Source organism: Gracilinanus agilis, chromosome 1, assembly GCF_016433145.1.
Source record: "Gracilinanus agilis isolate LMUSP501 chromosome 1, AgileGrace, whole genome shotgun sequence".
In the NCBI taxonomy this organism is placed as follows: domain Eukaryota; kingdom Metazoa; phylum Chordata; class Mammalia; order Didelphimorphia; family Didelphidae; genus Gracilinanus; species Gracilinanus agilis.
This window is the reverse complement of record NC_058130.1, coordinates 711,202,282-711,344,519: the sequence shown is the minus strand read 5'-3', so window position 1 is coordinate 711,344,519 and position 142,238 is coordinate 711,202,282. Positions and strand designations below refer to the sequence as shown.

The following is a 142,238-nucleotide window of genomic DNA, read 5'->3' as shown; positions in this document are numbered from 1 at the left end:
TCTCTCTCTCTCTCTCTCTCTCTCTCTCTCTCTCTCTCTCTCTCTCTCTCTCTCTCTCAAACACACACACAGAGAATCCCCCCCATACCCCGCATCAGGGAGCGGAAGAAAGCTCCTGGGCTAGCGTGCCTCAGTAAGGGTTAACAGAGGGCGCCCAAGATGGTATGTCAATTTTAAGCCAGTGGCTGAAACATCAAATGGCTTTTTTTTTTCTTTCATAAATGGACTATGTGGAAGACAGATTTCCCCTTCCCCCAAGGCCCAGCATGTGCAACAACTTCAGGGGAATGGAAGCCACATTTATTCCTGACTCCTCTGATCTCACTGTCTCGGCATTCTGTGATCCTGACCCCAAACAGATGTGTTTTTCTCTATCTACTCGGAAAGAGTGACACCCTCCAAAGGACCTAGATTCACACATTTAAGACATAAAAAGGATCTCCCCTATCTTTGCCACTTCCCCTCATCCCCCAAACCCCGGCCTCCCCCTGAGGACTTCCAGTGTCGCCCTCCCAGCATTGTTTACTCAGTTTTACTCACACTGAGACCTCAGGAAACCAGCCAGGTCAGTTTCACTTCCTGGTTCTGAGGCACCAAGGCAGAATCTCCCTGCATGCCCTCCTGTTTCGGCCCTTTCATTTCAAGATTTCAAAGGGGTTTTTTTTTTTGTTGTTGTTTTTGTTTGTTTTGTTTTTAAACACAGGTTCATTAGCAAAGTCTTGCTGCTCTGCCAGGAAAACTGGGCATTCCAGATGGGGGAAAAGATGGAGGAGAGAAAGGAAATGGCCTGGTCAGGAATCTTTTTCTCAGGGCCAGTTTTAAACACCAGAGAAAACTCTTCCCTAAGGAAGAATGGGCTGCATCTGAGTCCTACCATCCTATGTCTCTGTCTCAGGGTCAGAGCAAAAAACTCTAAGCTACCTAGCAGGGCAGGGGAGAGACAGGGATGTTTGACTTGTTTTCTCACTCAATTCCTGCTCTCCTTTAGAAGAGTCGTCCTTGCCATCCCCCCTCACCCCCCCTCACTCCTACCCCCCCACTTGACAATTTTTGTCAATCCTACCTCCACAACATCTCCCCAGACCCTGTTTTTTCTACTTACAACGTCACTACTCTCATCAGCTCACCTGGTAAAATGAGACACAATGCTAGAGTGGATATGACAATGAACTTGGAATCAGAAAGATCTAGGTTCAAATATCAGTTCAGTGATCCAGGCAGGGCAAGTTACTTAACCTTTCTGTGCCTCTATTTTCCCATCTGTAAAAAAAGGGCAGCGCGGGGCAGCTGGGTAGCTCAGTGGAGTGAGAGTCAGGCCTAGAGACAGGAGGTCCTAGGTTCAAACCCGGCCTCAGCCACTTCCCAGCTGTGTGACCCTGGGCAAGTCACTTGACCCTCATTGCCCACCCTTACCAATCTTCCACCTATGAGACAACACACCGAAATACAAGGGTTAAAAAAAAAAAAAAAAAAAAAAAAAAAAAAAAAAAAAGGCAGCGCTGTCCTCGATGGCCTCCAAAGTCCCTTTCAGCTTTAAATCTATGACCCTCCATATAGAATAGCCTCCTTAATTGGTCTCCATGCCTGCAAAGATGTTTCTTCCCTCTACAATCCAATCTCCCCACAAGCTGCCAAATCAATAGTCAATCCTAAGGCACAATCTGCTCAGAAATCTCCGGTGGCTCTTTAACTGCCTCCAGGATCCAATACAAACTCCTCAGCCTGCCCTTTAAAGCCCTTCACAGCTGGGCTTCCACTTACCTTTCCAGACTTTTCACATTACTCTCCTTCACAAACTTGACATTCCAGGCAAACTGGACTGCCAGCTATTCCCTGAACTTCACATTCCATCTCCTATCTCTAGGTCTTTGTAGCTCCTTTCTCATGCCAAAAAGGTACTTGCCTGGTCACTTAGTTTCCCTTCAAGGGGCTGAGGCTCAGGGATCACCTCTTTTCAAAAGTCACATCTGATTACATCAAGTTAGCGTTCTTTCTTTCTTCAAATTATTTTATATCTGCTAATCTATGCAATTGTTGTATCCCCCAACAGAAACAAAGGACCTTGAATTTAGAGTTATTTTTGTCCTTGTTTCCTCAGGGTCTAGGATATAGTAGGTCCTTAATAAAAAGTTGGTGGAATTGAATTGAATAAGGGTGTTGTATACTCAGATAGGAAAATTTGCCCAGTGAGATGAATGGAATGGCCCTGGCACTCCTTTCTGGGAAACCCCCTGGGAAGCACTCCTGATGACATTCTAGGCCCAACCCTAGTTGTCAGTCTAAGCATCTGGAAGCCCTGGAGTTGCTCAAGAACTAAAAGCAAGTTCTTTAATCACAATGGGTCTGGGCCACCAAAGGTGACTGTTAAGCAGAGACAGGCTGGCCCTTCCTTCTGAAGATTGGGAGGAGGTAGGATCAGATTTCAAGAAGAGGCCAGATGACCACTTATCAGGTATGCTCTAGTTGGGTTCATTTCCAGGCACAGGTTGGACTAGGGAGATCCTAAGGTTCCTTTAGAACTCTTAAAAAACTGCTTCCTTCCAGTTCTAATCCTTTGATTCCCTTGACTCATGCTCCAGCAGCCTGTTTCTCAAAGATGGGATTCGCCCCCTGCTGGCCACTAACAACCTGGTCATTACCTCTGGAGGAGACTGCTCTAAGGGACTCTTCAGAACTGAAAACCACTCAGTTCCTAGAGCCTCAAAACTGGGATACACTTAGAGATCAGTTGGTCCTACCCCACAATTTATACAAGAGGAACTAAGACCCAATGAGATGGGCTTTGCCCAAGATTATACAACAAGATGGTGACAGTAGCACATTCATTATACTATAGCTTGACAAACTTGCCCAGGGCCCAGATAAAAATTGGAGGGGGGGGGGGCTTTCTAGGGAAATAACCTCAGCACATCTGGTCAGAGAGGCGGAAATTCTGACAGCTGATGGGCTCTCCTCCTTTCAAGTGATGGCCACAGCAGGTGCAAGGGCAGCTGGGAAGCTGAATATCCCCATACCTCCCCCCTTTCCTGCAGATGGGTTTCACCACCCCCAGCTGTTTGTACTGATACTCTCCCCAGTGTTTTGTGTTCAAGGAGTCAAGTCAGCATAGGATAGTGGAATAAGCACTGGGATTTGGAGTCTAGAGAGCTGGGTTTAGGTCTCTGCTCTGTCACTTACCATATGACTCTGGAAGAGTCCAAGTTTCCTCATCAATTCAAGTCGACTTCAATATTCATTAAACACTTTGGTTTAAGGCACCAGGCTGGATGCTGGGGCTACAAAGACCAAAGCAGAAACAATTGCTGCCTTAAAGAGAGGATCTGACATAATATATTTTTTCAGTACAAAGTAATTTGAGGAGGGAGAGTAATAACAAGAGAGGAGGGTGAAGGGAAGAGAGATTAGGGAAAACTCCTGGGAGGATGTGGCTAAGCTGAACATTAAGACTCTGAAAAGCATGGAGGACAACAGAGAGCATTCCTAGGAGAGGGGGGCAGCTGGTAGGAATGGAATGATAGTCCAGGAACAGCCAGTAATCCAGTTTGACTGAAACTTAAATGTGTGAAGGGGAATAATATGAAAAGAGTCTGGAAAGGCAGCTGAGGAATAAGATTGTCAAAGGGCTTAAATGCCAGGCTGCATTTTTATTCTATTCTGGAGACAACCAGGAGTCTCTGAAGGTTTTGAGGAGAGGGGGGAACTCGGTCAGGCGTGTGCCTTAGGAAGGTTATTCTGGCAGCTGTTCAAAGGACAGAATGGAGAAGGGAGAGAGTGGAAGAACAGAGACCAATTAGTAGGCTAATAAAATAGTCCAGGGAAGAGGTTATTAGCACCTGCACTATTTACAGCAGTAGCTCTTTGACTACAGAGGAATGAAGATGGATCTGAGAGATGCAAGAGAAGAGAGTTAGCAACTGACTGGAGGGGAAAGGCAGAAAGAAGAGGCAAGAATGACAGCAAGATTAAGCACTGAAGTGTCTTCAATGAAGGGGGGAAGTTTAGAGGTGGAGGTTTGTGAAGAAGAGAGGAAGATAAGTTTTGTCTTTGCCATTTTAAATCTGAGATGCTGATGGGGCATTCAGTTTCTTAATTTGTAAAAAAGGGGTTACTTTACTTACTTCATAGGGTTCAGTGCATAGAGATAGTTTTTAGTTTAATATAAGCAAAAACCTAAAATGACAGAGGTAACCTCATCCATAGATGGGCTAAACTGTCTATCATGGGAGGTCTTCAAGTCCAAGGTCAAACTTGGATATTGCAGAAGGGATTCTTGGTCAGATTTGAGTTAGACTGATACCTCTCAGGGAGGTGAATGAGGTCTTTCCCAACCTCAAGGTTCTGTGATATCTTTTAGAGCTGAGAACTTAGTCTAAACTCCAGGGATATTGTAGATGAAGAGTTGAGGATTCTCCAGCTCCATGTCTAGTCTTCTCATAATCTTTCAGTCAATCTTTATAGGGTCAAATTTCTAGTTCCCTCCCTATACTGGTAATTTCTTTGATGTGTCATTATCCTTACTAGAAGGTGCCACTCCAAACTGAGTACAATGCATTAGAATAAAGTAGCATTGTAAACTAAGACATATTCACATGTGGAAATCCAGTGACCAGAAGGGAAAGCATGGTGGAGGAGAGTCTGAATGAAGATCAATGGAGGTGGGGCAGCTAGGTAGCACAGTGGATAGAGCCAAGCCTAGAATATTATTGTGGTCAGAGAATATCCTACAGGTTACCTGTATGAAAAGGAGAGGAAGAGTTTAGTAAACATCACCAACCTGGCACAGAGGGATGATACATATGATAAGGAGGGAGGACTTATTCAGACTCTGCTGGGGCTCTCTTTCTACCTCAGAAAGAGTAGCTACTAATTGATTTTTTAAAAAGTGAAGGAAACTTCTATTCTCACCCAGATTTTCAAGACCAAAAGAGAAATGGATGTTGGGGTGTATGTGATGAGAAGTCACTATTCTACCTTAGAATTTTCTGGGCAGACAGGAAGGCCACAAGATATTTAGCCTTTTTGGAAAAGAGACTCCTAAGTATTCAGAGAAAAGATAGGCAGGAATGCTTACTCTGAGGTTCTACATGGGAAGTTAGGCCATAGAGGATGGGAAACTCTGAAGATGCAAGGAGAACCAATTCTAATGAGAAATAAAAGGGGGGGGGAGGTAGCCCAAAAAGATTGATGTGGATATACAAAGGAATTTATTAATCCAAATTAAATTTTAAAAGATTCTTTCAGAGGATGGAAGTAAGGGCAGGAAATAGAAGATAAATTTTTATAAAAGTGTGGCAGAATCTTCATGGGGTTCTAAACCTCTAAATGAGTTGAGACAAAACTAAAGACAGTCAAAGGAAATTGGGGGGCTACTATGTAGAAAAATGGAGAATCAAAGAAGGGTCAGGACCATTACTTGGCATGGATGGGAGGATAACAGAAAATGGAGAGAAGGAAGAACTGTTCTAGTCTTATTTTACTTGTTTTCTCTGCCAAGAAAAAAAAAATACTTAACCTGAAAAAGAGAAAAGAAGTGACCAATAGGGAGCTGATATCTAGGATCTTGACTGCATCTGCTGTTTTTGACACTCCCCCCCCCCCCAAGCCTATTGTCCTGGATGTTCTCTCTCTCATTTGGTTTCCAGAACCTTACACTCTCCTGGTTCTCATTGCTATCTCCTTTATTGGTTCATATCATTCACATCAAATCGTTGCTGTTCCCAAGGTTCTGTCCTGGACCCTAATCTCTACTTTCTCTGTGACATTTCCCTTGGTGACCTCATCACCTCCCAGGGGTTTAATTATCATTTCTATTCAGATGACTCAAAGATTTATAAATCCAACCCCAGTCTCTCCCCTGAGTTTCAGTCCCACATCAAATTTACCTACCGGATGGGCTGGAGACAAGTCAAACTTAACATATCCAAAACAACTCCTTTACCCACCCCCATCCCCAATCCCCAATTCCCCCATCTTCCATATCTGCATTTCTATCAAAGGCACCACCATTCTTCCAGTCTTCCAGGTTTTATAGCTTTGGTGTTATCCTTGATCCCTCACTCCACTTATGTAATTAGTTGCCAAATTCTGCTGTTTTCTCCCTTGACAAAATCTCTTTTATCTCACCCCACTCCCATCATACTTCAGGCTCCCATCACTTCTTACCTACATTTATTGCAGGCTTCCTCATTAGTCTCTCTATCTCAAGTCTCTCCCCACTTGGGTTCATCCTACACACTGCTGCCAAAGTGATTTCCTTAAGCACAGATATTCCAATGCAGTTCTTCTACTTAATAAACTTCAGTTGTTCCTTATATTGCCTCTAAAAGAAAATATAACCTCTGTTTACCTTTAAAAAGTCCATTGTGGTGTCCCATCCCCTCCGTCTTCTGTACTCGCTGCGCTCACCCTCTGCCCGCCACAGCCACCTGTAAGCTGGGGCTGATCCGCCTGGAACCTGGAGAACCGCTTCAGCGGCTGCTAGGACTCGGACCCGAGCCCCGAGGGGCACTGAGAGGCCCAGCGTGGTGGCCGAGCACTGTGAGATGCTGGCTATGAATTTGATATCCGCTTCACCTCTGCCCAGAAGAGAGCAATTCGTACTCTTTGGATAGCACTAGATGCCACTGACCAGATGTGGTTGCCTGTAGTGAGGACCTGCGCCTCAGTGAGAGGCATTATGGAGGTCTGAGGGGCCTCCACAAAGCAGAGACGGCTGCTAAGCACGGTGAGGCCCAGGTCAAGATCTGGCGACGATCCTACGGTATGCCACCACCTCCGATGGAGGCCAACCACCCCTTCTACAGCAACATCAACAAGGACCGGCGCTATGCAGATCTTACCGAGGATCAGTTGCCCTCCTGTGAGAGCCTAAAAGACACCATTGCCCGGACTCTACCCTTCTGGAATGAGGAAATCATCCCCCAAGATCCAAGAAGGAAAACGTGTTCTGATTGCAGCCCATGGCAATAGCCTTCGAGGGATTGTCAAACATCTTGAGGGTCTGTCCGAAGAAGCAATAATGGAGCTGAACCTGCCCACTGGCATTCCTATCGTGTATGAGTTGGACAAGAATCTGGAACCCATCAAGCCCATGCAGTTCCTTGGGGATGAAGAGACCGTGCGCAAAGCCACGGAGGCTGTGGCAGCCCAAGGCAAGGCCAAGAAGTGAACAGCAGGCCACTAGCACATGCCAGCAGTAGCCAGTCCTTCCCTTTTCACTGTCCCCACCGCATCTCTCCCCTGCCTGCCCCATACACTGACCATCGCCTTAGGGATCAACATCTAGCTGCAGGTGGGGGACTGATGGTTCCTTCTCTCATTTCCTTACTATTTCAGACCAATTCCTTTCTCTCCTGTGGACCCGCCCCTCAACCACATTAGTCAAAATACCTGCTGGGTGGTTTGGCACAATAAGGACCTGGTTGGGAGTTAGGGATGGGGACATGGTAAGAAGTGACCGATGTGGGGAGTTGAAAGAAGCAGCTGTTACTCCTATGAGCCAGTCCTGCCAGAAGGGCAGTCCTCTCAGAGGCTGTTGCAGTAAGCCGTCATTTAACAAATAATGAAAATCTAAATATTGATCATTTTTCCTCCCTAACCCAAGAAAAATGGATCCGGGAGGTTGAGATGATGTGCTAATGTTTACTTGTTGTATTTACTTTCACAAGAGACCTTTCTAGACTGGTTGTTTTTAGTGATTTTTTAAAAATTAAACTGTCCCACATGGTAATCATCAGAGAACTCAAGCTGTACCAGAGTGCAGAGGAGTTCTTGATTTCTAAAGGGTGGATGAGTACATCCCACTGTGCATTTTATAGTCCCATCTCTATTCTGTGGCAGTGAAACGTCCCCAAGTCATGTCAGAATGTGTCTCCTGTATCCCACTGCCTTCCAGCCACACAGACCTGCCACCAGGGTCCTCATCAGTTTTAGCATAAGTACTAACCCTGCCCACCCCCATTCCCCTCCTTTTTTGTTGTTGTTGTTCATTATAATAAAGGAGTGATGTGCAATTGAAAAAAAAAGTCCATTGTGGGGGCAGCTGGGTGATTCAGTGGATTGAGAGCCAAGTCCAGAGATGAGAGGTCCTAGGTTTAAATCTGGCCTCAGACACGTCCTAGCTGTGTGACCCTGGGCATGTCACTTAACCCCCACTACCTAGCCCTTACCACTCTTCTACACAGTATTGATTCTAAAATGGAAGGTAAGGGTTTAGGAAAAAAAAAAAAAGTCCATTGCAGCCTGACTTCAAGCTATCTCTCTGACCTCTGTGGACATTACTCTCCCTCCCACACTTTACAATTGAGCCAAATTGGCTTTCTTCCTGATCCCTGCATACATTCCATTTCTCATCTTTGTGCCTTTCCATTGGCCAGTGGTTTTTAACCTTTCTGTGTCATGGACCACCTCTGGCACTTTGGTGAAGCCTACAGACTCCTACAAATATTTTAAAATGCATACAATACACCAGTTATATTGAAATAGTTATCAAAATCCCCCAAAATCAAATTCAAAGATCCCTAGGTTAAAAACCTCTATCCCATGCCTAGAACAGGTCTTACCTTTGCCTCATAGAATCCTTCTCTCCATTCCAAACATAGTCTGGGAGGTAGTTAGGTGGATTGAAAGGCAGATTTAAGGTTGGGAGATCCTAGGTTCAAATCTAGCCTCAGATACTTCTTAGTTGTGTGACTTAGGCAAGTCACCTAGTCCCGATTGCCTAGCCCTTGCTGTTTTTCTGCCTTGGAACTAATACATGGTATTGATTCTAAGACAGAAGATAAGGATTTAAAAAAAAAAGCCAGTTTACATACTGTCTTCACATGAAACCTTTCCTGATTCTCCAAATGTTAGTCCTTACCAAATATCTGGTACTTATTCTCTTTTATGTGTATTCTACATGTACTTGTTCACATTCTGTGTGGCCTGTGTAAACTCCTTGATATTAGTTGGGATTATTTCATTCTTTGCATCTGTATTCATGGGGCCTGACACACAGTAAACCTTTAATAAGTGTTTGTTGATTGAGGTAAGAAAGTACCTTGGTCCCTCAGGCTTGGACAGACTGTCACACACTGTTAGAACTGGAAGAGGTGAGAAGTGAGTCACAGGCAGTGATCTCTGAAAGATCACGGAGAATGGAAGAGTTCCTACAGGTTTGGAGAAGGGCAAATGCCTTGATTTTCCAAAATGTTAAGGGAATAGGGTCTGTAAACCATATATCAATGAGTTGGACTTCGATTCCTGGTAAAAACATTTTTTTTTCGGCACATTTTCTTAAAGAGATGGTTCTTGAACATCTTGAAAAGAAATGGGTGATCCTAAAACAGCTCATCTCTTTTGATAGGTCTATCAAACCAGGGAAATGCAGGAAATAAATAGTTTATCCCCATTTTAGCAAAGTACTGGGCCAAGTCTCATATGCTATCCTGGTGGGAGAAAGAGTTGGGCTAAGCAGTACATACAGTACAGTCAGATGGATTCAAAACTGGCTTAATGACCAGATCTATAAAAGAGTCATTAATAGGCTGATGTCTACCTGGAAAGAAGCCACTAGTACAAGTGCTCCAGGGATCTGGGCTTGGCCCTTTGCTGTTTAACCTTTTAAAATTTTCAGTGATTTAGATAAAGCCATGGGTGGCATGCTTATTAAATTGGTAGCTGGCAGAAAGGAGGAGGGGACAGTTAATAGACTGGATGACAGTCAGAATTCAAGAAGCTCTGGATAGGCTAGAACAATGGGCCAAATCTGGCAGGGGGAAATTTAAGAAGGGTGAACATCTAGTCTTACACTTGTGTTCAAAAAAATCAACTTCACAATGATGGGGGTGATATGGTTAGGTAGCAGTTCATCTGGGAAAAAAAAAAAAAAGCTAGGAGTCCTAAGGAGCCACAGATTCTATATGCTAGTAAATTGATATGACAGGCAAGAAAAGTTAGGATAAACTTTTGAGGTTCCCCCAACTCTTTGGATTATTAACAACTACTTGGGTTGTACCAAGAAGCAAAATTTCCAGGACTAGGGAGAACATGACAGTCCTGTGGAAGCTTACCTTGGCTGCAGCATTAATCTAAGAGTATTGTTCTACAGTTCTAGGCACTGTGTTTTAAGAACAAGCTAGAGAACATGGAGAGGAGGAGAGCAATCAGGATGGAGAAGGATCCTGGGACCTTCAGGAATCCTCCTATGGCATGGTTATATCTAGCCTGGAGACAAGATTCAAGGAGAATGTGAGAGCTGTCTTCCGCTCCCTACAGGACTGCTGTTTCCAAGGAATTATGATTTGTTCTGGTTGCCTCTACAGTGCACACCCTAGGAACAACATGAAGAGGCTGTGAAGGGGAAGATATAGGGTAGAAATCAAGAAATTTTAACAATCTGAGCTATCTGAAAGTGGAGCATGCCACCTTCAAAAGTAGATTTCCATCCCTGGAGGTCTTTAGCAAAGACCGGATGGCCACTTTTCACATAGGGGAGAGAAAGGTTTCTGGTGCAGGCATGTGTAGGTCTAGGTGGCTTTAAGGTTGGTCAGTCAATCAAAAAACATTTTATTAAGTACTTGTTATTTGCAAGGCACTGGGAAGAAAAAAAGGCAAGACAGTCCTTCTCTCAAGGAACTACTTGTATTGGAAGAGACAACCTGCAAACGACTATGTACAAATAATATATAAGAAAAATTGAAACTAATTAACCAAGGGAAAACAATAGAATTAAGGGGAATAAGGAAAAGCTTCTTATAGAGCAGGGGTCTGCAACCTTTTTGGCCATGAGAGCCATAAACGCCACATTTTTTAAAATGTAATTTCGTGAGAGCCGTACAATATGTTTAACACTGAATACAAGTAAATATGTGCATTTTATGTAAGAACAACACTTTTAAAGTACAATAAGTCTCTGAACTATTTTTAATAATGTTATTATGTGCTAACCAATGATGAATAAAGTACATTAATGTGATTTCTGGTGCTGCATGGTTTTGCTGATTATTAATAAAAAAACAAGACTTAATGGGGCACTATAGTACTGCTATAACTGCACACATACATATAAAACTCCTTTACACTAAGAAAATTGCTGAAATAAAGAGAGAAAAATTCAGGGAAGAATACTTTGTCCTCTCCCTCTCTGAAGTCAGGCAACAGGAGAAGAAAAAGCTGCCACCCTGCTGGTTAAGCCATTTGGCCACATAAATTAAGTAGGAGATCAGGAGATTACAGAAAATAACATGACTTGTGTGCAGGCATTAGTAAGTAGTGGGGGAGGAGGGTACCTTTTCATGGAAAACTGGCCAGGACACATCACACACATTTCCTGGTACAGGTGTTTATCAGTGCTGCCTACACAATCATTCTGTATCAAATGAAACAACTACTGGGGAGAAATGCTTCTTACTAATAAAGCATATGTAAAGATGTAATCTGACTATAGTTCCCCTTTAAGAGCAGGTAGAAAAGTTAAAAACAATAACAATCCCACAAATAGGGAGCGCAGACCCCATGATTCACTGAGATAAAGTCATGTAAAGACATGTAAAGAGGCAGAGGGGTAGAGAATGTAGACAAAAGTGGTCAATTTTAGCTGGGATCAGTAGGCAGAGATGAGGAAGGAAAGAAAACAGTCAGTGAAAATGCCTGGAATTGGGACATAGTGTCTCTTCCAAACCTGAAATTCTGTGATCTGTCCTCTCACTAGTCAGAGGACAAGAGGACTTTCACCTCCCAAATACCTGACATTAAATCTGGCACCTGGTAAATACTTAATACACACTTACTGTGGGTCAGATAGGTGGCTCAGTGGATTGAGAGCTAGGCCTGAAGACAGGAGGTCCTAGATTAGAATCTGAACTCATATACTTCCTTGGGCAAGTCACTTTACCCCCATTGTCTAGCCCTTACTGCTCTTCTATACTAAGAATTTATTCTAAGATAGAAGTTAAGGGTTTAAAAAAAAAAAAAAACGGAGTGACAGTTAATGCCACCTAAATTTTTGCTGTTCATTTGTGTTTGACTTTCATGACCTAATGGATCAGTTATCCATGAGGTTTTCTTGGCAAGGATGCTGGAATGGTTTGCCATTTCCTTCTCTAGTGGATACTTTTTGTCAGGTAATCAGAGGTTAAGTGACTTATCCAAGGTCACACAGCTAGGAAGTGTTTGAGATTGGATTTGAACTCGGGTCTGTCTCCAGGTCCAATATTCTTATTACCACTGAGCAACAGTTGACTCTAAAAAAAGCCCCCTAAATTGGACACAGGTTTTTTTTGGCTGCTTTTGCATTTTCAATGATGCATGTTGAACTTCTGGTCCACTAACACCTCCAGGTCTCTTTCAAATGAACTTTATCTGGTCCCATTTCCCTTATCCTGTACCTATGCAGTTCATTTATTGAACTTGTGTGTAAGGCTGTTTGTTCATATTGACCTGGCCAGTCAGGATCTGTTAAGAGTCTGACTCATCTAACAGGTAGGTTAGCCCTTCCCAGCTTTGTGTCATCTCTAAGTATAACAAGCATGCAACCTATGTCGTCTTCTTAGTCATTAATAGAAATGTTCAATAGAACCCTCGGGAACTCCCTCAATAATAAATCACTGACATTTATATGGAGCTTTTCTTAGCATACCTTATGAGTATTATCATCTCTATTTTATAACTGAAGAAACTGAGACCCAGAGAAGTTTAAATGACTTCCCCAAGGTTAAACAAGTAGTGTCAGAGTTGGGATTTGAACCCGGGTTTCTTCTGACTTCAAGTCCAGGGCCCTAACCCAACATACTTCATTGACTGATTTATCATTATTTTGCGGGGTTAGCTGACCAGTTTGGGAACCCATGGAACAATATAATCTCTGAAGCCCCGGAAAATATGCCCCAAGTCCTTTTCTCATACAGGAAATACCAAAGCCATTTCAAAAGCTCCTTCTACGTAGTGGGAGGATCGCCAATATGGATTCAGACGGGAAAGGAAGCCAGGGACCCAAGTCTTGGATGATGCCCACCCCTTTTCCTCCCCATCTAGTTTTCCTATACCTTATGCCCTTCCCTAGACTATGTGATCCTGTAATATATACTTTAGGCTATTCCTTAAACAAGACAATTCCATGTCTTAGCTCCAGGCATTTTCCCTTGCTGTCCTTCATTCCTGGAACATTCTCCCCTCACTATCTCTACCTCCCAGCTTCCTTCTAAGTCTCAGCTAAAATCTCATCTTCTACAGGAAAGTCTTTCCCAACTCCTTCTAATTCTAGTGCCTTCCCTCTGTGATCTCCATTTTTCCTGTCTATAACTTGTTTGCACATAGTCGTCTACATGTTGTCTTCCCAAGTGGCCTGTGAGCTCCTTGACGGCAGGGGCCAGCTTCTTCTTTGGGAATAAGCACTCAGCACAGTGCCTGGCACATAGCAGGCACTTAATGTTTGATAACTATGGTTGTGCAACTAATAAATCTATTTCTTCTCTTTCTTTTCCTCCACATATTGCTGAAACATGAATCTGACTCCTGGCCTTACTCAAGAATCTTAAGTGATTCCCTAATGCCTTGCTTGCTATTTAAGACATATCACTTTAGGTAGCCTAAAGCTACCTTCCCAGACTTGACTTTATATTACTCCCTTATGCTTCAAATTGGCCTACATGCTTTCTTCACCACCTCTGTTTTTGCATAGGCTGTCTTTCTGTCCCCCATGCCTCGAATATATTCCTTCCTCATCTCAGGCTCTTAGAATCCCCGCGTTTCTTCAAGCTCCATCTCAGGGGCCATTTATGAGAAACCTTATCCTAGCTGTTGATATGCTGTCAAAGAATCTTGGGTTTACCAGCCTTTTTATGTGTTATATTCCTCAGAGGCTGTTTTTCATATCTGTCGGTGTATCCTTGGATTTGGCAGGCTCTTATTGCTCCTGGTAGCAAAGTCAGAGCTCATATGTAAACCCAGCCAGATCTTCTGACTCTTAAATGCACACACAATTTCCACGATACCACAAATTTCTCTTCAATACTAGTATGCAGAGGAGCATGTCTTCTTCCCTTTCAAATCTCTTAATTCCAGCATTCCTGGAATTGCTGACATTTGCCCAATACTCTTTCCACAAAGGCTTAAGTTTATTAAATGGAGGAGACTGGACCAGATGACCACAATGTCTCCAATTTCCACGTGGAATGATGCTTATAAAACACTGTAATCTTGACAAAGGGTACTTACTAGGAGGGTCAAGGGATAGTAGAGTTGTGATTCTCAGGAGAGCTAGGCCATAAGATTATAGATCATTGGATGGAGAGGGTCTTAAAGATCAGATAGCAGTTTCTGGAGTCTGTGACCTTGTTTTTAGAATATTTTGATCATTGTATTTCAATACCATTGGTTTTCTTTGTAATCTTGCATATCTATGCATTAAAAAACTTATTCTCTAATTTTAAAAAGAATACTCATTGGGAAACCTCATTCTCTTGCAAGAATGAATCTTCACAGAACTCACATATCCTCGGTATTCCCTGCCCTTCTGGTTAGACCTAGACTAGAGGGCAAGGCCATGGACTCCAGTGCCTCTATTTAAGGAGGGGGCTCAGCACAGTTTTTTTACCTGCTCCCACACCAAACACCTTCTTCCCACCTCTACCCTTCCCTTTTCAGCTTCCTTCTGTGTGGTTTTACTCCATTAGATGGGAAGTTTCTTGAGAGCAGGGACCATCTTTTTTTTTTTTTTATTGGTATTTGTATCCCTGGTGTTTAGTTCTTGGTACACAATAAGCATTTAAAAGTTCATTGATTTGGGGGTAGCTGGGTAGTTCAGAGGATGGAGAGCCAGGCCTAGAGATTGTTACAATTAAAAATGATAAAGACTGATATAAATATAGAAATTAGTATTTTAATTAAAGCCATGGCCATGCTGGTAAAATCATTAGACCACGCGCCGGTAAGAAATTCAAACTGCCTCCGCCATTTTACCTTTTGGAGGTCCTAGGTTAAAATCTGGCCTCAGACACTTTCCAGCTGTGTGACCTTGGGCAAGTCACTTGACCCCCATTGCCTACCCTTACCACTCTTCTGCCTTGAAGCCAATACACAGTATTGACTCCAAGTCAGAAGGTAAGTGTTTAAAAAAAATTTTTTTTTTTTGATTAAACATCTTTTGACTAAACTTTATGTGGCAAGGACTCCAGACCTTTTCTTCTCTTTGTTGCCCTCCTCTGGACAGTCTCCTACCTCAAATGTGAGATCTAAGTCTGAACCTAGTGACTAGTGTGGGGTATAAACTTGTACGTGAAAAGCTATGACTATCTTCTAACCAATGTTTTACTAATCATGACTATGTCCAATGCAAGGCACTAGGTACACAAAAAATTCTATTCCCAACCCTTCCCTGTTCATTCCAGATCCAGACTGAGGCCTTTTTTTTTTTTTTTTTTTTTTTTTTTTTGTCCTGCAGAGATGGAAGAGAGTTAAAATATTGGGGATAATAAAGTTTGGGCACAGAACAACTATCCTGTGCCTTAAGGTAGCATAACCTCCTTTCTATCTGGTGATTTCTGTGCCTGCCAGGTCAGGGAGTCTGGCTCCAGAGGCAGGATCCCAAACTTTTTCCAAAGATGTCCTCTGACATAAAGAATGTATAAAACGAGACTCTTGAAAAAATCCCAACAAGTCAAAGGAATGGCAGAATCCCATTTCTAAGCCTAGAGCCAGGCAGCATAATATATAAGGCTCCTGAAAAAATGGCAGCTTATATATAATGTGCATATATTCACAAAATTCTTTCCTCTTCAAGCTTCCCCTCTCCCCAGAGGTAGTTAAGTACCCGACTCCAGTAACTCTTAGACTGGGAACAGCAGCACTTTCATTAAGGCTTATAAAGTGGCGTGCTCCCTTCCCTGCCCCCACTGCAATCTGAAACTGAGGCACCAAAAGGTTCTCTGACTTGCTTGCCATCATAAAGCCAGTGGGGAAGTGCTAGAGCCAGCACTGAAATCTAGGCCTCCTGGCTCAGAGTCCAGTGTTCTTCCAACTGCCTCATCCTGCCTTTCCCCACATGTAGTCATGAGAAGGAAGGCAAGCTCTTCCTCATGCACAAAAGCCTAGAGAAATACACAGTATAGAGCAACTGTTTCCTTTTTATTGCTTCAAGGTAGGTAGTGGGGATGTGGGACTCAGAGAGGGCATAAGGAAGGAGAGATGAAAAAATAAAGTAGGCTGAACTGATTCGGAGAGCTGCTGCAGACACTACCAGGCTCCTGACAGGCTGGGAGATGTTCAATCCTCCCTGAGAAGGCCTCTACTGTTTCCCATTGTACTCTTCAGGGGATTTGAGAAGCTGCAGGCTTCAGTAGAGGCTGTTTTGGTCAAACTGAGGCCTGAGAGGTTGTGGCGAAAAAGAACAGATGACAGGGCAATCCCTGCCTGAAGAGAAACCTATTTCTTTTCCTCTAATAAAGCTCTCACCACACGTATATCCACAAACATACTGGGGCATCAGATATCAGGGCCACAGGGCCAGACAGTCAAGCAGGGTCTGAGACAAAGAGTCTCTCATTTCTTCTCCTGTCCCTTATCAGGGCTGATTCTTGCTACCAGTTTGCTTTTTCTTGGCTCCCTTCTCTGGGGTCTTCAGTAGGGCCAGTTTCTTGGGCAAGCTTGTGCTGGCTTTCATCATAACCTCATGTTCAATCTTTTTTCGGATGCCAACCTCAAGGTCCTAAAGAGGAATAAGCAGGATACTTAGGACAGCATTTAAATTAGGAGGAATAAGGGAAGTTGGTTAGCTCCTAACTTGAAAATCCAACCTGCTTGCTTCTTTCCCAACAAAGATAAAAATATTGGATAAATCAAAGTAAACATATATGTTAAGGATTAGAAAAAAAGGGGTGGGAGCAGGCAGTCTGTACAGGAGGGTAAGTTTTCCTACATTTCCAAAGCCCAATAACAGTTTAAACTGAGAGCATAGGTCTGTGCATCAAAATTCTGTAGGTAATATAATACCTGGGCTAAAATCCTAAGCTGAAGATCTGACTCTATCTGTGGGCAGATACAGTTAGTGGTCTCACCACACCCAGCCTTGGCAAAGACCTGGTTTAGGTGTTCAACAGTTTGTTTTTTATAGGTTTTTGGCAATTAATTAACATAAGTGATCAACAAGGTCACATGTTCAGAATATGTTAGAAACATGTTCTAACATTTTGGTAACATTTGCTAAGAGCTAATAAATTCTAGTATAAGGCTAAGATAAAATACATTGTCTAGCATTTTAAATGGACCTGTAACTAACAGCCTAGCACCCTCAGACTCAACCCTTCACACTGACTCTGGGAGGAGACTTAAAGATAAGCTTAAAATTCTAAGTATAAATCCTCACAAAAGCAAACATCACCCAGGACTCTCAAGGTTGTTTTCCTGTTATCTCATTAGGACAAACAACTTAACCTGTGCACTCAATATCTCAAATGACCACGGTTCATCTCCTGCTGCATGAGTTACAGTTCCTCTAGATTACTACAAAGCCCTTTAGTTTTTATTCCTCCAATAGAAGCTCTTAATACTGTTAGTTGCTATTAAATTTGAACACACTAATATTATTAATTTTCTCCTTGGGTATTATAATAATTAGTATATTTAAAAAGTTAATTTAATAACTAGGTCTATTTCTAAAATCATAGTTGCAGTTGCCTTAAGAAAGGATTATATATGGAATTCCTTGTTTTCATAATCATTGATACATAAAGCAATAAAAGCAATTTCATTTATAGTTCCTTCTGTTTATGTGGGGGGTAGGGGTGTGTGTGTGTGTGTGTGTGTGTGTGAGAGAGAGAGAGAGGGAGAGGGAGAGAGAGAGAGAGAGAGAGAGAGTGATTTATTCCATGTCTAAAAAACTAGATACTTTTGCATTTCAAAGAAGCTATGTTATAAGATAGGGTCACCTTGAATTTTTGCAAAGCATCATTATGTGTTAATCCATCCATTGATTCTCCATTTAGTTCCAGAATTTCATCCCCTAGTTGAACAAAGAGAAATTGTAGAAAATTACTACCTAATCAAATGACATTAGAATTCAAGAGACGCATAGTAAATAGGAGGGGAGAATTGTATCTGAAAATCTATTCTTACTTAGTCACTAGAGTATTGTAGACAAGCTAATACTAAACAAATTCAGCCCAATTTAAAAACTGGATAAGGGACTAGCTGGGTGACTCAGTGGATTATGAGCCTGGCCTAGAGATAGAAGTTCCTGGGTTCAAATCTGGCCTCANGGGAGAGGGAGAGGGAGAGAGAGAGGGAGAGAGAGAGAGAGAGAGAGAGAGAGAGAGAGAGAGAGAAAGATATTGGGAATTCTTGGATTTATGAGAGAATTACGAATGCAAAGTGTGTATGTTGAGGGTGGGGTAGAATAGAGAATAGGGCAAAAAATGAAGAAGGAAACCTTGATTGTGGGAACAGGGTCAGCACTGAGATCTAACTGAGGCTGATCTCCACAGACGGGCTAAGGTTGGAGGCACAGATTGCATAGAATGTGTGAGGTGGGAGGACAGGCAGCCCTGGGCCTAGGAGAAAAATGTGACAATGTAGCTAAGTCAATAATACTTGATACTGACTCCTAGAGAGGGAGTGGGAAAAACAGACTGATCCTGTATAGAGGTGGCCAGCTCTAGAAGTGACATTTTTGCAGAATGGCAAAGGAACTTGCCACCAGCCATCTTTGCCCCTTAAGAAGGGTCACTGGGAGAAGCTGATATAAGCCCTGTAGAGTACAGGGCTGTCATGACATTCACAGGACAAGAGAGGTAAAGACCCTTGGTCTGTATCCCTCTGGGCTGGATCCTTCCCAAGCAAGGCACTCACCTTTTTTAGTTTCCGCTGCTGGATGACCCGGGCCTTTTTGGGGGCAATGATTCTCCCTGTGGGAGAGGAGAAAACACAGGAGTGAGAGATGGCATGAGATGGGGAATTGGGGGAGGGAGACAAGCATGGCAGCACGGGGAAAAGGGGCATGGGAGTGAGGAAGTGTGGGAAGAAGAACCATGGGAAAGAAGGACAAAAGTATGAGGGCTTCAGGCTTTAGGGTCTTGGATTAAGGGCCAAGAGGTTCAAAGGGAGACACAGGGGCCGTGATCAGGATGACCATAGAAGCATGGAGGCATGCTCTCAGGGGGCCCATAGGAAAGGGGAGCTACAGGAGTTAGGGAGGGAACGTTGTTAGGGGGGACCATAGGGTTGTGGGTGTGTGTGGAAAGACTGGGAACCTAGAGCGGCGCATTCAGAGATAGCTGGGCCCGGCCGCCCTCCTCTCCCTTCATCCCACTCCTTACCGCCTTTCTTCGGGCCCCGGCAGGCCGAAGAAGAGGTCGCCGCCGCGGCCTTCTTGGCGGGCTTCCGGGACTGAAACTTCTGCTTTCCTTGGGCCATGTCCGCGCCTCACGACCGTAAAAAGGGAACCCGGAATGGATAGGAGATGGCGGGATACAACGTACAGCGGTTTGGAATGCGCAGGGGCCGACGGGATACCGCAAGCAGTGGGTCGGGACGCGCGAAGGCTGATGGGATACAGCGTACAGAAAGTTGAAACGTGCAAAGGCTGGTGGGATACAGCGGGGCTGGTCCCTGATTTAAAGAGATAGTACCCAAAAGTTAAACGGGATTGTAGAATCGTAGGTTTAGAGCAGGAGGGAAGTTTACAGGTCATCAAATCCAATCCCTTCGTTTCACAAAGGAGAAAACAGGAGAAAGAACAACAGGAGCATGTCTAAGGACACACCCAGGATTCGAACTCACTCCTTCGTTCTCGTAATCCAGTTGAAAAACTAATTGACATCATCTGCTGCCCCTTTCTTTTACAGACTGGGAAAACTAAGGTGTGAGCGATTTAGGGAAGGTTATGCTGGTAGAAAGCAGTTTGGTGAGAATTTGAACCAATATCCCAAAGCTCAAGGCACTCTCCATCATGGCTGCTCCTTCCCTCCTTGTCCTCTTCCAAATTTAAAGTTGTCTTAGCCTGAAACTCCAGGAATCCTCCACCCTTCTCTCTGAGGCAAGCCTGAGCTTTCTGGATTTGGGAGGTAGCTCAGAGGATTCTAGTCCCAGAAGAATCACTGACTGCAAATGAATAAGCCTCATTTGACTTCACCACAGTCTCCGTTTTCTCAGCTGTAAAATGCTCCGCGTATTTTACACATTTAGTGTGGAGTTCAAATGATAGATTCAACAAACCTTTATGAGACACCTATTAGTTGCAAAATCCTGTTTTTGTTTTTCCTCTCTGGAATTCCTCCTTCTCCAGACTTTCTCCATTAACCAAAGCTCTTGGCCCCTGAAGGTCCTTTTCTTGACTGGAACTTTCATTTTTAAGTCACCTGTATTTTTCATTCCCCTTAAGGCACCCCTCCAGACCCTCTGGACTTTCCTCATCTCCTCCCCAGGCATAAGTGGGCACTTTCTCCTCCACACACCTCCCCTGACCCACTTCAGTTTGAAGTTTCTTTTTCTGTGTTTGTTGTTTTACACCATTAGAATCCAAGCTCTTCAAAAGCAAGGCCTTTCTGCTTGCATTGTATTTCTAGTACTTGGGCTATGAGCTTTAGAAAAAAATGGTAAACCACTCCAGTCTCTTTGCCAAGAAAACCCCCAAATGGATCAGACACGACTAAGCGGGTAGTTGTGAGAATGGGAAATACAGAGGCGATAGGACTTGACTGGTTGTTAAGAGATAAGACAGGAAGATACAGGAATCAAAGTTGACTTTTTTGACAGGACATTTAATCCAACAGATATTTATTAAGCAAGGCACTGTGCTTGGGACAGGGACATTTAAATAGACAGGAAAGCACTCTCAAAACTCTTATAATCAAATTGGGAGGTAGAGGAAGAGAGCCTTGGGAGTCTGAGTCCAATCAGGAGGTCAGGGCTATCTGGAGTTCCTTGGGAGAGAAGACTCCACGCTCAGTGATGATGCCGCCAGTGATGAGCTCATGAGGGGTGACGTCGAAGGATGGGTTCCACACTCCAATACCTAAGGAAACGGGAGCTTGGGTGAGCAGGAGCCCCAGTTTGGATTCCTGGCATCAAAGGGAAGTTATGACCTACATTCCATCTCCTTTGACCAATAATAACAGATAGTGATACAGTGTTTCAGAAGTTTGTTGATACCTCATTGGCTATCCAAAACAGAATGAAGTAGGGCAGCTAGGTAGCTCAGTAGATAGAGAGTTGGGCCTGGAGATGGGAGGACCTGGGTTCAAATATGGCCACAGTTTCTTCCAAGCTTATCATCCGGTGCAAGCCACTTAATCCCATTTGCCTAGCCTTTACTGCTCTTCTGCCTTGAAAGCAATACTTAGTCTTGATTCTAAGACAGAAGGCAGGGGTTAAAAAAACCAAACCAACCCAGAATGAAATCTCACTGCTTCATGAAGATGGGATTCTATATAAAGGTGTATTCCCATCCTCCTTTCCTTTCCCTCCCCACTTCTTGAGCTCTAGTATGATCATAATTACAACTTCTATTTCTAAAGCTTTTTAAAGTTTATCAAATACTTTCCTTAATGGAGACAGAGTTTTAGATCTGGAATCAAGAAGACTCTTTTCCTGGTTCAAATCTGTTTTCAGATACTTATTAGCAGCATGACCCTGGACACTCGAGTCACTTAACTCTGTTTACTTCAGTTTCCTCATCTGCAAAATGAGCTGAAGAAGGAAATGGCAAACCATTCCAGCATCTTTGTCAAGAATACCCCAAATGGAGTCAAGAAGAGTTGGGTACAACTGGAAAATGACCGAATGATAAAATGCTTTCCTTAGAATCTTATGCTCTAGCTAATGTTAGGATTATTAACTGATTATGCCTACCCAACTCTGATCAGCACAGCAATTAGCTAGACACCTCGGAGGCATTTCATGAATGTTTACTGACAATACAGCACTAGTACTTGAAAGGGGTGGAGTGGAAACAATCCTGGTTTTGGAGATGGAGGCCCTTGAGACGAGCTCGGGGCTCACTACTATGATGAGTCCCATCAGTTTCTCTGGGCCTCAGTTTCATCTGTGAAATGAAGCTGAACTAAGTGATCTCTAAGATTTTCTCTAGGAAACTTTTTTGTTTTGTCTAGGTAGCTGGAAGCACAATGGAGAGAGTACTGGGCTGGGAGTCAGAAAGACCTGAGTTCAAATTAAGCCTTGGAAACTTATTAGCTGGGGCAGATACGTAGTTCAGAGAACCAGGCCTGGAGTGGGGAGGTCCTGTGTCCAAAAGTGGCCTCAGACACCTCCTAGCAGTGTGACCCTGAACAGGTTACTTGATTCCAACTGAGCCCCTAGCTCTTACTACTCTTCTGCCTTGGAACCAATATTTAGTAATGGTTAAAAAAAAAGAAAAGAAAAGAAACTTATTAGTTGTGTAACCCTGGGCAAGTCGCTTAATCTCTTTTATCTCAGTTTCCACAACTATAAAATGGGGATAACAACACCACCTATGTACTTTGCAGAATTGTTGAGGGTACCAAATATTTATAAAACATTTATATCAAGTAATTTTTATTCTATTTCCCCCCATACATTTGCCTTCTGACATTTTGTGATCCAAATTCTCTCCCTTTCTCCACTTTCCCCTCTCTGAGACAGCAAGCAATCTCATATGGGTTATACATGTGGTATCATGGAATATACATTTCCATAGTCCTGTTTACAAAGCATTTATAAAGTGCTTAGAACTGTGCCTGGCAAGTGGTTAGTGCTACATAAAGGTTTACTCCCTGTCTCCTTCCCTTCCTTCTCTAATTCTTTAATGATTATAATTACAATGTCCCTCCCTCTCTCCCTCCCTCCCTCTCTTCCTTCCTTCCCCTTCCCTCCCTTCCTTTCTGTCTTAGAATCACTACTGTGTATTGGTTCCAAGGCAGAAGATTGGTAAGGTCTAGGTAATGGGAGTTAAGTGACTTGCCCAGGATCACACAACTAGGAAAGGTCTAAGACCAGATTTGAACTTAGGAACTCCCATCTCCAGGCCTGGCTCTCTATCCACTGAACCACCTATTGTTCTAAACCTTTGTTCCCTAGATCAAAGATGTGGATTAATTTCAGGGGGCTCTTGAACTTGGAAAGGGGGGAAAATTTACATTTTTATTTTCACTCATCTTTAACTGAAATTTAGAATTTCCTTCGATAATGAATTAAAAAATTCTTCTAAGTTCTGAGGCACAGATCAGGAAACGGAGGCAAACAGGGTTAAATGATTTACCTGTAGCTAGGAAGCGTCTGAGGCCAGATTTGAACCCAAGATCTCTCATCTCCAGACCTGGCTCTGGATCCACTGAGCCACCTAGCTGCCTTGATGATACAGGTATTTAAGCACTTACTCTGAGCCAGGCATGGTGTGAGGCACCCATGCTACAAAACTGAAAATGAAATAACCCCTGGCCTCGAGGACTTTACCCTCACTTCCCCTTTGAGGAGGGGGTGGATGGGGCCGCTGTTCTTTCCTTGCTGTCCATCCCCAAGATGGGGTTGAGGACACAGACAGGGCTGAGCTCTCTGGTCCTATCCTGTACTGTGGTACTGTGACAGACCCACCTGGGGCAGCAATACGGGTTCCCCCGAGGCTGGTCAGCTCCTGGCTTGGCCGCTCTTCGATGACAATTTCCTGACCTGTCTTCAAGCTCAGATCACAAGAGGAAACAGGGGCAGCCACGTAGAAAGGGATCCCATGGTACTTGGCTGTGATGGCCAGCTGGTATGTTCCCACTTTGTTGGCAGTGTCCCCATTGGCGACCACCCGGTCTGCTCCCACGATGACAGCTGAGAGGAGAAAGGGAAGACCCGGAGAGTTGTTGGATTGTAGGCAAGTCACAACGCCTCTGAGTTCCAGGTTCTTTGTCTGTTACGTGGGGGTAATGATGAGGAACCAAGCAGTGTATAAACTTGGAAGAGCCACAGAAATAGGTGCTATCGGGGTGGCTTGGTGCATGGAGAGTTGAGCCTAAAGATGAGAGAGGTCCTGGGTTCAAATCTGACCCCAAGACACTTCCCAGTCGGGTGATCTTGGGCAAGTCACTTACTGCCCATTGCCAGGTTCTTTGGAACCAATTCAAAATTAATTAATTTATTAAATAATTAATAAACATTTTAATTCTGAGACAGAAGGTAAGGATTAAGAAAAAAAGAAAAGAAATAGGAGCTATTATATAAAAGCCCCGAAGAGGGGGCTGAACAGGGGCCAAGAGTCCTCAGGTAAGGGTTGGGGAAAAAAAGAATCAAGTCAAAGTTAGGGGTCGGAAGGGCCTCAATTGCTGGTGGCAACCAAGTGAAATTTATTGAATGAATACACAATCTTATCAAGGGAAAAACCAAGGAAATTTTCTCCTGGAAATTCAAGCAACTTTCCCATAAGGAGAAGGGTTAGCCTTGAACAAAGGACTAAAGCCCCCTCCCCCCCTCCCTCGGGGGTAAGTGGGAAGATAACAGGAACTGAGAAAGGAGAGATACCAAGAGAGTCAGGTAAACATACTTTTCTGCCTGGGAAAAGATTACTGCCTCTAACAACAACTTGTAGAGAAAAGTGGAAACGGAGGGAATCAGCTATTTTGTTGGTGGGAAATGTGGAAACGGAGAGAATTCAGACCTTGTCTTACACCAGTGATGGACACACCAGCTTGGTGTGTCAAAATTCGCATAACTTGGATGATGTGTCACTTTGAGAAAAAACCCATAATTTCATGATATTTATAGTTTAAATAACAAAAATGTATAATTGTAAACCACAACTGTATTTAAAAAACCAAAATAGGTAAATTAATTGTCATCTATAGTGCACAAAGTGTCTACACTACACTACAGCAAATGTTTCATCCTCAGCATGAGGCCCCAGACTTCTCTGTATGCAGCCTCGTGTCATTGAAAATGGCTAGTCATAGGTTTGCCATCACCGTCTTACACAGACCCTGAACCTCACCTGACTTCAGGAGTCAACAGATCTTTGTCTTTTTAGACCCTGAGACCTCAGTCCTTGACACTATTAGTACTATAATTTATTATTATTATTATTATTATTACAAAAAGGCAAGGAATGGAGGATTGAAAGGGAAGCATCTAGAGGGTCCAGGGGGTGCAATGGAAAGGAATGGTAAAAAGGACAAACAAGACAAACACGCAGACAGAGGAGGCATGGATGGGTTAGAAGTTGCCAAGCAGAGGGAGATTAAAGGTCTAACTGAAGTGCTGAGGGTTGGGTGACAAGGAAAGAGAGAGAAGAGGTTAGAAACTGCAGGAACATGGTAAGGGGATCTGTGGCCTCCACGGGGGTGACAGGGAAGAAGACTTGGTTATTAAGGCAATAGTGCAAAGAGCAGTGAATTTGGAGTCAGAAACCCTGGGTTCAAATTAATTCTGCCAATTAAATGCCTGGGAGACTTAGGTAGATCATTCTCTTTTTTCTGTATCTCAGTATATACATCTGTAAAATGAGAGGATTTTACTGTATCTTTAAGATTCCTTCCATCTCTTATGACCCAGGACTTCCAAAGAGCTTCAGGAGCTTCCAGATTCTAGAGTTTTCCAATCCCATGCACAGTCCCCAGGCCTGACCTTTCACATCCTTGTGGGCCATGGCGGCAGCTCCCATGCTGTCGGTGATGAGGGTGGCAGGGATATCCTCATACACCAGCTCATAGGCTGTCAGGCGGGCACCCTGGTTGTTGGGCCGTGTCTCTGTGCAGAACACGTGCTTCAGGCGGCCCAGGGCATGGAGAGATCTGATCACACCTGTGGAAGGCAGAAGAGATAATAATGAGTCCTATGCTGGGGAGGGAAGAACAGAGGCCCCAAGGAGTGACAGGAAGGAAAGATTTCTCAGAAGAGATGGTAGCTTGAGCTGATCTCTGAAGGAAGAAGATTAGGATTCTGAAGGATAGAGATGGGAGGGAAGGCATGGGGCAGCCAAGATTATGAGGGAAACAACAAACTGGGAAAAATGTTTTACAGCAAATGTCTCTGACAGAGGCCTCATTTCTCAAATACATAAAGAACGGAGTCAAACTTATAAGAATACCAAGCATTCCCCAACTGACAAATGGGCAAAGAATATGAACAGGCAATTTTGAGATGAAGAAATTTAAATGATTTCTAGACATATGGAAAAAGTGCTCCAACTCACTATTAATTAGAGGAAGGTTAATGAAAACCAACTGAGGTATAAGCTCACAACTATCAGACTGGCTAATATGACATAAAGGAAAATGATAAATGTTGGAGGGGATGTGGAAAAATTGGGACACTAATACATGATTGGTGGAGCTATGAAAGGATACAAGAATTCTGGAGTCCAATCTAGAACCATGCTCGAAGGGTCATTGATATAGCAATACCATAACTAGGTCTGTATCCCAAAGAAATCAAAGATAGGGGAAAGAACCTACTTGTATAAAAATATTTACAGCAACTCTTTTTGTGGTGGCAAAAAATTAGAAATTAAAGGGATGTCCATCAGTTGGGGAATGGCTGAACAAATTGTGGTATATGATTACAAACAGAATACTATTGTGCCATAAGAAATGACAAAGAAGAGGATCACCAAAAATCTTGGAAAGATTTATATATGAAGTGATGTAAAGTGAAGTGAGAAGAACCAGTTGTGCACAGTAATAGCAATAAAGTAAGATGATCAACTGTGAATGGCTTAATTATTACCAACAAGGCAAGGATCCCGGACAATTCCATGACAAAAAAGGCAATCTAGTCGCCATAGAAGGAACAGACAATCTGAATGCAGATTGAAGCATACATTCTTCACTTTGTTTCCTCCATGAATTTTTCTCTAGTGTAAGCAATATGTATCTTGTTTGAACATGACAAACAGGAAAATATGCATTATATGATAATATATGTATGACCTCTATCTTATTGCCAGCCTTCTTGGGGAGGGAAGGAAGGAAAAAACAAGGATTAGGATTGTTTTCTTGATTGCAACAAGGACTGCAAAAAGTCAGAAAAAGAATATTGAAAATTGTATAGATTTGTAATCTGGAAAAAATGTATGTATGTATGTATGTGTGTGTATGTATATATATATATATGCATATATATATAAATATAATGTAGTGGGAAAAAATATCCCATTTTTTAAAAAAATCCTTACTTAGAATGGATACTGTGTATATTGATTCCACAGCAGAATGGTGGTAAGGGCTAGGCAATGGGGGTTAAGTGACTTTCCCAGGGTTGCCCAACTAGGCATGTCCTAAATTAAAGCAACTCGGATCTCTCAGGTCCCTTCCAGCTTTCAGGCCTCTAATCCTACAGCCTTTCCCCACTCACCTAGGGCTGTTCCATAGCCTGCAGTGGCCAATGAGCCAGTGTTGCAATGAGTCAGCACAGTCACCTGGCCACCCCCAGGTGCCACCCGCTCCAGAAGGTGCTGGGCCCCAAGGTCCCCAATGTTCTGGTTGTCTTTGATGTCTTTCTCCAGCATGTGCTCTGCCCAGCAGATCAACCTGTGAGGGAGCAGGGATGAGGCAGATGGTGAGCTGAACGCCACTGTCCTAGTATCCCCAGACCTGTTTCCTGCCACCCCCACACTGCATGCCTAAAAGGTTTCCCCACAGTGGATGGAGCACAGTGGATGGAGCACCAGGCCTGGAGAGGGGAGGTCCTCGGTTCAAATCTGATCTCAGACACTTCCTGGGCAAGTCACTTAACCCCCACTGCCTGGTCTTCTGCCTTAAAACCAATACACAGTATTGATTCTAAGACTGAAAGTAAGGGTTTAAACTTTTTTTTTTTTAAAGGGGGAGAAATGATAGCATCTACCTCCCGAGTTGTGGGGATAAAACAAAATAATATTTGCAAAGCATTTAGCACCAGTTGCTAGTTATTAGTTAACAGTTAATTTCCTTTATCCATCTTTACCTTGTACTAACTAGTTAGTACCCAGGATTGGAGATCAGTATTTCTTCCGTTGCCTAAAGAGCAGAAAGCTCAAGGTTTAGAGGAAAGGGGCCTGGGCTGGAATCTGTCCCCATCCCTTTCTAAGCTTCCAGTTCTTTAGAGGAGGCAGGCCAGGGTGATTCCTTCGTCTCTTTCTTTTCTTCTATGATCTACCCAACAGACTGACCCTTTTTCTTGGCCCTCTAAATTAATGAAACTGAAGAGAGGGAGAAAAAAAAAGAGCCACCAACTGAACACTAAGCACTTGCCTGGTCTCTGTTGTGGGGCCCAGAACCGTGAGGTCTCCAGTCTTTCCCTTACCTTTCTCGGACTGCACCCTCTGTGGCTCCTTCTCGTCCAGCCTCCCGGGTGGCCACCTCGGACATCTCCCGAGCAGCCTGAGCCATGTTGACGGCCGTTGGCCTGGCGGTCACCAGGTCATTCAGTGAGTCCTGCACAAAGGTCACCAGGGCCTCAAGCCCGGGTCCCCCTGCTCCGGCCTGCAGCTCCACGGCCAGGCTCAGGCAGCCCACTATGGCAATTGCTGGGGCGCCCCGCACCTGGGACCAGGAAGAAAGTGTAAATCAAGGGGCCCCACCTGCTAGGCCTCAGGCTACAGTACATGTAGGTCTCTGCGCTAGAACCTAGCTAGAACCCAAACCGGGCCTCAGTTTTCCCATCAGAGGTCAGGAACTGTCTTCTGTTTCTTTTTTTCCATCCTTAGCACTTAGTGCTGTGCCTGGCTCATAGGGGGTGCTTAATACATGTTTATTGTTTGAGTATATAGTTAAGTGCAGCCCGGTCCCTGAAGGGCTCATAGACTCAGTCATGGATTATCAGGTCGGGAAAGACTGGCTAGTTCAAATGTCTCATTTTAGAGGACTCTCAGAACAGTTCCAGCTTTCCCTCGACTAAGCAGCCCAGCCTGGCTCCCCCTCTGCCCCCAAATGCCTCATTTTAAAGACAAGGAAACTGTGGATGGGAAAAAAGGCTGCGTTTTCCCCAAGGCCAAGCTACTAGTCACAGGCAGAGGAAGATTTCAATTCAGGGACAATGGCACCGAATCCAAAACTCTTTCCACTCTATCTGGTGGCTGGACCTCGGGCTAGGGATAAGCTCAGCTTTATCCCAGCGATGCTGATGCTGAGCGTCTACACGAGGCCTCTGGTCCAGAGCTGTGGATATTCGGCTCTGACAGACAGGAGAGAATGTTAGAGATAGGGCAGCCCTTGGACAGAGATCATCAGGGAGAGGGCTGAAATCATAGAAGACAGAGCTGGAGGGACCGTAGAATGGAGTGGCAGATCTGGGGGGCTCTCAGGGCATGGGTGTCACAGCTAGGGGAGCCCTTAGAACGTGGGGTGTCAGAGAGCTAGGGGCCCTCAGGGGCACTGGGGTGTCAGAGCTGGGGGGCTCTCAGGACATGGGGTGTCGGAGCACACACAACGTTAGGGCTGGGATGGCCGCAGGACTCAGAAGGCGTGAGACTTTATGGATGCTCCAGGCACACTCCCTCCCCCCTCCTCCCGCCCCCCCAGCTGCCCGGCGCTCACTTCATCCCGGCAGTCTGCCTCGGCTCGCTCCTGCTCGGGTTCTCCAGCCCCTTCACCCAGTCCGGGCCCCACGCCCCTTCCCTCCGCCCACCTTCATGGCCCTGATGGCCTCCCAGGCCTGGCGCACGGACGTCACGGCCTCATAGCGGCACTCTTGGGGCAACAGCAGCTGGTCCAGGACGAGCAGAGAGCCGCGGGAATAGCGGACCGATTCCAGGGTCATGGCAGGCGAAGGAAGGGGCCCCCGGGACGAGACCCGGGAGCCAAGCAGTGCGGTGGCAGCCGAAAGTCGGAAGCCCACACGTGAGCCGGCTCCCCCGGGGCCCTAGAGAGAGAGGTAATTTGGGGCGGGGCCAGAGCGGCGATCGCGCCTGCCCTAAACTCCAGAAATGTTTCTGGATTAAGGCCTTGCTTCCCCGCGCAGCTTTCCGGGTGTCTAACCTCCGCTTCTCTAAGTAGCAGCAGTCTCCCCCCTCCCCACCCCGAGGCATGTACTTAAGCCCGGCGGTCTCGTAGCCACCGAGGATTTGATTAATTCATGGGAGGGTCTAAATAACCGCGCTGGGAGGTGACTGCCTAGTCTGAGCCCGGGTGGTTAAGGCACTGCTTCTAAACCCAACTGGCCTCCGGACAGAGGGGCTGGGTTGGCTATCAGAATCGAATTACCTAAGTAGTTCCTTGGACAAGTCATTTCCCTGGGTTTAGGGATATAGCGAGACGCCTGGATATGGTGTCCATTCCAGCTTGAAATCCACGATCTTATAATTAGATGAACATTGAGATAATTTCGGTTCTAAATCTACGATTCTATCCCATTTAACTGGCTAGCTACGCGGTGGTTAAAAGCCCTGGCTATGGAGCCAGAGCCTGGGTCTGAAATCTAGTTCTGTCGTGGGTCTTCCCTTGGAGCAGTTTCCTCAAACTCAAAATGAGAGGGTTGTACCTATAATCAAATAAATGAATAGAACACTGAAATAAATGTTGAGTAGTGCCTAACGATCAGTCTTCGTGCTAGAGAAGGGCGCATCTCTGTCCTTTGGAGAGAGCAGGGACTGGTGTGAAATGTTGCCAACACTCCGATTTAGTCATTTTCGGTTTCATTTTGTCTGACCATTTTTGTTACGGGCAAGGGTGAGCATACTAAGAATTGACAGATGAGGGGAAAAAAAAGCAACATTAGAAAAAAAAATTTTAACTCTTACTTTCCATCTTCGAATCAATACTGGTTCCAAGGCAGAAGAGTGGTAAGGTCTAGTCTATGGGGCTAAGTGACTTGCCCAGAGTCACACAACTAGGAAGTGTCTGATGCCAGATTTGAAGTTAGGATCTCCTGTCTCCAGGTCTGCTGTCTATCCACTGAGTCAGCTAACTGCTCCATTAAAACTTATTTCTTAAAAAAAAGGGGGTGGGGAGGTAAGTGGCCCAGTGAATAGAGCAAGGTCTGGGGACAGGAGTTCCTGGGTCCAAATTTGCCCTCATACTTCTTAGCTGTGTGAACCTGGGCAAGTCACAAACCCCATTGTCTAGCCCTTACCACTCTTTTGCCTTAGAACCAATAGTATTGATTCTAAGACAGAAGGTAAGGGCTTACATTTTCTTAATTTTTAAGGGCTTTCCCAATTCTAATTCATCTAGGACCCTCCTTGCTAACTTAAAGCTTGCATGTCCTGGTGTGCTTTACAACTGATATAACCCTCAGACACTTCCTTTCAAGTCTCTAACCCAGGGGTTGGCAACCTTTTTGGCCGTGAGAGCCATAAACGCTACATTTTTTTAAAATGTAATTTTGTGAGAGCCATACAGTACTCACAGTGTGCGCTCCTGTAACAGCGCCTGAAAAAAAATTGACTTTATGGCTCCTGCAGAAAGAGCCATACGTTGCTGACCCCTGCTCTAACCCAAGGAGTTCAGGACTTAAGAGGGTCTGAGATGCCCTTAAAGCAATTGATATCCCTCCTCTTGTGGTTCAGACATGATCCTATTTGGAGTTTTCTTGGCAAAGATGTTGGTTTGCCATTTCCTTCTGCTCATTTTACAAATGAGGAAACTAAGGCAGATAAGTGACTTGCCTAGGGCCACCTGGCTGGTACATGCCTGAAACTGGATTTGAATTTATCTTCCTTAATCCAGGGCCAGGGCTCTAGCCTCTGTGCTGGGGGGGGGGGGGAGCTCCCCAATTAAATTCAGGAATGCAGATTCTTCAACCCTTGGTCAATAGCAGGTAAGCTGACTTGCCTTTCTGTTTTCCCAGGAGCTGGGCTGGGGGCCATCAGGGTTCAGGTAGAGCTCACAGGCCTTGCTGTTGTTTTCCCAAGGGCTTAAATGTGTGCATGGAGGGTGGAGAGGGGATAATTGTTCCTTAGCATCCAGACTTGGGACAGCTCTGGGCTGATTTCACTGCTTGACCAGTTTTCATGAAACCAACCATAACTGCATTTGTTTCATTTGTGTCCAGAGCAAAGAGGTTGGCCTCAAATATTGAGTTGCTCTGTGTAGGCAGTACAGTGTAATGTTAAGAACTGCTGGACCTGGAGTTAGAAAACCTGGATTACTTAAATTGTCTGAGTCTCCTTCCTAATTTGCTAAATGAGATTACTTTTTAAACTACTTATTTTACAGTTGTGAGAGACATGCTTTGTGAGCCTGAAAGCACCATTTTATTTCACATGTATATATGGGTGTATGATTGAGTCGGTGTATTTTTATGTGTGTATGTGTATGTGTGAGACCTGTGAATCCTTGGTCAATTCCCTTGCCTTCTCTGAGGTCCCTTCCAGGTCTAACTCCCCTGATTTCTTTAGTCACACTTAGAGGAGACATGGATGGGGTCGCTGGGCTCCATCTTTTATCACAACCCTCTCCACTCCAATATACACAGCAAAGAGGGCTGACTACATCTAGTAATCTGATGCATTGACTGGATTTAATAGGTGGGGGTTTAATAATTCAAGCCAGATACCACGCGCCTCCCTCCTCAGTTAAATAAATAAAAACCCAATTATGTACAGGGAAATCAGGTCTTGGGGAAGGAAAAAAAAAAAGTTTCTTGGAAGGCCTGGTGGGAAGAAGCCCATATATAATCTCTTTGTTGAGTGGAAGTCTTCCTGGGAGTGAGCACATACTTTAGCTGGCAGAAGTAATCCTGAATTTCTTGGAGAGGGAGGTGCAGGTAGGAGACCAGCCTAGGATGGAGGAAATTACATTAGTCACTCTCAGAGTCTGAATAGTCTGCAACTAGTGAAGAATTGAGGATGGAGGTGCTAGGCCCGCTCTGTGTTTCCACATCTGGGGAATAGTCTCTAACTGCTGAAGATCCTCCCGGCTGATTTTCTTCTTCCTCCTTCATTCCACTTGGCTCTGGAGCTTCTCCAGACCCTTGAGGACTCTCTAGGCCATCCCTGGACTTCCTACGAACAATTCCTAGGTCGCTGCTAGAGATGGAAGACCCACTGGGCATGAGTTTCCGACTAACTGCAAGCTTCTTGAGGACGCTGTTCACCTTGCTGTTGCTGGTTCCAGGTCCCGAGGCAGAAGGGAACCAGGAACGGCCAAAGATTTCTGTTCGTTTCAATTTCTGTTTGTCTTCATATGCTGGCAATGGAGATGAGGGAGAGTAAAAGGCAGGGAAGGATCCAGTATTTCTTTAGCCTGCTCCAGACAGGTTCTAATATACTCAGAATTAAGGGTTCCCCCACCTCCCACTCCCACACTCTCCATCCTCACCCTTAATTAGACATCTCCCTGTACCCATCCCCCACTCCCCGTCCACAACAAGTGACAGGAAGAGAACGCACAGTCCAGACTGTGGTACTTGAGCAGGGCAGCGAGTTTCCGGTCCTCCTCTGTTTCAGGCACCAGGGGGATACTGAGGTTCGCTTTGGTCTGTAGGGCCAGTGTCTTTTCCTCTTCTTCCTTTATGGCCTTTTTCTTTTCCTAAAGTAAAAGATTCATAAAGGGAGGAGAGAAAGAAAGTTGGGGAGTGGGAAACTTCCTTCTGATCACTGCCCTCTCAAAACTGAAGGCTGTTCTATTCAGGAACAAGAGCCCCAGTCAGCTCCCTTGCTCTAAGGCTGACTTGGCAACTCAGAGAAAGGCCTTTTTTTCTCTCTTCAGTATTGCTCATGGGATGGAAACAGTTTTGGATTTGGGCAATGCTTACAACTTTAAAAAATAACTTTAGAAAGTCTCTTATTTTCTTTGGGCCTCATTTTTAAAATCTGTAAACCGAGAGAGTTAGACTAGATGGGTCAAAGGCTCCTTCCAGCTCCAGACCCTATAAACTTATTCATTGTCTATGACCTTTGGCAAATCATTTAGCCCTTCTAGAATTCTGGTTCCTCCTCTAGAAAATAAACTGGTTGGATTAGATGCGTGAGGTCTATTCTGGCTCTAAATTCCATGATCCTAATATGGGAGGCTCAAAGAGCTCTATTCAGAGTGGCTGATGGCCCCTCCCTGAGCAGCTCAGACTGAAAAGTACCGATCTACAGTCATTGCCCAGCATACAGGTAAGTCTCCCCTGAGCCCCAGCCCTCCTCACCCTAAACTTCCTCCTTAGCATGCTGTTAAGGGCAAAGTCATCCTTCCAGGCGCTCTGGGCTTCCTGGATGTTGGACAGGGTGGGAATGGCCTTCTGCAACTTGCTCTGGTCTGTTGTGCCATGCTCCAGGCGGAACATGGCGTCCGTCTCCAGCTTCTGTTTCTTCTCCTGCTCTGGAAGGAAAATGGGGCTGGGTATTTGAAGGTCCTGCTCTTGGGCAGGGGAGGCCCTGGAGGGGTGGAAGGCAAAGCTCACCTGTGGTCAGGATCTGTTCATTCTCTTCCATGTCCCAGCGCTCCTCCTTCCTCTGGGCACCACTTACAATCACATAGTCACAATTGGCAGGATCTGTCTGCATCTCGATGTAGTTGACACAGAGATGACATTTCATTCTGAATCTGGACAGAAATTTATAGACAGAAACCATGAGGATAATAAGCAGTCACCCTCTAGGGATTTACTGGTGGGACCCAAAGAGCCAAAGCTGCAAAGTGGGCTCCATAGGAGCTATTGTAATAGAAAGGGACTTCTAGGTTAGGCCCTCTTTTGTGTAGAGATGTAGGCAGAGAGAGTAGGGTCATGAAGATGACATCCATAGACTGAGAACTGGAAGGGACCTTCAAACTTATCTAGTTTATTTATTTACTTATTTAAAAAAATTAAATATTTTTCCATGTTTGCATGATTCCTTTTCTCTCCCTCTCCCCTCCCGGACCAGATAAGCAAACTTATCTGGTTTAACCCCCTCATTTAAGAGATGAGGAAACTGAGGCTCAGAGTTCAAGTGATTTGCCAGAAGGCCTAGAATTCTAACCCAGACCCCTTCCACAATATCATACTCCTCCAGGAATAACTCTTATTTTTAGAGAGTTTTAGGGTTACAAAGAGCTTTCTCCACCAACCCTGGAAGGTAGACATTGCAAATATACCTATTTCACAGATGAATAGATCAAGGCTCAGTTTGTGACTTGCTTGTGGGCACATGACTATCGAAAGTCAGGGCTGGATCAAGTAACTTGGGTCATTGACCATGAGGGGAAATATAAAGCAGTCAAAGAGCAGGATAAAATTGGAAAATGACCTAGTGAGACCAAAAGTAGATGCCAATATGGCAGAAGTGGCAGGGAACTTCTGAGGCTCTAATAAATCCTTCAGTCAGAGGATGGCCAGACATGGGCACTAATAAGGCCTAGGTAGCGTCTGTGCACCCCAGCAGCATACCACTGAGGCCTGTTTATTTAGTAGCATGCTAGTGCATGCCAGAGTAGCTGAGGATATCGGATTTGAGAGGAGATGGTTCAACATTTTACCCCACCATAACACAGTTGGGCTACTAGATTCTCTCACCCATCCTTGACCTCTTTCACTTATTTTTCTCCAAAGGCACCTGAGTTTTCTGAAGCCTGCCCCCTCACCCTCCATGGTACTTGTGACATCAATATAAAGCTGCACCCACCTGTAGATTGGGGTTGTGTAATAATTACCAACTTTCTTCTTTTCGGCATTGTAACGAACACCTGAAAAGGAAGGGCAAGAGCAAAAATGAAAGACTCAAGAGAGTTTTGTGGGCATACTCTCAAATCCTTCACACCAGTGCTCTGCCACATTATTCCCTTCATTTAACATTTATTAATTGCCAACTGAATATGAGGAAATGTGGTAGGCACTAAGGCTACAAAGATGAAAATTGGATAGCCCTGCCCCAAAGAGTTTACAATCTAAGTCTAACTATGACACAAGGCAAAATATACCCAAACAACTATTCTGAAAAACGAGAAGAGGTAGAGATCACTTTCAGTTGAGGGGTTAGAAAATAAGAGGAGGTCTCTTGGAGTAAAGTGGGTCCTGAAGGAAGAAAATTATTTTAATGGGAAGAGAGTCAGAGAGAGTATTTACCTAGTATAGCAGATAGCCTATTAAACTGCACAAAAAGGGGAGGGGAGAAGGGCAAATGGGTTTGGGGTACAGGGGGAGGCAGTGTGTATGACGGAAAGAAGGTAACTGAAATATGGCTGGATCACAGGGGCATAGATCTAGAGGCCATCTAGCTCATTTACCAAATGAACTGGAGGATGAAATAGCATCCTGTAGGCAACAGAGAAACAATAAATATTTTTTAATGGGGATGGGGTGGGGAGTGATATGATCAGACTTTTGTATTTGGGAGATTATTAATCTTCTGAATTACCAATGCTGTGAAAAAGAATTACAGAAGGGAGAGATTAGAGATTGGAATACAGTTATAATAGTCTAGAAAAGAGGTGATAGAGAAGGGTGCCCAAATAGGCTGGTATCAGGGGGCATTCAAAAGAGGGGATAGATGCAAGAGATATTTCACAGATGGAATCAACAGGTTCAGCTGGCCTCAAAAGATGATGACTCACCCATGCCAATGTGGTTCTTACAGCCATCACACCATATGTTATAAGGCATCTCAAATCTACTCCAAAAAAATAAAGAAGTTAGAGCACTATTTCTAAATGTCCACTTGAGATCAATACCCAGAAGGTAGCCACATATCCAAGCATGTTTCTACTCTAATCTGCAAAGAATTAATAATGGTCAATTCTGGAGGAAGGCAGAGATCACGGGTATGCCCAGCAGCTTTGGAGTACCACAGTCATAAGGCTGCCCCAAAAGAATTTCACTTGGGGGAGGGAGTATTTACCATCTCGCCCTAACAAAACTCTCCCTAGGAAGAATAGGAAGACTGATAACCACAAACAGGTCTGGGTTGGTTATTTTTTAAATCAAATTTCACAGATATTAATTTACACTCAACAAATATTTATGAAACACCTCTATTTGGTGATCCATAAGGTACTAGGATACAAATTTAGACAGTATTGCATAATAAACATTAATACTATTACAAGTCAACCCATAACCCACATCTATCATTTATATTTTATACTGATTAAGGAAGCATTTCCATTAGTTGCTCCCCTGATCACCCCTAACTGGTGTTAGCACATCTGGGGGGCGGGGGGGAGGAAGAGCTCACAGGGAAACTTTAGTCTTGCTTCTAGCCTAGGTAAGGGTGCCAGAAAGGCTGAGGAGTGCCTGACTAGTGGAGTGGGAATGTCCACTGAGGCCTCTCCTTTGCTCTAATAATACTCTAGGGACTAGGGCCTAGGCTTATGTGGGGCATCTGCTTTAGTCCTGGGTCTACTTTTCTCAGATAAGCTTGGGAGTCCAGAGAGGTAATATCAACATTCAGGTCTTTTCTAAACATCATTCTTCTCGTTATGACACCAATGGAAATTCCTATTATCTAGATTCCTAATTCTGCTTATTTTGTTAATGAGGCACTCAAGCTCAATTCAAAGGCTCTAACACCAGGAGACCTTACCTGATGACAAGAATACCCTGTGAGAGTTTCCGTGCCCTCTCCCGGAGGGGGTGGCTGTGGTGGTATCGATTGAGAGAGCCATGCTGTGAGACAGAAGAGAATAAAACTGATCATCACTACTGGTTAGTGCCTAGCCCAGTGCTCTACAATGACCATAGCATTTGTATGAAAACCCTTCAAGGGGCTTGAAAAATACCATGTCAATCTTATTATGTAGAGCAGTGATTCCCAAAGTGGGCAGCACCCCCCCCCCCCCGGTGGGTGCTGCAGCCATCCAGGGAGGCGGTGATGGCCACAGGTACATTTGGGGGTGGTGAATAACTGTAAGGGGGCAGTGATAGTATGTGACAGGGGGCGCTAAGTAATATTTTTTCTGGAAAGGGGGTGGTAGGCCAAAAAAGTTTGGGAACCACTAATGTAGAGTATCACTACACTGGGAGGCTGAAGAAGAGCAGCCCATTCAAAGACAAACACAACCCAAGGTCAAATCTAGAAAAGCCCAGGACTTGGACCATCTTTTACACACAATGATTATCATTATTCTAAGATTTTTATGCCTGGGTTATGGTATCATAGATTTAGAACTGAAAGAGACCTCATAGGTCACTTGGTCCAACTACTTCATTTTATAGATAAAGAACTTAAGGTGAAGAGATATACCCAAGGTTCCACAGGCAGTAAACAATCAATGATTGTCTGCTATATGTGAGGGACAGTGCAAAAATGAAATAATTCCTATCTCTGTAGCAATCTACTTGAGGAGATAATATGTAAGTCTATACATTTGTGCAAAGTAACATTTTTAGGGCAAAGGCACAAACAAAATGGGGTGGGGGGAGGGAAGGCTTCATGTTGAAAAAGGTTTGTAATAAGTTTTGCATGAGTTTACATGTATAACTGATATGTTGCTTGCTTCCTCAATAGGTGGGGAAGGGAAGGAGAAAATTTGGAACTCAAAAAAAATTTTTATTTCAAAATAAATTAAAATTTAAAAAAGAAAATGGTTAATGAATTGAATTGGGAAAGAAACAAAGAATTCTAGGAGGTAGCAGTTAGGAGGAAGTGATTCCAATAATGGGAGGCAGGCAGGACAAAGGCCCTGAGACCAGAGCTGTAAAAGCCAAACAGAGGAGTTTATATCTGATCTCAGAAGCAAATGAGGAGCCATGGAAATTTATTGAGCAAGGGAGTGACATAACCATACCTGAACTTTAGAAAAATCTGTAAGGAGGATGGATTAGTAAGTACCAGAGTTGGAAATCAAATCCAGGACCTGCAAATCTAAAACCTGTGGCCTTTCCATTACATGATGCTTACTCTCTGGCACTCTCATATGCCATCCATGTGAATGTTAGGTTTCTGTCAGACTTAAGGCCATGTTACCATATAGATTTCTTGGTCACAGTTTGATGGAGAAATGAAAGTATCCCTTACCTTTGCTGGATCAAAGTCTGGAGGGTAGTACTTGTTTACACCTTTTCTTTCACCCTGAAAACCCAAAATAAGATGTTATTGTATGTTAAATAAGAAAGATAGCCCAATACAGACTGTATGATGAAATTCCTAAGAGGATAAAAGTAAATGGCATGGCAGAGAGGGGAAATAATGTCTTTTTAGAGAAAACTCATGATCAGGGTAAAAAAATTCTGGTAATTAAGTAGATCTATAAGCATGTAATAAAAGGGTGGACCAATGGGGAAGAGGAGAGGAGCTGATATCTTTGGGGTGATGACCTATGCAATTTGGGAGCTTTTTAAAGTGGCTGAATTTGTTTCTGCAGAAGTCACTCAACTTACCATCTTGGAAAATGTTGATTTCTCTTTCTAAGTAAACGGAATATGTCCAACCTATAAAAGACAATCAGATACCCTGACTGTACATGGTTCACAAACATACATATACACCCACACTTTTTCTATAATTTGCAACAAAGTTTAGATGGTTCCATTTAATTTCCTACTGGAAATTAGGGGGACAAAGGATTATTTTCAGCTTACTAGAGGGCATGGACCCATTAGGTACTCTCCTTAAAGTCCATAAATGATAGACTGAAACATGAGTAACTATTACAGAAAGACAAAATATAGTAAAAGCTCATTAACATCAGCAAAGAGGAATTTGTTCACCAATCTCTGAATGCTAAACTCAGGAGTATACTTTGAAGTTCTAGGATGAATAAAAGGAAGTTTTATATAGCATACCCATAGAGCACTAGACTAAGAGTGAAGCATTTTGGAATTCTGTCCCTGCCATGAAGTACCTATTATAATATTAGTCAAGTCACTAACTTCTCTCTGATTTGGTTTTCTCCTATGTACAACTCACAAAGTGCTTCAAAGTGCTTCCTTCACAACACTGTGAGTCAGCTAGTGGGAGTATTACTACCATCCTTACTTTACAGACAAGGAAACTGAGGCTCATAACTTAGCTACTGCCACAAGGCTAGTGTCAAAGCCAGGATTTGAACCCAGGTTTCCTGGATCTTATGACCAGTGCTCTTTCCAAACACCATGTGGTGTCTTGGGGCTAGACTAGATGATCTTTGAGGTATCTTCCAGCTCTGATATTCAGTAACTTCCATGTTCCACACATCTACCTTAGGAAGTAGTCCAGGTAAGAAATATGAAGTGGCTGAGGATGAATTTAGACAAATTAAAGGATGACAGATCCCCTAATACTGTTTCAGGTGGACTTTATGGCTTTTCAGGGGTATGATCCTAGCCTGGAGAGAAGGTTCTGCCACAAATGACCTTTTGAACTTAGACCAGATAGAATCAAGGGTTCAATTAACAATGGAGTTAAACTAGAGGGAATCATGCTTTTAAGTATACTGATGAAATCTTTGTGTCTAGCCCTGGGTCCTCAGGGGACTTCTACTTGCACCTTTTGTAAATTATTATTCTGTATTCTCACAGCACTAGAATCATAAGATACAGAACTGAAAAGGGCTTGGAGATTATCTACTCCAATCCTCTCAATTTACAAAATAGTGAAGAAGAAAGGAGAATGACTTCTCCAGGATCCATCATGTAGTGAGTTGCAGAGATGGGATTTGAACTAATTTTCCAACTTCAAAGTGAGCTCTTATTATTACATCACATTGAAATACAAGATTTCTGCCATTCTCAAATATCACTAGAAGAATCTTCTAGTTGTTGTTTTAAGGCAATGGCATAGTAGAAAGAGCACTGGATCTGTAATCAGAAGCCCTGGGTTCGAATTTGGCCTTTGCTGCAAGTGGGCTGTGTGACCTTGGATTGGTGCTTTCTCTCTGGGTCTGTGTCCCCATGTGCAAAATGTGAGGGTTGGGCTACTTGATCTCCAAGGTCGCTTCCAGATCTGATATTGTGATTCTTTGAACAGACCTGGTTAGGAGGGCCTCAGAGAAGAAGGCACTGCAGGTTCGGAGAGGGGGCACTAGGGATGTAGGTGATAAGGTTGACAGTTCGCAGCTACACCTTCTTCCCCCTTCCCAACCCTTCCGGGGCTAGTCCCGCCCTTCTCCCCTCCTCCCCCGCCCCTGCCCCTGCCCCCCAGCATTCTCCTTCCTTTCCGCCACTAGGGGCCGGGGCGGTTTCTTGCCCCGATGACGCCGCGGTGGCAGGAGTAGGCTCCAGTTCAGAAGAGATCGGTCCCCGGAATCCCTGGGACTGCTCGGGGGGACGAAACTCGAAGGCCCAGCGAAGCCCGCGCCCTGCCGCCACCTCCGACCGCCTCACACCGCCAGCGCTTACCTGCCCTCTTCCCTACGTCATCACCAGGCGCCGCCCCAGAGACGGGTGTCCGGGCCGGCCGAGCCCACGTGACTAGGGAGCCGGCTGTCAGGCCTACTAGACCGGGAATGCTCAGCGTAGGCCGACCCTGAGGCTTGGGCGTGGCTGCGAGACCAATTCTAGCTCACGTGACCGGGATTGCTCCGTGTAGGCCCGCCCCGAGTCTCCTTCTGGCCCACGTGACTGGGATTAATATGCAGTCTTTTCCGGGTGAGACTAGGTTGAGAAGTCGGGGGTGGGGAAAAACTCCGCACCTGCGGCTCTTGGGGCCCCTCCCGAAAGCTCTCTCTATTGCGTCGCTTTTGAAACTGTTCGGCTTCTCACCTCAGCAAATTCCAGGATTTCCGGGCACTAGAGAGAAGAACTTGAACCGCAGCGAGTTGGAGTGTGGGGAGATGGAGGATGAGGAGAGGGATTGAGTTCATTATCAGGCCTCTGTCTTTGGTGCCCTGTTGCAGCCTGGACGATGAAAGAGCCGCTTGTGTACAGAGAAACCGAGGAGGGGACTAGGGTGAAGTTTGTTCTCTTCCAGTGAAATAGGGGGGTTCCTGTGACTGTCTTCCTCACGCCACTATCTTCCTCCCAATTCGACTTCCTTTTCCTTTTTTCTCTTTTCCCTCATTTCTTTCCCTCCTTTTCTTGTCTCCCCTCCTCTTCTTTCTCCTCTCCTTACCCTTTTTTCCTCTTTCATTCTTCTCTCTCCCACTAGCCCGTACTTTCCCTCATCTGTTTTTTTTCTATTTCCCCTTTCTCTCTTCTCTCTCTTCTTTCTCTTTTGTCTTCCTCTTTTCCTCACTTCCTTCTCTCTCACCTTTGCTTCCCTTCTCTAATTTTGTCTTCTTAATCTTCTATCTATCCTTCTGTCCCTATTTCCTCCCTTCTCTCTCATGTTCTGGCTAATAGTACCCAAGCCTAATCTCACAATGGAAGTTTCCTAAGCAAAAATGGGGAAGATCCTCCCTTCACCAAACCTCTTGATCTGCTTATAGAAGCACTAGGAATAGGAGTGTATGCTTGTGAAACCATTCCTGGAAATCAAATGAAAGAATGGCTTCTCTTAAAAGGTCACCTGGATGACTTGGGAGAACATTCCGGAAGACTGGTCATGGGGGAAGTCGAAATGTGAGATGTTTATTAGGTTACTGTTGCTGGGAGTTTTAATACTTTATTTCTAATTTAATTTAGTATGTGTATTTTGTAATGTAAGTATGACATGGGCTAGGTCCTGAGATTCAGAAGGTAGGAGAGGAGAATCACTTTATATCCCTGGATTTCATAATCTCCAGAAACTCATTCTGCCAGATGAAATCAACTCTTGAAACTCACACCTCCCTGGCAATCCTTGCAACTGGGTTCCCTCTGGTTGGAGAGGATAGGGTTGGACATCTGGGAGCTCCCCCAAGACCCTTTTTTCCCACTTTTCTGATCTCCCAGGTGTTTTCCAGAAACTCATTTGGCAAGATTAAACAACTGCAATTTATGCTTCAAATCATTTCTCCCCTTGGGTCCCTATAACGTTCCACTTTTCAGCTTCTTTTTATATAGTCTCAACTAAACTGTGAGTTCTTTAAGAGATCCTCTGTGCTTAGTACTGTACCTGGCACATAGTAAATTCTTTATAAAAATGTCTTTATAAAAATTTAACTCTTAATAGAATGCGGACAATGATGAAAACAAAATGCTCCAAATTAAAAAACAAAAACCCATCTCTTACCTTCTGTCTTGGAATCAACACTAAACTTTAGTTCCAAGGTAGAGGAATGGTAAGGCCTGGGCAATTGGAGTTAAGTTGTTGTGGGAGAAACACACCCAAGTTCATAGCAGGATCTTTTCCCAAGAATGAGAGACTCAAACTCAAGTTCAATCCAGAAGAAAAGAATTTTATTTGAAGAAGAGGTTTAAGGTGCTATAATAACCTATTAGTGGAGGGGATAAATAGCTTGGGGGCTACCTGGATAGCCTTGGGGCTAATGGGTTAGCCTGGAGGCTAATAGAGTAGCCTAAGGGTGATGGTTGGCAGCCCCAGGTGTGGATCAGGGTTGGAATTATTGAGGGTCTGGGAGCTTCCAGGGATGATTTCCCCTTTCTCCAAAACCCTGGAAAATGGGCATGGCTAAATTTAGGTGGAGGTGTGATTCTGAGTTTGACACTTATGTCATAAGGAATAAGGAGTGCATGCAGGTTTGGGGGATTCTTTTAATACCAGCCCTTAGTGTGCAGGTTCCCCCCTCCCCCAATTATTCACCACTCATCTTGAGCCCCTTCTGGTATTATCTTCAATGATGGTGGTGGTAGTGGTAGATGCAATCCATTGGAGGACCACTAAAGGTAATTCATTATACTCAACAGTAAAATAAAGAATATGAGTAGTTAATAAACCCATTAGGCACAAAACTGATGCCCAGCATAGAATATCATAGGTCCCATATACAGAATGAATGGGTAACTGATCAACAATACAGATTCTGCAATTCATGCTTGAATAATGCTGTTTGCAGTTTATGTTTAACTAGTGCTAACTGGTGAGAAATGCAAGATTTCATAATATGAAGGCCATGTTTCTATTATTTCCCCTCACTGCCCATTTCCAGCTGCCATCAAAGTAACTTGCCTGGGGTCACACAGTGAGGAAATATCTAAAGTCAGATTTGAACCCAAGTCCTCCTGACTCTAAAGCTGGCTCTAAATCTACTGAATCACTTAGCTGCCCCTCCAAATTACTAATTAATTAGAGAAATTCAAATTAAAATTACCACCTAACACCTATTGGACTGGTTAATTTAAGAAAAAAGGAATATGATAAATGTTGGAGAGGATGTGGAAAAATTGGGATATTAATACATTGTTGGTGGAGCTGTGAATTGATAGTCATCTTGGGGAAAGAGGAAAGGCTGGAGGGATTGAGAAAGATATGGATTGCAAATTGTCAGAAAATGATCATCAAAAATTGTGTCAGCATGTAGACTAGGAAAAAAGCAGAAAAAAAAATGGGGATAATGGGAACTGATTTTGATTACCTTGGCAGGTACCAGGAGACTGGGAATGTTTCAAATCCAGGAAGACAGTCCATGGATGCACATGTGCAGAACGTTTGGGCTCCTTGCCATTTTGTAATTTGTACTGAGATTGCTCTGAGGAAGTGAGAGAAATCTACCTTTAAGATAAATGTATTAGGAGGATCCATTAGAAGTCAGAGCACTGACTTAGATATCAGTGGTACATTATAGTCCATTAGCATATGTATAATATATATGTTAAAATTGCATCATGTTCTAGTCCCCTTGATTTCCCTTCCTCAATTCTAGTCAATATAGGAATCGAGATTGCAAAGGGAAACCTGGAAGTCATTCTAAAGTAAATAATTCATTTATGTATTTATGTATTTATTTTTTTAAGACCCTTAACTTCTGTGTATTGGCTCCTTGGTGGAAGAGTGGTAAGAGTGGGCAATGGGGGTCAAGTGACTTGCCCAGGGTCACACATCTGGGAAGTGTCTGAGGTCAGATTTGAGCCTAGGACCTCTGTCTCTAGGCCTGACTCTCAATCCACTGAGCTACCCAGCTGCCCCCTATGTATTTATTTTTAAAGAGCTCCTCATTGAATGAAGAGCTTTTATTTAAAAATTTTCCAATTACATGTAAAAGACGTTTTTAACATTTGAAAAAATTTTGACCTCCAAATTCTTTCCCTTCATCACCTTAAGAAGGTAAGCAATTTGATATTGGTTATAGGTGTGTAGCCATACAAAATATTTCCATATTAGCCATGTTACAAAAATCATATCCTGGCAATATATCATGTAGGGATTACTATCAGGGATTTTGAGTCTTATAATATATAAATCTCAGATAAGTTCCAGGCTTCCTCAGTAAGATCAGCAGAACACCAGATAGTGCTCATAAGTTCAAGATAATGTAGATATGTTAACTTTAAAGTTTTACTGACAACTGAGAAGGTTTGGACTTGTTAATGTCACAGATAAGTGTTTCCCTCCCCCAAACCCTATAGCAGTGAGACATCAAACTCCTGCCTCCAGCACTCTTCCATCTCCATGCTGTTCAGTGCTCCCAACTCTAATCCACGGTTATGTGACGGGGGAATCATCTCTCTTTCTTTCTCTCCTCATTCTCAACTCATACTGCTTGTCTGCCTTTATCATTCTGTTCCCTGTCCCCATGTTGCTTGTTTCTGTACTTTCTGTGCCAGCTCCCCCCTGCAGTCATTAAAGTGTGATTGCGGTCCCAAGTCCGGTTGCCATCATGTTCTTGCCTGGTGATACCCAAAGAACTGGACCTTATTTTATAATTTCTTAAATTATCAATTTGATGACTTTTCATAGCTTTGAGAGTTAAAATATTGGAATTATAAATCAAATAACTGAGTACTCTGGGATGATTGTACTGTTGGGGCTATAAGTTTCACAGTATAAATTAGAAAGCCATATTCAATTAGCATTTGTTAAGGACCAGGCTCTGTATTAAATGGTGGAGAAACAAAGGCAAAAAAACCAAGCACCTCATAATTTAATGGTAGAGAAAACAACAACAACAGAAATAATGGGGAAGTTTAATTATATGTGGATATAATTTAAAATAATAATTTCCTGACATTTTGTGATCCATATTCTTTCCATTTCTCCCACCTGTCCCTTTCCCTAAGATGGTAGGTAATACAATATAGGTTGTAAATGTGTTATCATATAAATACATAGTTCCATGTTCATCTTTTTGTGAAAGAAAAAGCAGATCACTTATACTAGAGAAAAATTCATGGAGGAAATAAAGTGAAGAAAGGTATTCTTCAGACTCTCATCAGTTCTTTTTTTTTTTTTTTTTAAGCCTTTACCTTCCATCTTGAAATCTGTTTATTGGTTTCAAGGCAGAAGAGTGGTAAAGGCTAGGCAATGGGAGTTAAGTCACTTGCCCAGGGTCCCATAGCTGTGAAGTGTCTAAGACCAGATTTTTATTCAGGACTTCTAGCCTCTAGGCCTGCCTCTCAATCCACTGTGCCACCTAACTGCCCCATTAGTTCCTTCTAAAGCAATGAACAGCCTTTTTCCCCCCCTTCTTCACAAGTCCCTTATCCTTGAGTTGCTGATAATAGTGGAGTACCTGTGTTATTTAGAGGATAAATTGGGTCTCATGGAAGGCACTAAGATTAAATAGGACTTGGAAAGGCTTCTTGAAGAAGGTGGAACTTTAGCTGAGATCTGAAGGAAGGGAGAGAAGCTAGGACATTGAGAGGAGTTGGGAGAGGGTTTTAGGCATGGGGGATAGTCAGAGAAAATGCTTAGAGTTGGGAAGACAAGAGTGTTGTGTTCCAAGAACAATAAGAAAAAAGGTTTCAGTAGATCAACTAATAAGTGGAGTAAGATATAAGAACATAAGATATAAGAAAACTGGAAATCTGTGCCTGCAGGGTCAAGTTCTGAAGGGCTTTGAATACCCAACAGGTTTTGTATTTGATCCTGGAGGTGACAGGGGACCACCAGAGTTTCTTTAGTATAGGATTGACTTTAAGGAGATCACTTTGGCAGCTATATGGAGGGTGGACAGGAGTAGGGAAAGACTCACTGCAGGAAAACCAAATTTTGAACTGTTGCAATAATCTGGATGAGAGGGATTGGCATCTTGCACTTGGTATGTGGTAGTATCAGAGTGGAGAAGGGACTGATACAAGAGATGTTCCAAAGGTAGAAATGAAGTGAAAAGTTTTTTAAAATTTTATTTTTATTATCCTGCAAAACACTTCCATAGTGGTCATTGTTGTAGGATCACACACCTACATAACTCAACCCCCCAAATAAAACCATAAGTACACTGATGTGAAAGAGAGCCTGCTTTGATCCACATCCATCCAAGTCTTAACCACTGAAAGTCTAGGAGGGGAATGAAGTGTCAGGGATGACACATAGATTTTAAGCCTTAATGACTGGGAAGTAGGTTGGGAAGGGTTTTGAGGGGAAATAATGATTTCAGTTTGTACATGTGGAGTTTAATATGTCTATGAGGCATTATTCATTTACTAAAAAAACTCAATTCACCTTCTGTCTTAGAATTGATACTAAATATTGATTCCAAGACAGAAGAGTGGCCAGGGCTAGGCATTCAGAGTTAAGTGACTTGCCCCAGGACTATTTAGCCTGTAAGTGCCTGAGGCCAGATTTCAACCCAGGTTCTTCTGACTCCCAGCTCTGGCTCTCTATCCATAGAGCCACCTAGAAGCCCTGACATTGCATTTAAGATGTTCAATAAGTAGTTGGAGATGTAAGCCTGGAGGTTGAGAAAAGTTGGGCTAGACAAGTGCAGCTGAAAGTCATTTGTATAGAGATAATTGAAACCAGAGGAGTTGATGAGATCACTAAGTGAAATAGTTTAGGAAGAAGAAAAGAGGGCCCAGTACCAATCCTTTGGGGACACACACTGTTAGCAAGTTTGATGAATGAAGATCCACCAAAGGAGACAGAGAAGTTTAGACTGGTAGAAAAAGAACCAGGAAAACAGTGTCAGGAAAACCTAGAGTCGCTGCATATGGTGGGGGGGGGGGCGGGGGGGGTCCTGATTTGATGCATCAGAGAGAGGGGAGGGGATGACTAGACAAAGAATGAAGAAGGAGCTCAGGACTAATGAAGACATGAGGTAATGAGAAAAGCTGTTCATAAAAGATAGTATCAAGAACTAAGCCGAATGGCAGGCTTTGCAGCTAGCTGCTTTACTGGGAGGTATGTTGCTTGGAAGAGCAAATGTTTTATCTTTTTTTTTTTTTTTAAACCCTTGCCTTCTGCCTTAGAATCAATATGATGTATTGATTCTGAGGTAGAAGAGTGGTACAGGCTAGGCAATGGGGGTTATGTGAAGATTTGAACCTAGGACTTCCTGTCTCTTGACCTGGCTCTCAATCCACTGAGCTATCCATCTGCCCCCAAATGTTTTATGTTTAAGTCATTGTAGCACAGTGGATAGAACGGTAGGCCTGGTGTTGGGAGGTCCTGGGTTCCAGTCTTCCTCAGATACTTCCTAGCTGTGTGACTGTGGGGCAAACCACTTAACCGCAATTGCCTAGCTCTTACAGCTCTTCTGTCTTGGAATCAGTACTTAGTAAGGGTTTTTAAAAAAGCCATTGTTGACTTGTGACTGTTTTTAAATACATGGAAAGCACACTGATATGTGTATGTCAGGGGGAGGGATCAAGAGCTAGAGTGCTGAGTGGTAGGAGTATATTCCCTTCAAAACTAGGGTTACTCCTAGAACCTTGAGAAAGTTGAGTAAGTAAAAATTTATCTGATTATCTCCACCCCATTTTGTTTTTAAATTAATTAATTAAAAATTTTTTTTCCATGGTTACATGATTCATGTTCTCTCCCTCCATCCCTCCCCTTTCCTGGAACTGACAAGCACTTCCGTTGCCATCCCCCCATTTGGACAAAGAACTCAGTCCTGAAGGTATGAGTGTGTGCTGGGAGTGAGTGGGCCAACCCATACAGAAGTGGGTTTCATGTATGGTGCCATAGAGAACTCAAAAGTTTGGAAATGGAAGAGGGAAAGAATATGAAACCTAAGAAGGCTTAGGATTTGTGTAGCAGTCTTCTTGCCCTAAATATCTTTACCTACATCAACTGAAATTCCACAAATTAGAAATTAATTTGAAAATGCCTTCTTATTAACAAGTAAATACCTAGGAAGCCTTACGGGACTACTATTTCGAATTACTGGAATAATATGAATTCTCAGATGTTGCTTAGTGTACTACTCCCTCTACTGACCAAGATAGATTTATGCCTTGATAGATTTATGGCCAAAAAAGAAAAAAGAAAATCAGCATCTTGTGGTATATCTTCTTGTGACAAACCTCTCTGAATTTAGCATAACATGGATGATCAGGGAAAATCCTTGTCAATCTGATAAATTCCTCCCTCTCTACAATTCCAGTCAATTTGATAAAATTACAAGGAACAGACTTGTCTCAAGGGCATCTCCTCAAGTGATAGTTATATGCCCCATCTCCTTGCCAAGAGTACATAGGGACTTTTTTGACTGGGCTCCAGTGACTGGGGCTGCCTCCAAGAAAATTGTTCCTCAAAGGCAGCTAGGTAGCATAGAATGCCAGGCTTGGAGTTGGGAGGACCTGGGTTCAAATCTGACCTCAGACACTTCCTAATTGTCACTTAATCCCAACTGCCTAGTCCTTACCACTCTTCTGCCTTGGAACAGATACTTTAAATTGATTCTAAAACAGAAGGTAAATCTTAAAAATAAAAGCCCCAAATAGTGAGGGGCCACTTTTGTTGGAGGACCTACCCTTTGCTTGTAGTCTATAAAAATAAGCTGTGCTTTGATTTGCCTCATTTTCTTTTAGTATTCTTTTTGTCCTTGGGTTTCCAGACCTGAGGTTGGGGGTGGAGGGCTGGTGGGAGCTGCACAGATTTCTCTCTTTCTCCGCAAATGGTAGTGGCTTGGAATCGATGCATGTGTTGAGCAGCTTGTGCTTGTCAAACCAAGCCCAAGAGAAGAGTTCCTGGATCTCCCATTCCTGACTACTAGCTCCTGGAGGGATTACTTCCCACCTGTCACTCCAACCTGTTGGCATCTCTATCAGCCAGCTCAGCAAAGGAGCAAGAGCAGTTTCATCTGCAGTCCAAAGCTGAACCCAGACATAGACTTGGCCCATTACTCTCTATAATAATAACTAATATTTATATGGTACTTACTCTTACTAACCAAGCATCGTGCTAAATGCTTTACAGTTAGTATTTTATTTTCATAACAACCCTGAGAGAGAGGTGCTATTATTATGCCCATTTTGTAGTTTAGGAAACTGAGGCAAACAGAGGTTAAGTGACTTTCCCAGGACCACACAGCTAGTGTCTAAGAGTGAATTTGGACTCAGATTTCCTGACTTGAAGACCTGGCACTCTGTGCCTTTGCCACCTACCTGCCTCTTGTAAGCCTCATTATTCATTTGTTACCCACTCACTAGCCCAATAGCTTCTCTTTTTTCTTTATTCCTGTGTTGCTTAGCTCTTACCTCCACTCAGTATCAATTCTAAGACAGAAGGTAAGAGTTTATATAAAAAAAATTTTTTTAAGAGTTTATGAGGAACCAGAACATTTAGGTGGTGTAGTAGATAGAGTGCCAAGTCTGGAGTTAGGAAGATGAGTCTCTCTGAGTTCAAATGTGGCCTCAGACTCTTACTGGCTATGTGACCGTGGGCAAGTCACTTAATTCTGGTTGCCTCAGTTTCCTCATCTATTGAAGGAAATGGTAAACCACTCCAGCATCTTTGTCAAGAAAACTCCCAGAAGGGATCATGGCGAATCAGACACAAAACTGAATAATGAAAACAAAAATGAGGAACCAGCCAAGGAGAAGAAGAAACTGGGGGAAGGGGATGGATACATTTCTAGTGTGAAAAGTCCAAGGGAGAAGTGAACTTTCAGGGTGAGGAAGTTTCTATGGTATGGTTGAGAAAGGCCAGAGAGTCAGGGGTGGAGCCTGGAGAAGAATAAAGACATAGCTGGCCAGGGAACTTTCTTTAACATGGGAATCGATACTAAAAACAGCTAGGTATTGCAGTAGATAGAGTACTAGGCTTGGAGACCTGACTTCAAGTCATTGCCTTAGACACTCATCGTGTGACCCTGAGCAAGGCAGTTGAGCTCTGCCTCAGTTTTATCATCTGTAAAGCAGGGATAATACTAACTTACATTTATAAAATGCCTATGATGTACCAAGCAATAGATTGAGCTATTTATACATTATATATATGTAACATATAAAACATTCATGTATTTTATATTTCTTTATTACATAGTTATAACATATTAAACAATATATGTATATACTTTATATATGTCATGATCCTCATGACATTTGATCCTCTATCTACGTGGGAGGTAGATATTATTAACCTCATTTTACAGTTGAGGAAACTGAGGTTACATGCCTTGCTCAAGGTCATATAGCTAGAAAGTTTCTGAGGCTAAACTTGAACTCAAGTCTTCCTGATTCCAGGTCCAGTGACTACACTTAGATTCCTATCTAGGATAATAATGCTTTTTTCCCCTTGAGTGGTTGTGAAGATACTATGGGACAATATTTGTAATCCTGAGTCCCTAGATGAAGACACTAAACCACTTGGAAGAAAGGTACATTTCAGGGATTTACTGGAGTCAGCTTATGTTAGCTCGTGAGAATTAATTGTTACATTTTCATTGTGAACATTTACACTTTAGCAATTGGCAAATAGCTACAAATTAGGGCTTGACTTATTGTTTTGTTGATCAATTGATATTAATTTCTTTTTTCTAATAGGATTAAGTATCCTATTTCCTCTTTTGTTAATCTAGGGAATTTATATTTTTGTGAATATTCATCCATTTCACTTAGATTGTCAGATTTATTGGCATATAATTGAGCAAAATAGCTCCTAGTAATTACTTTAATTTTCTTTTAATTAGTGAGGAATTCACCCTTTTCATTTTTGATACTGGGAATTTGATTTTCTTCTTTTCTTTTTCAAATTAAATTGACCAATGCTCTATCCAGTTAATTTACTTTTTTGTAAAACTAACTCCTGGGGCAGCTGGGTAGCTCAGTGGATTGAGAGTCAGGCCTAGAGACAGGAGGTCCTCGTTCAAATCTGGCCTCAGATACTTCCCAGCTGTGTGACCCTGGGCAAGTCACTTGACCCCTATTGCCCACCCTTACCACCCTTCCACCTAGGAGCCAATACACAGAAGTTAAGGGTTTAAAAACCCTTAAAAAAAAAACCAAAAACCAATTCCTAATCTTATCTATTAGTTCAATGTTCTCTTACTTTCAATTTTATTAATTTCTCCTTTGATTTTTAGGATTTCCAACTTAGTCTTTAATTGGTGATTTAAAATGTGTTCTTTTTCTAGTCTTTTAAGTTGCATGCCCAATTCATTGATCTGCTTTTTCTTTATTTTTTAAGTAAGCATTTAGAAATATAAATTTTCCTCAAAGGACTGCATCCCATAAATTTTGATATGACATCTCTTCATTGTCATCCTCTTTAACGAAATGATTGTTTCTATCATTTGTTCCTTGACCCGCCCCTTTTTAGATTTAATTATTTAATTTCCAATTATTTTTTATTTTTTAATTTTCCAATTAATTCTTGATTGTTTTTTCCACGGATCCTTATTGATAATAATTTTTTATTGCATTATGATCTGAAAAGGATGCATTTATTATTTCTGCTTTTCTACATTTGGTCATGAAGTTTTTATGCTTTAATATATGGTCAGCTTTTTATGTAAGTGCCATGTATTGCTGAAAAGTTATATTCCTTTCTATTCCCATTCAGTTTTCTCCAGAGACCTATTAGATCTAACTTTTGTAAAATTTATTCATTTTTTTCACATTTATTGTTTGATTTAATTCATCTGGATCTGAGAGGGGAAAGATGAGGTTCCCCTATTAGTATAGTTTAACTATTTCTTGCTCATTTAATTTCTCCTTTAAAACATGGAGGCTATACCATTTGGGGCATATGTTTAGTATTGATATTACCTCATTGTCTATGCTACCTTTTATCAAGATGTATTTTTCTTATCTCTTTGAATTAGATCTACTTTTGCTTTAGCTTTGTCTGAGATTATGATTGCTACTCCTGCTTTTTTTACTTCAGCTGAAGTAAAATAAATTCTACTCCAGCCCCTTACCTTTACTCTGTGTGTGCCTCCTGGCTTCAAATGTGTTTCTTGTAAACAACATATCATAGGATTCTGCTTTTTTAATCCACTCTGCTATCTGCTTTTATTTTATGGGTAAATTTATCCCATTCACATTCATAGTTATGATTACCAACTGTGTATTTCCCTCCATCTTATTTTCCCCCTTTGATCCTACTCTTTCTCTCTTCTTTCACTCTGTCCCTCCTCACAAGTATTTTGCTTTTAATCACCCTCCCACTTTCCCCTTCCTTCTATTAACCCCAACCTGTCTTATTCCCTTCCTACTTTTGTGTAGGGTAAGATAGGATTCTATACCCAAATGATTATGGTTGTTATTCCCTCTCAGAGCTATTTCCAATGAGAGTAAGGTTTAAACATTGTTGATCACCACGCTCATCTTCCTCTCCACTATAATAGTTTTTTTGCACCATTTTAGGTGAGATAATATACCTTGTTCAATGTTTCCCTTCCCTTTTCTCTAACTGCAATCTTCTTTTTTCACACCTTCATTTTTATTTGCATATCATCTCATCCTAATCAACTTATTCCTGCACCCTCTGTCTAAGCATATTCCTTCTAACTGCTCTAATACTGATAAAAATCTTAAAAGTTACAAACATCATCTTTCCATGTAGGAATATAAACAGTTTGGCTTTATTGAATCCCTTAAATTTTCTCTTCCTTTTTTATCTTTTTATGCTTTTCTTGAGTTTTATATTTGAACATCAAATTTTCTGTTTAAGTCTGGTCTTTTCATCAGGAATGCTTGAAAATATTCAGTTTTATTAAATGACCATCTTTCCCCCTGAAAGAATACACTCAGTTTTGCTGGGTACGTGACTTTAGGTTGTAAACCTAGTTCCTTTTCCTTTTGATCCTTTAATGTGGAAGCTGTGAAGTCCTGTGTAATTTTGACTATGGCTCTATATTTGAATTTTTTTTCCTGGTTGCTTACAATATTTTCTCCCTGGTGAAATAAGGGAGGGAACTTTGTAAAGTCTCCAGTAAATGGGTTGTGGGTTGGACCAGCGCTGTACACTTGATGTGATCTGTCCACAGTATGAAGCCAAGTGGTAGGCCTCAATCCTATGGATTACAGGCAACACTATCTGACTGTTCAGAAGGATGTAAAAAACAGATCTTGGTTTATTTGAGAAAGTCAGGATGGGGTGTGGACCAGGGAAATAGGAGTTAGGACTCTTATCACTTCTAACTCCAACCTCCTCCTGACCCTCACGGGTCTCTTTGTTCCCAATAAAATTGGGCTACTCTAATTTACTCTCTCTGTCTCTGCCCAAGATTATTCTAGCTAAATAACCAGACACTAACTGGCCTACTGAGCACAGGGTCAGCAATGTCTAGTCGGATGAGTTTGCTAGAAGGCCAAAAGGCCAGAGCCTTGGTGGTCTGGCTCTGTTAGGCAGAATAGAGATCTGATTCCTTGGCAGCTCACACAAAATGGGTGGAAATGTTGATAACGCTGAGAAGCAGGTTCACAGGATCTGGGTAGATTCAGGGAAGACTTCTTGAGATTGGGAAAACCTCCAAGGGAATCATGGCCACAGGAAGGAAGCTCCTCTTGGATTGGTCTCCAGAGTTCAACCGATCCCCTTGGAATCTTAGTGTCTCCTCAGTCCGTACTATTCCAGAACCTCGAGGGTTCAGTTCCACTCATGTGCCAGCTCTCTTCTGCAAATCATTTGCAAATGCTGAAACCCTCTGCAACTTTTCCATACTTTCCATTTCCTTTCTATACTGCCTACCTTTCAAGTTGTTTTCTACAGGAAAATTGTTTCACTCCATTCTCTTGTTGGTTCTGTTACTCCAATATTTTTTTTTTTAAACCCTTGTACTTCGGTGTATTGTCTCATAGGTGGAAGAGTGGTAAGGGTGGGCAATGGGGGTCAAGTGACTTGCCCAGGGTCACACAGCTGGGAAGTGGCTGAGGCCGGGTTTGAACCTAGGACCTCCTGTCTCTAGGCCTGACTCTCACTCCACTGAGCTACCCAGCTGCCCCTCCAATATTTGTTTTGAAGCATTGTTTTAAGGTTGGTTGGAGAGGATTCTCATAGAGATTTGAACTTTCCATACCTCTACTCTGCCATCTTGGCTCCTTTTTTCCACACTCAAATTTAAATTTAAATATATCTAGATATATATTTTCCCCTGGAAGTCCCATTGTTAAACATTAATCAGCATGCCCCTGGTGCAGTTAGTTCCTTAGCAGAGGTCTCTAAGGGTCAAAGATTTGGTGTCATCTTCCTCATTGCCTCCCTGGGAAGGTGAGGTTCTGGCTGATGATGCAGAGAACATTGAGTAGAGCAAGTTTCAGTGTTGACCTAGGCCTCAGGAGCTAATAACATTCAACAAGGTAAGGTCCTCTTACAGATGACCCTGACCCTAAAATGAGGCTAAGTCCATAGTCAGTCAACTAGCATTTTTTTCTTTTTAAAAAATTACTTTAAAAAATTAAATATTTTGTTTTTTTTTCCTAATTGTATATAAAATTATGTTAACATCCTTTTAAAAACAAACAAACCCTTACCTTCTCTCTTAGAACTGATACTAGGTATTGTTTCCAAGGCAGAAGAGAGGTAAGGGCTAGGCAACTGGGGTCAAGCCACTTGCCCATGGGCACATAAGCTGGAAGTATCTGAGGTCACATTTGAATCTAGGACCTTTGATTTTCAGGCCTGGCTCTTTATCTACTGAACCAATTAGCTTCCCCTTAACATTTGTTTTAGAAATTTTGGGGGGTTCCAAATTCTTTCTTTCCCTCTCCTCTCCCATTATTGAGAAAGCAGAAATTTTGGTAGAGGTTATACATGTGTAGTCATATAAAAATATTTCATATTTCAATAATAAGCATTTATTAAGCACTTCCTATATAACAGGCATTGTTCTGATGTCCTTGACATCAGGTCCTTGACACCTCTCCCATTCATCGTTAAGCCTTATGTTGGGAGATTCACTGTGAACCATCTCTAATCTCATATTCTCCCACTCCTTACTTCACTGAGGGTGAAGACCAGGGGTTTAGTCCTTTCTGAAGAGATGATTATCACTCCTCACTGTCAAAACAAAAAGCTACTTTCAGTTCATTCACATGCTTTTTATAGTCTTCTTCTACAGACAATAGAAAAACAGCAATAAATATTTAACGATTGTTTTGACACCTTTAATTCTCAAACCTGCTAAATAAGTTCTAGCTGTGTAATTAGAAATATGTAATAGGCAGATCTCAATGAGATATGGTTAAAAGCAATAATTCTTTTTTTTTTTTAAACCCTTACCTTCCGTCTTGAAGTCATTACTGTGTATTTGCTCCAAGGCAGAAGAGTGGTAAGGGTGGGCAATGGGGGTCAAGTGACTTGCCCAGGGTCACACAGCTGGGAAGTGTCTGAGGCCAGATTTGAACCTAGAACCTCCTGTCTCCAGGCCTGGCTCTCAATCCACTGAGCAACCCAGCTGCCCCCCAAAGCAATAATTCTTTAAACTTTCCTCAGTGAGATAGGATTAAAAGCAGTATTTCTAGCTAGGCTAATAGATGAACACTTACTTTTCTTTATGTCTTTAAACTCAAGCCCTCACACTTTTGCAAAGCTAAAATTATATTGCATTACTTAATGGGTAGGTCTTATCACAATGACTACTTAATCATTTTCCTTTCAAATATTCATACAAGAATCTTGTATTTCATAAAAAATCTAGATTTCAATAGTTTAGAAGGAAAAAAGGCATCATGTAAATGTAGCTGGCTAGGATAATCTAGATTATTTTCTGTTAATCCTTGTCACTAATTCTAATTTTATATGGAAAAAGAAATATATATAATTTATATTTTAAAAACCTACATGGGAAATATCTAATAATAATAACTCTGGCCAACATTTATGTACCACACACTGTGCTAAGCATTTTATAATTATTATCTCATTTGATCTTCACAACAACCCTGGGAGGTAGATTCTGTGTAATGAGTTGGCAAAACCACTATGAATTTGTCCTAAGGCTATCTTACTGTGTCTATAAAAAACTGTCCCCTACAGACAAGTGGTTGACTCCAATTGGTTGACTCCACTCTGTAAGTAGGATTTTTGCCCATGTCCCATGTCCCATTCATTTTCTCTTTCAAATTTAGCAAACTCTTTTCTGGGATGAATTATCAATAACATCTTCCCAAGGGCAACCCAATGTCTCCACCACATGGAAAACAGCCTTATTGTTCCCCTGGAATGATAAATGAAATAGGACTAGCTGTCACCCACATCTTTCTCTTTATAGTGGTTTAGAGATACATGGGAGCCAGGCTGGGGCAAGTGATATCAATTTTTTACCAGAATAATATCAAAATTTGTACATTTCTGGACACATATGTAGGTCTTCCTCCCCTCCCCCCACTCTCATCTAATACTGCACTGAATATATTTTTTGTGCTCAACACAGACAGATCCCAGAGCAGATCTGACAAATCTCACAAGTGGGCCCTTGGTACTGGGATCTGTGCATTTACAAGATCCTCATTCTCAGTTTCCTCACCCATTACAGATTTACCCATTCCATGTCACTCAGAAAGAGGCATCTAAAGAATTATTGTAAGCATTCTCAGTGAACCCCAGGTTACTTTCACATACTCCATAATATAAAAAAAATTTGCTTGTTCGTTGCATTAAAATGCCCAGGTAACTCCCTCCTCTTTAATGTATTCAAAATTATCCATTTTATATCTTACAATGCTTTCTATTTCTTATTCATAAATTTTTCTCCTATCTATAAATTTGGTAGATAATATGTTCCCTATTCTTCTAAATTATTTATAACTCTTATCTTGGTAAATGGTGTAAGATACAGGTCTACATGTAGTTTCTGCCAGACTGCTTCCACTATCTGAACATAATTATAAAATACTTTTTATACAAATAAAGTCAAATTTAAATATTGGAGAGATATTCATTATTCATGGGTGGGCAGAGCCAATATAATTAAAATGACAATCCTACCTAAACTAATCTACTTATTCAATGCCGTCTTAATTAAATTACCAAAAAATTATTTTGTTGAGCTAGAAAAAATAATAAAATTCACTTAGAACAAAAGATCAAGAATGTCAGTGGAATTAATGAAAAAAAAATATAAAGGAAGGAGGTCTAGCAGTACCAGATTTTAAACTGTATTATGAAGCAGTCATTATCAAAACTAAGTGGAACTGGCTAAGAAATGGAAAAGTAGATCAGTGGAACACAAAGACATACAATAAACAATTGTAAAAGATTATAGTAACTTTGTGTTTGACAAAAGTAAAAATGCAAGCTTTTGGGATAAGAATTCACTATTTGGTAAAAATTGTAAGGAAAAATGGAAAGCACACTCTATACTTGCATACCATTTCCTCCATAAAACTGGATGGATCACAGTTAAAACTGTCACTTCATTTTCATCCTCACTCTGCTTACAGCTCATAATATCCATAGATATAATATCCATTGTTGGTGCAGATTTAGAAATTATTTCCTTTCCTCCAAGAAGGCTTTCTTCATCTGTGCTACATTTACAATTCCTACTAGTATATCCTTCAGTGTACTGGCAGGCTTCACACTCAAATGCCCCAACATCACCACATGCCTGACTACAAACAGTTCTTCATGTAAATTTGAATTATACAAATTTGTCTTAATGTAAAGAATTCTGAGAGAAATCCACATTCCCTCAAAATTTCCATCTATATTAACTTTATTGTACAGTACTGTGTTTTCTCTTTCCTGTTCTTAGCTGGGTGCTTTATGGTCTCCCATCCCCTGCCCAACAATAAGAACAAAAATAACCTTTAAAAACCCTCTAGGGTGAAAGAAGAACTGAAGCACAGACAAGCCACCCCTACCATGGATTGTGGGCTTACCTCCAATGCTCAGAGAAAAGACCTTTAACTCAGTCTGCCCACCAGCACAGGTTTCTGGCCCCTTTGTGTCTGCCTTTGTTCGCCCTTGGGTACCACGTGTCTGTCTCTGTCCTTTCCTGTCTGTGTCTGTGTCTGTCTCCAGCATATCTACCCTCCTTCCTGTTCTTCCTCTTGGTTTTGGCCAGTTCCCCAAGTGTCAAAACTCCTGCTCTTGATTCTTTGTCCCCAGCCCCAAACATCCTTGAAGTGTATGCCAAGACCTCTCCTTTTTTAAGAGGCTTGGCTCCCTTTCTGCTTCCTTCCCTCTTTCCATTCCTACTTCTGCAGGAAAATTCACATTAAGTAAAAATCACTTTACATAGAGGTCTGTGGAATGATCCACTTACTTAAGACAAAGACTATATTCAGAAAAGATTCAATTTGGCACCAACATTCACAGATAAACTGAGGAGTAATCAATACTTCTTCAGTGAACTCCAGAGGGTTAGTCTTGATGGCTTCTTTGTCCTTACTGGGACATTTGTTAGTAGTCATGCTAATCTCAAATTGAATTTCATCCCCAGTAGAAACATTAGTACACTTTCTTCCATTTTCTCCTGTTCCAATCACTCCATTCTTGCAATAAGATTTGTAATTTATTGTTACTCCCTCTGGCAACTTGCTGTGTTCCAAAATGACTTCTGAAGATAGGGAATGGTACGCATCAATGATCAACTGAATTATGTTGCTGTAATTTGCAGTCAGTGTTCCTATTACTGAGTTTGGGATTGAAATGTTCAGTTCCTTGTAAACAGCTTGAAACTTTTCCGTAATGGCAAAAAATGTCCAAATGTTATTTTTGCTAAATTTCTAGACAAGATGAGTAATGGAGGGATTATTATATTATTATCACACCATATTATATATGTATGTATATATATACATATATATATGGAAGGTTCATTGTGTACAAATTGTTTTCTAGGTGACATTATCCATCTTATGGTCAAAGAATTCCACCAAGTTTACTGTCTTCAGCAAAGTGAAACTCAGGATCAGTGGAAAAAAACCAATTGTTGTGTAACATTTTCCCAGCCAATTCATGACCCACAAACAGCAACTTGCAACAAACAGCAACCCAGTTTGTGGAAAATCCAGAGAACTAGGAATGTGCCGTTTCCCTATAAGCTCATTAGACACTTCCCTTGCATCTGTAAGGCTAAGCACAGTTCTGTAGCTAAATGGGTTAGTGCAGTTTTGGTCTCCAGTGCAAAAAGGGTTCCTAAATTTAGCAGTTGTGTTATTAGAAGATGTCACCCTTTCCCCCACAAAGGAACCAAATCCAATTTGGAAAATCCAAGGTGATTCTCTTCATTTTGTTCACTAGGTCTGTTCCAAGACTTTTCACATATTCCAGGTCATTTTTCAGAGAGTACGAAAGACTCTTATAAGAGAGTAGAGGTCGATGGGGTAGTCTTCAGCTCTCCTGAATTTTAATGTAACTGTCATTGGTTCCCTGGACTGGGTAATATCTTCTGGCAATAGCTTTTCTGCTGGCCCTTACTGTGATTTGTTGCCTATTAATTTCTCCTGATATCTTTGTGGCCTCAAGGACTTTCTCTGTTTTGGATGGCTACCCCTCCTTTCCAAGGCCTTGACATCATCACACCCAGTAGAAGAAGTAGGATTTCTTCCTTTAGAAATGATGAACTTGAGGGCAGTGAGGTAGCTCAGTGGACTGAGAGCCAGACCTAGAGACAGGAGATCCTGGGTTTGAATCTGACCTCAGATGCTTCTTAGCTATGTGACCCTGGGCAAGTCACTTAACCCCCATTGCCTAGTCCTTACCTCTTCTGCCTTGGAACTGATGATTAGTATTGATTCTAGAACAGAAAGTAATGGTTAAAAAAAAAACCAAAACCAAAACAGTGGAGCTAGAAAGTGAAGTCAGAGCAGGGAGGATGGCCAAAGGGGTGGGCTGGGGGTGGGAAGTGACTCCAAGTATGGAACAACAAGGGGTCAGATTTTTATCAGAGCAATTTGATGCAAATAATTTTTCCCTTCTTTGTTTGGCTTTAGAAGCCAAATTCGTATTCTTCCTATCTTTCTTATACTTTTTCTCCTTCATCACCCAGAGACATTGGCCAGCTTTCTGTTTTTTTTTGCACAATATATTCCATCTACCGACTGTGCATTCTTTTCTTTTCTTTTTTAATTCTTTTTTTTTTCTAATTAGCAAGCATCTTAAAAAAAATCCTTACCTTCTGTCTTAGAGTTGATACTAAGTAAGCCTAGGGGAGTTCTTCCCGAGTGGTAAATGGAGTAGCCCAAAAGTTGCCTTTTTAAACAAAAAAACCCTTACCTTCTGCCTTAGAATCTATTAGTTTCAAAGCAGAAGAGTGGTAAAGGCTAAACAACTGGGGTTGTAAATGGCCTAGGGTCACACAACTAGGAAGTATCCATGACCACATTTGAATCCAGGATCTCCCATCTCCAGGGCTGACTCTGCATCCACTGAGCTGTCTAGATGCTCCAAGGAATGCTCCAAGGAACTAGATGCTCCCAAAAAAAAAATAATAATTTACTGCTTCCCCTGCCCTCCTCTTCACTGGGCAAATTACCCCAAATACCAAAAATACCAAAAAGCAAAATAAATCACCACATTAGCCATGTCTGAAAATGTTTTTTCCTGTATCTCAAGTTTATTTCCTCTCAGGAGGTGAGTGGTATATTTCAGCTTTATTCTCTTGGACTAATGGTTTATCATTGTTTAATCAGAATTCTAAAGTCTTTCAAAGTTGTTTTTCTTTATATCATCATTATATTGATTGTTCTAGTTCTGCTTGTTTTACTCTGAATCTCTTGAGGTCTTCCGAGTTTCCTCTGAAATTATCTACTTCATCATTTTTTGTGGTGCAATAATATTTTTTTTGAAAAATTTTTTTATTTTGAATATTTTCCCCTAGATACATATTTCATGTTCTTTCCCTCTCCCCCAATCTCCCCTACTCCCCCCTTAGCCAACACACAATTCCACTAGGTTTTACATGTATCATTGATCTCAAGACCTAATTCCCTATTATTGATAGTTGGACTAGAGTTATCATTTAGTGTCTACATCCCCAATAATATCCCCAACAGCCCATGTGTTCAAGCAGTTGTTTTTCTTCTGCGTTTCTCCTCCCACAGTTCTTCCTCTGAATGTGGCTAGTTTTCTTTCTTATAAGTTCCTCAGCCTTGCTTTGGATCCTTGCATTGCTGCTAGTATAAAAGCCCATTATGTTCGATTGTACCACAGTGTATCAGTCTCTGTGTATAATGTTCTCCTGGATCTGCTCCTTTCACTCCGCATCAATTCCTGGAGGTCATTCCAGTTCACACGGAATTCCTCCAGTTCTTTATTCCTTTGAGCATAATAGTATTCCATCACCAACAGATATCACAATTTGTTCAGCCATTCCCTAATTGAGGGACATTCTCTTATTTTCCAATTTTTTGCCACCACAAAGAGCACAGCTATAAATATTTTTGTACAAGTCTTTTTCTTTATTATTTCTTTGGGGTGTAATCCAAGCAGTGCTATGGCTGGATCAAAAGGCAGTCTTTTAAAGCCCTTTGAACATAGTTCCAAATTGCCATCCAGAATGGTTGGATCAGTTCACAACTCCACCAGCAATGTATTAATGTCCCAATTTTGCCACATCCCCTCCAACATTCATTACTCTCCTTTGCTGTCATTTTAGCCAATCTGGTAGGTGTGAGGTGATACCTCAGAGCTGTTTTGATTTGCATTTCTCTAATTATTAGAGATTTAGGACACTTTCTCATGTGCTTGCTGATACTTTTGATGTCGTTACCTGAAAATTGCCTATTCATGTTATAATGGGGAAAAACCAGGGAAGGTGCCTTAAATATTACTTGTGGGCTCACTGGGGTGGATAGGAGACAGGAAGGGAGAATGGATGAGACTTTATAAGTCTGGGAACCAGGTTTAACTACAAGGGAAGACCATTGACTGAAATGACAGTTAAGCCTGATCAACTGTCACTCAGCCCCACCCAGCCTGGAATAAATACAGATTAACACATACACACAATGAGGACCTAAAATTACTAAAAACACACAGGGAATCAGTTTAATAATAATATGAGGGGATTGGAAAGGGGGTTAGTTAACTATGGCTAACAACCCAGGACTGGAGTCAAAAAGGGTAAGATCCCAAGCCAACCTGGCTTCTGCCAGGCTTTGACAGCTTGGCTAAGGACCTGGGGAAGAGGGCTTGAACTTGGGATCTCACAACTCTTCCAGGGATGTTACAGGATGCCAGGAACCAACTCCTCCAGAACTGATGTAGCCAGGTAGGGATTGAAGTCTGCAAGCTATCCACCAGATCACAGGCCACTTCCCTACTCAGTGCTGTCTTGCAGGATTGATATCCTCTGCTTTCAATCTTCACCACTCTCCAGGATCCCAGGGAATCAGGGTGCAACTCCACTAGCTCTGAGGTCTCCCAGGGTCAGTTGCAACTTGTTCCAACCACCATGGAGTCCTTCTCAGAGAGAGAGCAAGCCACTTCCTGCTTCCCCATGTGGAATTCTCCAGCCCTTCCTGCTAAGTCTCCTACATAATAACTAAATAATAATCTTCCTCACAACAATGTCCCTTGCCCACTTATCAAATGGGAGATGGCTTGATTTTTTGTACAATTGATTTAGCTCCCTGAATATTTGAGTGATTAGACCTTTATCTGAGTTTTTTGTTATAAAGATTTTTTCCCCAATTTGTTGTTTCCCTTCTAATTTTGGTAGCATTGGTTTTGTCTGTACAAAACCTTTTTATTTTAATGTAGTCAAAATTATTTTACATTTTGTGATTTTTTCCTAACTCTTGCTTAGTTTTAAAATCTCCCTTCCCATAGATCTGACAAGTATACTATTCTGTGCTCACCCAATTTACCTATAGTTTCCTTCTTTATATTCAAGCCATTCACCCATTCTGAGTTTATCTTGGTATAGGGTGTGAGATGTTGATCTAGTCCCAATCTCTCCCATATTGTTTTCCAATTTTCCCAGCAGTTTTTGTCAAATAGTGGGTTTTTGTCCCAAAAGCTGGGTTCTTTAGGTTTATCAAAAACTGTCTTGCTGAGATCGCTTACCCCTAGTCTATTCCACTGATCCTCCTTTCTGTCTCTTCGCAAGTACCATGTTGTTTTGATGACCACTGCTTTGTAGTATAGTTTAAGATTTGGTACTGCTAGGCCATCTTCCTTGCAATAATATTTTATAGCATCCATATACCACAATTTATTTAGCCATTCTCCACTAAGAGGACACACTCCCTTATTTCCAATTTTGGACTACCATGAAAATGGCTGCTACAAATATTTTTGTATATATTTTTCCTCTTTTTCCTCTTTCTTTGATTTTTCTGAGGTATAGACCTTGTAGTCATAAAACTGGGTCAAAGGATATGCACAGTTTTATAGCTTTTTGTTCAAATTATTTTTCCTGAATAACTGGACCAATTCACAGTTCCACCAAAAGTGTACCAGTATACCTGCTTTTTCATAGCCCCTCTAACATTTGTCTTTCTGATCTTGTGGATTAGAGGTAGAACCTCAATGTTGTTTTAATTTGCATTTCCCTATTAATGATTAGATCATTTTGGTGATTACCATTAGTTGTTTATTAGTGATTAATTAATTATTAGTGATAGAACATTTTCTCACATGATTGTCGTTATCTTAGATTTTTCTCTTTGAAAATTGCCTGTTCATATCCTTTGACCATATATCTATTGTTTCAAGGAATTGACTCTCACTTTATTGCCTTGATTCCTTTAAATTCCTAAACCCAAGATGACTCTTAAATCTAATTTTAGCTCTAATTTCTCACTTGAGTTCTAGTCTTGAATTTTTTAGCTGCCCAGTGGACATCTCTAGAATAAATTAGTTATTTTATTAATTTAATAATGTTCATTCTTCCAACTTAATGTGACTAAAACTGAACTCTTCTCTCCAAAAGCATTTCTATTTCTTCTTTATGGTGCCATTGTTGTCTCATTTACCATGGCTTCAAATCTTGGAGTCAACTTTGACTTTTCCCATTCCCCTCAACCCTCATGTCCAACCAGTTAACAGGTGCTATTGATTCTACCACTGCAGCTGCCTTCAAATTTGTCTTCTCTATTCTACCACCATAGCCACCACTATGGTCAGGTCATCATTCTCTCTTTTTTCTGGGCTATTTATTGCAGGATCCACATAGCTGGTCCCCCTGCCTCCAGACTGACTCAGCAAGGTGGCTCAGGAGAGAGAGTTGGGTCAGGAATTAGGAAGAACTGATTTCAAATCCAGCTTCAGGCTTTTGCCGTATGACCTGGGGAAAATCACTTAACCTGTCTGCCTCAGTTTCCTCAACTTTAAAATGGAGATAATAATAGTACTTACCTTGCAGGGTTGTGAAGATAAAATGAGATAGTATTTGTAAAGCTTTTAGTATAATACCTGGTATGTAGTAGACACTTAACTAATGCTTATTCCTTCCTCTTTCTGGTCCTTTATACCACTGCCCAGATCACCTTCCTAATATTCAAGTCCAGTCATGCCCCCTTTCTGCTCACACATCTTCTGCAGTTCTCCATTGCCTACAGCATAACATATAAATTCCCTGACTTAGTGTTAATGGGTCTTCATGGTCTGGATCAATCCCATATTTCCAGCTTTATTTCATTGCCCTTTACATACTCTACATTCTTGACATGCTACACTAGGAGACTGCCTGCCTCTTCTGCCTCCATGCCCTTGTGAACTTTATCCATAGATCTAAACTAGATACCTTCCAACTCTCTGCTTTTTGGAATTCTTCCCTACCTTTAATGGCTCTCCTCAGGACCACCTCCTCCATACAGCCTTTGCTGAGGGCCCTAGCTAGGGGAGAACTTATTATTTGTGTACATACATGTCTCATTCTCCTGTCACACTTCCTTGAGATCTTCCTCCAAGTCCAGAAGCCTATCCACTGCACACCTAGCAGCCACACCCTGGTAAAACCATCTCAGAAAACAGGCTAAACCAGGTTGAGAGTAACCCATAGACCTCACACCTGCCAGTGAGTAAGGGAAATGCCTACCCCAAGCATGTGGGGCAGAATGGCCAGATGAGAACAATTTGTTCCAATAGCCAAGAAGGTGGCTGAAGCAGGTTTGACCAGACACCGAAGATGCCAAGAGCATCCACTGCATTCTAGGCCAATGTCTGTTGTCCTGACTTTTGTCTTGCCACTGAACTTTGATGACTCTGAAAGAGAGAGTGAAGCTGGTGCCTTTGTGCAATTCCGCCTCACTTCAATCCAATTCACATGCAAGTCAAGACATCAACCTCATGGTGTCATTGGTCTTCAAAACAAAGGATAAACAACAACAGTTGCCTTTGATATGAAGAATACTATACATTGTGATTAAATATGGAGGCTATAAAGAAATCCAGTAAGATATTTTTGAAATGATTTGAAGTGAGGACCTAGAATCACAAATATACCAGCTACAAATATATAAAAGGAAAAATTTATAGGGATGCGTTTTTCAGGAATAGGGAACCAATAGTCCCACTGTTGTCTGCCCTTGTCAGACCTTATCTGGAGTACTGTGTTCAGTTCTGAGACATTGTGGACTGAGGTCTTTGAATAGCTGGAAAGTGTCCAGAGGAGGTCAACCAGGATGGCAAAGGGCTTTGAATACATGACATATAAGGATCCAGTGGAGGAAATGGGCATGTTTAGCCTAGATATGATAGCTTTCTTTGACAGTATTTGAAGGAGTGTCATCAGGAAGAGCGACTAGATTTGTTCTCTTTGACCCCAGAAGGCAGAACCAGGAGCAAGTGAGAAATGACAAAGAACCAGATTTACATTAGATGTAGTGTCAGGAAAAGCTTCCTAAAACGAGAACTATCCAAAAGTTGAGTTTCCTCTTGTTGGAGGTTTAGGCTAGACAACCACTCGTCGGGTATGCCATGGTAGGGATTCCTTTGGTGTATGGGTTAGACTAGGTGGCCACTGAGGTCCCTTCCACTTCTCTAATTCTGGGATTCTGTAATACTCAGTACAGCACTTTGTCCATAGTAAGCACTTAGTGAATGAACTATATATATATATAAATCAGTTTCCTGATATGGGATGTTGTAATGTACACTGCATGAGCACAATCAATTTACTATTACTTAAGATAATTAGTGCAACAAAAACATGAATTAGATTTATATTTCTCAATGCTAGCAAACTTTATTGATCTAATTCATGCAAATCTTAATTTCTGTTATCCATTAAGCAATATAAATTCTAACCCCATTAGGAATCACTATCCTGAGTTTCTAGGGCTTCCCAGTAAGTATGTCTTTGTACTGGTACTTGGGGAGAAGGTTGCCTCTCTGTCGAGCTGGAGATCATGTGTCTTCCTCTGAATCAGGGTCTTAGAAAATCAGCAAATCTCAGTCAAACAGCACCACCCTCAAGTGAATACAAATATGGGGATTCTTGAGTCTTAAGTGCTAGGGGAATGCAGGAGCTCACCTCTGTCTGGACCCAAGGTCAAGTTGAAGGCTAGGGGGGCTGGGGAATTTCTAATAGTTCTAGCAATGAGTATTAGCTAGTTACACCCTAATTATCACTGGTGTGGTCGATGGCTTAATTTGTTTACCAATCAATTTGATGCTAGATGTTGTCAATTAATGATGAGATTTTCAATTAGGTGAACCACTTAAAGTGTTTACCAATTAATTTGATGCTAAATGATATCAACTAATGATGAAATTATCAATTAGGTCAACCACCTAATGTATTTACCAATTATTTTGATGCTAAATGATATCAACTAATGATGAAATTATCAATTAGGTCAACCACCTAATATATTCACCAATTAATTTGATGCTAGATGATATCAATTAACAATAAGATTGCTTAGCAAAATTTCCCATTGGTGGTCTGTCCTCCCTAGGGAACCCATATATTTACAAACATGTTATTTACCAAACTTCACCACAAAATGTTGGCCTAATGCAAAATGGAGTCAATTATATTAAGGCAACAAATTTACTCTCACTGTAAATATAGATACAAATCCTGTAAATTGTTCCCAGCACAATCCCTATCAGTAAGATCAGCTCAAAGTATAATACACAAAATAGGGTGGCTCACAGTTGAATTTCCCAGAAGGCTTTCTTGGGATTCCAGTGTTTAGGGCAGTGATGATAAACATTTTAGAAGGGTGGGCAATGTCTTTAAGAGTGCATGGAGAAGGGGAGGGGAGCAGCCCTTTGGCTTTCTAGTAATGAACTCTATGCTGGGGTGACAGGTGGGCATGCCCACAGAGAGAGCTCTGAATGCCCTCTTTGGCATGCATGCCCTAGGTTTGCCTCCATGGGTTAAGAGTGTTTTGAATAGATATTCCTAGACCTAGGGAAGCTGGAAGGGAAAGATGAGAGGATCCAGGCCAGGCCTAGGTGTTTGTTTTTAAGACCATTCAGAAATGTTCAAAGTGCACTTTGGGAAAACAGGTAAGAATTTCATAGGGTACAACAAAAAAGAGAAACTGATGTAGGTAGGTTTGCATTTCTAGACTTTAAAATAGATTACAAAACAGTTTTAAAAACTATTTGGTACTGGGGGAAAATGGAAAAATAGATCAATGGAACAGAGTAAAGGTCAAAGGCACGAAACCAAAATAAATACAAAAAGTTAATGTTTGGCAAATCTACTAAATAAAAAACTGGGGCAATGATTCATTGTTTAGTAAATTTGGCTGGAAAAACTGGTTAGCAATATGGTAGAAAATAAATTTAGATCCATGTCTCAGACGATACACAATACATTCTATTTGGCTCATAGGCAAAATTTTAAAAGAATTCTAAAAATACAGAAGATAGAATATATTCATCTCATATGTAAGGGCAGATAAACATTTGGCCAATGTTTCCTTTTATCTAAAAGAGGGAAAATGGACAGCTATTTTGTTTGATAGTTATAGCAGCATTTGTTGTTTTTCCAATTCTCCTTGACCCCATTTGGGGATTTTATGGCAAAGATAATAGAGTGCTTTACTATTTCTTTTCTAGCTTATTTTATAGATGAGGAAATTGATGTAAATAGGGTTAAATAACGTGACCAGAGTCACACAGCTAGTGTCTGAGGCCAGATTTGAACTCAGGAAGACCAGTCTTCCTGACTCCAGTCTTGATACTCTATCTACTACATCACATAGCTGGCCAGAAGTATTTTTAGTAATCGCAAAAAAACCCAAAACAAAACTGGAAAACACTTCAAAGTCCAACAGCTGGAGAATGGCTGAATAGGATCTGATATTATAATAATTGGAAGCATTTATATAGTACTTTAATATTTGCTAAGTGCTTTACAAATATTATCTGATTTTATTCTCATAATAATCTAGGGAGGTAGGTGCTCCTACTATTCCCAGTTTTTGGATGAGGAAACTTTGGCTGAGGCAAAATGACTTATCTAGGATCACACAGTTAGTAAGAGCTTGAGGTAGAATTTGAATTCAAGTTTTTCTGATTTCAGATCCAGAGCTCTATCCACTGCACTATCTAGCTGCCTTTAAAAATAAAGAATATAGAAGCTAAAGAAATCTGGTAAGATCTTTAGGAAATGACTTGAAGTAAAGAACTATAATGGGGAACACACTAGTTTGTTGTTGTTCAGTTGTGTCTGACTCTTCATGACCTTAGTTGAGATTTTCCTGGAAAAAATCTGGAGTGGTTGGCCATTTCCTTCTCCAGTTCATTTTACAGATGAGGAAACTGAGGCAATCAGGGTTAAATGACTTGACCAAGGTCACATAGTTAAGTATTTTGAACTCAGGTCTTTCTGACTCCAGGCTTGGTGCTCTATGTGCCACCTGGCTCTCTAGTACTCTAGCTATGAATATATAAAAGAAAAAACTTAGAGTTGCATGTTGAAAATGCCCTTCAACATTCCTGAATGTTGAAAACCTTCTTGAGCTACAGCTTAGAAGGCTACCAAAGCACAGTTCAGTCAAGCAGAACAAAGCTACCTTAAAACTGAAACCACCAGTATGGGGGCCCTGGGAATTGGAAGACTTTGAATTGAGATTCGAGCATTGTGCATATACTCCAAATAGAAAGCTAAAAGTGTTTCATAGGGAGTGACTGACAAGTTGTTAAAGACATTTAATGCAATTTATTTGTTCAATTATAAATAATTTTACAGTAAGTTTATTATACGTCATTTACTTAAGGAAGGGAAGCATCTCAAGTAGGAGAGACATACTTTTCATTCAGATTTTTGGAAATGACAGACACCTGTGGGTGCATATAACAGATGGCCATTTTTAAGTATAAATTTAAAAGAACTTATTTATATTGCATTTCCAAGTTTATAAAGTCCTTTACATATATGAACACATTTGAGCCTCATATCAACTCTGTGAAGGAGGCACTATTGCATAATAATAACTAGCATTTATATAACACTTTAAAGTCTCCAAAGTGCCTTCTCTAGTTCATTTTACAGATTAGGAAATTGAGGCAAGCAAGGTTAAGTGACTTGACCAGTGTCTCATGACTAAGAAGTGTCTGAGGCTAAATTTGAACTCAGGTCTTTCTGACTCCAAGGCCTGGCACTCTCTCTTTGTGCCACCTAGTTGCCTATTACTCTAGCTATGAATATGTGAAAGGAAAAACTCACAGGATTGCATATTGAAAATATATTTCGACATTCCTGAATATCCTCACAATAATCCTGGCAAGTAGGTGCTATTTTGATCCCCATTTTACAGAAGAGAAAACTGAGGCAGAGAAAATGGAAGCTTAGAGGGATTAAATTACTTGCTCAGGGTCACAAAGCTAGTAGGTATCAGGCAGGAATCAAACATGGATTTTCCTGACTCCCATGTCCTGCATTCTACCCACTTCTAAACCATATTGCTTCTCCTCGACATACAGTGTGTTCCCAGGTGCCAGCCTCATGGTAGTGGGCTTACCTCCAGCTTTGCACACAGACGGTGATTCTTTCATTTCTGATGAGAGGATTTATTTTTAAGAATATGGAATTATTTCTATTCCTGAGTCTTGAATTGAGGCTCAGACTCTTCCTTCATTTCTTTGTTCCTAGGGAATTTGGAGAGATGCCCTGCCCTGGAGATTCTCCACTGTAGGCAGATGGAAGATTCTGACTGTGTGTGTGTACGAGGTCTCTCTAGCTAATCCAGCTTAGGCTTGACATATCCACACGTAGCTCCAACGAGTCCTTCAGACCTTTAAATGGGAATCATTGCAGAGGTCTATTTTAACCGGGCACAATTTGATTTCTCTTCCAGGTAGCTGGAAAACGTGGGACTTGTACCTGACCAACTTCACCAATTAGAGATGTCTTTCTGGATGTCTAGGGGGCATCTGAGGGATGAACTTCTTACTTGTATATATGGATCCTTGAGTGGGGGAGAATGTCTTTTGGCTACTGAGAGAGTCATCTGACCAAATTAATGTCTTATTAATAGAAGAAATTAATCTACTATAAATATAGTTTGTGTTATATATTTATAATTTATATATAGTATATAAAATAATCTATAATTTATAACAATATATATGGCATATATAATTATATAAAAATATATCAAACAATCTACCTAGAATTAGTCTCTTGGCATTTTTAATCATCACACTGTTTTTTTTTTTTTTTTTTTTTTTTTTAAAGCTATTTTTTTTTAAACCCTTGTACTTCGGTGTATTGTCTCATAGGTGGAAGAGTGGTAAGGGTGGGCAATGGGGGTCAAGTGACCTGCCCAGGGTCACACAGCTGGGAAGTGGCTGAGGCCGGGTTTGAACCTAGGACCTCCTGTCTCTAGGCCTGACTCTCACTCCACTGAGCTACCCAGCTGCCCCATCATCACACTGTTTTAAATTGAAACAAGATTATTCATTTTTTGAGTCTATAAAAAGAAGTTTCTTAATAGAAGTTCAGAAAGATTCAGTCTTTAAACTCACCGCATGGAACGGTCTTGGTCCCGAACCAGCAAAGCTCCCTCAGGTTCCCTTCACCAAACCAGAAGACCATCAGCAGACACCCTCTTCCACCGAAAACCCCAGCTGACTGAGAACCTTCTCCTTTTAAAGGGGTCACTTATGCCTCACTTCCTGTGCCTCCCTCCTAATTCGCATGTCCAATCACAATAGACGATTTTCATAGACCCCCCCCCAGGGGGAGGGTCAGTCAATTCTGATTCGTCACTCACTCCAGCACACGTGTGTTAGGACCTCCCAAGATTGGAGGTACTCTCACTTTTGGTGATTAAATCTAAAGATGGGCAGTGTAGACTTAATCTAATTATCACAACACATACCACAGAGGTATGGACCCTGGACCCTCTTCCATGTGTTCTCTTTGCTTTCATCTGATGATCTCATCAGGGCCAGAAGGGAAAGGAACCAGCATTTATTAAAAGTCTATTATTTGATATCAGTAATATGGAAATAGGTCTTGATCAATGACACATGTAAAACTCAGTGGAATTGAGTATTGGCTGTGGGAGGGGGTGGAAGAAGGGGAGGGAAAGAACATGAATCATGGAACCATGGAAAAATTTTCTTAATAAAAAATTTTTTTTAAAGTCTATTATTTGAGAGACTCTATCTAGTACTAAGCAATTTTACAAATATCTTCTTTGATCCTTACAACAACCTGTGAGGTAGGGTTAAGTGAGTTGCCCAGGGTCACATAGCTAGTAAGTATCTTGAGGTTGGATTTGAATTCAGATTTTGCTGATTCTAGACCCAGGGCTCTATCCACCATGTCATGTAGCTCCCTGGGTTTTAATTATCTCTACCTTCCAGATCTATATCTTAGCCTTAGCTTTGAGCTCTAGTCTCATATCATCGATTATCTGCAAAATATATTTAAAAAAAACAAACAAACAAACTCCAAACCCTTACCTTCTATTTTAGAATTGATACTAAGTGTTGGTTTCAAGGCAGAAAAATGGTTAAGGGCTTAAGCAATGGGGGATGAGTGACTTGCCTAGGGTTATACAGTGAGGAAGTATCTAGGACCAAATTTGAACCCAGGACCTCCTGGTTCTCTATCCACTGAGCCACATAGCTGCCCCTATGAGATATTTTTAATTGTACATCTTATAGTTATCTCAAATGCAACATATCTAAAATAGAACTCATTATTCCTCACCCTCTCAAAATCCACCCTGTTTTGAAGTTCCTTATTATTGTCAAGAGCCCTGTCATCCTTCTAATCATCCAGGTTTTCAACCTCAATATTATCCTTTATTACTCACTCTCTCTTAACCTACATAACCAGTCACATCTAAACTAGTATGGTCAAACCTTGTTTCTTCCACCCTTGACTCCCTCAACTACTTGTCCTGTTACCATTTACTTCATGTCAATCCTCAGGCTTGAATCATAGTCACTGTCTTCCTTCTCTGCTTCTACTCCTGTGCTTCTGACAGGATCAAATACAAATTCCATGTTCGGAGCTCATCAATCTTTCACCCTATTAGCAGGATGCCACCCAAGGTCATCTAATCTCCACTTGATCTTTGCTTGGTAAAACTTTTATATCCTTCCCTCCTTAGCTGTTCCAAATTTTTTCTTTTCTGCCTCCCAATGCTTCCTCCTTTCCTCTCAGTAAATGTCCTCAATTTCTACTTTACTGAGAAAGATTGAAGCTATCCATCATGAATGCCCTCTTCATTTTCATCCATTCTTTTCTCCTGTGTACCTTCTCCTTGCCAAAGTTAATCCTTCTACCTATGCCCTTCATCCTCTCCTATTTCCTGAAGCAATTATTCCCTCTCCTTCATCTTCAGTCTCTTTTATTTACTGCCTGTTTCCTCACTGCTTAGTCACGCTCAGGTCTTAACTTCATCCTTAAAAAAAAAAGCCTTCACTTGATTCTGATGCTCATTCAATCTATCACTGTGTATGTGTTCCCCTTCACTGCCAAACTCCTAAGAGCTATCATCCATTCTGCTTGTCTCCATGACTACCCCACTCACTTCCCTTGCAATCTGGTTTCTACCTTCACCACCGTCCTGGTTACCAACATTCTCTGTATAAAGCAATAGCATTTTCAAGACTTCATCCTCCCTGACCTCCCTGTGTCCACCCCAACACTCCACTCGTGGACACTCTCCTTCCTTAGCTTTTGCAACACTGCTCTCTTCTGGTTGTCCTGACTCTTCCTTCCTTTCCTTTATTGAATCATCCATATCCTAATAGCTTCCCTAAGGTTTTGGCTTGGGTCCTCCTTAATGACCTCATCTGTTCCCATGTATTCAAGGATTATCTCAATGCAGATGACTCCCGATATCCAGCCCTAATCTCTTTCCTGAAATTCAGTCATAGTCAGTTGCCTACTGGATATTGCCTGATTTTCTGTGGTGTGGTGGGTGGAGTGCTAGACCCAGAGTTAGGAAGACCCAAGTTCAAATCTGGCCTCAGGCCCTAGCTGTGTGACCTTGGGCAAGTCTCTTAATTTCTGTCTGCCTCAGTTCACTCAACTGTAAAATAGGGTTCATAATAGCACCTATCTCTGAGATCATTGTGAGGATAAAATGAGATAATATTTATAAAGTGCTTTTCAATAAACAGAAGGGAAGGGAATAAACATTTGCTAAGTACATACTATTTGCCAGGCACTGTGTTGAATATTATGAATACTAGCTATTATTAAGCTCTACATGTCCAAAATGGAACTCATCATTTCTTCTCCTAAGTCTGTCCTTCCTTTAAACTTCCCATTTATGATAAATAACTAGTTTTTTCCTAGACCCTCCATATTTGCCTATTAGTCCTATCTCAGAAATAAGATCACTCAATATATGAAAAACTGAGCAAAAATCTCGAGTGAATGTTAACATGCTTACTGCATTTTTATAACATGCTTAATTTAGTTTAGCTCTCCCAGCCAAAGAACAGGAGATTCTGTCTTTGTTGGCAGTAGGCCATGTCAATATAGAAAACAGGCTCATGTAAACCTGAGGTGGTGTGAATATAAACTTATATAGATGGACACAATATCTGCTCTACACAGCCAACTGGCATTTATTAAGTTCCCATCATGTGCTAGGCATATAGCCCTACTAGATGCTAAGTTCTGGGACAAACGACATAAAACTCGGTGCTGTTTCTTTAGTGGAATTTCCTTTCTATCTCCTCACTTTGCTGCTTTCAAAGGGAATCTGATCCTAGTCAACTGTTTAAAAACAACACACGATTCATGGCAACTTTGAGACATATAACAACTGAACCCATATAGAAGGGCTGTTGGGTCCACAGACCTCTGATGCCCTTTCACCCACCTTTTCCCATTAGAAGTTGCTTTATTCCCATAGACCTACTTGAAGTCTTTCCATTTGGGCTGTAATGCAGGATTTATGCAAGATTTCTTGCATTTGCAATATTACCCTAGGCAATCCTGTCAGTTAGCAGAATCGAACTCTGGCCTGGCAGGTGCAAGTCCCAGGAGCTGATAGTTGAGCTGGGACTATATAAACCCCTGCAAACCCAACCTTGGGGTTCTGATTTCCTTGACCTCACCCAGACACCCAGCTACCCCTGATTTTCCCTTGGGACCCCGGGAGGTTGAAAGGAGGTTTGGGTGTGGAATGTGGGCAGGATTTTAGCTTAGAGTAGCCTAGATTAGACACCCCTAAATCAACTTAGCAACTATATCTGTTTAGCTGGTGGATCATATAACATCAGGGCAGTGTTAAATTATCTCTGGCTGAGGGCTGGTTCCCTCAGCCTGACCTTACCTTCTAGGTTCATTGACAACACTTGCCAGTTGCCCCTAGCAACAGCTTTTCAAGACCCTAAACCCTCTTACCTCAGTTTTCCCTTTCCTGTTAAATAAATCCCTTAGCCTGAATCTGAGAGTTCCTACAATTATTATATCACCACCTTAGGCTAAAGGGACTGAGGAGAGGAGAGAATATCAACTAGTTGAGTTTAAAGGAAGTAGTGGACTAAGCCTCCATTGTATCTAGGAAGTTGAGCTTCACTTCCTGTTGGGTTCTGCTCTCACCCAGTAGGGAGAGGTCGCTCACTCATCACTTTAAAGGAGCCTACAGCTGCAGTGGGGTTGACTGGGCATCACAGCTCAGGCTGCTCAACACTGATAGCCCCAAATCTTCTGCTGATCTAGTTAGTGGCTCCCAGACCCCTGGTGACTCACCTTTACCACCAGCTCCATATTATTAGCTACATTATTCACTTATTACAGGGCAGAGCAGATCAAAAGCCAGCTCACTGGGTCTTTCCTGGACAATGAGGCAGCTGCTTTCTACTGTGGATGGGTTATTCTGGCCCAATCAGTGGCTGATAATGCATGGCTAACAATAGCCAATGTGACTTTTATGCAAATACAAATGAAGTTAACCTAAGTCTGACCAACTTGGTGGTAAATGACCATGAAGGAAAGCTTTATGGGAGGAGAAGGAAGAGGTGGTCCTATGCTGATGCAGAGCCCTGTAAATGCACTAACTGGTACCTAGGTTGTGTTGCCATAATATTTTCAACATTGTTCTCCAAAAAGGAAACATTATACTAGCTCTACAGCTGATAAGGATTGGGTTCCACCAAATCAGCCAAACAGGAGGTCCCCAAACATGGTTCCAAAGTAAACAAGGAAAATGATAGCTCCAACAGATATATATCCAACCCTGATAACATAATTTGGGTGGATAGAGTACAATAAGTTCTTTTAGGTCAGTGATGGCAAACCTTTTAGAGCCAAGTGTTACCCTCATATCACATGTGAGCCCCCTGCCTTATCTCAGACAGGGGAGGGGGGAAGTGCTCCCATTGGGCTGCTGGGTAGAGGGGTGGGTCATGTGAGAAATGTCCTCAGGCATGTGTACAGAGGGGGAAGGGAGCAGCCCTCCCCTCCACCAGCATGTACGGGCATGTGCATCACAGGTTCACCAACACAGTTCTAGGTTTACAAAGTGGTATGAAGCCTGAGCATCTCCCTGTGGCCCAGGTGAGTACATAGTACTCTCACAACACCCTGAAATTAATACAAGTTCTTCAAGAAAGTCCCAGTATAAGATAGTTAAAGGTCAGATTGCCTTTCACTTTATATACATATATATACATATATATATATATATATTTCTGTATATATGTCTGGCCCAAGGTAAGAAATAAAAATTTCTACTCTGCTGAGAGGCAGCAGGCAATCATAAGAGACATTTGGAGGATATGAGTAGATAGGGGTCACACTCTCCTGCTCCCCAAGGAGAGAGTTAAAAGTCAAGAAGGCAATAAATCCATTTCTTTTCATTCTTTTCTTCATTATTTTGCTGTGCTATTCACCATTTCTTCTTGTGTTTATCCATTGAAATTTCCCCAGGTCCAAGGGCTACCACCAAGAGAAGGCCTCCCATTACTGATGTGGTATGGAAAAAGTCATACTTCATAAAATCATGAAGGGGCCTGTTGACTGGGATGATCCAGAATGGGTTCTCCACCAGGTTGATGAGGAACAGCCAGATCACAAGAGTGAGAGCAGCTAGTTTTGTTTTGAATCCAATGGCCACCAGGATGACGAGAACCATTTTAGAGACATCTTGGAAGATCTAAGCAGCAAAGTGAGAAAGGACATGAAAGAAGTATAATCAGCAAATGACTCTTTGGGCTTATTCCCATCCCTTTAGAGGTAATCATTCTTTTTTTAAAAGTTTATTTATTTAATTAATGAATTTAGACTATTTTTCCATGACTCCATGATTCATGTTCTTTCCTTCCCCTCCTTCCACCCCCCCTCCTGTAGCAAACAAGCAGTTCCACTGGGTTTTACATGTGTCATTAATCAAGGCCTATTTCCATATTATTAATATTTGCACCAGGGCGATCGTTTAGAGTCTACATCCCCAATCATATCCCCATCAAACAATGTGATCAAGCAGTTGTTTTTCTTCTGGGTAATCATTCTTAAAAGATGGTTTTGCCTTTGGCATTATTTCCCAAATGCACAGAGGACAGTGGAGTTTATAATAAAATAGTAGGGTGACTGAGGTAAAGAAAAATAGATTCATAGAATACTTGCTCTGGCTGCCCAACCAATTGGTTGATTTTATTTATTTAATTAAAAAAAAAATAAACCCTTACCTTCTATCTTAGAATTGATACTAAGTATTGATTTTAAGGCAAAGTGTGGTAAGGAGTTTGGTGCAGTGGCAGTATTGTGGTCAATGAGGTTTAACTGAGGTGTGATTATTGCTAACTGTAACAAAAGAGTGGTAAGGGGTAGGCAACTGGGATTAAGTTACTTGCCCAGGGTCACATAGGAAGGCCAGATTTGAACCCAAGCCCTCCTGACTCCAGGCCTGGCTCTATCCACTGAACCATCTAGCTGCTCCTGATTGGTTCATTTTAGACTGCATTGCTAGTTTTTAGACAAAGGCAGAAGCCCTATGTCTGGAAAAAGTCAATGAACGATGGTATTAAATGGTCCAAACCAACACGGCCCCCATGAATATGTATGGCCTGAAATAAATAAGACCAAAGAACATGAGGCTCCAGGCTGTAATGGCCAGTAGTGTCATCTCTGGAGAATAGTCTTTATATTTATGGAAGTCATAACATAATTTATATTAAGCTGGCAATGGGGTTCATTTAAGTATGGATGAGGTATGGGCCAGTCTCTGTTATTATGGCAAGGGCACTGACCATGTTGGGAATAGGAGACATCTTTCTGATCAGTCTCCTGAAGTGACCTTTCCAAGAATCTAGGCCACCCTAATAGACTCTTCTATGTGGCTGATTTGCTAATATATGTAGACAGACAAATAGGATGAGCTGAACTGAAGGGTGAAATAAATAACAGCAATGTGTCAGGAGAAAGGGAGGAACAGGATTGGGAAGATCAAAGGGTAAAGGATGAAGAGGCGCCTGTTTGAGTGCTACAAGGTTAGGGGAGGCTCTGAAACACTTGGGGGGAAAAAGACAAATAGGGAAAGGGAAATGAAGGGTCCGCAGGTCACTTACAGTGAATACGTTCACTTCAAAGTGTAGGAGCGATATGAACATGAGGAGGAGAAGAACTCTTCCTCCCAGCTGAATGTACTGCTGTGGGGAGGTACAGTCCAAGGTGGGGACTCCAGCAAACATGGACTTCCCTTCTGCCCGGCTCTCGGCTAAGAGAAACAGCAGACCACCAGCCAAAGCAATGTTCCTGAGAAACCACGGAGGGAACCAGAGGGAAAAAAGGAAATGAAGATGTCACGCAGCTCAGATCCAGCAAAGCAGGAACACAGGATAAATGAAAATCTTCAGCAAAATTGGGCAAATCCAGCCTTATTCCTGATGTTAGATAGGATGACATTTGATTAGATACATCCTTTAAAGGTCACCCAAATGCCTCCAGTTTAAGAATGAGTAGATATCGGAAGAAGAATTCTAAAAATATATCTGTTAGGGGCAGCTGGGTAGCTCAGTGGAGTGAGAGTCAGGCCTAGAGACGGGAGGTCCTAGGTTCAAACCCGGCCTCAGCCACTTCCCAACTGTGTGACCCTGGGCAAGTCACTTGACCCCCATTGCCCACCCTTACCACTCTTCCACCTATGAGACAATACACCGAAATTAAGGGTTTAAAAAAAAAAAAAAATATATATATATATATATATATATATCTGTTATTTCCATTGTTCAGGACAGAGATGACTATTTGGTGCTATTTAACCTTTCTAGGCCCAGTTTTTTTTTATCTGTAAAGCAAGAGGATCAGACTAGATGGTCTTTAAAATCTTTTTGTCGTTCTTGGGAACTCAATGGCTGTTGTCCTTCCTATTTGAAGAAGACCAAAATAACATCACTATTGGTGAGGTCCTTTTCCTCAAGCATCAGTTGGATTTAAGTGGGGCAGAGTGGCACGAAGTCATCGACCTCACTCTCTCTTTCAGAGTCATCTGAGTCCAGTGGCAAGACAAAAGTCAAGACAACTAGTGATGGGAGCTCTGTAAATGCTTGTTAAACTGATTTTGAAAGCTGTTCTCCTGAGGCCCTCTTGAAATTGTGATGACAGAAACAGGAAAGGCTTATATGGCCCAAACCCCAGCGTATTCTTTTTCTAGAACTAGAAGTAATGATCCCAAAGCTGGACAATGCACAGCTTTGCAATGGTCCCCAGGGCATGTCCATTGTGCATCCACCCACACAGTCTCCTTCTGGTGAAAGGAGCCCCACATCAAAAGTGCCCTGGTTCAGGGTATCCATGCAGCAACTGTCCTCCCCTCCCCTCCCTTCTGGCTCCATTTCCCAAAGGCCAGGCTTTCTGCTCCCTGGTGACTAGTTCACCCAGGGTAGCACTGAGCACGCTAGACAGTTCCCATCAGTTAATCTCACTCACCTCATTAGGAATCTCAGGTTCCACAGAAGGCCAAAGGCCATGACCTACAAAAACAGGGAGAAAAATGTAGAACTCAAGAACAGATTCCCACTTGACTCCTGCTACATGGGACTACCCTTTACAAAAATCCTTTGATAAAGCAGGAGCTTTAAAAACCCCCAAACTAAACCAAAAGAGCATCTGTCCACAATTAATCATTTCACATGCTGCTTGTGAGGGACCTTGGGAAGCTGCAAGGGGTTTTTATCCCACTGATGTCAAATGGAAATCTGTGAAACGTATCCAACAATACAATTCATTTCCCCCCCTAAGCAACAAGGCAGAAAAATTAAGGGTGGTGGCGGCTAAGAGATAAGGAACTCCTCCCTTCTCATTGATAAAAGGGGATCTTTTGAGGTTAGTTAGCCACCATTCAATGCTTTATGGTCATGTAGCAAGAAGAGGGAATGTCCAAGATATCTTTAGCCTGGGGAGCTCTAATCAATCCAAGCGCTTCTGCTCATCTTCACAATAATGATAGCTTTTACTCAAAATGCAGCCTTGCTTCTGAAGCATTTCAAAGGTTTTAAAATCAAAGAGGTAAATGGGGAACCAAAAGAATTCTCTACCACTTAACTGATGAGATATGATGTTGGTTGATGTACTGGGTACTCTACAAAGGGAAATATGGTCTTAGGGAATCTATTATTTCTGAAATGTAAAGAGATTAGGCTTGGAAGCCTAGATACTCATGCTGATTGCTTTTTTGCCTGGCCATAAAGTGTAAGGTTGGTGGGTTTTTTTTTTTTTCTGATTGGACAAAGAATGCTGTACCCCATGGACTATTATCCGTGGGGTTTTCTTGGCATGGATACTGGAGTGGTTTGTCATTTCTTTTTCTAGTGGATCCTTTTGTCAGGCAATGAGAGGTTAAGTGACTTGCCCAGAGTTATGAAGCTAGGAAGTGGACAAAAAGATCCACACTAAAAATAAGTTTTGGTTCAACTAGGTGGTTCAATGGATTGAGAACTAGGCCTACAGACCGGAAGTTATCTTTTTCTGATTGGTCATAAAGTATCTCTTTTCTTTTTTTTTTTTAATGTTTTATTGATACTTAAAAAAACAAAATATTGTCACTTCCCAGTATCTCTCCACCTTGAACAGAACATCTCTTGAAACCAATAAGAACGCAAACCAGATCAATCCATTGGGCAAATTTGTATTTGCTGTCCACCACTTCTTTGTTATGGGGAAAGGAGACTGGCATGTTTCAATATCAATTATCTGTAGTTTTCCTGGTTTAGGCAATAAGTTATTAAAGAAAGATATGGATGAAAGGAGAAGGTGGGGTCTGTTATTAATTTGTCAAGAGCAAGGAAGACACAGAGAAAGGAACTCTTCAATTCTGCTTTCTTGGTGCAATGTGGTGTTTTATTTACCAAATCCTTGTTGTTTCTTTAATTTAAAAAATGTTTTGTTGATAACCTTTTTTGAAAAATGAAACAAAACAAAACACCATCGGCAGCTAGGTGGTTCAGTGAATTGAGAGCTAGGCCCAGAGATTCGAGGTCCTGGGTTCAAATTTGATCTCACAGACTTCCTACCTGTGTGATCCTGGGCAAGTTACTTAAGCCCCATTGCCTAACCCTTACTGCTTTTCTACCTTGGAACCAATACAAAATATTGATCCTAAGACAGAAGGTGAGAGTTTAAAAAAAATCTAGCAATGCCAACATCCTCCTTGTGCCCTACTCTGGCCTTTCAAAAGAAAAATGGATAAATGAAATAATGGGACACAATGATCTCATCTGACTGTGATGATGTATCTACAGCCCCCAACTCTCTAGAAAGGAGAGAGGCAAATTTCCTCATCTTTCCTCTAGGACCAAGAGATATAGCATTTGACTTCATCTGAGTGGTTTTTGTTTTTGTTTATGTTCTTGTAGTCATTGTATATTTTGTTTTTCTAGTTTTGCTTATCTTATTCTGTACCAATCATGTAAATCTTCCTATGTAAAAATTTTCCAATATCCCAGTTGATGGGTACCTAGTTTGTTCTTAGTGTTTTACTAACATAAAAAGTTTCTTTTTTAGATAATGGAAATTTTCCCCCATCAATGACTTCTTTGGAAAATATGTGTAGCAATGGATTTGTGGGTCAAAAGGTTGATTTTTCCCAAATATTTTCCAAAAATATATTTTTTAATTTTTAAAATTTAAAAATTTTTAGTTAATTTTTTTAGTAATTAAAATTAAGGGGTTAGATAACAGGATGATTTTTACAGACATGGATTCTTTTTTTTTCTCTTTAAAGTTTATTTAATTATTTAGAATATTTTTTCCATGGTTACATGATTCATGCTCTTTCCCTCCCCTCCTTCCACCCCCTCCCATAGCCAACGACCAATTCCACTGGGTTTTACATGTCACTGATCAAGACCTATTTCCATATTACTACTATTTGTAACAGAGTGATCATTTAGAGTCTTTTTAAATACTCAGACCACAGATAAAGAAATCAAAACTATCAATAAGCACATGAGAAAGTGTTCTAAATCTCTAATAATTAGAGAAATGCAAATCAAAACAACTCTGAGGTATCACCTCACACCTACCAGTTTGGCTAAAATGACAAGGGAGAGTAATGAATGTTGGAGGGGATGTGGCAAAATTGGGACATTAATGCATTGCTGGTGGAGTTGTGAACTGATCCAATCATTCTGGATGGCAATTTGGAACTATGCTTGGATTATACCCCAAAGAGATAATAAGGAAAAAGACTTGTACAAAAATATTTATAGCTGTGCTCTTTGTGGTGGCAAAAAATTGGAAAATGAGAGAATGTCCTTCAATTGGGGAATGGCTGAACAAATTGTAGTATCTGTTGGTGATGGAATACTATTATGCTCAAAGGAATAAAGAACTGGAGGAATCCCATGTGAATTGGAACGACCTCCAGGAACTGATGCAGAGTGAAAGGAGCAGAACCAGGAGAACATTATATACAGAGACTGATCCACTGTGGCACAATGGAACATAATGGACTTCTCTACTAGCAGCAATGCAAGGATCCAGAGCAAGGCTGAGGGACTTATGAGAAAGAAAACTAGCCACATTCAGAGGAAGAACTGTGGGAGGAGAAACGCAGAAGAAAAACAACTGCTTGAACACATGGGTTGATGCGGACATGATTGGGGATGTAGACACTAAATGATAACTCTAGTCCAACTATCAATGATAGGGAATTAGGTCTTGATCAGTGATACATGTAAAACCCAGTGGAACTGTGTGTCAGCTAAGGCGGGTTAGGGTGGTTTGGGGGAGAGGGAAAGAAATGAAATATGTAACTAGGGGAAAATATTCAAAATAAAAATAAAAAAATACTCAGACCAATCCCCAACTCCACCAAGGATATATGACAATAATAATAACTTGCATTTATGTAATACTTTAAAGTTTGCTAAGTACTTTATGAATATTATCTCATTTTATCTTCATAACAACCATGGGAGGTGGGTACTATTATTATCTTCATTTTACAGATGAGGAAACTGAGGCAGATGGCACTTAAATCACTTGCCCAAGGTAAGTGTGTAAACCATTAAAGCTAATAAGCATCTATGTCTGGATTAGAATTTGGGTCTTCCTGACTCCAGGTCCACTGAGGCTCTATCCACTGTCCTACCTAGCTGCCTTGGTACATGTATTAGTGGACATGCCATCCTGAAGTGCCTCTAACAATATTTTTATATTTTATCATCTTCGTCAATTTGTTGAGTGTGAGGTGAAACTGGAGAGTTGTTTTGATTCACATTTCTCTTAGTGATTTGGAACATTTTCCCTTGTGGTTAATAATAGTTTCTAATTTTTTTGGTTAACCCTTACCTTCTGTCTTAGAATTGATACTGGGATACTGTGTATCAGTTCCAAGGCAGAAGAGCAGCCAAAGGCTAGGCAATGGGGGTTAAGTGACTTGCCCAGGGTCACAAAGCTAGGAACTGTCTGAGGCCACATTTGAACCTAGAACTTCCCATCTCTAGCCCTGGCTTTCAATCTTCTGAGCCACTTAGCTGACCCTCTAATTCTTCTTTTGAAAATTATTTTTTTTAATCTCTTTTAACCACTTATCTACTATGGAAGTGGCTTCTATATATGTGCTGATATTCTTATTGCTTCTGATGCCTGCCACCAGCTCAGAACAAGTCAGCACGGTTAGCAGTATCTTTTTTTTTTTAACCCTTCCCTTCTGTACTAGAATCAATACTATGTATTGGTTCCAAGGCAGAAGAGCAATAAGGGCTGGGCAATGGGGGTTAAAGCACCTTGCTCAGGGTCCCACAGCTACTAAGTATCTGAGGCCAAATTTGAACCCAGGACCTCTTGTTTTTAGACCTGGCTCTACATCCACTGAGCCACATAGCTGCCCACTTCAGCAGGATCTTTGATGGTTGGAGTTGCAATAGAGAAAGTAGAAGGCACCAAGGTTCCATAACCAGAAACAGGCAGAGCTGGAAGGGAATATAGGACTCCTTATTCCTTTGTGCTCTACTCCGGGGCTTAGGGAAGGCCTGGCTGCTTTTGGGTCCTGCAGTGTGCACTTTCTGGGGCCCCCCAGGCTGGCTTATTGTGGGAAGGCTTGCAGCTGTTTTGTCTGGAAGCCCCCTATGCTGCTGGATTGGACACCTGTGCTACTCTTCCTAATGGGGGCTCCCCGGAGAGGTAGGGCTGGGCTCCACTCCCCTCCCTCTGGCTCCTTCCTGAAGGGCCAGTATAAAATCCTTCTCATCTAGAACTCCAAATATGACTGACGCCTTTGGGATCTTTCATCCCTTTGGATGAAAAGCTTTGGAACCTGGTTCTTCTTTCATCTCAATGCACTGATGTGAATAAACTCAGAAAAGAAAAGAATAATACTTTGTGTATCCATGAGATCTCAGGATCTCAGGATTTAGGTTTGGAAGAGCCCTTCAGAACCAACTAATCCAATCCCCTCATTCTACAGATAAAGGAACTGAGGTACTGAGGTCTAGAGAGGGGAAGTACTTTCCTAAGTAATGGTAAGGTAGCAATGGGGAGTGCTAGACCTGGAGGTCAGGAAGTCTCATCTTCACGAGTTCAAATCTGGCCTCAGACACTTCCTAGTTGTATGACTCTGGGCAAGTCACTCTACTTTGTTTGCCTCAGTTTCCTTATCTGTCATATGAGCTGGAGAAACAAATGGCAACCCATTCCAACAGCTGCCAAGAAAAGGGGTCATGAAGGGTCTGGCCCAAGATGATTGCACAACAATAAATGATGATACAAAGCAAAAGAGGAACCCAAACATTTCTGACTGGAGGTTCAGCATTCTTTCCATTGAACTGTTACCTGGGAGAATAGAGTGACCTTTGAGATGCAGGAAGAGACTTTTGGATGCAGCTCAAGAGACCTGCCAGCTTCTGTGCTAAGAATATGTTGGTGTCAGGGAAGTCAATATTTGTAATGCAAATATTCTGGGAGCAGAAAGGTCGGATAAGCAGAGTCTGACTGCAAAGAACATTGCTAAGCAAAGGTTAGTCAGTCTCTCAGAGATTGTGAGGAAGGTCTACATAGGTGAGGCGGCCGTGCTTGTGGCAGCATCATAAGTTTCAGAGGTTTCTAGCTGGTGGGTCCGAAAGCCCTCATTCCTCAGAGTTTGGAACGAAGGCCCAGAGACTGAAAGTGACTTGACCAAGTCACAGTGGCAGAGCTGAGAGCAGACCTAGAGTATTTTTGCTCCCCAAATTTTTAGTCATTCTCATTGGGGATCAGTATCTTTACTGACGCAGTTGCCTCTTAACTCACTTGCATGAAAATGATTCCAAACAGCACAAAACAGGCACAAGGAACAAACTTCTGGACTAAAATCAACACACATCCCACTGTAATAGAAAGAATGAGGAACCAGATTTAAGGATGATAGCATTAATTCTCCTTCCTCCACTTCTCAGCCCCTTCTGCATCCACTGAGACTCCTGTCTATATACTGACCCGATCATCTTCCTGTCTCCATCTTCCAGCAGCCCTTCTACACAGAGATGAACCCTAGATTAGTGGAAAGTCTTACCCAGCTGCCCAAATGTATTGATCATCCCCAAAATGAATGCCAGGAGAGGGCTGCTACTCCCAGACATCTGGAGGGACTCCTTCTGTTCATTCCACTGCCACCAGGTATGAATGCCATCTTCTAGGAAGGTGCTGATCAAACAGAGGCGAGCCAGGTGAGGCAGGAATCGCTTTGTTAGGCGAAGGAACTGGTTAAGTGAGATAGCCGGAAAGGAAAATGAGAAGGCAAGAAATACAAGACCGAGGGGCAGGGAACAGAGTTATCTCTAAGATACCAATGTCAAGGAGTTGAAGACATCTGCCTTCAAAAGGAGCTTCATTCATAAATTCTAGGATGGGGGCAGCTGGGTAGCTCAGTGGATTGAGAGCCAGGCCTAGAGATAGGAGGTCTCTAGGTTCAAATATGGCCTCAGACACTTCCCAGCTGTGTGACCCTGGGCAAGTCACTTGACCCCCATTGCCTAGTCCTTACCATTCTTCTGTCTTGGAGCCAATACACAGTATTGGCTCCAAGACAGAAGGTAAGGGTTAAAAAAAAAAAAAGCAAATTTAGCACCTACTAACTCCTCGGTTGCTGTGAGGATCAAATGAGATAACATATGTAAAAAGTTCTTTTTCAACCTTAAAGTACAATGTAATGGCTAGTTATCATTTGCTGCCTTGGGCAGCCAGGTGGCAGTGAGGATAGATAGAGTGAGAGGCCTAAAGTTAGGAAGATTCCTCTTCATGAGTTCAAATCCAGTCTCAAACAGCTACTAGCTATGTGTCCTTGGGCAAGTCACTTAATCCCGTTTGCCTCAGTTTCCTCATCTGTAAAATGAGCTGAAGAAGGAAATGGCCAACCACTACAGTATCTTTGGCAAGAAAATCCCAAATGGGGTCCCAGAGAGTTGGACATGACTGAACAATAACAAAAATGATCAGTTGTCTTACTTTTTTTCTATTCAGATATAAGCTCTTTAATGGTGGGAATGACAAAGAATTCATTTCTGCATCCCTAGTAATGGTTAGCAGGGAACATTGCACATAGTAAATAGTCAGTAAATGTTTGAATGAATTAGTGAATTTATTTATTTATTTAAACCTTAGAATCTTAGTCTTAGAATCAATACTGTGTATTGGTTCCAAGGTAGAAGAGCGGCAAGGGCTAGGCAATGGGGATTAAGTGACTTACCCAAGTCACATAGTTAGGAAGTATTTAAGGCCAGATTTGAACCCAGGACTTCCCATCTCCAGGCCTGGCTCTCTATACTGAACCACCTAGCTTTCCTTGAAATGATCATTTTTTCAATGGTGATTGGGAAGAAAGGGGAAAAAATGGAAGAAAGTTTTCAGGAAAATGTGATTTCTAAGCTGTCTCGAAGGTGGTCCAGAAAGCTCATATGGTTTAAACTGTGGAAGTTTCTAAGTCATTTAACGTGGCAATGAATGCCAGTCAAACTACAAGTCCCAACCCACAGCCCCCTCCCATATCCGTAGTGCTTAAACACTGTAATTCCCTCCAGATGAGCTCTGGCTGCTGGGTTCCCCACCATCCTAATTGACTCCTTAGAGTTAGCAATAATGAGTACAGCTGAGTATTAACAACACCTTGGGAAGACCTACCATGGGAGGAAGTGCTTGTGGGGCCAGCATCAGAGGCTGGAGGCAGAGCAAGAACCTAGAAGGGAACTGATGTGGCCTGGACCAGTAATGCAAGTGAACCACGTGACGATGACTTCTAGACTGTCCCAGCAGGGCAAGATGGCCCTAGATGATTACCAAGTCCAATCCCGTCATTTGACAGAGGGAGAATCACATTTTATATATGCTATTTCATTTGATCCTCAAAACAACCCTAATAAGAGGCAGGTGCTACCCTTCTTTTACAGATGAGAGAGGTGAAGTGGCTGCAGCCCCAGGGTAAGGAAGAGACTGGGCCAGGGTGACGTGGTGGCCCAACTGGCTCAGGATCCAGATTTTTAATGACCATTCCCCCCTCTTTTTTTCAAAATCTTTCCCTTCCATCTTAGAATTAATACTGGGTTCCAAGGCAGAAAAGTAGTAAGAGCTAGGCAATGGGGGTTCATTGACTTGCCCAGGGTCACACAGCTAGGAAGCATCGGAGATCAGATTTGAATCCACAACCTTCCATTTTCAGGCCTGACTCTCAATTTACTAAGCCAGTGATTCCCAAACTTTTTTGGCCTACCGACCCCTTTCCAGAAAAAATATTAGCCCCCTGGAAATTAATTTTTAAAAATTTTAATAGCAATTAATAGGAAAGATAAATGCACCTGTGGCCATCACTGCCTCCCTGGATTGATGTAGCACCCACCAGGGGGCGGTGGCACCCACTTTGGGAATAAGCCAACCCAGCTGCCCCCTTTGCCAACCATTTCAATGCCCTTATCATTATACCATTTATACCCCAAATAAGCAAAATGGGCCAACTAGTTTTGACTATCAAAGGCAAAAACCACCAGTCTTAGCTTTGGAGAGACTTTGGTTCTTTGACTAAAGACAATATACTCCCTGAGAGCACAAACTGTCTTTTGTCTTTCTTTTTCAGGCAAAAGACAGTTGAAATATACATATACAAACTTATGCATATGTATATATATAAAATGTGTGTATATGTGTTTATGTATGTATACATACATGTATGTAATAGGCATGTAGTAATTGCTAGTTGATTGACAAAAACCCACAAATCTAGATCTACATATTATACTTTTTGATCCTTAATTTCTGGTAATGACTATTATCCATTTGTAAAATGATCATTTAAAAAAAAAAGGCAGCTAGCTGGTGTAGTGGTCATAGAGTGTTGGGCCTGGAATCAGGGAGACCTGAGTTCAAATTCAGCCTTAGATACTGGCTATATGACCCTGGGTAAGTCACTTAACCCTGTTGGCCTCAGTTTTCTCACCTGTAAAATGAGCTGGAGGAAGAAATGGAAAACCATTTCAGTATTTTTGCCAAGAAAATCCCAAATGGGGTCATGAGGAGTGGGACATGACTAAAATGAGTGACAACTACATTAAAAAAAAGAGTTATGATCTGTAAGATCATAGAATTCAGAGCTGAAAGGGACTTTCAGAGATCATTTAATCTCCTCTCCTCATTTTATAGATGGGAAAACTGAGATCCAGAGAAGGGAAATTAAGTAGTACAGATAGGATCTACCTTAGGATAATGATCATCTAGGTAGCCTATTACCCGGGGTTCTCTTCTCCCAAATCTGAGTTTAATTTCATGAAAAAATGGATGCCAGCTATAAGAAGTTCATTTAAAAAAAAAAAAGGATTTATTTTGGGATCATAATGCCAAGAGGATCATCATGCTTGGAAAGAACACTGAGGTTGGAGTCAGAACACCTGGATTTAAATTCCTGTCACTTCCGAGCTCTGTAACTCTGGACTCTGATTTTCAGATTCATCTTTTTATTTTTCTTAACCCTTGCCTTCTTGTCTTAGAATCAATACTAAGAATTAATTAAATAAATAAAAATTTTCAATAAAAAAAATCAATACTAAGTTTCAGTTCCAAGTCAATAAAAGTGAGGCAACTGGGGTTAAGAGACTTGCCCAAAGTCACACAGTGAGGGAGTATCTGAAGCCATATTTGAACCCAGGATCTCCAATCTCCTGATCTGGCTCTCTATCCACCGAGCCACCCAGCTACTCTTAGGTTCATCTTTAATAGGAATAATGATGTCCATTATCACCCACCTCACGGAGTTATTATGAGGAAATAACGCACCAGGGAAATAAGTATTAGTAGCAAAGTAATCAGACCCTTTGGATTTGGCAAAATGGATCAGAAGATTTTGACCCAGAAGGAATGTTGGATAAGCATCTAATCCAAATCTCATTTTATAGGCAAGGAAACAAAGTTTTAGTGACCTATCCCAAAACATAAATAGTAATGAAGGGTCATAGTTCCAGGTAGAGACATATTCCCTTTTAAGTCTCATCAGCTCTAGCCTTGTCTTAATCATGGAGAATCATACATGTGACTCAATGTTATTAGAGGGATGCTTGTTTGCACTGCTCAAAATAGCTTCTATTGCAGTTGGCAGATTAAAAAGAAAATAAAACTACTGTTTTCTTTTAGGTCAGTCAACAGGCATTGATTAAACTTTTATTATATGTGAGGTACTGTGCTAGGAGCTGAGTATAACAAATAAGGCCAAAAAAAGTCACTAAGAGTGACAGAAATGGATTAAGGTGTGAAATGGGAAAGCCAGGTGGTGGAAGCACTATCATCGCAGAGACTTAGTGGAAAATTTCTTAGCATCACTGGAAAATACCTGGAAATTATGACCAAATGGGAGCCTTGTTCTGGCTCTTGCTATCTTAAGATCATCAATGTTAGAACTGCAGAGGAACCTTAGAGATCTGGTTTCCTTCCTTCCTTCCCTCCCTGCAAGCCCTATCACTCAGACAAAAATAGAAACTAGAGGCCCTTAGGAAGGAAAAACAAATTGCTTAAGTTCAGATTTCTAGTATGTGCAGCCAGGTGTTTCAAGCAGTTGGAGTGCTGGGCCTGAAGGCAGAAAGATCCATTTTCCTCCTGAGTTCAAACCTTATTAACTGTGTGATCCTGGGCAAATCATTTAACCCTGTTTGCCTCAGTTTCCTTATCTGTAAAATGAGCTGGAGAAGAGGCAAACCACTTCAGTATCTTTGCTAAGAAAACCCCAAATGGATTCGCTGAAGAGTCAGACACGACTGAAAATGGCAGGACAATAAATTCCTAGTAAATAGAAGAGTTAGTATTGAAACCCAGGACTTTGTAAAAATTCAAAGCTAGATAGAGTTAAGCTCAAATTGTATCGAAGGATTTGACAGTTCTATGTGTGCATTATTAAATTGGGGAGGAAAATATAGTAAAGCCCGCTACACCTTCCAGGGGGGTATTTCATACTTTACTACCTGTGTAAACTTGGGCAAGTCTCTTGACTCATTTGGAACCCCCTTTCACCATCATTTTGTATATATGTATTTGCACATCACTTCCCCCATGAGATTGTGAACTCCTTGAGGGCAGTCTTTCCTTTCTTTTCTTCCTTTCTTCCTTCCATCTTAGAATCAATACCGTGTATTAGTTCCAAGGCAGAAGAGCAGTAAGGGCTAGGCAATGAGGGTTAAGTGACTTGCCCAGGGTCACACAGCAGACGGTCTTTTGCCACTTTTTATAACCCTAAGGCTTAGCACAGCGCCTAATAAAATGTTTGTTGAATGACTGATGTACAACGAGGGTATTGGACTAGATGGTTCCTTTCAATTCCAAGTCCTAGAAGTCTTTACAATTTTTGTTCTAAAGTCACCGGGGGCGCACTTGGCCCAAGTGGCCGTCAGTTTAATCTTTCCGGCCCCACGCTCCACACCCCATTCCACCCCTCTCCCCCGTTAGCCTCTAGAGGGGCTCTCTGCATTCCCTTCAAACAACCCATCCGACAAGAGGAAAATAAAATGCACAGAGCACCCACCCTGTTAAAGCAGAAAAGTCGCCCCCTTCCCCAGACACATCCAAATCTCCTTTTCATTGTCCCCAAAGAGGTGCGAGCCAACTTAGTTCCGCCCTCTAAAACTCCCGCCCTCCCATCACTCCCAAGAGTGAGTGGTATAATCCAGTCCCCCTCTCGCGCCAGGCCGCCGAGGAGGCTGGAAGGTACCATTGAGATGCAGGAATAGGGGCGGCTGAGCTGGGGTTAGGGACCTCTCTCACCTGGTCAGAGACATTTTCCACGGCTTCTATCAAATTACAGCCTTTGCGTACCATGGCCGGCATTCCGAGTACTGGCCGACAGCTCTCTTCTCCCACCGTGTGCACCTCAGGGGGTCAGCGGCACGCCTCCCCATCTCCCTTTAAAGACCAAGAGGGAGGCACGCGGGAACAGGATGCGTGCTCACACAGGGTGGAGAGCGTGGGGTGCCAGAACCTGGGAGGGGCCAGGGTGCGGGGACTGGTTCCCAGTCAACAATCAGTGATCCTATATTAAAAGCCTAAATCCGGGAGCTGGGCCGAGCTCTGGGGGCGGGGGCCGGGGCCGGGGGCTTGGGGAGGTTTGCAGTGATCGGTAAAGGACAATCCCTCCCTGCAGGAAGCTTACAATCTAATGGAGAGACAAAAGGCAAACAACTGAATACAAATACTTTTTACAAAGGATAAACTGGAAACAATCATTTGTAGGAGGTGCAAAGTTTAGATAAAATGTAGCGCCAGCATACATCGGAGTTCATAATCTCTGTTGGGTAAAACGTCAGCACAGATTAAATTTTACAAACACATTTAGTGGCTGCTAGATCTCTTTCATGTTCGTTTCATGCTGTAGTCTCTGTATCCTAGTCTTGGTGCTGGACCAGAATTCCCGAGGTCCTGACTCTTAAGCATCATCTTCTCTCTCCCCTTTCCTGCCCCGAAGGCTTCCAGAGGTGTATGCCCTAGGTAGTCATTGAGGCAGTGAATAAAAACCCTGGTTGGAATGAAAGGCACTCCCCAGACCCTTTTCGGACTCTCCTCTGTTCCAAAGCAGTTCAAGGCCCGGAAATGGACTAGTCCTGGTTTCTAGAGTGAGCCTGATTTACCTTTATGCACCTTTCCAACTCCCTCCCAGTAGCAGTGGCAGCTTTGAGGAACCCCATCGCCTACCCAGAATACCAAGGATGTCTACAATTCAGGGAGAAAGTAGAGTAACAGATGGGGAACCCCAAAGCTACATACACTAGTACTCCTATGAGATGTTAAAAGTATCAGAGGGAAGCTGAAAGCACTTGAGGGGCTCCTCTTGTAGGATTTATGGGAGGGGGGGAGATTTAGATTTTTAAGAAAAGAATGAGAAGACTAAATTGATTATGATGGACACTTCTGGAAAGAGCACCCACATTCATGGGGCCATAGTATTCAAATCCAGGAAAAGCTGGGGGAACCTGAGTGATAATTTGGTACTAACTCATAAACAGATGGGAAATCTGCAGGCCAGGAAAGGAAAATAACTTGCTTTAAATCACTTGGCAGAGTTGCTCTGCTGACTCTCAGGCTAGGGTTTTTCCTATTTAATTTCATTGTCTCCTAAGGAAGAATGGGAATATTTTTGCCTACCTAACATTTTAACTGGCAAGCAGAGAACTGTCCCAAGCAGACAGGTCCATCCTGGGAACTGCCCAGTACAATAACCACCAAAGTATATAATTTTCGGGGTATAATATTCCATAATACTGGAGAAAGAGAAAAAGGAGGTGGTTGAATTCTTTGCCACTGAAATGCTGGGTATCCTTTCTCCCTGTTTCCCCAAATTTATCAAAAGGAAAGAAGATGAGGTAAGATAGAAGGGGTAGGAAACTGCCAAGGCCATTTTTGTTGGCTTAGAATAAAATAAAAGCCTTCTTAGAGGGAACAAGTAGCCCTTTTAAGTAGGACAAAATTAGAATGAAAGAAAAACTTATGCAGCTATCTCAAAGTGAAATGAACCCCCTAAAGATGTAATGGGGTCCCTTTCACTGGAGAGTTTCAGGGAAAGGCTGGATGATAATTTGTCGGTTGAGTAGGGTTTTTTTTTTTCCTTAGGGTGCAGATTGGACTATATTACTGCTGAGGTTCTTTCCAACTTGAACATCCAGTGATTTTGTAAGGTCACTTTTGGGGATTACTTTTCTGCTTATACTAGCTCAATCCTCAAGTCAGAACCTTGGTGAGAAAAAAAGTATACAAAACAGCCCGAAAGTCTGAAACTAACTATATTATTTCATAGGATCATTCATCGCTGAGTGGGGCCTGGAAGATCACTAGAAGATTAGTCTAACCCTTGCATTTAATTTTTAAAATTTTAAACATTTCTTTCTTTTTATTTATTCATTTTAAGTTTTTCTTTCTTCCCAGGTTACGTTGGTACAAGTTTCAATAATCACTTTCCGAAAATTTTCTATCTCTGATATTTTTCAATCCATGCTCCCTCCCTTCCATATCTCTCCCTTCCCCAAGACAAGGGATAATATCATATAGGTGGTATGTGTGTTATTTTACAATATACAATCTTCATCATTTTGTGAAAGATTCATGGGGGAAATAAAGTGAAAAATGCCATGCTTCAGTCTGCATTCGGACTCCTGTCAATTCCTTCTATAACAGTGGATAGGCTTTTTTGTCTTGAATCACTTGAGGTTGTACTGGATGCTTACATTGTTGATAATAGTTAAGTCACTGATAGTTGATCATTGTACTTTTTTTTTTTAAGCCCTTACTTTCTGTCTTAAAATCAATACTAAGTATTAGTACCAAGGCAGAAGAGCAGTAAGGGCTAGGCAATTGGGGTTAAATGACTTGCAGAAGGTCAGAACAGCTATGGAAGTGTCTGAGGCCAGATTTTAAACTCAGGATCTCTCATCTTCAGACCTGACTCTATCCATTGAGCCACTCAGGTGCCTTAATCATTGTATTTTATTGATGTTCCTGTGTACATTCTCCTGGTTCTACTTCACTTTGTATCACGTTGTATGAGTCTTTCCAGGTTTTTGTGTGATCTTGTCATTCCTTTTTTTTTATTTGTAAAGATTTTTTTTACCAAGTACATGTAACAATTTTCCACACACGAGTTTTCTGAAGTTATATGTTCCAAAATGTCTTCCTTCCTCCCTTCCCAGAGATGGTGAGCAATTTGATCTGGGTTATACATATATTATCATGCAATTGCTTGTTATTTCTTTGAGCACAATAGATAACCCTTGCATTTTACAGGTAAAGAAACTGAGACCTAAAGAGGGCCACACGGGTCATAAGGAGCAATGCCAGGATTTTAGTCCAAGTCCTCTGACTCCAAAAATACCACATCGGCTACCTCTCTACATACAAAGATGGACAGGTCAGAAACCCACCTGCTGTCTATACCATCCTCAGATGTAGACAGCTCCTTCCAGTAGGTGCTTTTTCTGTTCTTTATATTGGATACCACTCCTTATACTCCCTGTGGGTGGATTGTGAATTTAATCCACATTTAATAGTCTTTTCCCCATCACTTTCTTATGTCTAGTCCAGTGGTTCCCAAACTTTTTTGGCCTACTGACCCCTTTCCAGAAAAAATATTACTTAGCCCCCTGGAAATTAATTTTTTTAAACCCTTGTACTTTGGTGTATTGTCTCATAGGTGGAAGATTGGTAAGGGTGGGCAATGGGGGTCAAGTGACTTGCCCAGGGTCACACAGCTGGGAAGTGGCTGAGGCCGGGTTTGAACCTAGGATCTCCTGTCTCTAGGCCTGACTCTCACTCCACTGAGCTACCCAGCTGCCCTGGAAATTAATTTTTAAAAATAGCAATTAATAGGAAAGATAAATGCACTTGTGGCCATCACCACTTTCCTGGATTGCTGCAGCACCCACCAGGGGGCAGTAGCGCCCACTTTGGGAATCACTCCTTCTTTGTAATTTGTCTACTATCTGAGGCGTAAATGCTCCCACTGAAATCTTAACAATTAACTCCCATAAGCCTGTTGAAGCTAGCTACCCCCTGCTCATTTTACAGATTAGGAAACTGAGACCAATAGCCTTATGGGACTTGCCCAGAGTCATTCAGCTAGTAAATGTCTGAACTCAGTTCTGCCTGAGTCCAGGCCCAGCACTCTATTACTGTACCACCTCCTAGCTGGCCCCTATGACAATGTAGAGGTCTCTTATAATTTGCTTGGGCTACAATATGGAAAGAAAGCCTATTTTATCTTGTGTTACTTCAAGTTATGACAAACTTCCAAGGCTGTACGTGTGTACTACTAACTTGGAGAGCACTGTAACTTTTAGTTTCTTTAGCCTTTTAGTCACCACAAATACTACTTTTTTTAAACCTTGCCTTTCTGTCTTAGTGACAACTCCCAGACTCAGGGGCAAAGTGTTAGAAATAAAGAAATCTCTGGGCCGTCATTCTGAGCTGAAGATCCAAACTTTAATTGTGGTAAATTAAAGCTGGAGAACTCACCACATCCAGCCTGTGGCAAAGACCCCCTTTAGATGTTCAACAGTGTGTTTTATGGGTTTTTGGAGAGTTTATTAGCATAAGTCATTACAAGACAGAAGGTACAAAAACATGCTATCGAGTTTGGTGACAAGGGTTTGGAACACTTGATATGAAGTCATAAATTCCATTATAAGGTTAAGATAAAAAATTTAATCAATCTTCCCAACTTGTCATACTACTGAGGTCAGAGTAACCTTTCGTGGCCATAGTACTCCGGGGGCCCTGTAGTTGGCATAAATCTTCAAAGAACCTGGACATGCCACAGTTATTTTCGTATGATCTCATCAGGCCAGCTGTACACTCTCCACTCCCATCGACCCAGCTCCTTCTGTATGGGTTTCAGCTTCCCTAGATTACACAGACTGAAGTTTTTATTCCTCCAACAGAAGCTCTTCATCTAGTTAGTTGCTATAATATTCTAACATACCAAATTCTATCCTTTCTAATAATATGATATATATTACAATAATATATAATAATATTCTATTATCATTGATATACAGTTTGGTTTAATAACTGGATCTAATTTTCTAAAACTTATAATTGCAGTTACTTATCTAAAGGATTATATGTGATTACTTGGTTCCTGATCAATAATATAAAGGCAACAAAACAATTTTCCTTTCAAAGGCAAATAATGTTAAGTGTCTTGTCCAGGGTCACATAGCTAGGACAGGTCTTCGGTCAAATTTGAACCCAGATCCTCCCTATTTCTGGCTTGGTGCTCTTATCTACGATGTCACCTAACCGCCTCATAAATACCACTTAATTTTGTAAACCCCTAGCCTTAGTCAATGGATTTACCTGTCTTTTTCCCCCTCCACATAATCTATATCTTCTGCATAACCCCAAAGGTTATTGCTCATATCATACAGCTACAGAATGAATGAACCAAATCATTATTCACTGACTTAGCAAACATTTATTGAATGTGTAGTACTCTCAGTGCTCTGTGATAGATGCTATGAGGGAAACAGTAATTGCCTTGAGGATAATCTTCCTGCATGATTACTTTGGGGCTACTATCCCAGGTCCTTAGTCAACTGGCAGGTTGGGTGCCCAGGGAATAGCAACTACTTTTACCCAGTATAAATGTGGTGGTGACTGGAACCACCTCCAGGAATTGATGCAGAGTAAAAGGAGCAGAACCAGGAGAACCATATACACAGAGACTGATACACTGTGGCACAATCGAATGTAATGGACTTCTCTACTAGCAGCAATGCAATAATCCAGGACAATTCTGAGGGACTTACGAGAAAGAACGCTATCTACATTCAGAGAAAGAATTGTGGGAGTAGAAACACAGAAGAGAAACAACTGCTTGATCACATGAGTAGATGGAGATATGACTGGGGATGTAGACTCTAAACCATCACCCTAATGCAAATATTAATAATATGGAAATAGGTCTTGATCTATGACACGTGTAAAACCCAGTGGAATTACTTGTTGGCTATGAGGTGGGGGTGGGAGGAGGGGAGGGAAAGGACATGAATCATGTAACCATGGAAAAATATTCTAAATCATTTATTAAATAAAAATGTTCAATCCAAGTAAATAAATAAATAAACAAATACATAAATAAATAAATGTGGTGGTGGTTTTCTAGTCCTAGAGTTCACAAGCCCCCACCTGTATATGATTACTGGTCGATATCAACTAGTCAGTCAGATTTAATTCACTTTTAGAAATGGGTGTTTACTAAGGTGATGGAGTAAGAACAATTGGTATAAAACATCCCTCTAAAAGTCTGTGATGGACTCTCACTGCTCTTCCACCCCTCTCCTCCTTTTACCACCTTTAGTATGTACAGAAATGCTCTCAATCTTAGAATGTATGATATATGGTTTTTCATGTGGTCCTTATGAAGTTTCCTATGATATGAGGCAGTTTTCTGCTGGGTGCCTTGTAAAGACCTGAGGCTACATCTCCTCAGTGTCAGATTTGTCTTAGTTTCCTCTTGAAGATGTGTCTACAAGTCACTGCTCTCCTGGAGACACAGCTAATGAGCAGTCCAAATTCTTGGATGGAAGGTGGGATGAAGAAGGACACAGAAGCCTTTTTATACCTCAAACAATTCATTTCAGGAGCATGAAACTACTGGAAATACAATGGAATTCTAGGTTTCAAAGTGGTTTATTATTTTATATAAGACACACAGGGCATGAATAAATCTTTTCAGCCAATCTCAATAAAGCTCTAGCACAGAATCACCCTATTTTATGTAATGTCTTTCCTTCCTTCCAAATTGATCAAGGACTTCTACTTAGTTGTTTTTTTGTTTTGTTTTGTTTTTTTGCCTTTGATTAATTGATTCACTAGAGGCAATCTCACCTGATACAAGCTATCAAGGCTTGTTTCAGTTGTGTCCAACTCTTAGTGACCAGTAGTTAGGATTGTCCTGGCAGAGATACTGGAGTGGCTTACCATTTGCTCCTCCAGCTCATTTTACAGATGAGGAACTGAATGAAGCAAACAGGGTTAATGACTTGCCCAGGGCCATATAGAAAATAATCTGAGGTTGCCTTCATGCCTAGCACTCTATCTGCCACCCAACTGTCCTATCATGGCTTAGTTGTTTGTTAATTAAATTAACTGAAGTAAGAGAGATTGATTCGATACGCTCCTAGTCTTACATTAAAATTAGAAAGGACTTCACATGGTATAATCCAATTTATACCACAGAGGAATTCCCTCTGTGATAGATCTGACAGGAAAAAATCAAGGTCACCAAGATATGACTTTCTCATATCTTCACTAGAGATTGGCTCGAGGGAGGTTTTGAAGTATAGAATAGGAAGAAAAAGGGGGTTTGTGATGGATTACCTCCATTTTCTCAGTGTGACCCATGACCTAGAATGCCTCAAGGGCTCTGGGCTTATACTGATGAAGTCTAGTCTAAGGGGCTTATCTTAGGAAAACAACTTTTTTTCATTGCTACCAAACTCCAGGAAAATACTCAGCTTATGGACGTTGTTAAGATTTACACAAATGTATGTAACAGGATTCTCAACTTCCTCACAATCACTCAAGATACTGAATGCACACCAGGTGTGGAACAACCCTTATTGAATCCCCAAAGAAAATTCTCAAGATGAAAAGAACTCGTAGTAGTGCATGAGCTTTCATGGAAACACAGAAAGCTCTCCAGTATCCCATTAGTCTCCCTCTGGGAAGGTAAACACACTTTGTGGGTCTGCTGAACAAACACCGCCTTCCCATCAATCATTTGTTGTCCAACCAACTCACAGCAGTAATGGGGAAAGGGTGGGCAAGGTCCAGATGTCCTGGGCCCTGTTGATGAAGTTTGACTCTTCTAGAAGCAGACAGTCCTTTTTTCCCCCAGGAAACATATGTGTTGAGGAAATCTCTTCTCTTTAGAAAGCTGGCACATGAGCTCTTGAACTTAGGAAATCTTTTAGGTTTGTTCACAAAGCCAATACTGCCCTTAAGGAAGGGGAGAGGGAAGAAGAACAGGGGAAAAGAGAGGGGAGAGAAAGTGAGGGTTGGAAAGAGGCATAAAGATGTGACCAGCTTGCACTTATAAACCATGAGGAGGGGCAGTTTTTCTGGTGAAAATCTGTCTACCTGAGCTTTAATCAGCCAATCATCAAATAGCTCCTTACTCAATGAGACAGACAGATCTCCATCCCTAGCAGGCTTTTATGATAATCAAGGCATGAGGTGTGTGAAAGGGAATTCTTTGTTCTCTTTTCTGAGTTTACACTTATAAAAGAGATCTGTCTGTCTCAAGTCTCTTCCCATTCCATTTCATCCTCTGTTGTCACTAAAGTAATTTTCCTAAAGAGCAGATCCTATCATGCCACTCTCCTACTTAAGAAACTCCAGTGACTCCCTATTGCCTCCAAGAGCAAATGCAAAATTCTGTTTGTCATTCAAAGCTCTTCATAATCTAGCCCATTCCTCAATTTCCAATCTTCTTACATTATACTCCAGTGTCACTCTAATGACACTGGCTTCCTAACTGTTCCAAGAACAAGATGCTCTCTCTCTCCATCTCTTAGCTCAAGCCATTTCTTCTGGCTGTCACCCAAGCCTGAAATGCTCTCCCTTCTCTGTTCTTACTACTGATCTCCCTTAAGTCCCAACTAAAGTACCAGCTTCTATATGAAGTCTTCCCTAACACTACTTAATTTCAGGGCTTTCCCTCTTATCATTCATTCATTTATCTATCTATCTATCTATCTATCTATCTATCTATCTATCTATCTATCTATCTATCTATCTATCTATTCATCCATTCATTTATTTACCTATTTATTTATTTGTTTGTTTTTAAAACCCTTACCTTCTGTCTTAGAATCAATACTGTGTATTGGTTCTAAGGTAGAAGAGCTGTAAGGGGTAGGCAATGGGGGTTAAGTGACTTGCCCAGGGTCACACAGCTAGGAAGTGTCTAAGGTCAAATTTGAACCTAAGACCTCTTGTTTCTAGGCCTGACTCTCAATCCATTGAACCACGAAGCTTCCCTTCCTCTTTTAATTATTTAATATTTATCTTGCATTTAGTTTGCCATGTATATATTGTTTGCATGTTAACTCCATTAGATTGTAAGCTCCTTGAGGACTGGGAATGTCTTTTGCCTCTTTTTGAATCCCCAGTCCTTAATGCAGTGCTTGGCACAGAGTAGGTGCTTAATAAATGTATATTGATTGATTGAAGAGAAATTGCTGAATGATGGAAAAAAGCAGTCTGGAATACTCTGGGAGAGCATTCTAGGAATGGGACAGCTATTGTATTATAAGAACTCTGACTTTTCCTTCTTATAACAACCCTGAAAGGTAGGAACTATTATTATCCCCCTTTTACAAATGAAGAAACTGGGGCTAAGAGAGGTTAAGTGACATGCCCAGAGTCATTCAGTGACCCTGTTTTGGGAGACATTTGAGAAATTCCTAGTACTGGAGAGGGTGGCTAGAGATAGAATATCTTCTGGGAAGAGTCAGCATTCTGTGGGCCCTGGAATGTGGAAAGAATGAAAAGGTAAGAGCTCCCAGTTCAAGAAGAGTTTGGTAACAATAGATTTTGGGTTCTGGAGGGCTGGTAGAACAGGAGGAGAAAGGAGGATATGGACCAGGGATGGGAAGGTCTAGAGTGTTTATTGTTCAAAACAAGGTAAAGAGAGGGAGAGAGAATTTTTGTCAGCAGAGGTTGATTTTTGATCAGGAGGGGTGAAGGAGCTGAGACCATCTGTAAAAGCATAAAGCAAAGATGGGCAAACTTTTTTAAAGAGGGGCCAAAGGAAACGAAATGCTCATCTGTCAGTCTCTAAGGCAACTCTTTTGAAGTTTTATTGTATTGTATCCTACTCATTGTATTTGTCAGATTAGGAATAATGTCGCCCAGCTGGATAGAACATTTCAGGGGGCCGCAGACCATAGTTTGCCCATTACTAGCACAGAGGATGATCAATGGATGAGGGCTTCCTACTTCAGCCTAGGACTGGCTCTAGAGTCTTAAAAGACAATACAATACAATACAATTACTACAGTAATCATGGAGTCATTTGGGTGATACTTAAAGGCCCAGGACATCTCATTGATCTGAAACCCCGGAGATGGAGGAAGAATTGCTTGGAGAATAGGTCTTTCCATCTGGATTGACTCACAACCTCTACCAATTTGGGATGAAGTATATCCAAAAACATGACTCGTAGAAGGAGTATATATGGACTCAGCTTCCAATTCGTGAATGTCTAGGAGCAAAGCCCCTCCTCTTCCCACCTGCCCAGTTCCCTTTGAACTGGAGGTTGGGATTTGTGAAGGCTTAGAGCTGCTTGTTAAATAAATGTGCTCTCTGTAATAGTCTTGGGTCTGGAGTCAGGAGGATCTGAAATCAAATGCAGCCTCCGACACTAGCTGTGTGACCTTGGGCAAATCACTTAACCTCATTTGCTCATTTTCTCATTGTTCCTCCAATGAGCTGAAGGAGGGCAAACCATTCCAGTATCTTTACCAAGAAAATCCCAAATGCGATCTCGAAGAATTAAAACAATAAAATATCTTTATCCAGATAAAAATGTTAAGCAGTGTAGGCCCAAGTATACGTCCCTGGGGAATCTCTGACTGTAGGGGTTCATATTTTTTCATCTTTTCCACAGGAAAAATATGAGAAATTTTGTTGACCTCTGCAGATGAACTTCCAACCCAGTCCCAAGGAATAGTTTACAAAGGGGCAGCCAGTGGCAGAATGGATAGAGCCCCAGGGCTGTAGCCAGGAAAATTTAAATTAAAATCTGGCTTCAGACACTTAATAGCTGTGTGACCCTGGACTAGTTCCTTAACCTCTCCGTTTGTAAAATGAGAATTATAAGAGCATCTGCCATTCAGAGTTGTTATGACGATCAAGCGAGATGATATTTGTAAAGCGCTTTGCAAACCTTAAAGCAGCTATAGAAATGCTGGATAATATTATTATAAAGGGGCTGTTATGTACAAAGTTATGACTTTCAGCACGGAGAATACAAAACATTCTGTACTCTTAAGGAGTTGACATTCTCTTGGGAAGAAGTTGAACAAATAAGTCTAACCGCTAGGGGGAGTAGCAGCCAGTCAATTTAGAAACTATTAGTCATTTGGTTTCTATGGTAGCATCACTATGGAGACCACACATGCCCAATTGATGCTTTGCAGTTAGGCTGCTGGGTCTGCGGCACTCACACATTCCACTCTCCTCTCTCCTCTAGAGGTTATTCTTTTGAAAAGAGGAGGAAAAGTTGGCTGCTCCAAGCCTTTAGACTGAAGCAGTGGTAGTCTTTCTTTTCTATGAAGTTGGCTGCTTCTGGCTTTTTTTTTTTTCAAGGGAAATAGATTAAAGAGTCTATCTTTTGGGTATTATTGAAAGGTTTGTGGAATAGAACACTGGATCTGTACTGGGCAGAAATGTAATTTTCATCTCTGAAAGACGGCTGAAGCAGTGGTAGACTCTTTTTTCCATAAAGTCTGCTGCTACTGGCTTTTTTTTTTTTTTTTTTTTTGTGGGGTGGGGGAGGGAAAGGAAATAGATATGAGTCTATCTTTTGGATATTTTTGAAAGGTTTGTGGAATAGAACACTGTATCTGTACTGGGAGGAACTGTAATTTTCGTCTCTGAAAGAGGGAATATGGGTTTTTTGTTGGTCAACAAACTTTATTTCAAGGTTAACAACTCAAGAAAGCAAGTAATCATTTGGGCAAAAAAACAGAGTTTTCAACACTCAACTACCTCTCAAACAGCCTAGTAGGTTGAAGTGAAAAAAGGGAATAAGAGAAAATGAATAAATAGCACAATGGACATTCAACTTTTTTCTGGAGAGGGAGAAAACAACAAAGATTCCCTCCATGCTTTCCAAAAGTTTCAATTGTTTCTCTTCGCCCAAACCTCATAGCTCTATAGTGTCTTCCCTCTCCTTTTAGTATTTCCAAAAGATCCTTTTATTTCAAAGTCAGAGCTCAACATTGGAACTTGAGAATGATGGATAAATGGCCTGGTCAGCAAGTTGGTTCCCTCCCCCAAGCTTCTCCAGTTATTTTTCTCTGTGGGTGGGTCTACAGGTGGGCTATATAAGAAAATACATAATAATTTGGACACAGGAGGATCATTAAAAGCTGGGGCCTCAAGAAAGGTTTTTCATAGGAGGTGGCTCATAAGCTGAACTCTGAAGGAAGCTTGGAAGTTTAAGAAATGGAGGTGAGGAAAGAGTGCATTTCAGGCATGAGGACAAAGGCAGAGAGTGGGGGTGAAATAGAGTCCAGTATGAAGGCTATGACAATAGTCCAAGTAAGAGGTTATGAGAGCCTGAGCTAGAGTGTTGACTGAGTGGAGAGTGGTAGATGGTTGTAAGGTGGACCGTGGAGGTAAAATCATCAAAGCTTGGCAACTGATTAGGAGAGGTGTAGCATTTGAACTTTAACAAAAAAGTGAATTGAGGCGGATCTCTGAGCAAGATAATGTTTATTAGGAAGGGTATGCTACCTGTTAATCAGTGATTTGCCTCCATTTATCCCAAAGACTTGAGCAGATGGACAACTCCCTTTTTATAGATTTTAGAGAGTATAGAACAAAGAACAGAACAGGGTAGATGACATCATGGGATTAAGGGCAACATGATTGGTTATAGAGCAGAGGCATAGGGAACAACTTGACTGGTTGGAATTTTGGTAATGGGGCTAGCAACAACCCCCCCTTCTTTTCTCATGAGACTAAGAAGTGGTTATTGTTAGAGTCCAGGTGCAAGATAGCAACCCAGACTTTTAGCTAGAAAACCAGACATCTTTGAAGGATGGTGGTATAAAGATACCAGATCTGACTCCCTTTATTTTACACACATTCCCCAAGGTTAGCAAAATTCCTTGAGGTAAGAATAGATCAGTGATTAGCAGGAAAGCTGGATTTCTAAACTTAACACATTATAGATCAGCTGAATTCTGAACTTAGTTCAGAGACAAAGAACCATTACTTTAGTTATAGGACAAAAAAAAGTTACAGGACAAAATCAATTGATTATGTATAGGATCAATAAATAGATGATACAGTATAAATTTTAATCTTCTCAGAGGGAATAGTTGAGAATGATGCTGAGATCATCAGCCTGAATGGTTAGAAGGATGGTGGTATCTTCAACAACAACAAAAGAAAGTTCAAGGAAGGGTTTGGTTTAAAGGGGAAGATAATGGATTCTATTTTGTATATGTTAAGTTTGAGGTACCTGTGGAACATCCAGTTGGAGTTGGAGTGGTGATGTGGAATTGAACCGCAGGAGAGAGACTGGATCTATAGATCAAGGTGCTATATGCAAAGGAACAATTGAACTATTGAACCCATGGATGCCTATGTAATTGTCAACAGAGAGGACATAGAGAGGGAGAGCCCCAAAGAGGAAAGAAACTTAAGGGATACCCATACTTAGGGGGCAAAGCATGGAAGATGAGCTCGCAAAGGAGGGTGAAAAAGAGTCAGACAGGTAGGAGAATGTCAGGAAAGTTGAGGGGAGAGAAAATATCTAGGAGGAAAGAATAATCAATTGTGTCAAAAACTACAAAATGGTATCATCAGAGGTAGAATTTGAATCCGGGTCTTTTGACTTCAAAACTAGTGATCTTTCTATTGTATGCATGAATGACTAAATAAATAAACCTTTATTAAGGGTTTACTACATTTTAGGCATTATGTTTGGTGCTGTGGCTATAAATAGAAAATAAAGGTAGTATTGTATGTATTCTTTATAATAAACCATGCAATAAGCAAGTAGAAACTAACACGAATGTGCTTTTGATTTTTTGCGGGGGAAATTTTATTTGATGAATTAATTTAGACTATTTTTCCATGGCTACATGATTTATGTTCTTTCCCTCCCCTCCTCCCATCCCCTAGTCAATGAGCAATTCCACTGGGTTTTACATTTGTCATTGATCAAGACCTATTTCCATATTATTAATATTTGCACTGGGGTGATCATTTAGAGTCTACATCCCCAATCATATCCCCATCAATCCATGTGATCCAGCAGTTCTTTTTCTTCTGTGTTTCTGCTCCCACAGTTCTTTCTCTGAATGTAGATGGCATTCTTTCTCACAAGTCCCTCAGAACTGTTCTGGATCATTGCATTGCTGCTAGTAGAGAAGTCCATTACATTTGATTGTACCATAGTGTCTCAGCTTCTGTATACAATGGTACTCCTGGATCTGCTTCTTTCACTCTGCATCAGTTACTGGAGGTGTTCCAGTTCACACGGAATTCCTCCAGTTCGTTATTCCTTTGTGTGCTTTTGATTTTTAAGGATTGGGCCGGTAAAGGTGGTGATGCAAATGGGACCCATAGGAAGCGGTCACTCATTCAGGGTCTCACTGGAAAATGTATGGAATCCTGTTGAGATCAGGAGTATAAAGAAAGAAGTAGGAAGAGTGAAGATGAGAACTGGGAACTAGTTAAGGTTAGTAAGAGAGCCTCGGAGTTGTAGGGGTGGTGGTGAAGCGGTGGTATAGTTTCTTCTAGAGGGAGGGCAGGTTTTCACCACCCAAGGATTTGAGAGGCTGCTGCAGAAATTTCAATAACAACCTAATGAATCACTGGAACAATGGTTACGTAGGGCGTGGTCCAATGGGGTCAAACGCTGAGCCCCTCCTTTCAAAGATTTCTCAGACTTGGACATTTCACACATTTCTTTCTCTCCCCCTTTCTTCCCCCCCAACCCTTACCGTCCAACTTAGAATTAATATTGTATATTGGTTATAAGATAGAAAAGCAGCAAAGGCTACCACATTGTTGAAGACGTGGCACCCGCGGAGCTCTGTTCCTCCTCTTCCCCGCGCCCAGGACATTTTTTTGCATGCCCCACCCCTCTGACCAGCTGGCCAAAGCAAGCACTTTCTCCCTCCGCTCTCTCCGTTAATCCGGAGCTTCTCCGACAGCTTGAATTTGCCCTTTGGGCACTCGAATTCATTTAAGATTAGACAAGGCTGGTTCAATGGGGGTTAAAAGACTTGCCCCCGTCACACAGCTAGGAAGTATCTGAGGTAAAATTTGAACCCAGGACCACCCGTCTCTAGGCTTGGTTTTCAATCCACTGAGCTATCCAGCTGCTCTCTCCACCCCCACCCCCACCCTTCACGTTTGCAGAACCAGTTGAATCAGTTAGAAGCCCTGAATGAGAACAGTCTGCTGTCTCATTTTTGGTGGCTGAGACCGAGAAATGTGTCCACTTGATCTCATAAAGAGCAGCTGGGTGGAGTACTAGACTTGGTGTGAGGAAGACCTGAGTTTGAATTCTGCCTCAGGTACTCTCTAGTTGTGTGATGCCGGGCAAGTCACTTAGCTTCTCTGTACCTCAGTTTCCTCATCTGTAAAACCAGGATAATAATCACATCTATGTCAGGGTTGCTGGAGGATAAAACAAGTTAAGATACAGAAAGAGCTTTGCAAACATTAAAGTGCTATATAAATGCTAGCTATTATTATGAAAGATAATTGCAAAATAAGTTCATCTTTAATAATAATACTAGCTTCCTATTACTGCTTTTGTACATTGAAGCGGGAGACTCACTGTGAATTACTCTTCATATTACCCTCATTATACAGACTGTCCTTTCTCAGGGGACTTTTATATTGTGTTCTGTCTATCCATCATCTTAGCCCTAAGGCCCCTCCAATGCTTCCTCTTCCAGGCTTTTTACATCCCTGAGTTTACCTAGAAGATTTTTGGAAACTTTTCACCAAAAAGGGGCAGTTGGGTAGTACAGTGGATAGAGCACTGGACCAGGGTCAGGAAGATTTTTCTTCCTGAGTTCAAATCTAGCCTCAGGTATTCCTAGCTGTGTGACCTTAGGCAAGTCACTTAAAACTGTTTGTCTCCGTTTTCTCCTCAGTAAAATGAACCAGAGAAGGAAATGGCAAGCCTCTCCAGTATCTTTGCCAAGAAAACTTTGAATGAGTCCAGGAAGAGTTGGACACAATAACAAACAACACCACTGAAGAGTGGGATGTGGTGGGAATACCATCTGTTTTCCATAGGCTGGGCTGTCATTTATTTATTTATTTTATTTAAGGGAGCAGCGAGATCATCTTCAGTACTTGATTGGTCTGGGGGACTAGAACTGGAAGTCTGGGGGAGGCTTTCTGGTTGCATGAAGCACAAAATACTCAACCTTTGGGGCTTTGGTATTCTTAGGTTTGCTGTGATCCTCCATTGCTGCCACTTGGATGGAATTTTCTGAATGAGTCCTGTTGCTGTGGCAAATGCAGAGAGGAGAAAGCTGTGTACATCTGAATCCTGTAAACATTTTTTAATTAAAGAAATTCCTATTTATTGGATTTTCCATGGCTATCTCACTGCATTCCAGTCCGGAGCCTGAATCATTAGACTGACTTACCAGAGCTAGCCCTGGTCCGAAACAGCTTCTTATTCCCATAACCCGTTCCTGACCTTCACTTGGGTGGGAGATGACCAGGCTGTTGGAGCCATGAGAAGGGGAGACTTTGACTTCCTTGGGTCATAGTGGCTGGGAGGTGGTGGACAAATCGTGGTCTCCAGAGGAAGACTTCTGAGATATTGTGCTTTTCTTCCTGGAGACCTCCCAGTTTTTCCCTCCTCAAAATTTAACGTCTGAGCTGACCTTCTTCACAGTTGCAGAACATTCTCCCAAAGTCTTCTTCGCAATTCTTGGTTTTCTTCTCTTTACATTTGATATTGACTATTTTCTAGGAGAGAAAACTTAGAAAAAGTTAAAAAAAACCCATCACTAGTCACTAAGTCTAAGCAGGAAAGAATTGTTTTAGTTCCTTTGTTTTTCACACAGAGTGGGAAGAAAGAATATGCCCTTTTATTACTGATTCTTAGGTTCACTATACAAAATGGAGCTGCTGTTTCCATTTCAATCTTCTAGTTGACCACATGATGGCATAACAATTCTAGAAACGCTATCGAAACAGAATCATAGAATTTCAAATTTGAAAGAGACTTCGGTGGCCATCTCAGATGCTTGAAAAAAGAATCCCTCCTAGAGCATACCTGGTAAATGGTCATCCAATCTTTGCTTGAAGGCCTCCAGTGAGAGGAAATTCATTGTCTCCATGGCAACCCATTCCAGTATTGGACTGCCGTGATTGTTAAGATTTTCATTACCGGAAACCTAAATTTTCATTTTGTTACTTCTATCTATTGTTCCTAGTTCTAATCTCTGGGGCTAAATAGAACACAAAGTCTTTGTACATAACACCTTTTAAGTAGTTGAAGGCAGTTATAATGTGTATCTTTCTCACTCCACCTCCAAACCCCATTCCCCAGCCCTCTCTCCTCCAAGATAAACATCGTTAGTTCCTTTAGTCAATTCTGTCTTTTTTGGTATAGACCTGAGATTCTTCACCATTCTGTTTATTATCCTTTGGACGTCCTCTAGCTTATCAGTGCCCTTTCTAAAACTGAGTGCTCAGAACTAAACAATACTGCTGAAGTGTCAAGAGGACAGAGGGACTATCCCCTTCTTATTCTTGGTTTCTATGCCTCTTAAGGCCACAGTGGATAGATAGACGTTGGGATTGGCATCTCTTCCTGAGTTCAAATCTCACCTGAGACACTGGGTGAGTCACTTAACACTATTTGCCTCAGTTATCTCATCTTTATACGAGCTAGAGAAGGAAATGGCAAGAGAACTCCAAATGGGGTCACAAAGAGCTGGATATGAGTGATGTGACTGAACCACAACATGCCTCTCAAAGCAGATCATGATTTGATGATCTTTTTGTGGCCTGCCATATCATACTACTGACTCACTGACTTTCCAGACCATAAAAAAATAGTTTTTAAGAGACAAATTTCTATCTAAAAAGACTCTTCCCCCACCAAAAAAAAAGACTCTCCCAACTTTTACTTGTGAAATTGATTTTTTGAACCTGTGTACCATTTTACATTTAGGTTTTTAAACATTTCATTTTATTAGACTCAGGACAACTTTCTAGCTTGCCAAGATTTTTTTGGATCTTGATTCTATCAGTGTTAGATGTTCCTTCAAACTTTGTATCATCTGAAAATTGATAAAGATATCATTTATGCCTTTGTAGGGATGCATGTGTTGCATTGTATGTTTTCTTTGTGTAGATTATGTGTGTCCATATGGATCTGTCTAGAAGTGGCTTGAAGGGAGGCAAGAATAGACATCTCTAGAGTCTCCTCCTTCCACTCTTCTCCAAGGGAGACTAATTACTGCCAGGAGGGAAAGCAAGGAATTGAGGCCATGGATGGCCACTCTGCTCTCTTCAGAGAGAAGAGGTACTAGGCTAGAATTATAAAATATAAAATATTGTGAATGTTTTAAATAATAATGTTAATAATATTGCTACTTTAAAGGATTTTAAAGTTTAGGCTAAGCTTCTTATCATTATCCCTTAATAGTAAAGGAGTGTCTTAGTCAAGGCTTGATTCTCTTTCTACCAAATGCCAGTTCTACAATGAATATTTGTAGCAAATACTGAATAAAATAATTTATCTAAATAGATAACAAAACAGAAAGTGAATTGAATGTACATAGGAGAGGATATACTAGACAATCCACAGATTAATGAGCCTTCCTACTGGGAGTAAATTGACATAGTTCAGTTAATAGAGAAGAGTCTCAGATCTTCCTTAAGGGAAAATTCCTCCAAGTCTCTTGTGCAACAAGCTGGGGATAGGAACATGATTGGGATTGCCAGCTCCTCTCATGTTGGATCATTCCAAGAATTTTCTTCTTCCTTCAGGGACCTGAAGTGAATATGGAACCATGTGTTTTCTCTCTCAAAATTGGAAATTAAGACCAGGAGGTGAGCAAATTCTCACCAGTTCTGCCTCTCAGGCAGGTGCATTCTTCACCAATGAAAACAGCTTCATGCAAATATCCCCTTGAACCAAAAATTATACGTTTATCCAATTTGTTGATAAAACATTTAAATAGCACAGCATGTATGTCTACTTGGTGGAGGTAGTGCCATCTTGAACTAACAATCAGAAGGCATCACTCAGCCACCTATCTGCTCCACTCTAGTTCATGCTAGAGAAGTGTCAAGCTCCCTATGTTTGTCAGAGAGTGGGCTACTCCTTTCTATTCCTCAATTCCACCTTTCACTGAAGATTCAGAAATTCTAGAGTTGTGTCTGTTCCTCCTTATGGTGGAGGGGACAGGGACTTGGTACTTGATGTGTACTGAAGCATCTTACAGCTGTATTCTTTTGCTGTCAAGGACCTCTGACTGTTGCTCATCAATAGCTGGCCCATCAGTTGAAGATCAGGGTGTCCTTGACTTTGAGGTCTTTCATTCTATGGACACATCCTTTTTCCCTTTGAGTGTTGGTTTACCTCTTTGGCTGCCTTGTCTACTTGCTTCCACTTTCACACTTCCTTCTTGCTTCTTGCCAGATTGCCAAAGTGCGTTTGCTCTGGGGTGTAGGGATCAAAGACTGAGAGGAGTGCTACACTAGCAAAGAGACAACTTGATGAAGTGTTTTGTGTAAATGTTGAGGGTATTAGACAAACTATGGACCTTTTCAGAAGTGTTTGTAGGAGGGTTCCTCTGGAGACATTTTTGACAGTTCAACTCTAAGTTCATATCCTAAAGATATATCCTCGAAAATATCAACAGTGTGGAACAAAAGTAGAAGTTATTTTTTTTTTTGCTTTTGTTAAAAAATCTGCACTCTTAAGCTGCTCAAGTTGACATTAAAATAATTATGGAGCTTTAAAATGCTTTTAATCTTGAATTTTAAGGTAAAATCCAACTCCTTAGCTTGGCATTTAGGACTCTCAGCAATCTGGTTTCAAATTGCCTTTAAAAAAATTAGATTTTCTTTTTGACTGTGAACTTAATCAACAACAAACATGAACATTACCATATACCAAAAAACAAGAGGGTTGTTTAAGAAACGATGAACTTCTGCTATATATAATTTTAAGAAAAAGAAAATTTCTTAACAGAGTAGTAACAAAATTCATTTATTCATTTGTGTCTCCCTCTCTACTTCTTTTTCCCCTTTGTGTGCATTTAAAATGGTTTATTGATGCTCTTTTCCCTTCTTTCTTATTATTACTTCCTTATTTGTCCCTTTCCAAAAAAGCAGACCTCTCATGTAATACATATGTATAGGCAAGAAAAGCAAACCAACATGATGATTATATCAGAATTCATGCTTCATTTTGCATCTGTAATTAATCATCTCTCTCTGAAAGGGTGGGAGGTATGTTTCATTGGCTTATTCTGCTCTGTCGCAGGCCATTTTCAGAAAAACCTTTTCATGTCTCTCTGAATAGTTCATGTTCCTCATTTTCTTATTACAATAATATTCCATTACATTCATATACCACAATTTGTTCCAGCATTCCTCAAACTACCTTTCCAATTTTATCTTGCACATTATAGACCAGCTGAATTCTGAACTAAGTTCAGTGACAAAGAATCATGACTTAAGCAGTTATAGGACAAAATCAATTACTTGTAAATAAGATCAATAAGAAAATGATACAGGATCAGTTTTAATCTCAGATATTCCCAATTGCTCTCTTCACTGTACTCCCCAACTGTACCCCTAGTAGAAATTATTCCATTGTATCTCCATAGCACCTAAGTGGTGATCTGAGGTCAAGACTTCCCTTAATAGCTATGCCACCTTGGGAAAGTCACTTAACTGCCACCTATCTCAATTTTCTCATCTGTAAAAAAGACAATAATAATAGCACCTCTTCCCCAGGATTGTTGTGAAGATAAACCTCAAATAATATTTAGTGCTTTGGGAATTATAAAGTACTAAATAAATGCTATTATTATTATCTAGCATAGATACATAATCTTGTATTGAATTTCATCCTTTCCATAAATATTTTATTGAGTATATGTATAAGACACCATATTAGGCACTGATGGGAATATACAAAAGAGGAAGACAGTCATTCTTCTTCTATTCTCTTTCCTTTTCTAACCCACTTTTGATTATATACACAGAAGAAGCTGTTACTCAAATCAAGAAAGCATTTTTTTTATGTCGTGCTGTTTCCCATCAGTACTCCCACATTCTCTCCATGTGATCCAGTGATTATAATAAAGCCAAATCTCAGGCATCTCACCAACAGGACTCATTTATATCAGGTCACTTTGAAAAGAAACTTTGCCCTTTTCCCATCTCATGTGTTGATGAGAAAGAAATTCTGTTTAAGAAACATGAATCCTTAAATTTGGAATTCTCCTGTATTGCAATCTATGAGTTTTAAAATTGGTTCAGATACCATGGTAAACAAATATTTTGTCTTGTCATTCTGAGTGACCTTTGGCTAAGGACATAGTTTAGTAAGAACAGTCCAGGTTTTTTTTCCCTCTTGTATGAATAAACATTCTCTATTTATCCTGTATTAGTCACTTACCAGGAAGGAATGCTAATAGTTCCCACATTTGAATTAGTGTATCATTATATGCTATGAAAACTTTTGTCCTTGAAAATTATGCCCTAAACTAGAAATAAGTATATCTACATCCCTAAGCCCCTGCACTTTTTATAGTTCCCCTCCTTCCATCCTCTCAACTTTGGAGTTCACTAAATTCAACAGATATTTCATTTCATTTATTTATTTTTAATTTAATTTTAAAATTTTTTAGATTTAAATATTTTATTTTTTTAGAAAAATTTTTAATGGTTACATGATTCTTGTTTTTACTTTCTTCTTCAACCTCCTTCAAACCTTCCCCCCCCCATATCCAACGCACATTTCCACTGATTTTAACATGTGTGATCAGTCAAGACTTATTTACATATTATTGATAATTGCATTGGTGTGGTCATTTAGTGTCTACTTCCCCAACCATGTCCATATCAACCCATATGTTCAAGCGGTTGTTTTACTTCTGTGTTTCCACTCTTGTAGTTCTTCCTCTGAATTTTCCATAAATTCCTCAGAATTGTCCTGGGTCATTGCATTGCTGCCAGTACAGAAGTCCATTACATTCGATTTTACCACAGTGTAGCAGTCTCTGTGTACAATGTTCTTCTGGCTCTGTTCCTTTCACTCTGCATCAATTCCTGGAGGTCTTTCCAGTTCACATGGAATTCCTCCAGTTCATTATTCCTTTGGGCACAATAGTATTCCATCACCAGCATATACCACAATTTGTTCAACCATTCCCCAATTGAAGGGCATACCCTCCTTTTCCAGTTTTTTGCCACCACAAAAAGCGCGGTTATAAATATTTTCATACAAGTCTGTTTATCTATGATCTCTTTGGGGTACAAACCCAGCAATGCTATGGCTGGATCGAAGGGCAGGCAGTCTTTTAGAGCTCTTTGGGCATAGTTCCAAATTGCCATCCAGAATGGTTGGATCAGTTCGCAACTCCACCAGCAATGCATTAATGTCCCAATTTTGCCACATCCCCTCCAACATTCATTATTCTCCCCTGCTATCATTTTAGCCAATCTGTTAGATACCTCAGAGTTGTTTTGATTTGCATTTCTCTAATTGTCAACAGATATTTTAAATGTATATTTGCTTCTTTGGATTTTGTTCATGTTACCTTTGACTTTTAGATTTTGCCTAAGGAAAAGAAGAATTGATGCTATGATTGGAACCCACTTATCAACCTTATAACAAAGAATTCTTGAAAAGCTCCTTGGACATTGATATATGATGCCTAGTTACTCACTGATTTTTCTTTCTTCCTTTTTTACCTTTCTAATTGTTCATTGGGACCCAAAAAATTTATTTGTGGTTTCAGATGAATTATAAATGGCCGGCATACACTAATGAGAGCTGGGCTTCCTTACTCCTAACCCCAGTCCTCTTAAACAAGACAGATGGGAAGTTTAGGGTTATATGTATAGAGGGTATCCAAAAAGTACAGGCACAAAAAATAACAAATAGAAATTTCTGAGTTGATAATCATGTGAGAACAAGGTTGGACATAGTCTCCAGTGAGGCACTTGAAGTCTAAAAGTGCCAATAAGAGAGACTGTCCTGGGAGTCAGGAGAACTGCAGCTACCAGCTAGTTATGCCAAAGCCAGAGAAGAAAGGCTAAATCTATACTTGCCCTATATGTACTGACTTGGAATTTTTATCTGGGCTGTCATTCCATTCTTTATTCAGTCTGTAAGATTAAAAATTAATATCCAATACTCTAAGGGTACAAAATTCCAATTATACAATTATACTAATTGGTTGTGACTATTATGAATTGAACTTCTGAGGAGAGAAACAAAGGCCACTAAAGTGGCTTTCTTTATTGTTTTGGTGAAGACTTGGATGTAATTCATAGGTTTGTAGGTGTATAGCTGGAAGAATCCTTAGAGGTCATCCAGTCCAATCTAATGGACTAATTTTGTAGATTTTATAGATGAGAAAACTCTTTTGGTTGTTGTTATAGTTCATTATTGCTTCAAATAGACCCGTTATTTATTTAATGTCTTTGTTAGCCTAAGTGCTCGCAGAGGAACTGAGGGGCCTTTGAGAAATGAGCTAGATTCTGATGTTTCCATGGAAAACCTTGATGAGGGCACAATTCATTTAAGATTATCATTAGAGAAAATCAGTAAGATAAAAAAGTGAGATTATAGCTAAAGTCATTGATTTAGAACTGGAAGGGACTTCGGGTGTCACTGAGTCAAATCCCTTCAGTTTACAGATTATGAAACATGTTCAGTTAGGTTAAATAGCTTGCTGTAGGCTGCACAATTAAGAAATGTCAGCAGTACTGGGATTTAAATCCAGGTCCTCTGCTAGCGATCCTTCTACTATGCCAATTGCTTTTTTGAAGAGAGGGACAAAAGCACAAAACATGATTTGATTAAAATTTTTTTATTTTAATAACAAATTTCCACATGTTTTCCAAAGTTATATGGTCCATATTGTCTCCCTCCATTCTTCCCTCTCCGTCCTGGAGCTGACAAACAATTCAATGATTTGACTTGATATTAAAATGTGTAAGAAGTTTCATACATAAAGGGTAAAATCACAAGCAGATTAGGGCAGCATAGAATAGTTTACCAGCCAGATCTTTGGATAAGGGAAGAATTTATGACAAAAAATCAGAGGCAGAGCATTATAGGAAGCAAAATGGATAATTCTGATTACATTCATTTTAAAAGATTTGCAAAAATAAAACCAAGGCAGCCAAAATTAGAAGGAAAACAAAACCAGAATTTATAACTTTTACAGCAAGTTTTTCTGATAAAGGCATCATTTCTCAAATATAGAGAACTGAGTCAAATTTATAAGAATGCAAGTCACTCCTCAATTGAGAGAGTCAAGATATAAACAAGGCAGTTTTCAGATGAAGAAATCAAAACTATCTATAGTTATATGAAATATTCTCTAAATCACTTTTGATTGAAGAAATAAACATTAAAACAACACAGAGGGCCAATACACAGTATTGACTCCAAGACGAAAGGTAAGGGTTTAAAAACAAAACAAAAAAACCCACAGAGATACCACCTTATATCTATCAGATTGGCTAATATGACAGAAAAGGAAAATGACAAATGTTGGAGGGGATGTGGGAAAATTGGGATAGTAATGCACAGTTAGTGGAATTGTGAATTGATCCAATCATTCCTGAGACCAATTTGGAACTATGTCCAAAGGGATATAAATGCTTTGATCCAGCAATAACACTAGCAGGTTAGTATCCCAAAGAGATTTAAAAAGAAGAGAGAAAAGAACCTATCTGTCCAAATTTATTTATGACAGCTCTTTTTGTGGTAGCAAAGAATTGGCAACTGAGGGTTGTCCATCCATTAGGGAATTGCTGAACAAATTGTGGTTTATGTTGATGATGGAATCCTATTGTGCTATAAGAAATGATGAAGGGGTGGTTTCAGGAAAAAAAACCCCAAAACATTGCAAGAACTATATGAACTGATGCAAAGTGGTGTGAGAAGATCAGAGAGATCTCTCTTCCTTCCTTTCTCTCTTCCTTCCTTCCTTTCTTTCTTCCTATATTAAATTGGTTGTCTTCTCTAGGAGAGAGGAGTGTAGGGAGGGAAAGAGGGAGAGAATTCAGAACTCAAAGTTTAAAAAAATGCTAAAAATAATTTTTATATGTAATTGGAAAAAATAAAAAAATTTAAAAACAAGGAAAAAAGAAAAATGTAGGGAGACTAGCAAGATATATCATATGGAGACATATCACAAATAGATACTAGACATTTTGTTGTTTGAAGATGTGCATAACAAAGGCAGGAATTTAGAACAAAGGATTTAAAGATGAGACTTTATTCTTGTCCCCTTCTTGATTTGTATGGCAACTGGCGGCATTTTGAAGGCTGAGAACTGAGAGTTGAGGTCTTCTCTTCACACAACTTTGTAGTTTTGTTGAGTAGAGTTACTGAAATAAGCCAAAGGAATTCAGATTGACATTTGGGGATTTAACAGGAAGGAATAGGAATCTTTTTTCCCCCTCAGTCCTTATCTTCTGTCTTAGAATTGGATAAGGGCTAGACAATTGGGGTTAAGTGACTTTCCCAGGATCATACAACTAGGAAGTATCTAAGGCCAGATTTGAACCTAGGACCTCTTATCTCTAGGCCTGGCTCACTATCTCCTGAACTACCTAGCAACTCCTGGAATCCTCTTACTGGAAGTCATAGATGATCAGAGCCAGGACTTTCAGAACAGAGTTAATGCTAACCTGATGACTTTTGCTTGCTTTGGCTGGATGCCAGGTTGGGTCTAGCTGAATACTCTCCTGTGTTATGCCTTGAAGTTATTGGATTAAAAGAGTCTTTTTCCCTTTTCTCTTTCAGGAGGGAAAGTGCAGCAAGGTGGTACAATGGATAGAGTGCTTGGCCTGCAGAAAAGATTCCTCTTCCTCAGTTAAAAGCTGGGCTCAGACAATTACTAGCTCTACGACTCTGGGAAAGTCAGTAACCCTATTTTCCTTAGTTTCTTCATCTGTAAAATGAGTTGGAGAAGGAGATGGTAAACCATTCCAATATTTTTGCCAAGAAAACCCTAAAAGGTATCACAGAGAGTTGGACAGGACTGAAAAACAACTGAATAACAACAAAAGGGAAAGACTTACCAGTAGCCACAGCCCAGACTATAGCAGCAGAGAGCATCTGAGTGGGAATTGCAGCACGAATTCAGCAGGGGAAGTTTCCCTTTATTTTATCAAAGCATTTAATCGCGTACCTTGCACTGTTCTCATGAAGAAGATGGAGAAATGTGGGTTAAACCAGTGGCGTCAAACTCAAAGCAAATGGGGCCATTAAACTGTACTGGGTCACAACTGATGATAATATAATAGATGGATTCAGAAATGATTGAGTGGCTGGACTCAGAAGAGTAGTTTTTCTTTTCTTTTTTTCAAAATTAAACCTTTACCTTCTTTCTTAAAATTAGTGCTAAATATTGGTTCCAAGCCAGAGGAAAGCGGTAAGGGCCAAACAACTGGGTTAAATGACTTGCCCAGGTACACACAGCTAGGAAGTGTCCAAGGTCACATTTGAATGCAGGACCTCTTGTCTTCAGGCCTGGATCTCAATCCACTGAACAATCTAGCTGCCCCAAGAGTAGTTGCTAATCATTTCAAGTTAGTGTGTCAGGTCTCTAGTGGAGTACTGCAGGCATCTGTGCTCATCCTTGTTCTATTTAATCTTTTTAGCCCTGGCTTGCATAAAGGCATAACTGTCATGCTTATCAAATTTGCAGGTGACAGTAAGTTGGGAGTAATAGGTGGATAACAGTTGTGACTCAGAAGCATCTTGACAGGCTAGAGCATTGAGCTGAGTCTAGTGAGGTGATATTCAGTAGGGATAAATATAAAGTCTAGCCCTTGGGTACAAAAATGTCATCTTTACAAGTACGAGATGGGGAAACATGTTTATTTAGACAGCATTTGTTCTGAAAAAGAGCTTGAGGTCTTAGTGGGTTACAAGGTCAATATGAGTCTTGATGTAGCAGCCAAAAAGCTTCATACAAGTTAATATAATACAATACAATAAAACTTCTTGAGAAAGGCACAGCTTCTGGGAATAGGGAGATGATAAGCTCACTGTACTCTGTCCTGGTCACACTTCATTCACTTGGAGTATTGTGCAGTGTGGGTGCCATGGTCTAAGAAGGACATTCATAAGTTGGAGAATGTCCAGAGGAAGGCAAGTCGGATGATGAACCACACTGAGCCTATATTATATAAGATTTCGAAGAAGAGAAGACTCTGGGGGAACACAGTGGCTATCTTCAAGAATTTGAAGGATTGTCCTGTAGAGGAAGGATTAGATTTGTTCTGTTTGCCACTATGTAAGAATTAAAATTTAGTTATTAGCTATATATTAAGATTATGTGGCCGCCAGGAATCAACAATTCAAGTTGATTCCGTAATTAAATCAGACCCAAGTCAGCATCGGGTTGAAGAGTTTATTTACAATCAGGAAGGTAAGTAAGGATAAAGAGAAGAGGGAGGTTAGAAGTCTAAATAAATGAAGCTGTAAGCCACAGGGCCCAACAGCCGGATAGGCAGAGTTTAGAATTGGCCCAGCTAGGCCAAGGAAGCCAGCCTAACTTACCCACGTGACAATACAGAGTGTAAGCTGTCTGTGGTCTCAGGAGATGCTTCTTCCTCTAGTTCCAGACGGCAACTGCCCCCACAGGAAGTTCACTCACTTACTTAAAGAGATCATGTCTTTCATCACTTCCTGTGGTCCACCTCTAATTCAAATGGACAAATGGCAGTTTCTACATTGATTTTGACTGCCCAAAGGGCAGTCCCTTATTCTTGATTTGTTACTTATTGTCACGTGTGGGTAACTTGTCTCCCCTCCCCACTAAGGGAGGTGGGAGTGACATCATTAGCACACCTGGGTTGAGTAGATTTTTGACTATTAATGGGATAGAGCTAATTTCTATTTACACAACTAGAGGGAAGAGTCATGGGCAATGGATAGTGCAAAGTGACCAATTTTAAGCTCAATTTCAGGAAAAACTTCCTACCAATTAGAGCTGCCCAAAAGGGGAATGGGATACTTCAGGAAGTGGCGGCTTCTCCTTCCTTGGAGGTCTGTAAACAGAGGCTGGATGACCACTTGTTGGACATATCCCAGCGGAGATTCCTTGATTGAGTGTATGAGTTGTACTAGATGGTGGCTGAGGTTATTTCCAACTCTCAGATTCTGTGATTCTTCCCAACTTTATAATTCATGTTTCAACTGTTTTGACATTTTGAAGAACTTGGTTAAGGAAGCTGTTGGATGGTAACATGTCCTAATTCCATGGTTGTCCGTTTGTACCCATATTTGAAATGGATGACAGGCTATTTTTTTCAGGCATAGTTTTTCTCCCTTTTTCGGAGCCTTCTCTTGACATTTAATCATTCTGAAATGTATGCAATACACACGCTTCATTTGTCTGACATGCTGTGAAAGGGCGTTTTAAACAGCTCTATTTTGAGATCTTGGCAAAGAAATTCCCTTACCCACCCACTACCTCAACTAAATCTGTTTCCATGAGGGCAGCAAGGCATTCACTTGCCCTGTTTCTTCCACCAGCAGGGCCCCTGTTTTCTCTCGCAGTTGCCTCTACAGGGATGTGACCATTTCCACATGAAACCATCTTTCCATTCCTCTTCTACCCCAAACAAAACAAAACTAGATAGACCTCCCTCCCCCCCAACTCCAATTACCTTCCCACCTTAAAAACTCAAGGTACAACCCACCATCGCCACATCATAAACTTTAATCCCAAAAGTCCTCTCTGAAGCTCTCTGGGAGGTCTCTTCATCTCTCTAGCTGCTCCCCCATGGTTCCTTCCCAGAGCCTCCACTTGAGCCAGTTAGCTTCACTCCTTTATTCCTCTGCTCTGACTCTCCCGATGTGTGGGCACCAAACCCTCAAGTTTTTTAGCTCTCTTTTATATGTGATTGTATCCCATTAAAATGTAAGGTCCTCAAGGACAGGGGCTGTCTTTTTGTGTGTGCGTGTGCTTATTTTTAGGAATACAACACAAAATAAGCTCTTAAAAACCAAAATCCAAACCCTTATCTTCTCTCTTAGAATCAATACTAAGTATTGGTTCCAAGGCAGAAGATCATTAAGGGTTTGGTAAATGGGGTCAAGGGACTTGCCCAGGGTTACACAGCTGGGAAGTGTCTGAGGTCACATTTGAACCCAGGACCTCCAGTTCTGGCTTTCTATCCACTGGGGCCATCCAGCTGCCCTGTAGCAAGTTCTTAAATTCTTGTTGATTTGAAGCAAGGCTTCTTCTATCTTGGAATAATTTCTAGGCAGATGTTCAAGAAATGTTATTTCCAGAGCACTTACAGTGGAGTCAGAGATGCAGACAGAACTCTTCAGAGCTGCATTACTAAACATAGGCCTTTAGAGGGAGATGAAGAAAGAGTTATCAGTGATAGAGAATAGTGATTTCTTCTAATTCTCATATTCCTTTTTTTTTTTTTTAAACCCTTGTATTTCGGTGTATTGTCTCATAGGTGGAAGATTGGTAAGGGTGGGCAATGGGGGTCAAGTGACTTGCCCAGGGTCACACAGCTGGGAAGTGGCTGAGGCTATCTCATATTCCTTTTAACAGGCTGATGCCAAGGAAATATTGAATTTGAAATCAAGGGACGTTAACCTCTTCAGATATGTGATTTGGTGAATGCTCTCTATATCCAGCAGAAATAATGTTTGGCTGTTTTCTGAAGTTTGTTTTCAGTTGTGTCCAACATTTTTTGACCCAGTTTGGGGTTTTCTTGGAAAAGACACTAGAGCGGTTTGCCAGTTCCTTCTCCAGATCATTTTACAGATGAGGAAACTGAGGTCAGTGGGGTTAAGTGACTTGCCCAGGGTCACACAGCTAGTAAATGTCTGAGGCTAGATCTGAACTCAGAAAGATGAGTCTTACTGACCCCAGGTTTGGTATTTTAGCCACTATTCCACCTACCTGCTCCATATTGCTGTTGAATTAATATTTCTTCATGGGATTTTCATAAATCTTTGGCATACATTTGAAGATCTGATTAAAAACTTTTTTTAGACTTAGAAATTTTTGTTACGTGAAATATGGGTATAACATGTCAGACTATTTACTACCTCAGGAAGGGAGGAAGAGAGGGAGGGACAAAATCTGAACTTTAAAATGTCAAAAAACAATGGTCAAAAATTATTTCTACATGTAACTAAAAACATCAAAAATAAAAAGATTAAAGCAAATCCGACCTTTGTAGAACCTTGAGTCAGTAGTGTGTAAGGCAGGAGGAGGCAGCCACCTTTTGGGCTTTTAGTATTGGCAACAAGAATAAGCAATGCTTTTGGGTCCCCTTGGTAAACCAAAAGGGTTAGAACCAGACCCAGCTAGGTTCGGGTCTACTCCAGAATTCACAGTCACAGCCAATTTCATTTACCTGGTTTTTATTTATTATTTCTTCCAGTTGTCCATCAATTTGAGCAAGTGTTTCTTTTATATCGCTAATGATCATTTTTCTTATATCATTTGTGGCACTATTAAAATTTTCTAGCTTTATAACTTCTATGTAATTTTGGTCTCATGAGGTTCCTATAGCCCTTTAATTTGTTCTTTCAAGTTAACGTGGTCATTTGAGGCTTTTTATTAGGGTGGAGCTTTCTGGCTTCCTGTTTGTCCAAGCTGGGTTTGCTTTATGTTATTTTATTTAATAGAGGCATCTTAGAAAAGAAAGACAAAAAAGATTTAGCTCCTTAACTTCCTTTCTTTAAAATTTTCTTTAAAAAATTGCTTTAAATGAATATCTTATTAATGCTTTCTGTTTTTTCTTCACAGTCATTTCTGAATATAACCTACTGTTTCCTTCCTCAGGGAGCCTTTCCTTTTAACAAAAGAAAACTATTAAACAAAACCAGACCATCTGTCAGCACATGCAACTTTTTGCATCCATAGTCCCTCACCTCTCCAGAAAGGAGGAAAGTATTTTCTCTTCTCTTCTTCAAGGCCAAGATTGAGTATTACAAACAAAAGGATTTGGTTTCATTTTAATATTCTTTTAATTTAATTTATATTGTTGTAATCTGGGTACACATTGTTTTCCTGATTCTTCTAAATTTGCATATGTTTTCCTGTATTTCTATGAATCCCTCATGGACATCCTTTTCATTTTTTATTATTTTTTTAAAAACCCTTACCTTTTGTCTTAGTATCAATATTGTGTGTTGGTTCCAGGGCAGAAGAGTGGTAAGGGCCAGGCAATGGGGGTTAAGTGACTTGCCCAGGGTCACACAGCTAAGAAATGTCTAAGACAAGATTTGAACCCAGGACCTCCTGTTTCCAGGCCTGGCTCTCAATCTACTGAGCCACCCAGCTGCCCTCAACTCATCTTTTTTTTTTTTTTTTAATAGCACAATATTCAATTATATTCATACACCATAACTGATCCAGCCATTCTCTAATCAATGGGCACCCATTTTGTTAACCAGTATTTTGCTACTACAAAAAGTACTGCTAGGATTATTTTTAGCATCTATGGGGATTTTTTTCTTTTCATTGAACTTCTTGGGGTATTTGCCCAGCAGTAGAATCTCTGGGCTAAGGATTATGCACAATTGGATTATCTTTTGGGGCATAATTTCAAGTGGTTTCCAAGAATGGTTGGATCAGGTCACAATTCCACCAAAAGTGGAGTGTGTCTGGGAGATGGGAAGGAATGCATCTTCTTAAAGTTCTGATGATAGAACTTGGTTTGCTAATGTATGGCGTGTAGGTGGTTCCCATATGGGTTATGCATATCCATAATAGGTGCTTAATAAATGTTGATTGATTGATTGGGATATGGGAAGGGTTGAATATGCATAAAGTGGCTAGTGGGCAAAGCAGCATTAATAGTTGTATACAAGAGTTATCGAATACTCAGAGGTTATATCCTGGATTTAATTTTAGGATGAATGAATTTCTTGTCTTTCTAAAAAACTGACAAACGCACACTGAGTGCACATATTCTGATTGTCTGACAGGAAGCTTCTTAGTCAAGCATTCACTAAATCTATCACCTGCTGTATGGTTAGGAGACAGTCTTGCTTGCGGTGCTGAGCAGCAGAAACTGCCATAAATCTAAGTTGACTCTTTAAAGCCAGTGGGGAGAGATGCCTACTCAGAAATCCCTTAGGAGGACAGAGAAAGTAGAGGAAGGAAGTTAGAGAATGAAGTTAATCAAGGCAAGAGTGGTTCAGGTTTTAGGTCTGCATTCGTCAATAGAATAAGGGAAAACTGGGCTGTCGGATAGAATTTTAGTTCCAGATTGTAGAAAAAAAAAAAGATTTAGTTCTGGAGTGAGGTGATATGCCTATTCATGGTGAAGCTTCTTATAAAAGAGGCTCTATTGTTGTAAGGCATTTGGAATATGGGAGCAGGTGCTCTGAGAGGTAAATAAAGACACTGTATTATATATTGCAAGGAAAACAGAGTGCTCTTTCATGTTTATTTTTACCGGAATTAGTAGATATTGTTCAATGTTCAGAGTTGAGACCTTGATGATAGCTTTTCTGCCCAAGAGGCTAGCTTTGTAATTATGTATTAATATTTGTGATGCGACCTTTAAGTCGCTTCCCCCTTTCCCTTTTCTGCTCTGCAGTGTGAAGAGTCTATTTCTGGGGAGATGGGAAGGAATGCATTATAGAATTAATATTTCAAAAGCGTTTGGATTTCATAGTGGTGACTGAGCTAGATGTCAGAGTTTAGCTTTTATGAAGAGTAAAACTGAGTTTTGGTTATCTCTGGGGAAATAAAGGAAGATCTTTGGAGAAGGATACAAGAGAAAAAAGGAAAATGAAAGGGGTAAATGGGCCACTTACACAGTCTCTTCAGGTACTACCACCCAAGGAATGTTTCCCAGTCCTTATTCCCAAAGAATGATCCTTTGTCTTTATATAGCACCAGCACTGAGAAGCCTGTTATGGAGATGGGAGACTCGAACCAAGACTATGCCAAAATTCCCTAGTTGGGTGGCATCTTTGATCTTGACTTTCTGGCATTGTTTTCATAGGCATCTGGGAGATCTGCGAGATCAAGATCTCTAAAGAGAAGATAAGAGATGATCCATCTTAGTAGTTGGTGTGACTTCCCATTGAGTAGGAGGTACATGGTGGGAAGGATACAGTGGTATGCCTGATCTCTGGATGCTGGCTCCCTCTTCCCACCTGGCCCATGACCCCGTAGGTTCCTTTTGCAAAAGGAACTGAATTGGAGCAAACCTCATGGAGTTCTGATCCTGTGCCCTAGCCACTTCCAGGGAAATGACTTGATGCTAAAGGACTTGAGTGTTTTCGAACTGAACAGGAAGAGTGGCTGATTCAGTGGATCTTTAAAAGGGAGTGATCTGTGCTTGCTTCAGCCTCACTTATACTAAACTAGAATGATCCACTGGCCACTTTCCCCCCAAGCTAGAAACATAGATTGGTCCCATATGATAACTGGCAACAGGGCTAGTCATATAAGCTTAAGTGTGAACCTCTGCTTTCCTCTTCTGCTTTGTATTTCTTTGCCTGATCATAGGTGATGATGGAGTGATCCTGAGATTGCTCCCTTGTGTTGAAGTGGCCAGGGGTTCTGAGTCTCTTGGTTGGAACTCAGAAAGAAAAACAGCAGAAGTTTTTGACCACCAACACCAGGAAGACCTCAGCCCCTTGAAGGTTATGGAGATAATTATTTGGGCACTGAAGAACTGACGTGAAATGTAAAATGCCCGTACAATAATTCTGTAAAAGGCTTTGTGTTTTAATTGTTTTGAGTCTCAACCTCTTGAAAAAATAGTTATATTGCTATAACTTGTTTTAAGTCATTTTTAATGTATTTCTGAGGCACTTGTGTGCTTAGCATTTCCTTTATGTGGATGTAATAGATGGCTATTCCATATATTATTCATATCGTACACTGATTAATTCCTACTTTCCTGTTGGGGAAGACCCTATACATTGACCAAAACTAAGCTCTAAGTAATGTTTCCTCAGGGCGGGTTAGATAAAGTCTAAGGGCAATGAAACAAAAGGAGTATGATTCCTTTCTCTGGACTGAACCAGGGTCTGTGTACTTGGCTCCAGACTAGTGCCAAGAGGGATATCTTAGTGGAGAGAGAGAATGGAGTGCCCAGCTTCCCTGGGCTTTATATTTGTTGAAGTACAATGGGGGATAGAAGCTGCTGGGACACTTTTTTCCCTAGCTGAGAAATTAATCGGGTTGTTGGTAAGATTACAGAGCAGCCATTGGGGACTTTGGGCAATGAATTCCTTTCTTCTTTACTGGCAGCTCAGGTAGCTATTTATCTCTCAAATGCTTACTGGGGTAGCCAGGGAGCACAGTGGACAGAGTGTCAGGCCTGGAGTTGGGAGAACCCAGGTTCAAATCTGGTCTCAGACATTTCCTAGATGTGCGACCCTGGGCAAATCACTTCTCTCCAATTGCCTAGCCTTTGCCATTCTTCTGTCTTAGAATTAATACCAAATCAGAAGGCAAGAGTTAAAAAAAAAGTATTTACAGTTATTGCTATTACTCAACTCATGAATCCGTTTCCCTTCCTTTATATAAAAGAGAGATTAGGGAGCTACCAAATCACTCAAGTAGTTAGGTCAGTCTTTTTTTTTTTTTTTTTTTTTTTTGATTAGTATGATAGCAACTACTTCACTGCTGAGGCAGCTAGATCAGACTGAGCACTGGGTCTGGAGTCAGGAAGACCTGGATTCAAATTTTAGCCTTGGTCACTTACTAGCTGTGTGACTTTGGGCAAGTCACTTAACTCCTGTTTGCCTAGGAGGCAGCTGATTGGCTCAGTGAATAGAGCATCGGGCTTGGAGTCAGGATAGCTATTAGCTGTATGGCCTTGGGTAAGTCACTTGCTCTCTATTTCCCTTAATCCCCTGGAGTAGGAGATGGTAAACCACTTCAGTATTCTGCCCAAGAAAACCCCTTTGATAGTATGGTCCACAGGGTCACAAAGAATTGAATGTGACTGAACAACTACTTAACTCTAGACATGAAGGACTTGTGGGTGTTCTGGAATCAGGACACACACACACACACACACACACACACACACACACATATATATATATATGTATATATATATATACCTATCTTATTTTGTTGTGCTTCTGGAGAGTCTGAGCCCACTACAAAGGCCTTTAGGTGGACAAGGCATGGCCGATATGAAAACACCAAGGGGAAAGGTATGCCTATGGAAAAGTATACTGTCCCGAGAAACTTTCTTCTAGCATGTTTCAGTCGTGATCAGTGTCTCACTAATCATGCTTTCATTTGTCTCCTAACCTTGTACTTTCCAGTCCCAGAATGGCACTAGCCTACTATTTATCTTTTAATTCTCTATTACTTACTTATTTATCTCTCTCAATTTATTCTTTGTCTTCCTAACCCAGCTCTAAGAGTCTGATCTGACCAACCATGCTATCTGGTTGGAGATTATGATTACAGAATTTATTTGCATATCCATGGTCTGATTCTCTCCTTGTGTATACAAGTGATAATAATTCCTTGGATGAACCAAGAAAATTCAGAGTATTAAACTAATTCTTCAACAATACAAACTATGATGAATTGGAAGGATAGGATAGATTCAGAATCCAGCTTCAGAGATAACTATTTTTTTCTGGTGGTTTTATCTTCTTTCTTAGTTCTTTGGGTTGAGTTAAATTCTGCAAAAATTTATTAAATGCTTTATTCTGGAGGTACCATCATGTGAGATATTAGGAACTCCATTTTGTCCTTAGTCCAGAACCTTAACCTTGGTCCTTTAAATCCAATCTCTTCCTCTTGCAGGTTTATTTTATTGGCTCTTTCAGAAATATACTCTTCTGTTCTTTTTGAAAAACAAAGCAAAACTACTTTTCTTGGAGTCCTGGTACCTGACTCTTCTTATATTCTATCCCTAGGCAAATGTTCCATGGTTTTCTTTTCTTAAAAAAATTAGTATCTTTTGATTTTGCATCACCTTCATTTCTGAATCTAACCCTCTAACCCTCAGTGAGCCATCTCAAATAAAATCTATCCAGAATAAAAAGAGGGAAAAAGGTTCAGTAAAACAAATATCTTATCCACTGTTTCTGAGAGCATATGCAATATTATGCTTTCATAACTCTCACCTCTGCAAAGAGGGGAAAGAAGTGCATTTTCTTAGCTTTCCTCTAGGATTGGATTTGGTCATTACAATTAGCCAGCAGTCATTTTTTGTTTGTTTTCACATGATTGTAGCAATGTATATTGTTAGATCACCTTAGCGCATTAAAGAGGCTGCTTTGAAGGATTGGCACCCGCACCTCCCTGCTCGGTAAAGCTCTCAGAATGAGTGGTAAGTTCTGGTTCAGACTCCATTACTATGAGATACCACCTTCCCTTTCATAAGGACTAAGGCATCAATCAAGAGCCTTGGTTTGTGCATGTCCTTTAGCAAAAAAACTAGGAACATGTCTCTGGAAGAGGTCCAGTTCCAGGATAAATGCTCCATTAGAACTGTCTTATGTTGCTTTTTCTGGCTCTGCTTATTTTACTCTGTATTAGTTTATCTATGTCTCCCTAGGCTTCTTTGTATTCTTCATATTCATTCTTTCCTTTTTTTAAAATATGCCCTTTTTTTGTCATCATGAACTTGACACACACCAGGGAATATGAGCATTTTCACATACAAAGAACAGAAAAAGATTATGTACAAAACCACAAGCCTCCTTTATTTACAGTTTTAATAGTGCACATATCCATCCGTCTGTCTGTCTGTCTATCTACCTATCTATTCCATCATCTATCTATCTATCTATCTATCTATCTATCTATCTATCTATCTATCTATCTATCTATCTATCTATCTATCTATCTACCTTTCTATCTATCCATCTATCTGTCTCTATGGGGCAACTATTATTTTCTAATTTTCTTTATTTTTCTTGCTTTTTTGTGATATGATTAATATGGAAATGAGGGAAGCTGGGTGGTACAGTGGATAGAGGGCCAGGTCTGAAATCAGAAAAACTCCTTTTCCTGAGTTCAAATCTGACCTCAGACCTAAATAGCTTTATCATCCTGGGCAAGTCACTTAATCGTGTTTACTTTAGTTTCCTCATCTGTTAAATGAGCTGGAGAAGGAAATGGCAAACCGTTCCAGGATCTTTGCCAAGAAAACCCCAAGTGAGGTCACAAAGAGTTAGACATGACTGAAATGACTAAAAGACAAGTAAATATGTGTATCTGTAGCTATATGTGTATGTATACATATGCTATATATGCATATATAAATTTGCTGCAGCATGTTAGTTCCCAAACTATTTTGTTCGTCTGAATTTTCCTTCTGAACTTCCTCTTTTGGTCTGTGTACTTTGTAAAAGGCTTCATTGAAACATTTTATAATAAAACAAATATATTATATATACATATACATATTTACACAATGTAATACATTATTATATAATATGTAATAACATACCATATGTCAGTGATGGTGAACCTTGTGCCATGCCTCCCCTCTCTCCCCTCTAGAGACCCCATCCCCACACACAGGGGAAGGAGAAAGCACTTCCATTGGACTGCTGGGCAGAGGGGTGGGTGAAGTGAGGAATGTCCTTAGTGAGTGTAGAGAAGGAGAGGGGAGTGGCCCGAGTGCTCTGCTCCCCTCCAGCTCTGCCACCTGTGAGCCACCCACCTTACCCACTGTGTGCTCCTGTTGGGCTGCTGGGCAGAGGGGTGGGGGTTGTGAAAAATATCACCAGGCATGGTGGAGAGAGAGAGGAGAGCAGCTATGCCTGAGTCTTTCTGCTTTTCAAGTAATGAACTCTCAGGGTGGGTGGGTGGGGAGAGTGGCACGAGTACCCATAGAGAGTGCTCTGCATGCCACCTTTGGCACATGCGCCTTAATTTCACCATCATTGTCATATGTTATAATGAAATAAAATAAGAATCCAACTCTCCCTTATAACTAATAAGCATAGTCAAGAAAAAACCAGTACATATTGGTCATATTTGAAAAGGAAAATATCATTCTTCACCTATAGTTCATTGCCTCCTTTTCAAGAGGCAGGAGAAGTATTTGATTATTGGACCTCTGGTGTCATAATTGGTCATTGCATAAATCAGAATTCTTAAGTCTTTTGAAAATTTTTTTATCCAGTTATAGTCATTATATAAAATGTTCTCTTGACTTTACTTGTCTTACTCTACATTGATTCATACAAATCTTCTCAAGATTTTCTGAATCTGTTCTTTTTATAATTTCTTATGGAAGAATAATAATTAATTATATTCAGACACTCTATTTTGTTCAGCCATTCCCCAGTTGACTGGTACCTCCATGCATTAACAAAAAGTGCATTATTTTATTGCATATAGGATATTTTATTGTTTATAGGATCTTTCTGTATTTGATCTCCTTGCGATATGTATCTAATTGTGGGAATCTCATTTGGAGGACGTTTTAGTCACTTCTGTGACATAATTTGAAATTGCTTTCCAGAATTCAGTGATTGGTCTAATTCACAGCTCCACCAAAACCATATAGTATGCTTTTCTTTCCACAGTCCCTCCACCAATGACTATTCTCATCTTTGTCATCTTTGTCAATTTGCTATGTGAGATTAAAGTTCAAAGGTATTTTGATTTGTATTTTTCATATTATTAGGGTGTCCAATTATTTTCCAACAACTCTTACATTCATGTGGTGCTTTTTCTACAATGATCCTGTGGCATAGAGAGTTCAAATATTATATTATTACACTGATTTTTCATATGGAGAAACCGAGACATGGAGAGGCTAAATGACTTGCTGAAGATCATATAATTAGTATCAAAGTCAGGAAACAAATTGAAATTTTTTTTTAACTTTTACTTTACTACTCCTTTGCAGCTACCTCTCCCCCTCCCAGCTTCTTTCAAGTTTAAATTAGAATTGTTCTTTCCAAAAGAAGTCTTTCCTGATCCTCCATAATGCTAGTACCTGTCTTCTTAGAGGATCTCCATGTTATCATATATATGTTTATATATAGTTTATTCATAGTTGTTTATATGTTGTTCCATTAGATGATGAGCTCCTTGAAGGCAGAAACAATGTTTTTACTTTTCTTTGTATCCCTAGAGTTTGGCTCTAGGTACATAGTGCTTAATAAATGCTTTTTGAGGGCCAGCTAAGTGGCTCAATGGATTGAGAGCCAGGCTTAGAGATAGGAGGACTTGGGTTCAAATATGACTTTAGATACTTCCTGGCTGTGTGACCCTGGGCAAGTCACTTAATTCCAGTTGTCTAGTCAGTGTTGTTTCTCTGCCTTGGAACTGATACTTAGTATTGATTCTAAGACAGAAAATAAGGGTTCAAAAATAAATAAAAAGATAAATAAATAAATAAATGTTTATTGACTTGCCTTGCCTTATTATAGTGTTAAGCTGACCTTGGGTTCTTTTTTTTTTTTTTTTAACCCTTCTTCTGTCTTGTGTATTGGCTCCAAGGTAGAAGAGTGGTAAGGGCTAGGCAATGGGGGTTAAGTGACTTGCCCAGCGTCATTCAGCTGGGAAGTGTCTGAGGCCAGATTTGAACCTAGTTTCTCCCATCTCTAGGCCTGGCTCTCAATCCAGTGAGTCACCCAGCTGCCCCCTAACCCTGGGTTCTTAAAGGTTATCCAAAGGAGTGCAAGCTTCTCTGCTTGAAGTATGATCCTTGTAACAGACTGTGTCTGCTTTCCAAGGTCCTGGATCACTAAGAGGGGCTTCTCACCAATAGGTTGGCTTACTGGTAATAAATCCTTTGGCTTTGGCAATCTAACTATGATGGCCATTTTGGCAGTCTACATCGGTGACATTACCTGGTTAATGAAACCAATTCATAATTTTGGTTTAATATCAATTCGTGAAAAAATCTCTGGCTTCGGTTACGCAGGACTCTAAGACAGATATTCTTTTACAAAATCACTATTTAGTTCTAAAATTTCTTTAAAAAAAGATTTTAAAAAAGGTTAAGTTCAAAAATTAAAAGAAATGTTGAGTCCTGAATTTTCTTCCTCCCTCTCACCCTTCCCCTCCAGAAGGCAAGCAATACAATATAAATTATACATGTGAAATCAGGCAAAACGTATCCCATATTGTTGCTGCTCAGACATTTTTAGTCACGTCCAATCCTTTGTGACTCCACGTGGGGTTTTCTTGACAAGGACTCTTAAAGTGGTTCACCATTTCCTTCTCCAGCTCATTTTACAGATGAGGAAATTGAGGCAAACAGAGCTGAAGTGACTTGTTCAGAGTCATACAGCTAGTAAATGTCTGAGGCCAGATTCAAGTGCTGGAAGACAAATCTTCCTGACTGTAGATCCAGCACCCTATCCACTATACCACCTACTACCCCAATTTCCATATTAATTATGTCACAAGAAAGGAAGAAAAATAAAGAATGTGAGAAAATTATATTTCAAATTGCACTCGGAGCTCATAACTTCTCTCTCTGGAGTGGCTAGCATTTCCCATCCTGAGCCTTTTGGAGTCATCTCAGATCATTATATCGATCAGAGCAGCCAAGTCTTTCACAGATGATCACCATTACACCACTGTTGTTGCTATGTACAACGTTCTCCTAGTTAAGATGTAGATTCCGAACATAATGTTCTGCTGATCCAAATTTCTAGTTTGTTCTTTTCCATCCATTAATGGAGATGACATTGATCAAATGCAAACACCAGTGGGTTTGCTCTTAGCGACAAGAATCCCGTGATTATGGTGTATTATGGGTCACTGCGTAATCCTTTATCTTCCCCTTCAGCCTTTCATTTCCGTTACAGGCTCAGCTTCTGGGAAATATGTGTCATACGATATTAGTCCAGGTGCCCCTCCCTTTTCAGGCAATCAAATAAAGTCCTCAAAGTCTAGCAGTTAGCATTCTGTCAATTAGAGAATCCCAAGCTCTGCCAATATTTCGGATTGGACATGGGCTGATTCAGCTGAGTTTGGAAGGAATGCAGTTTCAATATAGCATTCCTGTGTGTGTGTGTGTGTGTGTGTGTGTGTGTGTGTGTGTGTGTGTGTGTGTGTGTTTAACCTTTACCTTCTGTCGTAGTATCAATTCTAAGACAGAAGAGCAGCAAGGGCTAGGCAATCAGAGTTAAGGGATTTGACTAGGGTTACACAACTAGGAAGTATCTGAGGTCAGATTTGAACCCAGATCCTCCCAATTTCAGGCATGGGAATCTATCCACTGTGCTTCCCAATTGCCCCTTCCGATGTTTTTTTTGCTGCCATTAATATCTGTATGGAATATCTGGTGGCCAATCTCTCATGGCTAGAGGGGACCCTTTCAAAGGGGTTATCAGTGGGGGCAGCTGGGTAGCTCAGTGGATTGAGAGCCAGGCCTAGAGATGGGAGGTTCTGGGTTCAAATCTGGCCTCAGCCACTTCCCAGCTGTGTGACCCTGAGCAAGTCACTTAACCCCCATTGCCTATCCCTTCTTCTTACCATTGTTCTGCCTTGGAAGCAATACACAGTATTGATTCTAAGATGGAAGGGAAGGGTTTAAAAAAAACAACAAACCAAACAAACCAAAATGAGTATCAGTGTCAGATGAGAAAGGGAAAGCAGCAAGTGACTTTGGATTCCATCTATCTTTTCTAAGGAACGGAGAATGCAGTTGTACCAAGGACACACTGAATGTGAGCAAACAGGCCAGTTTCCAAATTCAGTGAGTTGTTTGGGCAGTAAAAGCTACATCACTGGAGTGTTGCTAAATTCTATTGACTGAATCCAAATTCAGGGAATGGATTTCACGGTGGTAATGAAGGGTTAGTGTGGCATCCCCATTCTCATGATTTTGGGTTCTTGATCATGAGCAGCAGCCTTATTGATGGTCTTTTTACTGATCCTCTCTCATCCTCCAAGATTATCTGTAATTAACTTAGAAACATAGCTTTTTAGAGTTGCAAAGGCAAAGTGGCATAGTGAATAGAGTCAGGAAGATCTGAGTTCAAACCCAGCTTTAGACACATGCTAGCTGCGTCATCCTGAGTAAGTCACTTATGAGGGGGCAGTTATATGGCTCAGTGGATTGAGAGCCAAGCCTAGAGATGGGAGGTTCTGGGTTCAAATCTGGCCTCAGACACTTCCTAGCTGTGTGACCCTGGGCAAGTCACTTAACCTCCATTGCCTCACTCTTGCCACTCTTCTGCCTTGGAACCAATCCAAAGTATTAATTTTAAGACTTTAAGAAAGAAGGTAAGGGTTTAAAAAAGAACAGCTCTGTTTGCCTCAGGTTTCTCATGGCAAACCACACTAGTATCTTTTCCAAGAAAATCCCCCAAAGGGTCACAAAGAGTCGGATATTTGAAATTAGAAATTTGAACAACAACAAATAAAAAATTCTATCACTTCATTTTATAGATGAGAAAAATGAGGCCTAGGGAGGTCTAGAGAATCTTGCCAAGGTTCATATAGCTGACTCTAGGATAGTTTTCTTCATGGGCTTTCCTATATGGTTAGTTAAGTCAATCAGTAAATATTTATTAGCCACCTACTACATGCTAAGTCTGAAGATGCAAATAAAAATAAAGATAGTTCCTACCCCCAAAGGGCTTACTGTTTAATGGAAGAAGACAACATACAAAAGAAAGCTGAAAAGCTGAAGGGAGATGGAGGAGGAAAGGAAAGTACTGTACATAAGAGAATAATAAAAAGTTACAAAGGAGTGAAATATTATTTCAAGAAAGAAGCCCTCGTTTTAAGTAACCTAATGCTTATACTTCTTTTTCTTGGAAAAGTGTTACTTCTTTCTTATTGGGTTCATAAGTAGGCGAATCTCAGTAAATGACCCTGTTTGGGGTTTTCTTGGCAAAGATACTGGAGTGGTTTGGCATTTCCATCTCTAGCTCATTTTATAGATAAGGAAACTGAGGCAAATAGGTTAAGTGACTTGCCTAGGGTCATACAACTAGTAAGTGTCTGAGGTCTGATTTGGATTCATGAAGATGAATCTTCCTAATTCCAACTAGATGGTATAGTAGCCAGAGTACCTTTATGTAAATACTATCTCTCTCAAAAGTTGAATATAGGGTCAGCAAAGTGGCTCAGTGGAGAGAGAGCCAGCCAGAGAGGAGGTCCTGGGTTTAAATCTGGCCTCAAATACTTCCTAATTGTATAACCCTGGGCAAGTCACTTAACCCCAATTTCCTAGCCCTTACCTCTCTTCTGTCTTGGAACCGGTACTTAGTATTGATTTTAAGATGGAAGGTAAAGGTTTAAAAAAAAAAGGTTGACCATAAAGTAAATTTCTCTAAATGATATTACCCCTATTGATTTGCATGTAAAATTGGAGCTCCATTTCTATGAAAGAATTTTTGGACTCTAAAATTACATTTACTTGTAGGGTATGTTTTTTGTACATGTATGTTACTTATATGTCTGTCCACATGGGTTTGTCTAAATGGTGCTTTGAAAGGTATCTTTGGGATCTTACTCTCCCCTCTCCAAGAGACTTTTATTCCTTTCTGTTCAGGAGTATGAGAAGGAGCCATGAGTTTGACCACTCCACCCTTCATAGCAGAGACTGGGAACTGGACTAGAATTTTATCTATCTTTTCACTGAATATTGCTAATTGAGGGGGATTTTTATTTCTTAGGATCAAACTGCTTTCCTGATTGAATACCTTAAAGAGAAAGGGATGCCTCAAGCTTATATTTGAAGGCTTGACCTCTTCTTAACAAATGCTAGTTACACAAAAGATCATCACAATTAGTGAATAGTGGGTAAACTCAAAAAGAAATCAGAAAAATTAGACAGGCTAGAATATACCTAACAACACAGAGTGAGTGAATTCTATTGGGAGTCAGACATCTCAGTCTAGCCAAGAGAGAGTTTCCAATCTCACCTACGTAGAAATTTCTTGAAGTATTTAGGGAGGTAAACTTGAAATCAGGGGACATGTTGAGATGTTGTATTTCCCTTATATATCTGTCTATGCTCTTTCTTTTTGGGTTTTTCTCTAAAGAAGGTCTGGAGCCACATGTGGTTTCAGGAAGGAAGAAGAATGACTCTTTTTCTCCAAGCTCTTATGGCAACTCCACCCTCACTGAGGCATGTGTGAATCATTTTCTCCACCAATGAGGAAACATGGCAAATATTCCAGGCTTGAATCCAGGGTTATGTTCCAATACAGTAAACTTATATTAATCATATTTCAAAGGAAAGCAATTACTGCTAAAACTATTTTAAAAGACACAACATATACTGTCAATTCAATAAACATTTATTAAGCATCTACTGGGTTCAAGATCCTGTGGCAGCAAAGATAAAAATGAAACATTTTCTCTTTAGAGAACTTATGTTTTACAGAGAGGGGAGTGGTAGAACGTTTACTCAGATTAGTATAGCACCTGGGGTACCCTTCTCCCCTGTGAGACCCCCAGAAAAAGTGCCCCAGGTTTAAGGTTTTCTTCTATAGGCCTATGTCTACTCAAAACTATGACTCATGAGTACCCACCTATGGGTTTACTTTTACTAATCATTCAGAAGACACAATTAGTTAAAAGCAAAGGCATTTAAAGAAATACCATAGTAAGAAAAGTAGTAATTGAACATTTCCATCCATAAACCTGGGACATATTCTTCTATAGATACATAGACCATCTGTGTAAAGAGTGCTTAGGGAACATATGTGCCCAGGGTACTTGTAGGGGAGGGACACACACAAAGGAAATACATCAGGCCAAGGCACAAGCATGGAAGGACAACTCATGAATCTGAACCTTTAGAATTGCCATTGTTTGATGGCAATGTCATAAAACTGCTCCCACTGGCAGACACGGAGTGTATTCTCTGCCAAGCAGTGTTATGCTGTTTGTGGTTTTGAAGTTTCTTTCTGTTTCCAGCTTCTTGGCTTTAACCCACTTTCTCAGGACTACCAGCTGCCCACTTCAGCTTCTTTGTGCTTTGTTAAGATATAATAGATTATAGACATCTCTTAGCAATTTTCTATCATTTAGGTTTATAGTTTAATTTTAATTTTTCTATTAAATTTACTCCTTATTCCCATTACAGGTAACACTATTTACTATTACTATAGATTTATAATTTATTATATAGATTCCATTAGATTTATGAATATTTAGGTTTATATTTTAATTTTAATTTCATTTTTCTAAATTATATGAAAACAAACAAATTTAACAATCTTTTAAGAAAATTTTGAGTATGGGGGCAGCTAGATGGTTCAGTGGATTGAGAACCAGACTTAGAGATAGGAGGACTCCAGTTCAAATCTGGACTCAAATCAGGTACTTCCTAGCTGTGTGACCCTGGACAAGTCACTTAACCCCATTGCCTAGTCCTCACTGCTTTTCTGCCTTGGAACCAATAAACAGTATTGATTTGAAGATGGAAGGTAAGGGTTAAAAATTGTTTTTGAATTCCATATTTTCTCCCTCCCTCCCTTCTCCTTTCTTGAGAAGGCAAGCAATTTGATATAGATTATACATGTGCTGTCATGCAAAACATTTCATATTAGTCGTCGCAAAAGAAAACAAAGACCAAGTCCCCCCACCCCAATAATAACGTAAAAGAAAAAAGTATGCTTCGATCTGCCTTCAGATTCCATCATTTCTTTTTCTGGAGGCGGGTGGCATTTTTCATCCCAAGTCCTTTGAAAATGTCTTGGATCATTGTATTGCTGAGAATAGCTAAGTTATTCACACTTGATCATCATACAGTATTGCTGTTACTATGTAATGTTCTCCTGGCTTTTCTCATGTCACTTTGCATCAATAAGTCATGTAAGTCTTACCAGTTTTTTTTTTAAATCATCCTGCTCATCATTCTTTATAGCACAATAGTTTTCCATCACCAGCAGATACCACAATTTGTTCAGCCATTCCCCAATTGATGGACATCCCCTCAATTTCCAATTTTTTTTGCCACCACAAAAAGAGCTGCTGTAAATATTTTTGCACATACAGGCCCTTTTCCTTTTCCTCTGATCTCATTGGGGCAGAGATCTAGTAGTGGTATTCCTAGGTCAAAGGGTAGACACAGTATGCCCTTTGGGCATAGTTCCAAATTGCTCTCCAGCACCGTTGGATCAGTTCACAATTCCACCAACAGTGGAGAGGGACACAATCAGTGTCCCGATTTTCCCACATCCCCTCCAGCATTCGCCATTTTCCTTTTCTAGCATATCAGCCAGTCTCATAGGTGTGAGGTAATACCTCAGAGTTGTTTTGCATTTCTCTAATCAATAGTGATTTAGAGCATTTTTTTGTGATGACTATAGATAGCTTTGATTTTCACATCTGAAAACTGCTTGTTCATATCCTTTGACCATTTATCAATTGGGGAGTGACTCACAGTCTTATAAATGTGACTTATTTCTCTCTCTCTCTCTCTATGAGAAATGGGTCTTTGGCAGAGAAACTTGCTATAAATTTGGTTGGACTACTTCTTTGTCTCTTTCTTTGCATTTTTCAAAAAGATCTTAACACCTCATTGTCTCTGTTACCATTGGCTTTTCTTCTGTGATTTCATTAATCAAACTGGAAGAAAATCAAGTGATCCAGGTGGTCCTGATCAACTCCTCTTCACCCCGATACAATTAATAATAGCTAGCATACATATTATTTTAAGGTTTACAAAAGCTTTACACATATTATCTCTTTTTTGATCTTTACCACAATCCCTATTATTATCCCCATTTTAAAGATGAGGGGGGGGGGCAGCTGGATAGCTCAGTGGATTGAGAGCCAGGCCTAGAGATGGGAGGTCCTAGGTTCAAATCTGGCCTCAGACACTTCCTAGCTGTGTGACCCTGGGCAAGTCACTTGACCCCCATTGCCTAGCCCTTAATACTCTTCTGCCTTGGAGACAATACATAGTATTGATTCTAACGTGGAAGGTAAGGGTTTAAAAAATAATAATAAAATAAAGATGAGGAAACAGAGGCAGAGAGATTAAATGACTTGCTGGAGGTCACACACCTAGTATCTAAGGCAGGATTTGAATTTAGATCTTCCTGATTCAAAGTCTACTATCCACTACCCTACCTCAGTGTGACAAAGAATTATGTGACAAAGGATAGTTCATACAATACTTAAGTATATGATCTATAAAATGGGGCAATCGATACTTGTGATACACTGTGGGCAAATTGATACACTGTGAATATTTAAAGCATTAGTAGATACATATTAATTTTCTTTTTTTTATTTATCATTTAAATGGTTTACCATTAGAATTAACACCACATATTGTCCTATTCCTTCATTTCAGTGACAGTAATTGGCATTTTCATGCCCTTTAAGGTTCACAGAGTATTGCACATCCATTATCTCATTTGATCCTATGTTTCCCTCAGGATTCTAGATTCAGATCTTAGAGTCCTGATGCATAAAACTGAGACTCAGAGCTGTCTAGGCTCATATAGCTAATAAATGCCAGATTCAGGATTTGAACACAGGACATCCTGATTCCCAGGCTGGGAAGAGAAAGTGTTTGTCCTTGCCCAAGAGCGTATTGGTGACCAAATGTTAGCTGTATCTGTCATGGTGGCAGATTATGTGCTGACACAGGAAGGTAGAATAAAAGAGTAGTGAGCCTCCCAACATAGTAAAGATAGCATATTCGTTGAGGGAACAGAATGAAATTGTTTTCAAAACCTCTTGAGGGAGTAAGAGACCAAAAAACCCAATAAATAGCTCCACCACAAAATAAGAACTAAATGATGATTTAAAGAGAAATGAATTTAGTATTGTACTTTCCCCTCTCCTGTTTCCATTTCTACCTTCTGCTCTACCACCTTCACATTCTTTTAGCATCATATTCATTCCCTGATTCTATTTTCTTTTGTTTTGTCATCCTCTTGTTCCTGAGGAGTCTTTAGTTCTCTTACTCTCCCACTATTCCTATTATCATTGACTAATCTTGTTTTTATAACGTGTCTTCTCTCTGCTTCTATGGAACCCGGCTTCTCATCTATTAACCTCTTCCTGGTATAACTACCAGTATATAATATTAATACATTAGGAGTCTGTGCCCCGTAGAAAGAACATTTTTGCAAGAGATCTCTTCTTGCAAAATCTCCTGATACTCTCAGGTATAAATTTCCTTAGTTTCCCAAAGATGCAGTGGGATAGTTAATATAGAACTCATAGGATCATATATTTAGAGCCAGAAAGGACCTTACAGATCATTTTCTCCAACCCCCCGCACCCCTATTTCCTCCACAGAGGAGGAAACAGAAGACTGCCAGAGAAATTAAGTGACTTGTCTAAGGCCACAAAACTTTTACATTTCAGAACTAAGTTTTGAACTCAAATCTCCTACTTCTGGGTAAATTACTTTTCCTGTTATATGCCAACTTTATAGAACAAGTAGGCTAATTTGGGAATTTTGAGGTATTTTCTGGAACATTTCTTTCCTCCCAACCTTGTATGAGATAGGCTAGATCTTCATTATGGGACAGAGAACTCACTCCAGTCTCTGGCAAATAGTGGGTGCTTAATGAATGTTTGTGGATTGATTTTACTCTGTAAAGCCCTGAAAATAGCCACCATATTTGGGATGCAAAGTATTCCAGTCCTTTCTTTGGTTTGGGGGTTTAAAGTCAGTTTCATAAGAGCAGGTACATAAAACAATTAGACTTTTACGATGATGTTCTTTGTCTAACAGAATGGAAGACCTTGGAATGATGAGGGAACCAGGGAAAGTAAGAAAGGTTTTGTGGCAAAGTATTAATTTCAGTTGGTGGATGGAAATGGATACAGCTGGGGTCTGTTTCAAGAATATGCAATGTAGGGGCAGCTGGGTGGCTCAGTGGATTGAGTTGGGAGGTCCTGGGTTCAAATTTGATCTCAGACACTTCCTACCTGGGTGACCTTGGGCAAGTCACTTAACCCCCATTGCCTAGCCCTTACCAAGTCTTCTGCCTTGGAACCAATACATAGCATTGATTCTAAGATGGAAGGTAAGGGTTTAAAAAAAGATTATGCAATGGTTTTTAGGTAACTTTAGGAAGAGAATCAATGATGGTTCTATAAGAGATTGCCCCTGGGCCTTGGCATGTCCATGTTCATAGAATAATAGAAGTTGAGAGTTGGAAGGATCTCAGTGGCCATCCAATCTAATCGAGATGGTAAGAGAATTCACAATTTAACCTATACAATAAGGGGTCACCCAGTCTTATCTTGAAGATCTAAAAGGAGAGGGTTCCACCAAACTCTTGTAATTCCTCCTGGTTGGTGAGTAGGATGTTTTCATCACTTCCACACCGGGAAAGCTTGCTAAGGCAGGGGAGCACTATGGCTTTTGTTGGGGAGGAAGTTCACATTCAGATGTATTGAGTATGTAACTCTGACATCATAGGTAGGGATATGGTAGTGGTTGCCTAGAGGAAACTCCTTCTGGAAAAGTGTGGGGCATGAGGATTTCCAGAAATTTTTCCTGAAAAGAATGGGAATAAGAAATCTTAGCATAAACCAAGAGGAGAGGATGGGTTCAAAATAGAAGTAGGCTGCTGTTAAAAAAGACCAGGCCCAGGGGCAGCTGGGTAGCTCAGTGGATTGAGAGCCAGGCCTAGAGATGGGAGGTCCTAGGTTCAGATCTGGCCTCAGATGCTTTCTAGCTGTGTGACCCTGGGCAAGTCACTTGACCCCCATTGCCTACCCTTACCACTCTTCTGCCTTGGAACCAATACACAGTATTGACTCCAAGATGGAAGGTATGGATTTAAAAAAAAAAAAGACCAGGCCTCTAAACCAGAGAAACTTTTTTGATTGTCTTGAGAACTTTAGAGATTTGAAAGGCTACTATCCTTCTATGATAAAAATCACTTTCATGGCAATAGAACACTCAATTTTCCATTTGTAGAAAATTCCCCCAAGTGGAAGTTAAACTTTTTAATGTAATTTAAAAAAATGTTACTTCCCTCCTTGGAATCAATACTATGTATTGGTTCTGAGGCAGAAGAGTGCTAAGGGCTAGGCAATGGGGGTTAAGTGACTTGCCCAGGGGCACACATCTAGGAAGTATCTGAGGCCAGATTGAAACCCAGGAATTCCTGTCTTCATACCTGTGTCTCACTCCACTAAGCCACTCGGTTGCTCCTGTAATTTATTCTGGTTTGTTACCTGTAGCTCACATACAATGATATGAGTGGTTCTGTCTGCTTGTGTGTCTATAGAGTGGCTTTCCTTGTTGTGGGCTGATCCAACCATTCTGGAGGGCAATTTAGAATTATGCTGCAAGGGCCATAAAACAATGCATCCCTTTTGAACCAGTGATACCACTAGTAGGTCTGTATCCCAAAGAGATAAAAAAATGGGAAAGGACCTATTCATATAAAAATATTCCTAGCTGCTCTTTTTGTGGTGGCCAAGAATTGGAAATTGAAGGATGTCCACCAATTTGAGGAGTGGCTGAATGTGGTATAGATGGTGATGGAACACTCTTGTGCTATCAGGAATGACGAACAGGATGATTTCAGAAAGAGCTGGAAAGACCTTCATAAACTGATGCAGAGTGAAATGAGCAGAACCAGGAGAACATTATACACAGTAACTGCAATATTGTGGAATGATCGACGGTGAAAGACTTAGCTATTCTCAGCAATACAATGATCCAGGACAATTCTGAGGGACTTACGACAAAGAATGCTCCCCAGCTCCAGGGAAAGAACTGCCGGAGCAGAAATGCAGATGA

At 41.0% G+C, this 142,238-nt stretch overlaps 4 protein-coding genes and 2 pseudogenes across 5 annotated transcripts; 1 reads left to right on the top strand and 5 right to left on the bottom strand.

Annotated features, from left to right (window-relative positions):
• Positions 1–6,448: 6,448 nt before the first annotated feature.
• On the top strand, positions 6,449–7,168 carry LOC123232097 (annotated as a pseudogene).
• Positions 7,169–16,085: 8,917 nt separating this feature from the next.
• On the bottom strand, positions 16,086–19,519 carry C1H19orf53 (chromosome 1 C19orf53 homolog). Its single transcript, XM_044658448.1, has 3 exons — positions 19,290–19,519; positions 18,823–18,878; positions 16,086–16,684 (listed from the first exon to the last, which is right to left on the bottom strand). The coding sequence occupies exons 1-3, from the start codon at positions 19,384–19,386 to the stop codon at positions 16,541–16,543; spliced, it is 297 nt and encodes a 98-aa protein (XP_044514383.1). The 5' UTR covers positions 19,387–19,519; the 3' UTR covers positions 16,086–16,540.
• A 1,192-nt stretch (positions 19,520–20,711) lies between these two features.
• MRI1 (methylthioribose-1-phosphate isomerase 1) lies at positions 20,712–29,743 on the bottom strand. Its single transcript, XM_044670386.1, has 6 exons — positions 29,533–29,743; positions 28,210–28,448; positions 27,280–27,455; positions 25,552–25,728; positions 23,542–23,766; positions 20,712–20,986 (listed from the first exon to the last, which is right to left on the bottom strand). The coding sequence occupies exons 1-6, from the start codon at positions 29,662–29,664 to the stop codon at positions 20,868–20,870; spliced, it is 1,068 nt and encodes a 355-aa protein (XP_044526321.1). The 5' UTR covers positions 29,665–29,743; the 3' UTR covers positions 20,712–20,867.
• A 2,602-nt stretch (positions 29,744–32,345) lies between these two features.
• On the bottom strand, positions 32,346–40,302 carry YJU2B (YJU2 splicing factor homolog B). Of its 2 annotated transcripts, XM_044670375.1 has the most exons (10): positions 39,130–40,275; positions 38,768–38,821; positions 37,334–37,416; positions 36,366–36,421; positions 35,438–35,498; positions 34,237–34,379; positions 33,982–34,154; positions 33,236–33,374; positions 32,941–33,032; positions 32,346–32,623 (listed from the first exon to the last, which is right to left on the bottom strand). In XM_044670375.1, exons 1-10 carry the CDS (start codon positions 39,130–39,132, stop codon positions 32,420–32,422), a joined length of 1,008 nt encoding a protein of 335 aa, XP_044526310.1. In that variant the 5' UTR covers positions 39,133–40,275; the 3' UTR covers positions 32,346–32,419. The 2 variants fall into 2 exon arrangements, with proteins under 2 accessions (XP_044526310.1, XP_044526300.1); XM_044670365.1 differs by having other exon boundaries at positions 32,531–33,032; positions 39,130–40,302.
• A 341-nt stretch (positions 40,303–40,643) lies between these two features.
• On the bottom strand, positions 40,644–71,774 carry LOC123256476 (annotated as a pseudogene).
• Positions 71,775–76,926: 5,152 nt separating this feature from the next.
• Positions 76,927–91,940, bottom strand: LOC123232095 (surfeit locus protein 4-like). The gene is made up of 6 exons (XM_044658447.1): positions 91,863–91,940; positions 86,149–86,335; positions 85,887–85,963; positions 80,085–80,128; positions 78,725–78,911; positions 76,927–77,313 (listed from the first exon to the last, which is right to left on the bottom strand). Exons 1-6 carry the CDS (start codon positions 91,923–91,925, stop codon positions 77,047–77,049), a joined length of 825 nt encoding a protein of 274 aa, XP_044514382.1. The 5' UTR covers positions 91,926–91,940; the 3' UTR covers positions 76,927–77,046.
• Between the last annotated feature and the right edge of the window lie 50,298 nt (positions 91,941–142,238).

What these genes read in the sequence shown, in the direction of transcription:
- MRI1 (XM_044670386.1), bottom strand. Translation starts at nt 29,664, where the DNA reads ATGACCCTGGAATCGGTCCGCTATTCCCGCGGCTCTCTGCTCGTCCTG. An exon ending in GAGGGTGCAGTCCGAGAAAG is followed by an intron (nt 27,456 to 28,209) that starts GTAAGGGAAAGA and finishes GCTCCCTCACAG; the next exon opens with GTTGATCTGCTGGGCAGAGC. An exon ending in AGGCTATGGAACAGCCCTAG is followed by an intron (nt 25,729 to 27,279) that starts GTGAGTGGGGAA and finishes TGCCTTCCACAG; the next exon opens with GTGTGATCAGATCTCTCCAT.
- LOC123232095 (XM_044658447.1), bottom strand. Translation starts at nt 91,925, where the DNA reads ATGCCGGCCATGGTACGCAAAGGCTGTAATTTGATAGAAGCCGTGGAA. An exon ending in TGGAAAATGTCTCTGACCAG is followed by an intron (nt 86,336 to 91,862) that starts GTGAGAGAGGTC and finishes TCACTTAACCAG; the next exon opens with TTCCTTCGCCTAACAAAGCG. An exon ending in TTGAAGTGAACGTATTCACT is followed by an intron (nt 77,314 to 78,724) that starts GTAAGTGACCTG and finishes TTTGCTGCTTAG; the next exon opens with ATCTTCCAAGATGTCTCTAA.
- C1H19orf53 (XM_044658448.1), bottom strand. Translation starts at nt 19,386, where the DNA reads ATGGCCCAAGGAAAGCAGAAGTTTCAGTCCCGGAAGCCCGCCAAGAAG. An exon ending in CCGGGGCCCGAAGAAAGGCG is followed by an intron (nt 18,879 to 19,289) that starts GTAAGGAGTGGG and finishes CCTCTCCCACAG; the next exon opens with GGAGAATCATTGCCCCCAAA. An exon ending in AGCAGCGGAAACTAAAAAAG is followed by an intron (nt 16,685 to 18,822) that starts GTGAGTGCCTTG and finishes ATTCCTCTTTAG; the next exon opens with GACCTTGAGGTTGGCATCCG.
- YJU2B (XM_044670365.1), bottom strand. An exon ending in CAGACTTTGATCCAGCAAAG is followed by an intron (nt 37,417 to 38,767) that starts GTAAGGGATACT and finishes TCTGTCTCACAG; the next exon opens with CATGGCTCTCTCAATCGATA. An exon ending in CAAGTACCACAGTCTGGACT is followed by an intron (nt 33,033 to 33,235) that starts GTGCGTTCTCTT and finishes CTCCATTGCCAG; the next exon opens with CATATGAAGACAAACAGAAA.